Here is a 144,179-nt window from a genome sequence, read left to right as displayed (position 1 = left end):
TTCCCATCCAAATTGAATCCCCTCAAATTAAAAAAACAAAAACAAAGCTATGGACTGTTCTATGTCTCTGATGGATGTCTGGCTGGCATGGGACAGATGAACCACTACATTCAGCAACCCCTACAGGGGCATGGCTACATCCAGGATCACCTGTCACAGTTAACCTGCTAGCTGTTGCCCCTAGCAACCGAGATTGATTGAGCTGGAGACCTATGTTTTGTTCTACCACCAGTAAGGAAATAAACTCGGGAAAAGAACTTGTGTGCCCTGCCCTTCTACTCAGTGTTATAGTAACAAGTGCTGTTGCCCATAGCAACCAGTAGGAGTTGCCTTCAAAGCAGTTTATTGCTGTTTACTCACCCAGTTGCCCTTACCGCAGCTGGGGCAGACACTTGTGCTAATCCTGCAACTCAGGAACTGTTCACCACTAAAGGAGAGTTGGGATCATACCTAGCAGTATGGTCATCTTCTGAGAGCTGCTCAGAGGAGGAGTGGAAGACCGGATGTTCCCAGGTCCTGGAAGTGTCGTCTGAGGGAGGAGATGAGACCGATTTTGCTGGGGAGCCCAGAGGAGCTACAGGAACCCCTATTTGCAGAAGACTTTTTGTCCAAAGACCCTCCAACACCCAGACCAGAGCGTTCACCTACAGGCAATGGGTGAAGAGGTACCCTGATGCCTGCTTCCTGCGTGGGAAAGGAAACCCTAGAGCAGTGTTTCTCAACTCCAGTCCTCGGGGCGCACCAACAGGTCTTGTTTTCAGGCTTTCCATTATTGTGCACAGGTGATTTTATCAGTTTCACTGCCTTAGTAATTACCACAGCAGTTTGATCTGAGGGAAATCCTGAAAACATGACCTGTTGGTGCGCCCCGAGGACTGGAGTTGAGAAACACTGCCCTAGAGAGCTGCCCAGGCTTTTCTGGTTCCAGCAGGAGGTGCAAAGAAAGGTTGCTTTGAGTGGTGTCTGGACTGCCCCTATGTCCCTCCCGAAGTCATGGACATCGTTGAGGACTCTTGGGGAGAGTGGGAGGATGACCTTTTTTGGGAGTTTCTGCACGTCCCTAAGCCACTACGGGTGCCAAAGTGTGAGGAAACCTGGGCCTGTTTTATGGACATTCAAAAGGAATGGCGGCTGGGGAGGTCCATCTACAGGGACAGAGTGATGGTTGCCAGGATGGGACGGTCCACAAAGAGTCTCTCTGTCTCCATCAGGAAGGAGGCGGGTGGCAGGAAGAGATTGCCTGACCCGCACTTTTATGTCTGAGAGGGACTGTTGGTGTACAGCCGCTATAAAGTGCCCCATGGACTGCTGAGGAGTTGCAGAGTGAGTGTGTCCTTCATTTCTCCCTGACTTTGCAGGAACAGACTGGTCTGCCACCCTGGATGCCCAACGGATGAGACATATTCCGTTGTAAGGACACTAAGGGTAAGGTCTGTTCTTTGAACTAACTCTTTTAGAAACCCATTTGCCCGGGGGAGGGGCCCCTCCCACAAGGAATTCCAAGAAGATACCTGTTTGAAATAAACATATATGTTGTGTTTTCCCCTTTGATGTTGATCCCCTCCCGACAGAACTACAGGTGAAATGTACTTTGAAAAGGACCTGTGTGGTGTTGTTGCTATTATTTCTGTCAGTAGGATTTATAACACCCTTCTAACAGAAATGCTGTAAAGTGTACAGGTAGTGGTAGGATATGATATTTGTCTGTTTTGCCAGACTCTTCAGGATGGGATGGCTGTCTATCTCTGGCTGGAGAAACGGATCCTGCAGACAGAGGATTTCTCCACAGGGGGAGATGCTCGGGTCCTAATGTGTGTGTAAATTGTCTGCAGCTGTAAGGACTTGTAGCTAGTAATACAATGTACATACTGTAAATACCAAAAGAAGACTATCGATATTTTCGATACGTAATTTAATTTATTTTATGGGGTGCCCTTACTGGACCCAGGAGATGTTTTTTTTTTCTACATCAGTCAAGGGACTGACTGGATTTTGGTGGCGGGTGAGTGTAGCACCCTCTAGTTAGGTAGATGCTGGAGTGAGTATTTTTTGTTGGCAGAGTAAGTACATTTAGGCAGGCATAGCTGTTTGCTAGGCGTGTTTGTTTTCATTCTGGGCTGGGAGTAGCTCAGGGTAGCAGCTGGTGACTCACAGGCTGCATCACTTCATTGTCACCTCCCTCTTTCTCCTAGAAAGTGCTAGAAGGAGAAAAGGGGAGGAGAGGTGGGGGCTTCCTGGGATATCTTAAGGAGCTTTGACCAATCCCCAACTTGGACTGGCAGGGGGCAGGCCTCCTTAACCACTTCCCGCCCGGCCTATAGCCGATTTACGTCCGGGAAGTGGTTATGAAATCCTGACAGGACGTTCTAGAACGTCCTGCAGGATTTCATGCCGCGCGCGCCCGTGGGGGCGCGCATCGCGGCAATCGGTGATGCGGGGTGTCAGTCTGACACCCTGCATCTCCGATCTCGGTAAAGAGCCTCCGGCTGAGACTCTTTACCACGTGATCAGCCGTGTCCAATCACGGCTGATCACGATGTAAACAGGAAGAGCCGTTGATGGCTCTTCCTCACTCGCGTCTGACAGACGTGAGTAGAGGAGAGCCGATCGGCGGCTCTCCTGACAGGGGGGGTTCGCGCTGATTGTTTATCAGCGCAGCCCCCCCTCGGATCGCCACACTGGACCACCAGGGATGCCCACCCTGGAGCACCAGGGTGGGCAAAAAAAAAAAAAAGCCCGCAAAAAAATAAAAATAAAAGTCTAAAAAAAAAAAAAAGCATTAAAAAAAAGAAAAAAGATGCCAGTCAGTGCCCACAAATGGGCACTGACTGGCAACCTGGCAAAAATCAGTGCTGCCACCCCAGTGTCCATCAGCGCCACCCCAGTGTCCATCAGCGCCATCCCAGTGTCCATCAGTGCCACCCCAGTGTCCATCAGTGCCCATCCATGCCCAGTGCCCACCTATCAGTGCCCATCTGTGCCACCCTTAAGTATCCATCAGTGCCGCCCATGAGTGCCCATCTGTGCCGCCCATGAGTGCCCATCTGTGCCGCCCATGAGTGCCCATCAGTGCCGCCTATGTGTGCCCATCAGTGCCGCCTATGTGTGCCCATTAGTGCCGCCTATGTGTGCCCATCAGTGCCGCCTATGTGTGCCCATCAGTGCCGCCTATGAGTGCCCATCAGTGTCGCATACCAGCGCCGCCAATCAGTGCCACCTCATCTGTGCCCGTCAGTACTACCTCATCGATGTCCATCAGTGCCATCTCATCGGTGCCCATTAGTGCCGCCATATCAGTGCCCGTAATTGAAAGAGAAAACTTATTTACAAAAAAATTAACAGAAAAAAATAAAAACTTATTTTTTTTCCCAAATTTTCAGCCTTTTTTTAGTTGTTGCGCAAAAAAAAAAATCGCAGAGGTGATCAAATACCACCAAAAGAAAGCTCTATTTGTGGGGAAAAAAGGACGCCAATTTTGTTTGGGTACAGTGTAGCATGACCGCGCAATTGCCATTCAAAGTGCGACAGTGCTGAAAGCTGAAAATTGGCTTGGGCGGGAAGCTGCGTAAGTGCCTGGTATGGAAGTGGTTAAATACCTGGGGTCAGCCCAGCTAGGGGGAGTTTTTGGGTGGAGGAGCTGGAGTAAGAGAATGTGGATGCTGTCAGGGCCCACGGGGAGCTCCCCAATCTGGGGTTGAGGTGACCCTGTGCATCTATAGGAGTGACGAGAAGGAGAGGCACATGAGAGAGAAAGTAAAGGACAGTGGGAGATAACACCTCTAAACACCCCAACACCCCAAGCAACAATGGACCGCTTTCAACAATAAATGCCCAAGAAAAAAAAGACCCCTGGCAATGACAACAAATCTCCCCACAGCCAACATCAACGGATCCTTCTGTCCCAGAAACAATAGACTCCTCCCTAAACAGTAGATCCCTCCTAGCAACAAGTGAAACATCTCAGCAACATCATTTCCACCCCATCAACAAAAGATCCCCAACCAGCAACAATAAAACTACCCCTGCAAAAATAGGTTTTTTTTCCAACTCCAGTCCAGTTTTTTTTAATCCAGTCCAGGTTTTCTTTTCAACTCCAGTCCAGGTTTTTTTTTAGAATCCAGTCCGGGTTTTTTTCCCCCCAACTCCAGTCCAGTTTTAAATCCAGTCCGGGTTTTTTTCTACTCCAATAGTTTTTTTTTAATCCAGTCTGGGTTTTTTTCCGAACTCCAGTCCAGTTTTTTTTTAAATCCAGTCCGGGTTTTTTATAACTCCAGTCCAGTTTTTTTTTTAAATCCAGTTCAGTTTTTTTTTCCAACTCCAGTCCAGTTTTTTTTTTAAATCCAGTCCGGTTTTTTTTTCCAACTCCAGTCCAGTTTTTTTTAATCCAGTCCGGGTTTTTTTTTCCGAACTCCAGTCCAGTTTTTTTTCAAATCCAGTCCGGGTTTTTCTTTAACTCCAGTCCAGTTTTTTTTTTAAATCCAGTCCGGGTTTTTTTCCCCAACTCCAGTCCAGTTTTTTTTCAAATCCAGTCCGGGTTTTTTTCTCCAAAAAACCCGGACTGGATTTGAAAAAAAAACTGGACTGGAGTTAAAAAAAACCCGGACTGGATTTAAAAAAAAAAACTGGACTGGAGTTGAAAAAAACCCGGACTGGACTAAAAAAAAAATGGACTGGAGTTGGGAAAAAAACCCGGACTGGATTTTAAAAAAAACTGGACTGGAGTTGGAAGAAAAAACCCGGACTGGATTTGAAAAAAAAAACTGGACTGGAGTTGAAAAAAAAAACCCGGACCGGATTTGAAAAAAAACTGGACTGGAGTTAAAAAAAAACCCGGACTGGATTTAAAAAAAAAACTGGACTGGAGTTGGAAGAAAAAAACCCGGACTGGATTTGAAAAAAATAACTGGACTGGAGTTGAAAAAAAAAACCCGGAACGGATTTGAAAAAAAACTGGACTGGAGTTAAAAAAAAAACCCGGACTGGATTTAAAAAAAACTGGACTGGAGTTGGAAGAAAAAACCCGGACTGGATTTGAAAAAAAAACCTGGACTGGAGTTAAAAAAAAACCCGGATCGGATTTGAAAAAAAACTGGACTGGAGTTGGAAAAAAAACCCGGACTGGATTTTAAAAAAACTGGACTGGAGTTGAAAAAAAACCCGGACTGGACTAAAAAAAAAACTGGACTGGAGTTGGGAAAAGAAAACCCGGACTGGATTAAAAAAAAAACTGGACTGGAGTTGGAAGAAAAAACCCGGACTGGATTAAAACAAAAACTGGACTGGAGTTGAAAAAAAAAACGGACTGGATTTAAAAAAAACTGAACTGGAGCCCTGCAGGCACCATAGTGAGCCAAAAGGGTCCAGCTGGTGCACAATATATATATATTATGCACAGAATATATGTACAGTATATGCTATATACAGTATATACAGTATTTTCTCCAAAAAACCCGGACTGGATTTGAAAAAAAAACTGGACTGGAGTTAAAAAAAACCCGGACTGGATTTTAAAAAAAAATGGACTGGAGTTGAAAAAACCCCGGACTGGACTAAAAAAAAAATGGACTGGAGTTGGGAAAAAAAAAACCCGGACTGGATTTAAAAAAAAACTGGACTGGAGTTGGAAGAAAAAAACCCGGACTGGATTTGAAAAAAAAAACTGGACTGGAGTTGAAAAAAAACCCCGGACCGGATTTGGAAAAAAACTGGACTGGAGTTAAAAAAAAAACCCGGACTGGATTTAAAAAAAACTGGACTGGAGTTGGAAGAAAAAACCCGGACTGGATTTGAAAAAAAAAACTGGACTGGAGTTGAAAAAAAAACCCGGATCGGGCCTCTGACCATCTCCTGTACCATGTCTGCAGTCTCTGACCATCTCCTGTACCATGTTCACCAGCCTCTGACCATATCCTGTATCATGTCTACAGTCTCTGAGGGGGAGTCTGGAGAGAAGTCAAGAATGGGAGCGCTGCCGGGATGGGGGTCATGAGAGAAGTCAGACAGCAGACTATAGGATAAAACCAGAGCAGCCAAGCTGGAGCCATCTGACTGAGCCTTGCACGGTGCACCTGAGAGGTCAGTGACAGCGCCACCAGGCCAGTCTAAGGGGCAGGGGGTTGCTGTTGTAAGAGGAGAGTGAATACAAAAATGTAAGGGGACACTGATATAAAGGTCCCCCCTCCTATATTAGTGACCCCCCTTACATTAGTGTATTTCCTCTACGGAAGGTAGTCTCTGGTTGCCAGTAAAGGTCATGATTTTTGTCAGTAAAAAATTCTCGTGTGTGATTGTATAGACAGAGCTCCAGTGCACTGTATTGCCCGGGGGCCTATAATGCTCTTAAGATGCCACTGAGTGCACTACAAGTGTACTTGGAAGTGCATTTGCTGTAGATCTGAGTGGGACATGCAAGGAAAAACAACAGCATTTTAGCTTGCACATGATTGGATGATAAAATCAGCAGAGCTTCCCCTCATTCCAGATCTTCCCCTCAGCTTTACAGCGACTGCACTTCCAAGTGCACTTTCAGTAAACTTGTAGTGCAAAGTGGATTTGCCTTTCGTAAATAACCCTCAATGCGATGCTTGAATAACTAGGATGTCCAGAGTTTGTCATTTTTGTATACGTAGCATTTTATTTCAAAACAGGTTTGGCATGTTCCTAAAATGTTTTTATGTTGAGCATAGGAAGAACATTTATTTTCCTTTGGAATGTTTTTGTTCATTTCAGGCATTTTTGTTTTTATCTATTTTTCCATATTCTGCTACCAACTTGCAATTCCTGAACATTTTTGGACTGTGGAGTTCCAGATCCATTTCCAAATAGGATATGAAATTGAGCCAGATAGCTTTGAAAGCTGGCCCTCCGTGTATTTTGTTCCTACTGTTGCCCAGAGCAAACAATTGGAAGCACCTGTTTAGAGTGTAGCGTGGTTATGAGTGAAAGAATCTGCGCACCTTTTTTTTCCTTATTAGTGTAGCTGATCTTTTCTAGCCATTTGCATCTTCTGTCAGTTTACACTTGCTCCAGCATCATAGAAGCATACTGTACTGTATGTTCCGGATTCATATACAAATACACTATGGAACTGATCAAGAGAACTTTGAAATTGTAGACCCTTCATGTTTTATCTCTGACTTTACCATCACTATCCCACTAAGACACACCTTTCCAGAATTTAGATGTAGGAATAACCCCTCAAACTTAAATCTCATAACATGTTTTCATTTAAAATTAATTAATTTATTTTTTTGTGCTTCTGTATTGTCACTGTCACATATCCAGCCTTCTTGTAGACTTCCCTCCTCCTCCCACCCCAACCAACTTTACCTACCCACACTGGGGTAGATTCACGTACGGGCGCGCATAGTTACGGCGGTGCAGCGTTTCGTATTTACGCTACGCCGCCGTAACTTACAGGAGCAAGTGCTGTATTCACAAAGCACTTGCTCCGTAAGTAGGGGCGGCGTAGCGTAAAAGGGGCCGGCGTAAGCGCGCGTAATTCAAATGTGGAAGGGGGGGCGTGTTTTATTTAAATTTTTGATGACCCGACGTGATTGACGTTTTGTACGGACGGCGCATGTGCCGTCCGTGTACATATCCCAGTGTGCATTGCTTTCAAGTACGGCGCAACGACGTATTGGTTTCAACGTGAACGTAATTTACGTCCAGCCCTATTCGCGAACGACTTACGCAAACAACGTAAAAAATTCAAATTTCGAAACGGGAACGACGTCCATACTTAACATTGGCTGCGCCTCGTAATAGCAGGAACAACGTTACGCCGGAAAAGCCTTAACGCAAACGACGTAAAAAAGAACGCCGGGAGCGCGTACGTTTGTGAATCGGCGTAAGTAGGCAATTTGCATACTCTGCGCTGAAAACTAAGGTAGCGCCACCTAGCGGCCAGCGTCAGAATGCACCCTAAGATATGACGGCGTAAGAGACTTATGCCAGTTGTATCTTAGGCTACAGTCGGCGTATCTAGCTTTCTGAATACAGAAAGTAGATACGCAGCGTTATTGCTAAGTTGCGCCGGCGTATCTATGGATACGCCAGCGTAATTGCTCTCTGAATCTACCCCAATGTCTCCTTTTTTTTTTCTTATACTTCTGCAAATTCTTTACTTCTTTATCTGACTGTTATAACACAATGTTTTATGGGATATTCTCTTGGAGAGTAACATGAAAGTAGACTATAGACATGGAACTTCTACTTCCAGATCACCATTGTATTGTATTTGACATGCATTGCGCTTGCTGTCGTGTAGGTTTACAAATCTTTGAATAAAAGCCATTGAATTGAATCTGAAATTAAATCATTTGTTAGCCTACATAAAAAAAGGATTCTATTCCCTTAAAGCATGAATAACAGCACAGTGCTTGTGCTGTGTCATTTGGCCCCCTGTATCATATAAAAAAACCTGGCTGATCCTGCCAGTTTCTGCCCTCCCCTCTGTAAACTGACCACGGTTTATCATGGCTGCTGAGCCCTGACACTGTGGTGAGTTTACGTGCCTCTGTCATCCACAGCTCTCCTGTCTCTCCTCTGTCCTCCTCCCTCCCTGCCTGTCAGCAAGTCTGTGTGTGTGCCGCCCCTTCCCTCCCCTTGTAGCACCTTTCCAAGCTGTAAAAACAGTACTGTTCACAATCACTGCCAGCTCCACTACTAGTATAACCTGTAGTATATAGTGCATGTCGTTTTTTTAAAATTCATCTTCTAAATACCTTATTTATTCTCCCCTATCTGTGGTCACGTCACCGCCCGTCGCTCTCTTCCTCTGATGTATACACTGCAGATGGAGGTCACATGACTGCCCGGCAAACTTCAGAAGGAGATCTTGGCCCTCTGTATACATTGGAGGAAGAGAGCGACAGGTGGTCATGTGTCTGCCAATTGGGGAGAATAAATAAGGTATTTACAAGATGAATTTTAAAAAACAGCATGCAGTATATTATAAAGGTCATACTGGCTGTGGGGCTGGCAGTGATTGTGTTCACTGCCTTAACAATCCCTTTAAATAAGCCAGAGACCCAAAATATACATTAAGTATTCCATCTCCATAGCCAAGACAAAATAAAAACAAAATCTGGTACAAACTAAATCCGTTAATGGGCAACACGCTACACATCTTCAAAATGGCATGCCACAAACTGAAAATATCCTCCTCTCCGGGCCCGCTAACCCCTATTTGCCACAATCCGGAATTCTCCCCAGGTTTATGAGACACCTTGCTCTCGGACTTTTGACCCCACCCCAACATCAGAGCTGAACACTTTTTCTCAAGGGATGCCTTCCCGACCTTACCTGCATTATCTGCGCAGATGACAGGTCATTCTTTCTGGACATATATCCAATTAAGACATTTTCTGGACAAACCCCTATTATGTCTTGAATACTCTAGACAACATATGCCGTTTGAAGCATTATGCACAAGAAAAAAGCCGCAAAGACACCTGATCAGAATTCTACACTTATTTTCTGAAATCAATCCCAATTCTAACATAGTTAGCCGAAAGTGGGAAAGAGACCTTGCAATAGACCTTTCAGATGAAGAATGGGAAAACATCTTCTCTTGTATACATAAGGGGAAAATCAACATCTACACAAGAAAACGGCTTTAAGGTCTTTTCTAGATGGCATAAATCCCCCCCCCCCAGACTTCACAAAATATCCCCTGCTATCCCCCCCAAACTGCTGGAGATGTTCAGACATGGAAGGATCACTTCTACACATATGGTGGTCCTGTCCTATAACCCAACCCTTCTGGACAGAAGTACACAGCCTGATTACTCAAATCACCATCTACTTGATCAACTTCTCTCCGGTCCAAATGCTCCTACATCTTCTATTCCTCAAAAAGATGACAAGTGTTCCCTTACCTTCCTCTTATGCCCCATACACACAAGCCGAATTTCCGCCAGCAAAAGTCTGATGTGAGCTTTTCATCAGAAATTCCGACCGCGTGTATGCTCCATCAGACTTTTGCTGGTGGAAAATCCGTTTGTCTGTATGGAATTCTGACTGGGAAAAAACATGCATGCTCGGAAACAATTTGACGCATGATTGGAAGCTTTGAACTTCTTTTTCTCGCCTCGTCGTAGTGTTGTATGTCACTGCGTTCTTAACGCTAAAAAGTTCAGAGAACTTTTGTGTGACGCATGTGTATGCAAGCCAAGCTTGAGTGGAATTCCGTTGGAAAAAACATCCAACTTTTTTCCAACGGAAATTCCGCTCGTGTGTACGGGGCATTAACACAGCCAAAATGACTATACCAGCCAAGTGGAAATCACCCAAACCGGCGCCAACCATAGCAAATTGGCTCAGGCACATAAACAAGGTTGAGGAAATGGAAGACCTGGTACATCAAGCCAACGAGACATCTTCAAAGTTTTGGAAAACTTGGTCTTGTTGGCAACACTTCAAAACAACTGACGAGCACTCCCAAATACTGACCCATTGAAGATTGTTCATATGCTTTTCCAGAGGAGGAGGAAGGGCCCCCCCATCTCTCTCCTCCCTTCCTCTCTACCACTGAAGGACTCCCTACATATCCTCTCTCCCCCAGAGAACATTTACCTAACCATATAATACTCCCACTCCTTCCCCCATATCCACTGTTTCTCTTTACTACCTCCCCTACTCTATACGATACTCTTCCCATTACCCCCTCTACCCTCTAGAGTAGGTAAATACTCCACTTTATCTTGCCCCAGCAGCATGAGCGTAAACTAGACCTTCCAGATACTCCTCCCTCCGTATTGGTTGCTAGAGGTCCGGTGACCACTTCCATATGGTTAAAAGGCAATTTTTGAGACTCCAGGCCGATTGTCATTGCTAGAACCACACACACTGGACAAACCACACTGGATCATACGCTTATGACACATCCACGTACAATACACACATCTTCCATAGAGACTGGGTTTACCGACCTAAACATTACAGTACAAATTCAAGACTCAAGTTAACAACGATGCTCTTTAATCTTCGGTACACCTCGTTTTACACAAAAAGAGGCAGCATTAGGCCTGCATACTGTTTTTGTAACAAGAGGACACTGACACTTCAACGTTACTCTGGTATGTACGGTAACCACCCAGTATGTTCAAGTGTACTTGACAATCCCTCTCAGTATACCCCTCTGACAAGTTTATACATGGCTCTAATACTGTTACTGTAACTTAGCAGACCTTTGTATCGCTTCACTTTCTCTTAATAAAGCTTGTTTGAAAAAAATAAATAAAACATCTGTAACTGGAAAGGCTAGCACTAAGCCTAGGATTGAAAGTACGTTTTAGCATTTGGCCCTGGTTCACACTGGAGTGTTTTAACATGCGATTTGACATGTCAAATCTGCGGCAATTGCCATCAATCGCACCATCCTAATCGGTGCAACGCCACATGTACGGCGCTGCACTGATTTCAAAAAGTCGTTTCGGTACTACTTTTTGTGATTTGGGGCTGCGATTTACATTGACATCTGTGCAGAAACCTGCACAGATGTCTCTGAAATCACGGCCAAAATCGGAACTGACATGCGGGAGTGAAATCGTGCGAGTTTAGCTGAACTTGCACTGCTTCATTCCCGCAGCTCAGTGTGAACCTGGGCTTAGGGTTGAGGTTAGAGTGTAGGGTTAGAGTTAAGAGGTTAAGATTAAGGGGCCAGATCCTCAAAAGGGATACGACGGCGTATCTACTGATACGCCGTCGTATCCCTGTTTCTATCTATGGAACTGATCCACAGAATCAGTTTCACATAGATAGGGAGAAGATCCGACATGTGTAAGGGACTTACACTGTCGGATCTTAGGATGCAGTACCGCAGCCGCCGCTGGGGGCATTTCTCGTCGAAATGCCGCTTCGGGTATGCAAATTAGCACTTACGGAGATCCACGAAGCTTTTACGCTTCGTTTTTTCTCCGTAAGTATTAGTTTGCCGTCGCAATATTAGGGCTACTTTTACAAGGCCTAAACTGTTTAGGCCTTGTAAAAGTAGACCCTTCTATCCCGCGTCGCCGTCTTTTTTTTTTTTCACATTTTTTTTTTCCCGCCGCAACTCGTATTTTTTTTTTACGCCCGTTGCGATTCTCAAAACCCGGCGCAACGTAAAACTGCGCAAAGCACGTCGGGAAAATGATGTCGTGAGCATGCGCAGTACGGCCGGCGCGGGAGCGCGCCCCATTAAATTAGGAACGCCTTGCGCCGGCCGGATTTAAGTTACACAGCCGAAAATTTCTAGGTAAGTGCTTTGTGGATCGGGCACTTAGGTAGAAATTTTCCGGCGGTGTAACTTAAATTGAAAAAGTTACGTTGCGCTGGGTTTTTGTGGATCTGGCCCAAGGTTCTGTTTTGGAAACTGCCCTGGTTTTTACTTAGACATTCCTAAATACATGACTGCGGTACAGTGAACAGGAGAAAAAAGAGAAGTATCATTGAATTCCTTTGTTACACATGGGAAATAGCACTAGCAAAAAAAGGTGATGATTATTAGGTGGATTCAGAGAGAGTTAGGCGGGCGTATCAGTAGATACACCGACCTAACTCGGAATCTGCACCGTCCTAAGTTTAAGTGTATTCTCAAACTGAGATACACTTAAACCTAGCTAAGATACGACAGCCTGCGCCGTTGTATCTTAGGGTGCAATATTTAGGCTGGCCGCTAGATGGCGCTTCCATTGAGTTTGGTGTAGAATATGTAAATGACTAGATACGTCTATTCACGAACGTACGTGCGCCCGTCGCAGTAAAGATACGCTGTTTCCGTAAGAGATACGCCTAAAGATAAAGATGCCCCCTAGGTGGCGTAGCCAATGTTAAGTATGGCCGTCGTTCCCGCGTCAAAATTTTTAAATTTTACATTGTTTGCGCAAGTCGTCAGTGAATAGGGCTGGACGTAATTTACGTCCACGTTGAAACCAATACGTCCTTGCGGCGTACTTTGCCGCAATGCACACTGGGATATGTACACGGACGGCGCATGCGCCGTTCGTAAAAAATGTCAATCACGTCGGGTCACAGTTAATATGCATAAAACACGCCCCCCACATCCTCATTTGAATTAGGCACGCTTACGCCAGCCTATTCACGATACGCCGGTGCAACTTAGGAGGCAAGGGCCAAATCCTCAGCCAGGCGGCGTAACTTAACTTTCAGCAGTTAAGTTACACTGACTTAAAGTTTTTACCTAAGTGCCTGATCCTCAAAGCACTTACGTAAAAATTTCAAGCAGTGTAAGTTAAGTGCCGCCGTCGTAAGGCGTTCCTCCTCTCCGGGGGGCGTTTACAATTTAAATGAGGCGCGCTCCCGCGCCGGCCGTACTGCGCATGCGCGTGACGTCATTTTCCCGACGTGCATCGCGCGAACGTAATTGACGCCGGGCGGCTTTGTGGATTGCGACGGGACACTAAAGTTACGACGGGTGAAAAAAAGACGCGCCGGGAAAACAAATAATTTTAAAAAAAAATGACAGCGTCGCTCGGCATGCATTCCTGAGGGAGAACTCCATGCCAATTTTCAATGAAAAAAACGGCATGGGTTCCCCCTCAGGAGCATACCAGGCCCTTAGGTCTGTTATGGGTTGTAAGGAGACCCCCCTCCGCCGCAAAATTGACGTAGGGGGTCCCCCTACAATCCATACCAGACCCGTATCCAAAGCACGCTACCCGGCCAGCCAGGAAGGGAGTGGGGACGAGCGAGCGCCCCCCCCCCCCTCCTGAGCCGTGCCAGGCCGCATGCCCTCAACATGGGGGGGTTGGGTGCTCTGGGGCAGGGGGGCGCACTGCGGGCCCCCCCACCCCAGAGCACCCTGTCCCCATGTTGATGAGGACAGGACCTCTTCCCGACAACCCTTGCCATTGGTTGTCGGGGTCTGCGGGCGGAGGCTTATCGGAATCTGGGAGTCCCCTTTAATAAGGGGGCCCCCAGATACCGGCCCCCCACCCTAAGTGAATGGATATGGGGTACATCGTACCCCTATCCATTCACCTGTAGGCAAAAAGTAAAAGTTAATAAACACACAACACAAGGCTTTTTAAAATATTTTATTATTCTGCTCCGGACGCCCCCCCTGTCTTCGTTATTAGCTCAATTACCAGGGGGGGCTTCTTCTTCCACTCTCCGGGGGTCTTCTCCGCTCTCCGGGGGGGGCTTCTCCGGACTCCGGGGGGCTTCTTCCATCTTCTCCCCTCTTCCGCTCTTGACTCGGCGAACCCCGGTTCTTCTGCAGCTCTCCGGTGCCTTCTTCTTCAGCGCTGGCTGCCTGCTATGTTTGTGTGTTAGCTCGATTTCAAACAGGCAGCCGGCGCGGTCTTCTGTGGCGTCAGGGTCTTCTGGTCTTCTCCCCTCTTCCGATGTTGCCTCGTCGCCTCTTGTCGCTGTAATGATGGAAGCGCGCCTTGCATCACATTTATATAGGCATCACCGTCCCATCATGCTCCGGTAGGTACCCACGTGGTGGGTGCCTACCCACGTGCACCCACCACGTGGGTACCTACCGGAGCATGATGGGACGGTGATGCCTATATAAATGGGATGCAAGGCGCGCTTCCATCATTACAGCGACAACAGGCGACGAGGCAACATCGGAAGAAAGGAAGAGAAGACCCTGACGTCACAGAAGACCGCGCTGGCTGCCTGTTTGAAATCGAGCTAACACACAAACATAGCAGGCAGCCAGCGCTGAAGAAGAAGGCACCGGAGAGCTGCAGAAGAACCGGGGTTCGCCGAGTCAAGAGCGGAAGAGGGGAGAAGATGGAAGAAGCCCCCCGGAGTCCGGAGAAGCCCCCCCCGGAGAGCGGAGAAGACCCCCGGAGAGTGGAAGAAGAAGCCCCCCCTGGTAATTGAGCTAATAACGAAGACAGGGGGGGGCGTCCGGAGCAGAATAATAAAATATTTTAAAAAGCCTTGTGTTGTGTGTTTATTAACTTTTACTTTTTGCCTACAGGTGAATGGATAGGGGTACGATGTACCCCATATCCATTCACTTAGGGTGGGGGGCCGGTATCTGGGGGCCCCCTTATTAAAGGGGACTCCCAGATTCCGATAAGCCTCCGCCCGCAGACCCCGACAACCAATGGCAAGGGTTGTCGGGAAGAGGTCCTGTCCTCATCAACATGGGGACAGGGTGCTCTGGGGTGGGGGGGCCCGCAGTGCGCCCCCCTGCCCCAGAGCACCCAACCCCCCCATGTTGAGGGCATGCGGCCTGGCACGGCTCAGGAGGGGGGGGGGGGCGCTCGCTCGTCCCCACTCCCTTCCTGGCTGGCCGGGTAGCGTGCTTTGGATACGGGTCTGGTATGGATTGTAGGGGGACCCCCTACGTCAATTTTGCGGCGGAGGGGGGTCTCCTTACAACCCATAACAGACCTAAGGGCCTGGTATGCTCCTGAGGGGGAACCCATGCCGTTTTTTTCATTGAAAATTGGCATGGAGTTCTCCCTCGGGAATGCATACCAAATGCCGTCGCTTGAATGGGCCTTTACAAGGTGTGACTAACTTTACACCTTGTAAAAGCAGCCCTAGTTTTACACCAGGCAAACTAACACTTACGGCGTAAAAACTAGGTACAAAAGCTTTGAGGATCGCCCTAAGTGCTAATTTGCATACTAACAGAGGCATTTCGACTCGAAATGCCCCCAGTGGCGGATGCGGTACTGCATCCTAAGATCCGGCAGTGTAAGTCCCTTACAGATGTCGGATCTTCTGCCTAACTTAGGAAAACTGCTTCTGAGGATCAGTTCCAAAGTTAGAACCAGAGATACGACGGCTTACGCCGGAGTATCTCTTTTGTGGATATGGCCCCAAGTACTTTGTGAATACAGTACTTGCCTCTCTGACTTACGGCGGCGTAGTGTAAATATGCTACACTACGCCGCCGCAAAGATGCGCGCCCCTACCTGAATCCAGCTATATATTTGTTTTATGTAGTAAACCTCAGACTAACTAAAGTTGAATTATGACGTAAGTGAGTCTTTCTCAGGATTAAAAATAAATAAAAAATTAACAGTTTTGTACAAGAACACCTCAGATGGCACTTAAAGCGGATGTGCCATGGGAAAAACATATTAAAAGCCAGCAGCTACAAATACTGCAGCTGCTGACTTTTAATATTAGGACACTTACCTGTCCTGGAGTCCAGCGCCGATCGCAGCAGAGCACGAGCGATCGCTCGTCTCTCTGCTGCTCCCCCCGCCATCCACGCTGAGGGAACCAGGAAGTGAAGCGCTGCGGCTTCACTGCCCGGTTCCCTACGGCGCATGCGCGAGTCGCGCCGCGCCCGCCGATTGGCTCCCGCTGTGTGCTAGGAGCCGAGTGTTCCCAGCACACAATTAGGTGACGGGATGTGACGGAATGCCCGTCTTTTGCCCGTGAATGCCGGCCCGGAAGTGGGTGCAAATACCTGTCTTTAGACAGGTATCTGCACCCCCCTCCCCCCTGAAAGGTGTCAAATGTGACACCGGAGGGGGGGAGGGTTCCGATCAGCGGGACTCCACTTTAGGGTGGAGAACCGCTTTAACTTGTTTGTGGGATGACTTTCCTCTGTAATTATTCAGTTTGCTTTGCCTGCAGCAACTGTCTTGCTCTTCCAATGCAGGTAAAAGGCATGCAATAATTTGAACAATAGATGGCAGTGAAACACTTCATTCTGCCTGCTGGCGATCTCGTAGAAGTTGCAGTAGACAGAATATTTAAGCGTATTGAAGTCACCGAAGAGTTATGACCTGGGACAGACTATATATCTGCTAAGCGTGTTGTTGCCAGTTTCCCAGTATATCATGCAGAGCATCAAACTGAAAAGCCAGGGGAAGGAAGTTTGTATTTTTGCCTTGGCAGAGGCTGTTAAAGCTCAGCAACATTTTATTGCACTTGTGTTGAACAAGACTGAGATCACTTTTACATTGAGGGAACCAGTCATTTTCATTTAAATACATTTTCTGCTTTGCATTTTTGTATAAAAGGCTTCAGGCAATATGAGTAACATTCCAGGTTTTCTTTATCACTCTAAAGCCCTGTACACACGATCGGTTCGTCTGATGAAAACGGACCGATAGACCGTTTTCATCGGACGAACTGATCGTGTGTGGGACCCATCGTTTTTTTATCCATCGGTGAAAAAGAATAGAACCTGTTTTAAAATTTTCTTATGGTTAAAAAAACGATAGAAAAAAAAACGATCATCTGTGGGGAAATCCATCGGTCAAAAATCCATGCTTGCTCAGAATCAAGTCGACGCATGCTCGGAACCATTGAACTTCATTTTTCTCAGCACGTCGTATTTTTTTTTTTTTTAATTGGGCTATTTATTATAGCAACAAGTAAAAAATATTGATTTTTTTTTCTAAATTGTCGCTCTTTTTTTGTTTATAGCGCAAAAAATAAAAACCGCAGAGGTGATCAAATACCACCAAAAGAAAGTTCTACTTGTGGGAAAAAAGGTTGTCAATTTTATTTGGGAGCCACGTCGCACGACTGTGCAATTGTCAGTTAAAGCGACGCAGTGCCGGAAGCTGACATTTCACCTGGGCAGGAGGGGGGTATATGTGCCCAGTAAGCAAGTGGTTAAATGTAATTTTCTTTATATATGTCAGTTTTTCTGCAGCAGGTTCTATACATGGTGCATATGCGCCATTTTACAGCCAGGCTAAGGGAGCCTCCCAGGCACTATATTTAAAGGAACTTTTATTTTTTATTGTTTCACTTTAACCACTTCCCTACCGCCTCATTGTGAAATGACGGCGGCAGGAACCCCTCCTCGATCCGGGTGGACGTCATATGACGTCCTGCGTTCCCGGCGATCTAGGGCACGCGCGGCGATGCTAGTGACCCGGTGCGGGTGCCCGGCGGCCGCGATTGCCGCCGGGTGCCCGCGATTGTCGGTAATCACGGCAGGAGTGTGAATCTGTGTGTGTAAACACACAGATCCACCTCCTGTCAGCGGTGAGGAGACCAATGTGTGTTCCCAGTACAGAGGAACACACATCGGTCTCCTCCCCTTGAGAGTCCCCTCCCCCCTACAGTTATAACACACCTTAGGGACACATATTACCCCTTCAACGCCCCTAGTGGTTAACCCCTTCCCTGCCAGTCACATTTACACAGTAATCAATGCATATTTATAGCATTAATCGCTGTATAAATGTGAATGGTCCCAAAAACGTGTCAAAAGTGTCCGATGTGTTCGCAGCAATGTCACGGTGACAGTAAAAAAATCACAAATCGCCGCCAATGCTAGTAAAAAAATTAATAAAATAAAAATGCCATAAATCTATCACCTATTTTGTAGACGCTATAACTTTTGCGCAAACCAATCAATATATGATTATTGCGATTTTTTTTTACCAAAAATATGTAGAAGAATACGTATCGGCCTAAACTGAGGGGAAAAAAAAGTTTTTTTAAAAAAAATTGTGATATGTATTAAATAAAAAAGTAAAAAATAGTGTTTTTTTTTTAAATTGTCGCTCTTCTTTTGTTTATAGCGCAAAAAATAAATAAACGCAGAGGTGATCAAATACCACCAAAAGAAAGCTCTATTTGTGGGAACAAAATGATAAAAAAATTGTTTGGGTACAGTGTAGCACGACCGTGCAATTGTCATTCAAAGTACGACAGTGCTGAAAAATTGGCTTGGGCAGGAAGGTGCGTAAGTGCCCGGTATGGAAGCGGTCAAGCATCATTGAGATCATTGCTCCTTTAAAAACTACATTTACATATTTATTTTATTTTTTTGTAATGATACATGTTCCCCAGGCAGTACCCAGTCCCCCATACCCTTTTTTATAGACAATAACTTGCATATAAGCGTTTAAAATGGCAACTTTTGATTTTCCAAGGTCGGTTGCCTTAAACTTTAATAGGGTTTGTGGTTTGGGTTTGAATTTTTTCATGATTCATTCGTTTGGAGTCCTATAGAAAGTGAATTGAGGCTATATTGAATCATGTACAGTACATACAGTGCCTTGAAAAAGTATTCATACCCCTTGAAATTTTCCACATTTTGTCATGTTACAACCAAAATTGTAAATGTTTTTTATTAGGGATTTTAGGTGATAGTGGAAGGAAATTTATAAATAGTTTTCACATTTTTTACAAATAAATATTGGAAAAGTGTGGTATGCATTTGCATTCAGCCCCCTTTACTATGATACACCTAACTGAAATCTAGTGGAACCAATTGCCTTCAGAAGTCACCTAATTAGTAAATAGAGTCCACCTGTGTTTAATTTAATCTCAGTATAAATACAGCTGTTCTGTGAAGCCCGCAGGGGTTTGTTAGAGAACCTTAGTGAACAAACAGCATAATGAAGGTCAAGGATTACATCAGATAGGTCAGGGACAAAGTTGTGGAGAAGTTTAAAGCAGGATTAGCTTATAAAAAATATCTCACAGTGCACTGTTCAATCCATCAGATTTGACTAAGACTGTGGTAGAATCTTGCATTTATTTAAAAAAAAATGATGTCTTGAGAAAGAACTCTTTCATTATTGTTTTGATCTATTAGTCTGCCTCAGCGTTGGGTGTGAATAATTCTGTTTCGACCTCCCCCTGCCTACTTGAATGCCATGGATGAATGGTGTCTCCACTAAGTCAACACATATCTAGATAGGGGTTTGCGTAAATGCCAAGTCTACATTTAAACAAAAATAATACATTTACACATTTTTGTAGGAAAAAAAAATGTGCACTTGTTATTTTTTACACAGAAGTCTGCAAAGCATTGCATTGCTCTGATCATGGATGCACAGCCAGGTTTCTGCAGCCAGGAAACTTAGGGCCCTTTCACACTAGCGGACCGTATGTCCGCATTTTCATCCGTCCGTTTGCAGATGAAAACGGGACATACATGGGTCCCTATGTGATTACGGGTGTCAGCGGATGAACATCCTCTGACACCCGTAATTTGTCCGCCTCCGCAAAGATCCGCATTTGCAGACGGAAGAAATCCTATTTTTCTTCAGTCTGCCGGATCGGATCGGATGAACACGGACATACGGTCCGTGTTCATCCGATCCCCCCATAGGGTAGAGCAGAGGAAACACAGGGCGGTCCCTGCACACGGAGCGGATCATTACTGATCCGCTCCGTGTGAAAGGGCCCTTAGGCTGACAGCAATAATACGTCACTGGTTAAGGTGCTGGTGCCTGCTCCATAACAACCAGCATCTGTGTATTAAGCAGTCTCCTTTCTCTACAAAAAAAAAGCAGCAGCATATAAAAAAACATGTCAAAACACATAGGCCCGGATTCACAAAGGAGTTACGACGGCGTATCTTCAGATACGCCGTCGTAATTTTGAGATTGCGGCCCGTCGCAACTCGGTGCCTGATTCATAGAATCAGATACGCCTCACAGTTGCCTAGATACGAGCGGCGTAAGTCTCCTACGCCATCGTATCTTAGGGTGCATATTTACGCTGGCCGCTAGGTGGCGCTTCCGTATATTTCCGCGTTGAATATGCTAATTAGCTAGATACGCCGATTCACAAATGTACGTGCGCCCGGCGTATCAAGATACGTCGTTTACGTAAGACATACGCCGGCGTAAAGTTACCCCTCATAAAGCAGGGGTAAGTCATGTTAGGTATGGACGTCGGAAACGTACGAACAGCGTCGTATTTTACGTCGTTTGCGTAAGTCGTCCGTGAATGGGGCTGTGCGTAGGTTACGTTCACGTCGACTAAGCATTGAGCGGGCGTAATTTACTTTGAAAATTCGACGTGATACTGAGCATGCGCGCGCATGCCCCGTTCGTAAAAAGCGTCATTTACATGGGGTCACAACACATTTATATACAACACGCCCCCTAACAGACTAGTTTGAATTAGGCGGGCTTGCGCCGTGTCAGATACACTACGCTGACGTAACTTAGAGCGCAAGTTATTTCTGAATACAGGAAATGGCGCTCTAAGTTACGGCGGCGTAGTGTATCTGAGATACGCTACGCCCGCCTAAAGATAGGCGTTTGTATGTGAATCTGGGCCATAGACGTCCTACAATAAAATTGCACTAAAATCGTCAGCTGCACCTGTGTGAACCTACTCAGTCTCCTCTACTGAAGGGCTTCCCTGAGCACATAGGAGAAATGGCATGGAAGGAAAATGTACTATAGTCACAGCATCAGAGGGACCTTGATGGTGCCAAAAAAGTAAGATAGTTGGTAATGTTTGGAGAAGTGGTTAAATGGTCACAAATATGTATTTTTTTATAAATCAGAAGTGCTTTATTGAACAAAAAAAGACAATACACCACAGTTTGTTCTGTCTCTAGGACAGAGAGCTAAACCTCCTTGCTCCATAAACTCCAGATTCCATATTTTTTTGATCTGCAAATTGATAAAATATACATAAATCAGTACAATTTTCCATAATAAAGAAACAATGCTCTATAACACAGAATGGGATAACAAGAACTCACGTTTTAAGCTCACTAAGGGGTGATGGTGAGAGATTGGAGAAACCATCCCTTACTGTCTTGCTGTAGATTCTTGAAATGGAAGCTTAGTCACTTCCTCTAAAGAATTGTCCCAGAATGCACTGGTTCCTAACAACTTTATTAACACATTCTAAGAGAATACAATATGTAACTTCTACAAACAGCAACGCTATACCAGAAAGGGAACAGTAGGTGGCGCCTGCTCTCTGCAGGGGCAAACTGAAAACTCATGGGGCCATTGGGCAATAAAAGATTATGGGGCCCCCAGGCAATAGGAGATTATGGGGCCACACAGTATACACATACAGTCACACATACAGTATAAATAAACATACAATATACACACATTATACACACACAGTATACACAGACACAGTATACACATACATAGTATACACACACAGTATACACACACAGTATACACATACATAGTATACACACACAGTATACACACACATACATACACAGTATCCACACACAGTATACACATACACACAAATACACATACATACTGTAACACAGGGGTGCCCAACCTTTTGAAGAGCAAGGGCCACTTAAGCAACATGGTAACAAGTCGAGGGCCACAATGAGCAGAGCACGGATAACAGGTCACGGCTACGCTATGGCCCCCCGATTCACCCAGGTGAAAGGGTACCAGCGCTGTAGAGGAAGCATCGGCTTATGGGACTCTGCTCCGCATCCGCTTTCTTCCTCTACCACCAGCTTCATTCACAACACTGATGCTATGGTATGGCGGGTTGGCAACCTGCAATCTGGGCTTGCCAACTCACCATTACAGAGCAGGAGGTTGCGGGCCACATCAGAGGGCTCCGCGGGCCACATGTGGCCCCCGGGCCACTGGTTGGTCACCCCTGCTGTAACAGAATGACCCATGACACCCAGAGACTTTTGAAGGATGAGGGGTACTCATGTGCCAGCGTCACTAAGGACTCTTGGGTCTAGGGTCATCCTGGGCCCCTTTTGGGCATAGGGTGACTGAGAAATATTAATTATAAATTACATGAGATGGGACATTACTGATAATTCATGTATTGCAGGAGATCTGGACATATTACAGGTGATTTCATTTTGACCCCCAACCGGTCAATAAGAGTGTCTCCTTCAATGCTAATACTGTTTTGTGTGAAAAGTCTATTGATGATAGATATGTGTTGTGAGTTAGCAGTCTAAAGGTCAGATGTCTCCTTTCAGGGGTAGGGAATTAGCATGTCAATTATGTTTAGTAAAGGAATGTGTATTATGCAGGTGAATCACTTATTGTCGGAGACGGAACGTCTGGGGGATAATTAACTCAACTGAATGTCATTGTCTAAAAGAATGTGATTGAAGCCCCATTGTGTGATGTGTGGGTGGAGAGTTCTTTGTCCCTGTGATTAACTGAAACATGCTGTACTGTATATAAGAAAGCTAAGATACCATTAAAAGTATTTATTCATTTGACTCAGAACACAGAGCGTATGTCTCGTCTCTCTGAGGGAATTCTTATGGATCGTGTCTGCTGGATTGTGGCGTGTCGGAAGCTGTCTTGGGTTGATGAAATGGGAATATCGTAAACGGTGGTGACTGTTACACATACATACATACACACACACACAAATTATATACATACGCACACAGTATACACACACACACACACGGTATACACATACATATACGCACAGACACACCAGCACTTTCCATCTAGAAATCATCCTGATGGAACACACTGCTGCCCCATCTCCTGGCATGCTGGAACTTATAGTGCCCAAGCATCTCACAGACACATTAGGTAATGGTAATGCAGGAGAGGAGGGGACTGTACCTGTGTATTGGTGGGCAGGTAATGAGTAGGGAGATGTAGCAGAAATTGGGGGAGACATTCAGGAAGTGCTTCCTCCAGGAGCAGTGCACTTATTATACAGAAAAATTATCTAAAAGCCTCAGAGACAGGAGGAGCCATGCTAGAGGAAACACATCCTCCCCCCTCCCCCCTGCTCACCAGGGTAGGCCACTGACAAGAATACCTTCTATCAGGCAGCAGTCCATACCAACACTGCAGGCTGTCCCCCCCTCCCTCTTCTCTCCTCCAGCTGTCACCATCTCGTCTGCTACAGACAAATAAGCCAAGCTGGAGAAGGGGGCATGTAAAGCATGTTTCTATTGGCTGAGGAGGTACTTCAGAGGCGGAGCAGCTATAATATCTGGATTTTTAGACCAAAAGGATGTCGGTAAGGGACATTTCAGGGACAGATGTAAAAAACACCGATTTTTTTTACATACTGTCCCTTGTTTTACTGAGTCTGGCAACCCTGATGCGGCCCCCTAGTGGCCTGGGGTCCTCGCACAGTGCCCAGGTGCCTGTGTCAGTCTTCCCCTGATATACCTCTTACATGAACAGAAACAATAATACAACAAATAGAATATAAAATCCAGAACATGTACATGAGAGACAGAATATTAGCAGGCAAACTATCAGTTCTTTTGTCTAGCAACAATGAGAAAGATAGAGATAGTCAACAGCATTCAACTTGAGGTCTAAGACTAATATGTATTTTCATGTTGTGTTTATGAAGGAGTCCTTACTAAGGTTTATGCTAGGTGATTAATGGTGTAAAAATTGCCAAGCTGGTGGTAGCTAGTACGCATTTACAACGGAACATGATATTTCAGGTGAAAAATGCTATAAAAATTGCTGGTGTGTACTCACCAAGCTTGTGGAATGGAGTGATGCGGCTTCACCACAGACTGCTGCGCATGCTCTGAAACGTGGTGCATTAATTCCTCTCGGTGGTCAACTTCCGCTGTTCCACGCTGCGCTCCAACACATACAGACTTCTATTTAGTCCTCCCATCCTGGCCCTGTGGGTTCCACTGCAGTCACAGTTTCTGCTGATAGCTCCCTGAGAGTGCAAGCCCTGTACCATCTCAATAATAGGGTGACCACATTTCCAAACTACCATTCAGGGACACCCTCCCTTGCCAAAAATCATCTTGTGCTGTAATGAATCACAGCACAGTGATTGGACACAAGAGGATTTCTCCAATCACAAGTAGGGGGCAGGATTGTGTTCCTCCAGTCATTCCCGGCCAGGACAAGTACTGTCAGTGAGTAAAGCGGTGATGTGGTGACGGCCTTTTTTGGGGGCATCAGATTAGCCCGGGGGGTGGCTGTTTCATTCCGGGACACTACATTGTCCTGGAGTGAATGTGCCCGTGACAGACCTGCAAAATGCAGGACTGTCCCGGGAAATCCGGGACACGTGGTCACTTTACTCCATAACCATGTAGCAAGAGAGATGGCAGGAAGCTGAAAAAAAAAAGATTTTGGTTTGTCAGACATTTGTGAACACTGCCAAGAATTGCACAGACACCAGGATTTACATGATTGTGATCATCTTTGAACATGCATGCATTGAACATAAAAAAAACATATCTGATGATAGTCAGCTTAATTGTTGAAATGGGATATCATTCACTTATACGCTGTATTGCTTCAGCTAGTTGGCCAAGTTATAGACTTGCATCCTTCTACAGTATATATATATATATATATATATATATATATATATATATATATATATATATATATATATATATATATATATATATATATACACTGTATATATATATATTATAACTGATGCATAGGAACAACAAAAAAACAAAAAACATTTAAAAACACATTGATAAAATGTTTTACATGAGGATGATCACTTTTTCACATACGTTTAATAAAATCATTGAAATGACTGTACAGTCCCTCCAAAGTAAGCCGGCTCTGTTGCTTTCAGAATCAGGATGCAATCACATTTATTCAGTTTTACACAACATGCTTCCTGTTTAACAAAATCTTAATCACACACATTGAAAGATATGATTGCTGCATCACTCTGAAAACAACGGGGGCACGTCTGTCTCATTGTCTGGCTGGATAATGACACTATTGTCTGAGCCCTGCATTATGCCATCCAAGATTCACTGTGATTGGCAGATTCCAAAATTCCAGAAGTGGATTTTGTACAAAATCCTTATACAATATTTCAAGGAGCAATTAGTATTTTGTAAACCAGCAGAAATGTAGTTCCCTAACATAAATGTCATTTTTGTGACATCAGGTCCTTATTTCTGTGCAATTACATTAATTTTTTTTTTCCGAACAGAAGACAGGGGCATGGAAAAATAAAGCTCTCAGTGGTTACCATGATGCACAGGTTTTCCGGCATGCTGGAGAATCAGTGATCGTTCTCTATTCTGTTCAGAAAATGGATCTTTCAAATGCAGAAACTATACATTGTAATTGTTAAACACAAAAGTGCACAACAATAATGCCCTGTACACACGATCGGTCCATCCGATTAAAACAGACTGATGGATTTTTTCATCAGTTATCCAATGAAGCTGACTGATGATCAGCCGTGCCTACACACCATGAGTTAAAGAAACGATTGTGTCAGAACCCGGTCACGTAAACCACGTACGACGGCACTATAAAGGGGAAGTTCAAATCCAATGGCGCCACCCTTGGGGCTGCTTTAGCTGATTTAGTGTTAGTAAAAGACGATTTGCGCTTTTCTGTCTGTTACAGCGTGATGAATGTGCTATCTCCATAACAACCGCTAGTTTTACAGTACCAGAACGAGCGCTCCCGTCCCCTAATTTAGTCTGAGCATGCATGGATTTTTAACCGATGGATGTGCCTACAGACAATCGTTTTTTTCCTATCGGTTAGTTAACCATCAGATAATTTTAAAACAAGTTTCTAGTTTTTTAACCGATAGATAAAAAACCGATGGGGCCCACACACGATGGGGTAGTCTGATGAAAACTGTCCATCAGACCGTTTTCATCAGAAAAACCGATCATGTGTACACGGCATAAGAGAATTAAGCCTCATTCACATGGGGCATATTCACAGTGTGCGTTCGGGGAAATGCATGGGCACCCATATTGATGTCAGATTGGGAGTAGCAGTTTGTGTCTGTGTAGCTGCTGTCTGCTTCCCACGGAACACCAGTGAAATCCTGTATAGGTAAACATACCCCTTCATGGGCGTGCACTTTAGTAAGTCCCATGTGAACAAGATCTAACTAATCAATAGTGTTTAGTTTAGTTTTGATTCTTATTTACATAAATTAATTTAGTTAAATTTGTTTCATTCGTTTAATTTGTTTTCGGAATTTGTTTTGTTTATTTTTTTTCGAATAGAATTCGAAAAGTTTTAGAATAGTTTTCAAATTTGAATAGTTTTCCAATTTGAATAGTTTTCCAATTTCCAAAAGGAATAAAGTAGACTAGAAAATAAAAGAAAAGAATAGAAAAAATAATTATATTCCTTTAGTTTCTATTCCATTTAATTCTCTTTGGAAATTGGAAAACGATTTGAATTCAAAAACGATTTGAATTAGAAAAGTATTTGAAAATGATTTGGAAATGACTTGAATTTGAATTTAATCCGAATTTTCTGATTAGTTTCAATTTTTGTCCGAATTTTAATTCGGAATGAAACAAACTGCACATGTCTACTAATCAACATTTTAAAATTTTTGTTCATTAAATATGCTAATCATCTTATTGTAGAAAAAAGGTATTGGTGCAACTTTTTATTAATGCCACTGCTCTGTATTATTTTACCACTTGTCAACTGTATAATCTAGATAAAAGGCGACAAGGTGGCTTGGCTGCACCAGATTATGTGCGTGACCTGACAATTCCTAGTAGGGGGGGCGTGTGTGAGCCACTGGTGACCAGGCCGCACTGCGATTAAACACAGGCAGAGCCCTGTCATGTCAGTGGGAAAGTAATAGATTTTCAAATAAAATCGATTACTTCCCACAGTAAAAGCACTTTCTACAGTACACCAAAACACTGACTAGTCAAACCTTTAGCCCTTTGCCAACCCTAAATGTTTAACCTCTTCCCAGCCATTGTCATTAGTACAGTGACAGTGCATATTTCTAGCACTGATCAGTGATCACTGATTCCCACAAATTGTCAAAAGTGTCAGTTGGTGTCCGAATGTCCATCGCAATGTCGCAGTCCCACTATAAGTCACTGATCTCCGCCATTACTAGTAAAAAAAATGTATAAATAAAAATTCCAGTATATATCCCATAGTTTGTAGACGCTATAACGTTTGCGCAAACCAATCAATATACAGTATGCTTATTGTTTTATTTTTATTTTTTACCAAAAATATGTAGCAGAGTACATATTGGCCTAAAATTATCAAGAAATTTGATTTTTTAAAAATGTTTATTGGATATATTTTATAGCAGAAGGTAAACAATATTGGGCCAGATCCACAGTGAGAGTACGCCGGCGTATCTACTGATTACCCACGTCATATCTTTAGTTTGAATCCTCAAACCAACATACAACGGCATCTGGGTTTGATCCGACAGGCATACGGCTTCGTACGCCTTCGGATCATAGATGCAATACTTCGGCGTCCGTTGGGTGGAGTTCGCGACGTTTTCCGCGTCGGGTATGCAAATGAGCTTTTTCCGACGATCCACGAATGTACGCGCGGCCATCGCATTCTCTTACGTCGTCTCTAGTCGGCTTTTTCCGGCGTATAGTTAAAGCTGGTATTTTGCGGCGTATAGATAGACTTGCCATGTTAAGTATGGCCGTCGTTCCCGCGTCAAAATTTGAATTTTTTTTATTTTTTGCGTAAGTCGTCCGTGAATAGGGATGGACGTAAGTCACGTCTAAGTTAAAAAAATGACGTCGTTGCGACGTCATTTCGCGCAAAGCACGGCGGGAAATTTCGGAACGGAGCATGCGCAGTTCAATCGGCGCGGGGACGCGCTTCATTTAAATGAATCACGCCCCCTAATCGCTGATTTGAATTCCGCCGCCAGAAATACATTACGCCGCCGTAACTTTTGGCGCGCAATCTTTCAAGGATTCGAACCAAAGCCAGAAAAGTTACGGCAGCGTAGCGTATCTCTGATGCGCTGCGCGGATCCATTTCTATGTGGATCTGGCCCATTGTTTTTATTTTTCAAAATTGACGGTCAAAAAAAACCCCTGCAGTGGTCATCAAATACCACCAAAAGAGAGCTCTATTTGTGGGAAAATAAGGACATTTAATTTGGGTACATCGTTGCACAACCGTGCAATTGTCAGTTAAAATAACGCAGTGCCGTTTAGCAAAAAATGGCCTTATCATGAAGGGGGAGTAGGTCAAGTTGTTAATTAGAGGCGTTAAAAACCTTCCTACCTGCACATTGTGCACCACCATGCAGAGTCTATAGTGGAGCAAATCATCACTTTCCTGTGTGAGAAATTTCTGTTTATGTTCAAACATGAGGCATGGCACTGCACAGGTTAATGCATGGCCTCTGTCTGTAGTCTAATGCCGCATACACACAACCGTTTTTCGGGTTGAAAAAAACGTTGTTTTTTCTAGACCATTACAATTTAATTTTTTACAACCCGAAAAACGGTTGTGTGTGTGTGCGGCATAAGACTCATCACTTCCTGTGAAGAAACTACATATCCCAAAATTCCTGGGTTTCTCAGTCTAGTGCAGGTAAGAGATATTACCATGATTAGAGAGATCCCTCCCTCTGCCACAGCATGAACATAACATTAACCCCTTCCCACCCACGCTATAGCCAAAAGACGGCTACAGCATGGGCCTAAATTGGTGGGAGGGCGTTCATGTTCATCCCACCGTGCTCGAGTAGCCTGTGCAACCCAAAGCGCTGCGCAGTCTGTGATCAGTGAGTCAAGGAGACTCGGATGATCATAGATCGGAGTAAAGGGTCGATCCCGACCCCTTAGCACATGATCAGCTGTCAGCCAATGACAGCTGTTCACGGGGTGTAAACAGAGTCGGTAATTGGCTGCACTGATGGGAACTGACAGGTGGCACTGATGGGTGTTCACAGCATCTCCCCGCAGGGATGTAGACCCAAGGGAGGGGACAAGCATGCTGACTAACCTCCAGCCAGAACGGCTCGGATGATGGGGCAAGCTTACTGAGGAGGAACAGGAAGTGAGAAATTCAGACAAAGAAAAAAACATTTAGAAGGGAAATGGAAGGAAAAAGGTAAGTGAACCAACAATGCACTAGCTTAAAGGAACCTATTTAGAAAATAAAAAAACGAACCTTTACAACCCCTTTAAGTTGTTTTGGGTAAAGTTCTGCTTTAATTCAGCAGCTTGAAGGTTGCCGGGAGATAAGTGGGCAAGTTGGAACTCTGTGAGCCAGTTTGACAGCAAACATTTTCCAAATGTTTGATACAGCCCAGACTCTATGATGTGCACTGGGTTGTTACCTTTGCCCCTTTTAGAATGCCTAGAAAATAGATGTTGTTCCATCGGAGAGAGTTTTATAGGTCACCAGTTCTATTAGAGTGTACAGGACCTATACAAGTATTGGGTGTGAGAGATTCCTTTAAACCAGTGTCAAAATATCTTCCAGTTCAGCCACTCTACCTTCTAGGATCAGAGTTCTCTGTTAGTCTTTGGAAGTCATGGCACAGTAGAAGTGTATCCTCCCTTTATGCCATATACTGTAATTGTGTCTTCAGGAGGGAAAGTAAAATACTGCCCTTAATCACTGCAGACAGTACATCAGTTAAGATGGACTTAGCCCCCTACGTCGACTGTGTGTCCACACCCCTCCGCCAACTGTGTGTATAGCTGGGAGGTAATGGCAGCAGGCTTACTTGGGTCGGGAACTGAGGAGAATCATCCAGAGCTTCCCAATTCATGCTTTGACAGAAGTTCATGCTCAAGGCTAAGACTCGGCAGATCAGCAGGCATTACTCCCCCCACCTTAAAGCTTACTCTGACTCACAGACCTTGAGGTCAATACTGGCACTTCCTCCCTATTCTCTATTCTATACTCTAGGTTGCCTGAGAATATTCCAGTGATGGCCCGTGACTGAAATGGCATATGCTGTTCCTTGCTTTGTGTCTTGTGGCTTGGCAGCAGTGGTACAAAATTGGTCAGTGGGATAATGTGGTGAAACTCTTCTTATCTGTTGGTGCACATGAAGGTGAAGCTCACCCCTTCCACCACAAAACAAATGAAACCCAGTGCCACAACACATTCAGCATCCTCATGCATGCCAGAGGTAAAACATTTATTTTTTTTAGGTTTACCTATAAAGTGATCGGATTTTTTTTTTTAATGTCATCTACTTACCGGATTTCTCCTGTTAAGCCTAGATATATTTGGTACATATGAAATTGACAATAATTTTTCATATCAAATTTGTGTGCACTAAAAAAAGCTGTCTATAATGTATTTTTTTTTTTTGTTATTAGCTTTTAAATGTCCACAGTCACTTCCAGCATGTGCACTAAACAAAAAGGGTAGGGTTGTCCAGATACCGATACCAGTATCGGTATCGGGACCGATACCGAGTATTTGCGGGAGTACTCGTACTCGCGCAAATACCCCCGATACCTAAATAGAATACTCCCCCCCCCTTTCCCCCCCGCCGCTACCGCCGCATCGCGCCGCCACATCGAGGGACATTGCTGCATATGTGAGGGACATGGCTAGAGGGACATTGCTGCATATGTGAGGGACATGGCTGCATATGTGAGGGACATGGCTAGAGGGACATGGCTGCATATGTGAGGGACATGGCTAGAGGGACATTGCTGCATATGTGAGGGACATGGCTAGAGGGACATGGCTGCATATGTGAGGGACATGGCTAGAGGGACATGGCTGCATATGTGGGGGACATGGCTAGAGGGACATGGCTGCATATGGGGGGGACATGGCTGCATTTGGGGACACATTTAAAAAAAGTATCGGTATTCGGTATCGGCGACTACTTGAAAAAAAGTATCGGTACTTGTACTCGGTCCTAAAAAAGTGGTATCGGGACAACCCTAAAAAAGGGTAAGTTTTTTAAAACTAAAAATAGATTTCATAAATATTTGCACAAATTTTCATGATTTTAAATAATCCTTTTTTGATGACTAGGGTAGCTTTTTATCCCACCTGGCTGAAAAAAAAAGTTCTAGGAAGAACACCATTATGATTCCTCCCCTAAAGAGTAACAGAGAAAAAATCAAAGTGTCACACAAAGTGAAGATGTAGTCAGTTTTTTTTTTTTAAAAGAACCCTGAAATAAAATAATCATTAATCCTAGAGCTGCTGAATTATAATGCTAAAATCATCTACTGTCATAGTGTACCATCCAGCTGCTGGATGTCTTGTAGACCACATGGCCCTGTTGCATGCATCATTTGCTTAATTAGGTACAAGCAATAGCAGTATGGTTCATTAGTCTAGATACTGCTCTTCCTCTACAAACAGCCAGAAGGTGCTGATGAACTGAGCTTGCTGTGAACAGACTAGTGATAGTCACAATATAAAATACAGAATTATTGTAATATACACTATGGAGCTGATGCATTAAATGCATAAAATTAGCACAAAATTTGAGGTATTACCTATAGCAGCCAAATAGAATCCTTTGTATTTTTTCCCCTGATTTTGTTCTCAATTTATTATTTCTATTATAGATAAGCGAGTGCGAAAAGGCTTTCTTACTAAAGGGACGCATACATCTTCTTTGAATGTAGATGTTATAAGACTTCATAGGAGCTGAATAAAGACACACAGCATATGAAACAAGCTCAAAGTGGACTTATAATATTAAAAAACAACAGCATAACGCATGGTACCAATCTTAGTAGGATGGACACATCAGGGTCAATTTTCAAGTATAGGCTATTTACTTAGCAAAGTGAACTTTCACTTTAGAAAATAATTTTCCTTTAACTTGTGCATCCTCACCATGTTCACCAAGTTAAATGAAAAGTTCATTGCATTGTGAATGTACTCCCCGTGCACACGCCTGTGTAATGGCATCACAAGTGTTTAGGCAACGCGTGCAGATCTGTGGGTGGATGCCATCTGGTCCAGGTGCTTTGTCCACCTTTAATCTGTCTAAATATTTCTGGACCATATCACTTTTGAGCCATTGTAGATCATTTGGGGCCATGTCAGTACCGCCCCCATTATTAGAGTTGCCACCTCATCCCTTTAAAACAGAACACATATGAATTACACAGGTTCTGAGGCTAATTTAATGCAAATAAGGCACCAAGTGAGTTTAATTACCTCCTTAATCAGCCACAGAACCTGTGTAATTAATATGTGTTCAGTTTTAAAGGGATGAGTTGGCAACCCTCCCCATTATAGACATGAGCGTCCCCCATGCTCCTTTGTATAAGGTAAAATTGTGCATCAAGCATACAGTATATTCAACACTCTTTGAAGACTTCAAACTAGTAATCTTCCCCTGTTAGGCCAACACTCATAGGGTCTAGGGGTTGAGAGTGTCTAAAGCTTTGGCTTTGTGGTACACCTGAGGGGGGGAGGGAGGTATAAGATCTCCCGCCCGCCGCTCGGTGATATCAGTTTAGAAGAGGGTTTTTTTTTTTTTTTTTTTCCTCTTCTCTTTTTCTTCTTATTTCTATTTTTTTATTTTGGGAGGTTGGGAGGGGGGTGGTATTTAAATATTTTTTTTTTTTCCTCTCTTTTTTTCTTTCTTTTTTCTTCTCTTTCTGTGTCTCCCCGCGGCCCCCACGGTTGTGCTTTGATCTGACCTGGTGGGTCCTGAGGGATCCTTTGGGGGCTCGTTTCTGGTTTCAGAGATGGACCCACTGGTAGTGATTTCAATTAATGCTAAGGGCCTAAACATACCCGAAAAAAGGAGGATCTTGGTTCAGGACCTGAAGAAAAGAGGTTGTAATATCGCTTTGGTACAAGAGACCCATTTTAGGACAGGGGGGCCATCCTTCCTTGCAAGTAGACCCTTCCCGGTGGCATACCACGCGCCGAACCCAGAGGCTAGAAAGGGGGGAGTGTCTATTCTAATCTCAAACAATACCCCATGGACACTGACAGAGTCTTTGGTTGACCCGGGAGGTCAATATCTGGCCCTGAAAGGGACCATAGGTGGTACGATAATAACCCTTGCCACTTTTTACTCCCCTAATACATCTCAAGACCGCTTCCTGAGAAGATTTTTAGACAAACTGGCAGACTTTCAGGAAGGACAGTTGATAATGGGAGGAGACCTGAACATGCCATTGTATCCAGAGTTAGATACTTCTTCTGGTGGTTCATCAGTTACGGGGGGAACCCGTAAGAGAGTCCTACAGATGTTGCAACAGGCAAGGCTGATAGATATATGGCGATTGATGCACCCAGGGGAACGAGATTACTCCTTCTATTCTATCCCACATAAAAGGTATTCGCGTATAGACTATTATTTCATTCCACACAACCAACTGCACTCTGTAAAGGAGGTTGTAATTGGAGAAATCACATGGACAGACCATGCCCCAATTATTTTAAAATATGCGTTAGGGGATTCACGTCCAGTGGGTGCCGGGTCATGGAGATTGAATGAAAGTTTGTTGCAAGAGGAGGTTGTACTAGAAGAGGTGCGGAAGGAACTGAAGTGGTACTTTGAGGCAAATGTGACCCCCAACTGCGACTTGGGAGTGGTGTGGGAGGCCCATAAGGCGGTGATAAGGGGGATACTAATGAAGCATGGGGCGAGGATAAAAAGAGAGAGGGAGACAAAGATAACAACTCTTATGACAGAAATTGTAAACCTGGAGACAAAACACAAACAGAACCCTAACCCTGTGTTGGAACGGGATCTACGGGGAGCGCGCAGACAAATCACAGAACTACTTTTAAAACGGGCCAAATGGGCAATACAAAATGGCAGAAGACAGAATTACGAATTTGGTAATAAAAGTGGGAAACAACTGGCCAGGGCTCTAAAGGAACAACAGACTAAAACCTATATCCCGATGATACAGGGCACAGAGGGGGAGAAAATTGTGCTGCCTAGAGAGATAGCAGGGAGATTTGGGGATTTTTATGGCTCCCTATATAATTTGCAAACAAGCTCTCAAGACCAGGTGAAAATGGGTGACTATATAGCAACCTCAGGTACCCCCAGCTTAACATCAGAAATGAGCCAGGAAATGGAAAAACCTATCACAATAGAAGAATTACAGGAGGTAGTGAAAAAGGGGAAGGGAGGGAAAGCACCTGGGCCAGACGGCTATAACATTCATTATTACAGAGTTTTTATGCCCGAACTGGGTTTATTTATGGTGAGACTGTTCAATGGTTTAGGGGACTCTGGTTCCTTCCATAACGAATCGCTAAAAGCAGTGATAGCTGTGATCCCTAAGGAAGGAAAGGATCCTTCCCAATGTGGGAGTTATAGACCAATTTCTTTACTGAATGAAGACATGAAGCTCTTTGCCAAGATTTTGGCAGGGCGGATACAGCAGAAGATATCAGGACTTGTCCATAAAGATCAGGTGGGATTCATGCAGACGCGGGAAGCCCGAGACAACACGGTCAAGACCCTGAATTTGATCCACCTGGTGGGTACCACCCGAACCCCTTGTGTCTTTTTAGGAACAGATGCAGAGAAAGCATTTGACCGGATTAACTGGCAATTTATGTTTGCGGTACTAAGACACATGGGGTTCGGGAGGAAGATGCAGCGATGGATCGCAAGTAATTATACACAACCAACGGCCCAGGTTAGAGTGAATGGAACACTATCACCTCCCTTTAAACTCTCAAACGGGACAAGGCAGGGTTGCCCCCTATCACCGTTATTGTTCGCCCTGACTGTTGAACCGCTGCTGAGTCGGATTCGACTGAACCCTGATATTAAGGGGGTGTCTTTGAAAGGTACAGAATACAAAATTTCAGCTTATGCTGACGACATGATGTTTAGTGTGACCAGCCCGATGGAATCCCTTCCTAACCTGGAACAAGAGCTAAGTGTGTATGGAGAGCTGTCAAATTTCAAGATCAACTACGATAAATCAGAGGCGATGGGAGTGGCGATCCCGGAGAGAGAATTTAGGATATTGAAATCAAAATTTAGATTTAAATGGTCCGATACCTCTCTTACGTACTTGGGGACCTCTATTCCGGCGGACTTAACACAAGTTTTTAAACTTAATTTTTTGCCCTTGCTGTTCAAAACACGGGCCCTCCTGGATGGTTGGCGGAGGGGATTCCATTCATGGCTTGGAAGATCTAGCATCATTAAAATGAGCATACTACCTAAATTTCTGTACCTTTTTCAGACCCTCCCGATTGAAATACCCAGATCTTTTTTTAGGCAAGCACAGTCCCTTATTAGTGGGTTTATATGGGCAAACAAACGTCCAAGAATTAAGGCCCGTATAATCGCACTGGCCAAACGGGATGAAGGAATAGCTGCACCAGACATTTATCGCTATTATCAAGCGGCATTATTGTGCCGACTTATTGATTGGAGTCGGCATGCTGGAGAAAAGTCATGGCCGGGGCTGGAGCAGGATCAATGCGACAGTAACTTGCAGCGGGCGGCTTGGTGCTACCGGGGGCTTCCATCAGATACCAAGAGCCATCCGTTGATAGGCCCCACCCTGCGGGTAGCACATAGGCTGTTCGTGAGGGGGGTACTGTCCACGGAGGACTCACCACTTTATCCAATTTTGGGAAACCCGCAGTTTGAACCAGGGTTAATGAACGGACCCTTTAGTAAACTGATGGAGCAAGGGTGGTTCCAAGCATCGCACTTTTTGAGGGAAGGTGGATGGATTACCAGGCAGGAGTTGGAAGGGGAAGTCTTTCCCTACCAGTTGGATTTCTGGAGATCTCTCCAATTGCGTCATTTTCTGGACTCTCTAAAACCGGCAGCTAGATATGGTCGAAGAATGACACGGTTTGAGAGATACTGTAGTGGGGGAGGGATCTTACGACACTCCCTATCAAGAATTGGTGAATTATTAAATACCCCAACAGAGGATGATCAAATGCCCTTCTTTAATAGGTGGGAACGGGATTTGGGAAAACCCTTCACAGAAGATCAAAAGACTAAGATAGTAAGAAATATCTTTGAAACATCCATGTGTATAAAGACACAAGAGATGAACTATAAAATACTATCTCAGTGGTATCGGACCCCGGAGATACTGAATAAATGTTTCCCAGAAACAACAGACAGGTGCTGGAGATGTGGTAAGAAAGGAGGAACCCTAATGCATATCTTTTGGGCCTGTCCCAAGATTCTAAGCTATTGGAGAAAGGTCAGGGAAATAACCCAAAGATTTTGTAGGGAACAATTACCAGAGGAGTGGTCTTTTTTTATATTACAAAATGTGGAGATATCAGTGAGGCAATACAGGAAATCAGTCGTGTGCCATCTATTGAACGCGGCCCGGGCTTGCATCCCAGGATTGTGGAAGCGGGCACGGGCTCCATCCGTAAAGATGTGGCTTACTAGAGTGGAAGACCTGAATAGAATGGAGGACCTAGTATGGACTTCAAGGCAGAAGCGGAAGATATATCTAGAAACATGGGAGGAATGGAATATATTTAGATATTCGGAGGAGGGAAAGGCCCTGATGGATGCGGATTGAGAAGGGGTGGCCGCTGTGGGGTCAGGGGGGGAGACAAACTTTCTTCTTTGCTTTTTTTTTTTTTTTTTTTTTTTTTTTTTTTGGGGGGACAGATTACGGAAGGGGGGTATAAGGGAGGTAAAGTAAAGCGAAACAGAGAGAGACAGTTTAACTGCCCTGATTCTGGCGGGACATGGGGATCCCGCTAGGAAAGGGACAAATAGTATTATTGCAAAGAAGGTGTTATCAGATCAAAGAGCGGCCCTCGAATAACAGACAGAGGGGAAGGGAATTAGGATAAGATAAGAATACCTAAAATGTATGGCGATTGTTTTCTTCCTTGTGTATTCATGGGAATGATATGTTGGGGAAATGTTTCTTTGAGTTCTATTTTTCTTGTTTTGATGAATTTTATGTTGATATCCCTGACTGATGTAAATGAGAGGGTCAAACCAGAGGAATGCCTCTCGGGTCTTTGTGAATTTCTGTTTTTTGCTGTTTAAAATCAAATAAAAGGATGATTGAAAAGAAGACTTCAAACTAGCTTTCCCGGTCCCAAACCTCTTTAGATGCAATTTATGACACAGATCTCCGCAATGGCCAATAAGATAGGAGCAGAGTGGGACTGGGTTCACACCTCTGTGCGGAGCGGCTGACAGCAGGGGTCCGGTGCATTCCTGTTCTCCATTTCAGGGACAAATCAGGGCCGAATATATGGCTGAATTTGGTTCTGAAACTGAGCCAAAGACGCACAAGACTCCTGTGCAATCTGCTCCACAGCCACCCCGGAGATGTGTGAACAACCTCCATTGAGAGCCGGTCACAATCTCCTGGCATGTGAATTGGATGCGGATAAAACCCACATCCAATTCACACTAGTGTGAACCCAGCCTTAGGCAGTGTCAAACGCTCAATCAATACCACAGCCTATATTTCACACACATGTTGTACTTTCACTTTAATTGTTTAATACAGAAAAACTCATAACAGCAAATGATCTCAGCTGGGTTTGTTGGTCTACTAAAACGTATACAGGGTTGTGCGTGTGCATTGCGTACTGCATACCGCTATAAAAAGTGAATGTGGCTTATCTGAAGTGTGCAAAGCCAAAGAGGTGTGATGAAGCGTGCTGTTTAGTTATATTGAAGGATTGAGCATGATAAAATAGAGCCAAGTTTTCATTAAAATGATGATGAAAATATTTTTTGTTCAGTCTGGGATCCATGGTAGTTTATAGCTCCTCTGTCTCTTCTTGTAAAAGTGCAAAATGTACTCTGTTTTTCATCCAGTTTATAATACTAAAATTACACTTCTAGTACAAAGCATGACACATTTAAACATAACCACATCAACAGTTTGTGGGGGAGGATACTAATCCAAATGATTTCTGAGGTCTCCGGTATAATGGTTCCTCAATCACCAGCCTTAACGATTCTAAATCTAGGCATAGAGAATTTCCCAATTCAGTTTTGCACATTTGCCACCCATATCCTATTGGCATGTAGGATTATTATCAGTAGACATTGGAAACAGAACCTTGCACCTAATCCTTTAGACATTGTTGAGCTGGTAAAAAACTATTTTGTGTAGCGCCCCCTTACTTTCAGTATGGGCGCTATGCTAAAGTTAATGGGGAATGGGAGAGTTACTTTGCTCCCATTCACAATTTGTTTAAATTTTGGGACTTCTGTCATTCCAGAAATGTCCACTGGGTCAGTCTGTGGTCCAGGGATGCAATGCCATCCCTGGCCAGCAGTTGGCACCAGAGGGGTTCTGGCGGAGTAAGTTTCTCCAGCAGCTAATCGGAGGAGCTTTTTCCCTCGCGGGGTGTGCTAGAGAGGAGTATATCTGTGACAGGTGTCATGTGTTCTAAAATCTTTGCGGGTCCCCATTCCAGGTGCGGCATCCACCTTCAGGGTGCGTGCATGGCGTGGCCCACCTGGCCGAAATTGCAGACTACTTGGAACCTCATCTGGAGGTACAAGGGGACCCCAGTAACTTGCTGGGTTCCCGGTTCTAATGAAAAGTTCCCAGGCTGGGTGCCGTTCGATTGGGGAGTCGGTTTGAGGAGGACCCGGAGGCAGGTTGTCCAACAGAGCCTGAACAAACCAATTGGGGATCCGGTGACCAGAGTACTGACAGGTATGTTTGCTGTCATCTGGTGACCAATGCAGAAATCTACTGGGAGGATTCGCTCCATTTATCTACCTAGCTCAGTTATTGTAATTGGCCTGTGGCAGAGGCCCTAGAGCCAGGCCTGTGAGACAGGCCTGTTCCTCTCAGAAATCCTAAGTGACATCTCGGCTGCCAGGCTTATGAAAAGGGGTCTGTCCGAGGGCACTTTACCCACTCAGTTGGAGTGGTGACGAGTTACAAATTGGTACTATACAGAGCAGTACTGACTGCTTCATCTAATATCCAGGCCTGATACTGCAAGGTTCTCTCTCTCTCTCTCTCTCTCTCTCTTCATCAACCTCGTCCTTCCCAATTTATGTTGATGTTGGCTGTGTTGGCCTGGAAAATAAAGCATTGGAAAAACCTTTATTCGCTGTCTGGACCTTTGCTCACTGTTTGTTTCTACAACTGCACCCCTGGGCCATATCAAGGTAACTCAATATGCCGATCCCAAAGACAAACCAGCGGCTCCTGCGGGGGTAGCGCTACATTTGTATACGAGAAATTGTTGACGCTAAAGCCTCGCACACACATTGTACAATTGTACAACCGAGCGTCTGATTTAGTCAAAAGGGTGTTTGCCAGGATCTTGTCTTGCATACTAACATTACACAAATTGTCGTGCGACAAACACGAATGTAGTGACATACTACGAGGAATTTCAGCTCTTGAGCGCCACCCTTTGGGCCCCTTCTGCCAATTTCATGTTTGGTGAGCATTGATTCCATGCATGCATGTTTGTACTTGTGCCTTTTGTGTCTGATTTTCTTTACATTGACCAAAACCATGTAGTGTAAGGGCCTGCCTGATTGCATACAATTTGAAACTCTTAAAGGGTTGTTCCACCCACGATTTTTTTTTTAAAAGTCAGCAGCTACAAACACTGTAGTTGCTGACTTTTAATAAGGACACTTACCTGTCCTACTCGCCTGCGATGTCAGCCTCACCAAGGCCGATCCCTGGAATCTAGCAGCTCCCGGCGCCGCCATCCTCGGTAAGGGAAACGGGCAGTGAAGCCGTTCGGCTTCACTGCCCGTTTCCTACTGCGCATGCAGAGCCGCACGGCTCTTTGTGAATGGGCCGGTTGCTCTCTGGGATACACACAGGGCCAAATCCACAGCCCCGCAGCGCAACATAACTTAAGTGATTTAAGTTACACTGCCGCAAATTTCCTAAGTTAGGTATCGATCCACAACACACTTACCTGGAAATTTGCGGCGGTGTAACTCAAATCCGTCCGGCGCAAGGCGTGCCGAATCTAATGGGGCGAGTTCCATTTAAATTAGGCACGCTCCCGCGCCGGACGTACTGCGCATGATCCGTCGGGTAACTTACCCGACGTGCATTGCGCTAACTGACGTAGCTCCGACGTCATTTGCTTAGACGTTAATGTAAATGCCGTCCAGCGCCATTCACGAACGTCTTACGCAAACGACGTAGAGTTTAAAATTTCGACGCGGGAACGACGGCCATACTTAATAGGGCTTAGTCAAATAGGACTCAGCCCTATTTTTACGCGGCGTAACTCGACGTAAACGACGTAGATTTCGCGCGACGGGCCCGTCGGAACGTTCGTGGATCGCCGTAAGTGTTCATTTGCATATTCTAGCCCGGCCGCAATGGCCTCGCCACCTAGCGGCCGGCCTAGAATTGCATCCTTAAGATCCGACAGTGTAATTCAATTACACATGTCGGATCTTCTGCCTATCTATGGTAAACTGATTCTGTGGATCAGTTCCATAGATAGAAACAGGGATACGACGGCGTATCAGTAGATACGCCGGCGTATCCCTTTTGTGGATTACCCCCACAGCTCCCAGAAGGCAGTGCACCCCATTTACCAGAAGACACCGCGACTAGGACGGAGGAAGAAGATCCACCGCGGACAATGAAGAGGCAGATTAAGGATTTCCGCATTTCAACCACTATTTCTGGTAATTTAAAAAAAAAGTGGAACTCCACTTTAAGGTTTGACTTCATATTATATGTTTTTGGTACATCTAAAGGAATAAATCTACAGACAATTGTATATTGGGCATACAGCTTTAGATGAGATAAATACAAACATTTTGACAATTCTTGGAAACCATGGGCTCAGTAGGAGAAAAAAAAATTAGTGATTTTTGCCATGTTATGGTCCTAATGTGCTGAATTCTATTGTACTTATTCTTTTTCCTTTTGTTATGTTGATTGGTATGGTTATCCCATCTTTTGGGAGATGTTTGTATTTATGGATACATGGAAAAATGTAATAAAAAATAAATAAATATATACATAAGGACGGCAAGAGAAATAAAAAGAGACTTGTGAAACAGAGGGGAGAGTTAATGTGGAATTCTTGGCACCACCTAATTAATCTTAAAAACACTTTGCAACACTCCTAACACCTATTCCGACTGACCTGTGTAAGAAATAGCTCTATATTTACCTATTTTTTCTGCTGGCTGCAGAGGAGAGAAGAGAATTCTACGACAATGGCTGGTAATGCCTGGGATTATGATGTAACCCATAGACTTTGACGGCCCATCTGTTGTCAGTGCTCTATCCTTCTCCACTGACACAAGGGAGCTTGATAATGTGACCAGACCTGAGTGGCCTGAAAATAGGTAAGTGTACTACTTTTTCTGACACTGGTTAATTTGAATTAGGGATGAGCCCAATGTTCGAGTCGAACGTAAGTTCAACTCGGACATTGGGTATTCGCCTGTTCACCGAATAGCGAACAATTTGGGGGGTTTGCGGCAAATTCGAAAGCCGCGGAACACCCTTTAAAAGTCTATGGGAGAAATCAAAAGTGCTAATTTGAAAGGTTAATATGCAAGTTATTGTAATAAAAAGTGTTCGGGGACCTGGGTCCTGCCCAGGTCCCACATGTATCAATGCAAAAATTTTTTTTTTTTAAAACGTCTGTTTTTCCCGGGAGCAGTGATTTTAATAATGCTTAAAGTGAAACAATAAAAATGAAATATTCCTTTCAATTTCGTACCTGGGGGGTGTCTAAAGTATGCTTGTAAAGTGGCGCATTTTTCCGTGTTTAGAACAATCTCTGCACAAAATGACATTTCTAAAGGAAAAAAAGTCATTTAAAACTACTAGTGGCTATAATGAATTGTCGTGCCCCGACAATACACATAAAAGTAATTGAAAAATATGTCATGGGTCCCCCCCACAATCCATTACCAAATAAAAAAAAAAAATTGCATGGGGGTCCTCCCAAATTCCAAACCAGGCCCTTCAGGTCTGGTATGGATATTAAGGGAAACCCTGCGCCAATTTTTTTTTAATTACATAGGGGTCCCCTTAAAATCCATACCAGACCTGAAGGGTCTGGTATGGATTTTAAGGGGAACCCCGTGCCAAAATAGAAAAAATCCATACCAGACCCTTATCCGAGCACGCAAACCTGGCAGACCGCAGGAAAAGAGGGGGGACCCCTCCTGAACCATACCAGGCCACATTCCCTTAACATGGGGAGGATGCTTTGAGGGTCTAAGACCCCCAAAGCACCTTGTCCCCATGTTGATGGGGACAAGGGCCTCATCCCCACAGCCCTTGCTTGGTGGTTGTGGGGGTCTGCGGGCAGGGGGCTTATCAGAAGCTGGAAGCCCCCTTTAACAAAGGGGACTCCCAGATCCCGCCCCCCCATGTGCATTGGTAACGGGGTACATTGTACCCCTATCATTTTACAAAAAAAGTGTACATTTTTAAAAAAAATACACATCTTGAGACAAGTCCTTTATTAAAAAAGAAAAAAAATTGCAGCAATGTAATCCATTCTCGACCCGCCGAATGACGCTACACCCACCGTGACGGCTCTTAAATAGCTGAGGGCAGGGCCACCCATCACATGCACGGGCGTCCCGGGTGATAAAGGGGCCGTAAATGGCCAGTTTTATCCCAACCTTTGGTGTCAGACTATTTTAGTAGCATTAAGAAGGGACTACAATATGGGTAAAAAGTTATGGGTATTAGTGGTAAAATATTAGTGGTAAAATATAAGACAGTATGCATAGGGGTTAGCTTTTCAAGGAAGCAAACTACACAAAGTGCCCTAAACCAGGTGAAGTACATAGCATTTAAGCACACAGCAGATGGGTGGCAAACTGACCATTAGGATTATGGTTTATATTACAACTGCAGAGCTTCTAAAAACACAGGATCTCTGTAATAAATATTTTTTTTGGGAATACATATAACAACATTTTAGCATCACAAGTTTTACTACTCTGTCCTTTGTTTACTTAGAATAACACTGCTGCTCCTCACAATTAAAGATGATATCTATCTCAGCTCACTAAAATTAAATTATAGACTCTCAGGGACAGGTTGTTTATTCTTCTAGGGGAACTTATTTATGTCTCTATATTTTAGAAACCATGATAAAGTAAACCTGTAAGTCATTAAAGTTTTAAAATGAAACCAAAGAGGTTTTTTTCTTTTTTAAGCTAAGAAAAGTCACAGAAAGTAATCCGTGGTGCCTGCTCTTGGGTAAGAAATGTATGTCTAAAATATTTTAAAAGACTAGGCAGGTTCTCTTTAAAAAAGAAACCATCACCCAAAAGGCTTGCAATAAATTGTATCTCTATGAGGCCCTTCCATATGGTCCTATGGAAAAACTGCCACGTGCAATACTGTATCCTGGTCTAGGCCAACAAGGCCCATGCCTAGGGCAGCAGTTTGCAGGAGGGCAGCACGAAAATAGTCCCCGCCTGCTTGCGGTACACTGTTAGGCAAATTAGTCTAGCACCCCCATAAAGCGGCCACAGTGCTTCCGGTATGCGGGCGGCCGGCATTCCGCACCTGTGGGAGGGGGCGCCGCTTCTAATTTTGACTGTCCTATAAACCTGGACCACAAACCTTCCTCACTGTGCTATATGTTTCTGGTGCACCATTGGCAACGTTATATCTTCTTAGTCCTCTCCATAAAATTATCAGAAATTTGTGCTTAAAGTAGAACTATGAATGAATGAATGAATGAAAAACTTATAAAGCGCGGCGCATGCGAACTGAATCGCTTCTGGGCGCTAGTTGTTCGTGTCTCATGACATCAAAAGAGCAGAGTTTTGATTCGTCTTCTGAAAGTCAGGTGGTTTTCCTCCAACCGAATGCTGGTTGGTAAAGCGTTCCATAGTCTAGGACCCTGAAAAGCAAACCTTCTTTCTCCTTTGGACTTGTATTTGGTTTTTGGTACCCTGACCAGATTTTGGTCGGTGGATCGCAGAACGCGATTCGAATTGTGAGGTTCTATCTTGTCGCAAAGATATTGCGGAGCCTTCCCATGGATGCACTTATGTGTCAGGCAGAGTGCTTTAAACGCAATTCTGTTATTTACTGGCAGCCAGTGAAGGGTTCTCAACGAAGGTGAGATTGATTCCCATTTTTTTTTCCCAGTCACCAGTCTGGCGGCCGTATTCTGAACGACTTGCAGACGGGAGATTTGGTACTTTGGGAGTCCGAGGTACAGGGCGTTAGCATAGTCCAGTCTGGAATTCACGATTGTTCCCACCACGACTGCTACGTCTTCTTTGGGGATAAATGGAATAAGTCTGCATAGTAGGCGCAACAGATGGTGCGCTCCGCTGACTACTGACCCTATTTGTGCGTCCATTGTCATGAAGGTGTCGAAGATGACCCCGAGACTTTTGACTTTGGAGCTAGGGGTGATGATTTGGCCCAGAATGGGCGGGGGTGTCCAGGTTGTTGCCAGTTGACTCTTTCGGCTGGCGTGAAACATAAGAAGTTCTGTTTTGGAACTGTTGAGTTTAAGATAACTCTTAGTCATCCAGTTTTCTATCAAAGAGAGACATTTCTCTAAACTGAGATGATGATCCTTTTTGTTGCAGATGCGAAAATACAGTTGCGTATCGTCTGCATAAGAGTGATAGAGTAGTTCTTGGCTACTGATAATATCAAAGAGAGGGCGAAGATAGATGTTGAAAAGCACCGGTGACAGGGGGGATCCTTGGGGGACTCCACATGACACCGTGCGCTTTTCCGACGTGAAAGAACCCAATTTAACTGTTTGTGATCGGTTTTCAAGAAAGGAAGAAAACCATGGTAAATCACCTTCTGCGACTTCTGCTACCTTGGCTAGTCGCATCAGTAACAGTTTGTGGTCTACCGTGTCAAAGGCTGCGCTTAGGTCCAGCAGAACCAGGAGACAAGATTCTCCTTCGTCTGCGGCCTCGAGGGCATCGTCCCATATTTTGAGTAAGGCCGTTTCTGTCCCGTGTCCGGGACGGAAGCCTGATTGTAATGGATCCAGTAGATTGTGGGTATCTAGATGATGTTGCAGCTGTTGTACCACTACTTTCTCCATTATCTTGGAGAGAACATTTAGGCCTGTTATGGGACGGCGGTGAGTTGGGTCCTTGGGATCCAGGTTAGGTTTTTTCAAGATGGGCTGGATTGTGCCCTCTTTCAACAGGGATGGCACTGTGCCTTCCTTAAATGACTGGTTTATAAGCTGTGTGATGGGTGGTGCCAGGATGTCGGCACATTCCTTCAGCAGTTTGGTGGGGATGATATCATTGGGCGATGTGCTGTTCCGCAAAGCACCAATGATATTTTTTGTGGTATTGATGGAGATCGGTTCCAGAGTGAACTTTGTTGATTGTAGAGCGTTTCTGTGGGTGTTTTGTGGTTGATTGACGGTGGGGTTGAGGGGGGTATTGTTTTGCATGATGCTTTCCCGGATTCTTTCAATTTTGTTGATGAAGAAATCCGATAGTTCATTGCAGAACTCTTGGGTGTCTGAGTTGGGGACTTCAAGACATCCTGGGTTCATGGTCTGGGTGACCATCTTGAAGAGTTTGCGGGGGCAACACTTTTTTTTTTTCATTTTGGATAGAGTAAGGGAGGGTTATAGCTTGACCAAATGTGAGTAAGGGAGGGCTCCCCTACAGCCTCGGCACCCACGGATAGCTGCCTCCCCTCCGGCGGAGAAGGAAAAACCACGAAAAAGATTGTAATTAATTTTCATTACTCCCTAGGAATCCTTTAAAGAGCGTTGCAGCACTGGAGCTGGTGTCCAGGTATTAGAGATAACCTGTACTTGCAGCCAGTGCATCTCTCCCTTCAGTGGTTCCTCTTTTGCTCTCTTTTTGTTCCTGTCTTTTGTCCTACAGGTGGTATGAGCCTTTTACAAGGAGAGACAGGGTACAGAGTGCAGACAATCACAATGTGACCAGCACTCCAGCCACCTAGAAAGACCCAAGTGAAGCCCCATTACCAGTAGGGAAAAAGGGATACACACACAGCCAGACTCCCCAGACCAGCCATGCCTCTTTCTTACCTTAGGGCCAGAGTCTGCAGGTGTCCTAGACCTGTTTTCACTGTTTAAAGTCTCCTCCCTGGTGACATACCAGAACAGAGAATGGATAAAATGGCTTCCACCATCTTTTCGAGCAGTGAGGATCCTGGGCTGGCGCTGCGGATCGCGCGACTCCCCTGGAACAGTGCATAGAGCTTGCCAGCACCAATCAGGCTGGTATTTCCTACCAAAAACATGGCCGCCGAGGCACTTCCTTAACTCCAAACCTCACTTTCTGCCAACCATGCTGGAAGTGACATCATCAACCCCCGTCCGCAGTGCCTGAGATGCCAGGCCACATGGAAATGGCCGCTCTACAAGCATCAGGACACCACAAGTCTGCACTGTCCGCCGGAAAACTCACGCGAGTCAAAATCTGTCCTGAGGAAACACATATACTGAGGGTCTAGTTGCTATGCTTGTCTTTTTATAATGTGAATCATGTGTTTCCTGTGCTAGGGGGGAGGAGCCTCTCTCTCTGTAAGCCATCCTGGAGGATGACTTGGGGGGAAAAAACGGATGAAAATGAAAAAATAATGAAGTAGAAACAGCACAGGCATTAAACTAAACACCATTTAAACTATGACCCCCCCCCCCCCCTCAAATTGTCTCAGGGGAATAGCACTTGTGCCTTGTATAAAGTAGTATTTCAATTGCCAGCAAAAGTGTTAGGGTAGACTGGTGCACTAAAGCAACACATGAAAAACTGAAGCAGATATTGAATAGACTAAACTCCTTGTATTAATGTCTAGGTTTAAGGACTCACATTGATCTACATTGCCCAATGTATTGACAAGAAAACGTGCCTAATGCCTCTTATTTTAGCTCACTCTAATTGTGCTGCATTGGTGTGCACTGAAAAACAGCAGGACATGTATAACGCATCACAATACCCTGCCTTACATAGAGTTAAATGGGCTGTAAAGTTTAATAAAGTTAAAAGAATAAAAAATGCTACAATACATCATAGAGCACCACATACACCAGTAAGTGCTCATAATGCGCACCTTAGTGTGGACCCAATGGTGTGAATGGGCCCTAAGTTTCAGTTTTGTCTGAAGAGAATATCCAAAGGTGACCTCCTTATGTGCTTTTAAATTTTGCTGTAGAGAAAGAAATTGCTTATTCAGCTCAATGCAGAGCAGGTCTCCAAAGGCCAAATCAGTCAGCAAGTTCATTCTAAGGGAACCCAGGGCTTTGAAAAGTCAGATGAGGTTCCATAACCTTTTTCAAAAGGCAGTAACCAAACGCAACTAACCTTTAATGGTTTTCATAGGAGTATACTGGAAAACCCCACCACTCTGTCTGATTTAATAAATAACCATGTGTATAAAAATGTTGCTAGGTATTAGGAATTATTGCTATGAGACTCAAGGGACCCATCCTAAACACCCTATTATGTATTTGTCATGGCAGCATGGCTAAATAATATTTCTACAAGTCATCCAATTTAGGTTCTGTAAAATAGCTGCTCCTTTAATCACAATGTCCCTGGAGAAGCCAGATTAAGTGATTTTCTGGACTCATTTCTAAAATTGCTTTGAAATTGAATTGGATGGAGAGGAGCGAGTGCTCAGGGACAGAAGGACTCACAAAACAGATTATTTCCCAAAGTACCACACACACACATTGAAGAATACATGCTGGATGTGCAATCCCTTTCTCACATTGGTAATGGGAAGAACTGTTATACATAGCAACAAATCTAGTTTTCTGTTCCATTTTCTTAACTGCCCTGACAACATTAAGCTAAACTCCAGAAAAATTATAAAATACATTTACAGTAATGCCAATTTTTGCCTAAGGCATCAATAAAAAGCACACTTACCTTATCCCTTGCGCCCTCATTTCATGTGACCAGTCCCCCACCAGCTCTTCTCTTTAACAATTCAGCTGGCAGTCTCAGCTGTTATGTCAACACATACAGGTGAAACTTGAAAAATTTGAATATCGTGCAAAAGTTCATTTATTTCACTGATGCAACTTAAAAGGTGAAACTAATATATGAGATAGACTCATTACATGCAAAGCAAGATAGTTCAAGCCGTAATTTGTCATAACTGTGATGATTATGACTTGCAGCTCATGAAAACCCCAAATCCACAATCTCAGAAAATTAGAATATTGTGAAAAGGTGCAATATTCTAGGCTCAAAGTGCCCCACTCTATCAGCTAAGTAAGCCATAACACCTGCAAAGGGTTCCAGAGCCTTTAAATGGGCTCTCAGTCTGGTTCAGTAGGAATCACAATCATGGGAAAGACAGCTGACCTGACAGTTGTGCAGAAAACCATCATTGACACTCTCCATAAGGAGGGAAAGCCTCCAAGGGTAATTGCAAAAGAAGTTGGATGTTCCCAAAGTGCTGTATCAAAGCACATTAATAGAAAGTTATGTGGAAGGGAAAAGTGTGGAAGAAAAAGGTGCACAAGCAGCAGTGATGAATGAAGCCTGGAGAGGATTGTCAGGAAAAGGCCATTCAAAAGTGTTGGGGACTTTTACAAGGAGTGGACTGAGGCTGGAGTCTGTGCATTAAGAGCCACCACACACAGACGGATCTTGGACATGGGCTTCAAATGTCGTATTCCTCTTGTCAAGCCACTCCTGAACAACAAACAATGTCAGAAGCATATTACCTGGGCTCAGTGGTCCAAAGTCCTCTTTTCTGATGATCTCATTTGGAAACCAAGGAGCCAAAGTACAGAGGAAGAATGGAGAGGCACACACTGCAAGATGCTTGAAGTCCAGTGTGAAGTTTCCACAGTCTGTGCTGATTTGGGGAGCCATGTCATCTGCTGGTGTTGGTCCACTGTGCTTCATTAAGTCCAGGGTCAACGCAGCCGTCTACCAGGAGATTTTGGAGAACTTCATGCTTCCTTCTGCAAACAAACTCTATCGGGATGCTGACTTCATTTTCCAGCAGGACTTGGCACCTGCCCACACTGCCAAAAGCACCAAAACCTGGTTTAATGACCGTGGGATTACTGTGCTTGATTGGCCAGCAAACTCGCCTGACCTGAACCCCATAGAAAATATATGGGGCATTGCAAAGAGAAAGATGAGAGACATGAGACCAAACAATGCAGAAGAGCTGAAGGCCGCTATTGAAGCATCTTGGTCTTCCATAACACCTCAGAAGTGCCACAGGCTGATGACTTCCATGCCACGCCGCAATGAGGGGCCCAAACCAAGTACTGAGGGGCCCAAACCAAGTACTGAGTACATATGCATGCTTCTACTTTTCAGAGGTCTGATATTATTCTATGTACGAAGGAGATCACTAGGTAATCTGTTCTGTACCTCAAATCCAAGAACAAACTCACACCTTGAGTAAAAATTTCTGCAAGCATTTATAGGAACACAAATGTAGATACCTGTAACGGAAGGAACCGTGGGACACAGAAGCTTTTAGAAAATATGAGATACTCCTGTTTCAGCTTTCCCGATGCCTCTTATGTGTAGATCACCCTGTGTCTCTAATAGGGGCACAGGATGAATGAGAACCCCACTATGATCTGTGCTAGTCAGATTCAATGTGGTATACATTGTATATATTGTGTGTTGGCTGTTGTGCACTATAAGCTTGCTGTGATGGGGTGGGGTGTGATTGCATTCTATTATCTATTGTGGTAATTAAGTCTTCTACTGTGGTGATGTGGATTGGAGCTTGGTAGACAGCCTGGCTGCCTCTTATGGGATGTTTAAGTGTTTTTCTGTGAAAAAAGGGACGGGGATCACTCCAGCAACCCCCCCCCCCCTGCTAAGACTGTTTACTGAAGGATAAGTTTGAACACACCTGACCTGTATCACCATTGTCTTTGAACAATTTAACCCACCCTGTTTCCCATGGGTGGGAGGGATGTATTTTGAAGAGAAATGTGTTACCATGTGCTTGCAATAAAGATTAATTTTCCCTGTTTTGAACCTCAAACAGAGCTGTGTGTCTCGTTAATAGGGGGGGGGGGGGAATTAGTTATGGGTCGTGTTCGCCGGATTGTGGAGTGTCGATAGCTGTCTTGGGTTCGGGAATGGAATATCCTAAACGGCTTTAACCCCTGTCCCATTTGGGGTGCCGTTACAATTGTTGGCAAGCAGTGGGATGATTCCACAGCCTTAAAGCACAGCTACAAGGACACAGGACAATGGAGGCTTAGTATGAATGGCTAAAGCTCTCTTCCCTCAAGAACTTACTGACGAACCGGGGCAGACCGGACAACAACCGTAAGAAAAGGGACATTATCGCAGAACTCGTCAAAATGGATAGAGCTGAAAGGCCCAGCATAACAGACATGACACCAGAGGAGGCAAGTTTTGATCGGGCTGTTAAACTAAGACTGGCACAGTATGGTCCTAACCCTCCAGCAGAAATCATAGACCTAGTTATAGCTGCTGTGGATGCAACTTGGCTACATCAAAGAGGTGCTGCAGCAGCAGAAGTCACAGCAGCACCAACTGAAAGGAGAGGTACAGATACCAGTCGCCATGGAAGAGGAATTCGAAAGGAGGTTACAAGAGATGCAGATACAGCATAGAGGACCAGTATCAGAGGAGGTCCTGTTGGCATGGTCTGATTCGATTTGCTGCGAAAACTCTGGAAGAAAGCGCTAGCTCTTGAGCAGCAACACCAGGGAAAGGTCCTCCCCTCCATCCATGTAAGGTACTGGTCGCAGTATGATGTATGAATGCCGTTATTGGGGGAACAACCGAAGCAGGAGTGGACAGCCGAGTTAAGCAGGCTGATTCGGGCAGAGATGTGGTTGGACGAGAGCTACAGAGCCCTCCGGTGGTATGTAGCCCAAGAGTGCCTGAGGTCAGCGGATGACAACCACACGGAAGGCTTTGACTATGATGGCCTGGGATTGTTGTATTGGAAGCTGTCCAGTGACCCTGACTTTGGGAGTGATTGGGAGTGGCGCTTGGAGGAAATAATAGAGCACAGAGAGCAAAAATTTAATGTCTCGGAAGGGCACTGGGCACAGGAAGATTTGGAGTTTCTGGCCATTCAGGAATGGGAGCTGGAGATCGCCTACAGGCAGCTGCTAGACTCTGCTCAGCAGCAGGGTGGAGCTCCGTTTGCCTAAGACTATCAGGAAATATCAGCTGACAACTCTGAAATCCTGGCTGATGAATAGGCAGTGGAAAATCTGAAGATTGCCATCCCTAAAGCCGAAGCGGATGATGTGGAGTTCCAGGGGGCTAGGGCAGTTGGCTCATCTCCCCAGCCACAGATTACAGAATGTATGGATTTAATGGACTGTTCAGAGGATGTTACGGATTATGCATCGCCTGCTCAAGTACTGACAGCAGGACAGAGTACGGCAGACCCCTGCTCTACATGGCAGTTTTGGAGGCCCGAGGTGAGAAGGTGATGGTTCCTTTTTACCAGTGGATTTCAGAGATGCAGGGAGGAGAAGCAGCCATTTTCCCTCCCCAACAGTTAGCCAGAGCAGATGGTGTGGAATCCCCAGCAGAAGTGCTGGCAACAGGGCAGAGTGCTACCAATCTCTGCCCAGCACCGGAAACAACTGTGGAGTTCCAGGGAGCCGGGGCAGTTGGCTCCTCTCTCCAGCAGCAAGCTGAGGTTGTAAAGCTTTTACTCCCAGCTGAATCACTGGCAGCAGGGCAGGATGCTACTGGTCGCTGCACACAGCTGCAGCTTAACCTGATATCGGTGGATGGGACTTCAGTCTCCACTTGTATACCCCAGGGATAGGGGGCAGTTGGCACAGATCCCCAACAGCATGACGAACTGAGCCCAGTCACCCTGTCTTCTCTCCAGCGGCTGAAAGGACTCCAGGGAGAAGGGCCAGTCCAGGCCTCTCCCCAGCAGCGGGCATGTTCTCTGAGAGAGGCAGAGGTTGGCTGGGTGAGTAATGCTCTGTTTGGAGTAATTTATTTGGGGTACTGTGTGGATACCAGCATTAGAGGAATGGAACTATGGACTAACTTCGGAGTCAACCCGTCTGGGGTCTCCTCCTGTGTTAGTCTCCTGCTGAAAGGGAAGAGATGTAACAGAAGGGACCGTGGGACCCAGAAGCTTTTAGAAAATATGAAATACTCCTGTTTCAGCTTTTCCAATGCCTCTTATGTGTAGATCACCCTGTGTCTCTAATAGGGGCACAGGATGAATGAGAACCCCACTATGATCTGTGCTAGTCAGATTCAATGTGGTATACATTGTATATATTGTGTGTTGGCTGTTGGGCACTATAAGCTTGCTGTGATGGGGTGGGGTGTGATTGCATTCTATTGTCTATTGTGGTAATTAAGTATGCTACTGTGGTGATGTGGACTAGAGCTTGGTAGACAGTCTGGCTGCCTATTATGGGATGTTTAAGTGTCTTTCTGTGAGGAAAGGGGGGGATCACTACAGCAACCCCCCCCCCTGCTAAGACTGTTTACTGAAGGAGAAGTTTGAACACACCTGACCTGTATCACCATTGTCATTGGACAATTTAACCCACCCTGTTTCCCAAGGGTGGGAGGGATGTATTTTGAAGAGAAATGTGTTACCATGTGCTTGCAATAAAGATTAATTTTCCCTGTTTTGAACCTCAAACAGAGCTGTGTGTCTCGTTAATGGGGGGGGGGGATTCGTATGGGTCGTGTTCGCCGAATTGTGGAGTGTCGATAGCTGTCTTGGGTTCAGGAATGGACAATCCTAAATGGCTTTAACCCCTGTCCCATTTGGGGTTCCGTTACAATACCTTTAAGTTGGTTGAGAATTAGCACCATTGCTTGTATTTACTTGTTGATCCAATCAATAAAATATTTTGACAATGAGAATTAGCACCATGAAACTAAGACTGTTTATTGGAAAATTAACTTAATGTGGTATGGATTAGAATAAATGGTGGTTTGAGCATAAATCAACACACAGAAGGTACTGTATATACTCGAGTATAAGCTGTCCCGAATATAAGCCGAGGCATCTACCTTTACCACCAAAAAACTGGGAAAACTTATTGATTCAAGTATAAGCCTAGGATGAGAATGCAGCAGCTACTGTAAGTGGAAAAGAGGGTCAACAATGCCCATTTGCACGCCTCACTGTGCCCATTGCAGCCAGACCTCACTGTGCCAATTGCAGCCAGACCTCACTGTGCCCATTGCAGCCAGACTTCACTGTGCCCATTGCAGCCAGTCCTCACCGTGCCCATTGCAGCCTGACCTCACTGTGCCCATTGCAGAAACACTTTGCCGCGTACCTGAGTCCATGACATACAGATTCAGACGGCGGCCGGGCAGTGTTAAAAAGTCCCGTTCCTCCTTGTCCTGTTCGGTGATAGTCCGTGACATGCAGATTTAGAAGGCGGCCGGGCAGTGATAAAAAAAGTCGCGCTCCTCCTTGTCCTGTTCAGTTTCCCAGCAGACATTGTGTTCAGTGTTCCGCCTATCACGGACGCCGTGATAGATTAGAGGACGAGAGGGCAACTGAGGGAAACTGAGTGTTACGCCTATCACGGAACAGGACAAGGAGGAGTGCAACTTTTAAACACTGCCCAGCCACCGTCTGCATGTCACGGTACACTGACTCGAGTATAAACCGAGTGGGTCACTTTCAGCCCAAAAAAAGGGCTAAAAAACTTGGCTTATACTCCAGTATATACGGTAGGTTCAGACACAGTCCACTAGACAATATAATCCAGGGGTGTCAAACTCAATTTCATCACGGACTGCATTGGCTGTGTGAGTGGAGTGCGGGCGGCACTGGAGGGCATTGTGCTAAGGTAAGTGTAGCGCCCTGCTCCCAAAGATGGGGGCGCTATTTAAAATTTAGGGGATGTCTGGGCCAATAGTTGGGCCCAGACCTGTTGAATTGTGTACAAATTTGCCTCTGTTCTGGCTGTGGTACTGCCTGGTAGTATTTTTCCCTTGTTGCCTGTGGGTGGCGTTGCCACTTCAGGCCCATGTTGAAACGCAGGTGTACCATGGTGTATTGGGTGTCCCGCCTGGGCAGCAGTGCAGTGGGAGTGGTGACCCCGCTGGGAGGGGATACTTAAGGGGCCTTCGCCTCGTGGCCCTCCTATCGTGAGGTGGGTGTGCGTGATCTCAGTCTCGGGACCACGTTGGTCTGAGGCTGTGTTCCTGTAAAGTAGGCCCAGTTATCCTGGCTGGGGCCTATGCATTGGAGGTGATCCTGTGCTGTCTGTCCTGCGGGAGGAAGCCACTCAATGAAGGAAGCCAGGGGAAAACCTGTCCCGGAAAGGACCAAGCGGAAGGCTGGTACTTTGGGAGAGGCCTGGTAACTTCTTGAAGGATGCACCGTTAACCTACAATACCTTACAGTCCACCGGATTGGCTTAAAGGCTCTTTGGCTGTAAGGCAAGTTTGGGTCTTCAAATCCTGTGCCAGAGGATTCCTGAATATTCATTCGGTATTCTTAAACGGTCTGTGGCAGAGACTGTTTCTATACTGTCCGTGCATCGTTCCGGCTGCTAGGTCATGTGAGTGGGGTCTATCTGAGTGAGCAATGCCCACTCAGGATTGGGTGACGAATTTTGGAACTTTGAATACTATTGTGCATTCTGTACCGCGTACCTGAACCTCCCCCTCCCTCTCTACACTCTCTACTTCCTTCACAAGTTTATGCAGCGAAAATAAAACCTACAGTTGAAGGTTTTACATCTTGTGTGGACATTCCAATTTCTACAGACTTCTTTCCCTAGACAACGAAATTAGATGTAACGTGCAAACCCAAAATCTAAACCAGCAGCTCCTTCGGGGGTAGTGCTACATAAGTATTTCATAATGAGCTAGTATGCGGTGCATACTAGCTCATTATACCTTTGGCTTGCAGGTTTTTGAAAAAAAATCTGAGGCTTAGAACTTCTTTAAGGCCCCTTTCACACTGGGCGGGAGGCGTGGTGGCGGTATAGCGCCGATAAAAATACCATCGGATTTGCCGCGGGATTCGGCCGCTAGCTGTGCGGTGTGGTGTTAACCCCCGTTAACCCCCGTTAGCGGCCGATAAAGGGTTAATACCGCCCGCAATGCGCCTCTGCTTGGGCTTTCACATTGAGTATGCAGTGCAGGAGTTTTTCAGGCGGTATAGCAGCGCTATTTTTAGCGCTGTACCGCCTGAAAAACTCCTCAGTGTGAAAGGGGTCTCAGGGATCTCTCCAGCAGAGTCTTTATTAGCAGTAAAACCTGCCAAAAGTTCTAATCCTTCCCTACTCTAATCAAAACTTAAAAAAACGCTTTGGAAATAGATGTATTTAACTAATTAAAAAGAAAAGATTAATAAAAAATCACCTAGGTCACAGTAAAGAAGGATAATAGAAGCAAAGCACAGTACATAAACAAAATCACTAAACTTTTTTTAAAGCGGGGGTCCACCCTAAAAAAAAAAAAATTACATAAACACGCTCTTTATTTTTTTTTTAAAAACATTTGAAAAAAAAAAAATTGATTTACCCGAAATGCCTGTTGCTAGGCAGTTTTCCTAATCTGCCACCCCCTATATCGCAGCACTCTTTTTCCTCGTCCCCCTCAGGTTGTCTGGGGCGTGCTGTCTTCTAGGTCATGTGTGTGTCCCAGAAGACAGCCACCCATTCACAAAGCCCCGATCGACTCGCGCATGCGCAGTAGGAAACGGGCAGTAAAGCCACAAGGCTTCACTGCCTGTTTTCTTTGGTGAGGATGATGGTGCCGGCACACGATCCGAAGGACGGAACGGCCTCGGGGAGCTGACATCGCGGGCTCCCTGGACAGGTAAGTGTCCTTATAAAATGTCAGCACCTACAGTGTTTGTAGCTGCTGACTTAAAAAAAAAAATACATTGCGGCTGGAACACCACTTTAAGCTTTAACATGCCTAGATGAATGTAGACCGTTGTATAAAAAAATGTCTATTAACTGTCCATTAGTATGTTGGACTGATGTTTAATGGCACAATCTTGTAATGTGCCTTTAGACTGCAAAGCAAGATTGTGATAACTATGAAATTAGAGGGTTCAGAAGAAAGCCGCACCATCTGTTGGCAAACTGCTTCATGGCACAGCCAGATACAGCCACGTGGTGGCATTTAGCTGGGAACAAGCTGCTAAAGGGCTGCTCTGGCTATATAATAATGCTTCCACTTCAGTCTTAGACTGCCAGAAGGCTATGTACTGGGAAAGGGTTAATGTGCTGGTACTTTGCTCACTCAGGTTCAGCTGGTAATTAGTGCCTAAGGTTGGAAGATCTTGATTTAAATTGAAAAGCTATATTATGAAAGTGCACAATCCAAGATCAATTACAAGCCATTCCATTCAATAAGATATACAGTGGGTATACAAAAGAATCACCCCCCCCCCCCTTAAAATAATCAAATGTTGTTGCTTTGCAGCCTGAAATGAAGACAGACACAGTTTTTGTTTTATCCAGCAGAAATAAAAAATAAATAAAAGCAAAATCACAGAGTCAGAAAAAGGATCACCCCCCCCCTCCTAAAAATGACCGTCCCTGCAAACTTTTCAAACTAGTTGCTCGTACTATGCCCGCCACCTGCCTAGAGCCTCCAGCAAACGAAACACAAGAATTCTGCAATGATCTACCTGTTTTTTTATTGACAAAATGACAAACATACGGGAAATAATTTAGCAGAAAAAAACAATCAACCTCACTCGGCCAGAGCAAGAAGAAAAAAGCCACATAAATACTCTCCTTCAATGTTATTTACTCTGGTCCCAATCACCATTGACACCACCAAAACAGAACTTCTCTTTCTCCACGCAAACCGAAAGAAAAACTCTAGGACAACATGCACACCACCCACCGTCCTTGGTCAAATCATCACCCCAAGCACCAAAGTCAAAAGCCTCTGAGTTATCTTTGACTCAGACATGACAATGGACGCACAAATAGGATCAGTAGTCAGTGGATCTCACTACCTTCTCCGCCAGCTGCGTAGACTCATCCCCTTCATCCCGGAAGAGGACACGGCAGTAGTAGTTGGAACAATCATCAATTCCCGACTCGACTATGCAAACTCCCTCTACCTCGGACTCCCCAAATTTCGCATCTACAAGTCATCCAGAACACAGCAGCCAGACTGGTAACGGGAAAAAAAAACTGGGATCAATCACCCCGTCCCTGAGGACCCTCCATTGGCTAGCTGATAAGGATCGGGTTACATTCAAGACCCTCTGCCTCACTCACAAATGCACACAAGGAAATGCTTCTCAATACCTATGTGAGAAAATAAAACACTACACCCTGAGTCACGCCCTTCAGTCAACTAACCAAAACCTCCTCTACATCCCCAAGAACCGCTACAAATCTAAAGGAGAACGAAGATTTGCAGTCCAAGGACCGCATGGAAGAAAATCATCGGGCCTTCAGAAAAAAACTTAAGACCCACCTCTTCTGAAGACACAGGACGACACTGGATGCAAAAGCTCCTTGAGGCGATTTAGTTCGCAATTGTAGCGCTATACAAGTTACTCACTCACTTTAATACCGAGTATTTTCACCCCCTTCCTGCCCAGGCCACAATTTTCAGCTTTCAGCTCTGTCACGCTTTTAATGACAATTGCGTGGTCGTGTGACATTGCTCCCAAACAAAATTGACGTCCTTTTTTTCCCACTAGGAGAGCTTTCTTTTGGTGGTATTTGATCATCTCTGCAGGTTTCCCCCTCCAGTCTATTCCAGGCTCATCAGGTCTGGTATGGATATTAAGGGGAACCCATGCCAAAATTTAGAAACATTTTTTTATCTGGGCATACAGCCCAGAAGATCAGGAAAGAGGGGGAGCGAGTGCCCCCCCTCCTGAACCATACCAGGCCATATGACCTCAACATGGGGGGTGGGTGCCATATTGATGGGGACAAGGGCCTCATCCCCACAACCCTGGCCAAAACACAGAGCCTGTTTTTGACAATTCCTTTATTAAAAAAATAAAAATCAGGGTCCCCCCGATGTAAATCCATCATCGATCACTCCAGCTGCCGCACCCTAAGAAAAAAAAAAACACTTCCTGTGCCGCCCCAATGTGGCATAGAATTTATATATATATCGTTACTCTGAACCATTTTTCTATGGACGTTGGGCCAGATTCAGATAGATCAGCGGATCTTTAGATCCGCGTAATCTATCTGATTTAAGATCCGCCGCCGCAAGTTTTAGTGGCAAGTGGGTAATTCACTAAACACTTACCTCCAAACTTGCGGCGGCGTATCTTAAATCCCCCCGGCGGAATTCAAATTCCGCGGCTAGGGGGAGTGTAGCATTTAAATCAGGCGCGTCCCCGCGCCGATTTAACTGCGCATGCGCCGTCCGCGAATTTTCCCGGCGTGCATTGCTCCCAATGACGTCGCTAGGACGTCATTGGTTTCAGCGTGAGCGTAACCTGCGATGAGCGGTTTTGTGAATCGACGTACGCAAACGACGTAAAAAAAAAATTCGACACGGGAACGACGGCCATACTTAACATTGGCTGCGCCTCATAGAAGCAGGGGTAAGTATACGCCGGGAAAAAGCTTACGTAAACGACGTAAAGTGACTGCGTCGGGCCCGCGTACGTTCGTGAATTGTATCTCGCTGATTTACATATCGTCGCCGTAAATTAGCGAGAACGCTCCCAGCGGCCATTTTAAAATTGCAGTTAAGATCCGACGGTGTAACACAGTTACACCTGTCGGATCTTAGGCATATCTATGCGTAACTGATTCTGTGGGCCAGATTCACAAAGAGATACGACGGTGTATCTACAGATACACCATCGTATCTCTGACTTACACTGGTCCTATCTATGCGCCTGATTCATAGAATCAGATACGCATAGATAGGGCTAAGATCTGACAGTGTTACACTGTGTTACACTGTCGGATCTTTTTTTCCATTTAAAAATGGCGCCGGAGGCGTTCCCGCTGATTTACGATAAATAATATGTAAATCAGCGAGATACGCAAATTCACGAACGTACGCGGACCCGACGCAGTCTTCTTACGACGTTTCCGTAGCGGCTTTCCCGGCGTATACTTACCCCTTCTTTTATCAGGCGCAGCCAATGTTAAGTATAGCCGGCGTTCCCGCTTCGAATTTGAATTTTTTAACGTAGTTTGGGTAAGTCGTTCTCGAATACGGACGGACGTCGTTTACGTAAGCGTCGAAACCACTGACGTCCTAGCGACGTCAGTGGGAGCAATGCACGCCGGGAAATTTCGCGGACGGCGCATGCGCATTTAAATCGGCGCGGAAACGTGCCTGATTTAAATAGTACACTCCCCCTAGCCGCGGAATTTGAATTCCGCCGGGGGATTTAGGATCCGCCGCCGCAAGTTTGGAGGTAAGTGGTTTGTGAATTAGCCACTTTCCTCTCAAACTTGCGGGAGCGGATCTTAAATCACGTAGATCGAGCGGATCTATAGATCCGCTGATCTACGTGAATCTGGCCCTATGAATCAGTCGCATAGATACGACCGGCCTAACTCTGAGATACGACGGTGTATCAGGAGATACACCGTCGTATCTCTCTCTGAATCTGGCCCGTTTAGTTCACATGCTGCCATCTAGTGACCTTTTGTGGTAATGCACCTATTTTCTATGTTTCTTCCTCTGATATATGGCACGTTACCTTTGTGTGTAATGCTCCACCCTTCTTCCTGAGTTTGGTACTTCCGGTGTAATGGAGACAGCTAGCAGGCCACGTAACATGGGCACATGTATTCTGCATAGTAAGCTACAGACAATATCATCTTTTGACCGCATAATTCCACAATCTATTCATCTGTTGTATCCTGTCATCTGCTGTAATGATGTTTCGGATTAAACACCTCTGTGGATGGAAATGTTATTGGTGAGTTCAAGCTATCTAATGAGGATTGTCCTCAGTGATTATATCTGCTTATACAGGCCAGGCATAGAGGTCTCACAAGGGATAGATCACTTCACAACAATCGGAGTCAGAATACTCCCACTGTCCATGAAAGCTGACTGCCTACTGCAGGATCCATCATTTGACAGTTCTCATATACAGTAGGTAAGGGGTGGGGCCACCTATCAACATCACCTGGTGGCACCACCCCCTTCTGACGTAATCTGTTGTTAAGGTTTCGGCGGCCTTAGCTCCTTAGCAGCCAGCTCAATGTGGTAAATAACTGCATTAAATAATGCAGTAATAACTGCTAAATCAAACAAATACCATATTCGGTATTTAACGCAAAACTCTGATTTACTGCAAGCGTTAATTTACCGCATGTTTTTGGCCATTATTTAACTCTTAGTGAATTGACCCCAATCTCTTTCTTAAAGTTGAAACCCAAGTCCAGCCAAAAAAAAATTAAAAGTGAGGGGAAAAACTCACATGGGTTCTTGGCTCTTGCTGCTGTTAGTCAAATGCTGTGAGCAGAGATAGTTGGGTGGGGCCAGCTATGTGTGTCTATAGACACACATAGAGCAGCTAGGGATCGATCCAGCAGGTGCGCCACATTAGGAAGTTGCTTCCTTTGGTGGCATGTCAAAAAAAGGAAGAGCCAGGAGTTCCGGTGACAATAAAAAATGAGAATAAAGGCTGCTCTGTGTAATAAAAAAACACAACCAAAGAAAATTCCCAGCTTAATTTACCAGCCAGCCTGCAACCAATCAAATTATCCTGTCAGTTTGCAATAAAAACAGGGGTTTATTTTGCACACATTTCCAAATACAGTACATTGGTAAGCTGCAGAACAACTTCATGGCACCCCAGTATTATCTGCAGTCATAACTCTCTACATTTTTGAGAGACTCCATAGTAAAAGCATATGCATAATAATGGATAGGCAGAGGGAAGGTGAGCCTGAAGGGAGCCCACCCCTCCGTAAAGACACAGGGATGCACTGAAAATGTGTTTGTTCTGCTCTGTGCAATAGCATTGCACAGAGCAGGTAAGTATAACATGTTTATTATTTTAAGAGAACAAAAAAGGATTTACAATCAACTTTAAAATACAACTTTCATTAAAATATACAGTTTACATAAATTAACAGGCTGGTGCATCAGCACCACCAAAGTACTTCAGTACTTTGAGTAACAATAAGTACCGTAACTAAACTTCCTTGCCATAGCTAGGAAATTGATCATCTCCAGCTGTTAGCTTCAGCAGCCAACATCAGATTATCTTATCTGGTAACCAGTTATTACCACAGATGGTCTATTGTTTTCATTTAGCAGTGGGATAAGAGAATCCAAAGGCAGCCCCTATGTACAAAGATTATCACAAACCATACAAGGACACAAAGTTTTGAACGCATTAACCAAAGAAATGAATAGGATTTTCAATAAGTGATCTTTAGTAAACAAAAATGTGAACAACAATCTCTACTGTGTGTGACAAATTAAATAAATAAGAGTACATAAATATATAAAATGTAATCAATTCATTAAGTATGTGCAAATTAAATAAATTATTAAATATAATAAAATTCCATCAATTCATCAAATATGTGAAGATTATATAAATAACGAAAGTTCATGAATATAACTGTGCAAACAATTCTGGCTTTCACCAGTTCATTTGTATTTTCCCCTAAGAGTACAGTATATGCAATCCAAATTGTGGATATCACCAAACCACAACAATCACTCTGCACTGATAAAGGGTGAAAACTCTGTGCCAAGTGAATAAATATATAGTAGTAAATAAAATAAGCTGCTCCCCTCCCCTTTTGAAGATCCCAAGCTGGGTGCTGTTCAGTGGGTAGTCGGTCTGAGGAGCGCCATTGAGAGGCTGGCGGTCCAATAGGGCTTGGTCGACACCTGGTCACGCTACGTACGTAATTTCCGGCCCTGCTGTTTATTGGTTCCTGTGAGGTGGAACACACGCCACGGACAGAGTGCGGTGGGAGGCGGTGGGAGCACAGCAGATCCCCAGACTACCGATTAGAGCCAGCAGCCCCAGTCTTTTAAATGTGAGTAGCCATTTGGCTAAGTTTTATCTTTGCTCATTTTTTAATAAACAAAATTACGCTATGGATGTTTCCACTGTTATTTCATATCCGGCCGAGACCTTTAAGGAGGAAGTCGCCTAATATCTCCATTTCAGCCTATGTGAGCAGGCATTATCCTGCATAAGCTCTCATTGACTCTCTTTTTGAGTAAAGGAATCAATGTGCTCTGGTAAGCAGATTACTTATCCAGTCACTTTGGGTGTTTATTCAAGTTTGGTGAAGGATCACTTCTCTATCAGTAACAGCAAGCACGGAATGGACGTTTGGTGTTTTATGGACTTTGATTTATTATCATAATATTTTTTTGTGCTTAAGATTGGGACTGAATATTATTTGCACTAATTGATATTTCACAATATTTTTTAATCATACGTTGTTTGATAATGCTTTGTGCACATTTGTTTATTTGATAAGGATTAGTGACTTCAGGAGTGCAGTCCTATGATTTTCATTGTTATTTTTATTAATTATTAGCGCCCCCTATGTTTTACCCAAATCACTCTGCACTCACCGGAGGAAATGGCTGGACAAATGACCCTGATCCCTGAGGACATGCCATCACAAAAAACATGTTGGGCGGAGCTTTGTATACTGATGTCACACCACCACATTGATCTTGAGCAGCAGCCACGTATGTAAGTTTGAGGAGCATCTTTCATCAGCTTACTTAATTTTATGTTGTCACACATATGCTTTAGAACGAATAAAACACCATCCCTTTCTTTTTTGCTTGGTGGTGAGCTTTTTTTCCCTTATAGCTAATATGCCCATTACTACCCTAGTGGAGAAGTCTATTTAAGCTGGCTGCATTTAAAGGAGTTGTAAAGGAAAACATTTGTTTTGCTGAAATGACTGTTTACAGGGTATAGAGACATAATAGTTAACTGATTCCTTTTAAAAATGATTAAAAATAGATAAAAATCAATCATATAATGTACCTACAGTTTCAGTTTAGTTTTTGCATGCTGTTTTCTGCTCTGTGATGTACAGAGACACAAAGCCAATACAGGGCAGTGATGGTTTGTAAAACGAAACTGATTGGTGTTGAGGGGTTTTAGACACACCGTAATCACACCTCCTTGATTAGTGACCACAGAGAGAAAGCTCACATGACTTTTTTCATCAGGAAACAGACAACCAGGAAGTGTTCAGAACAGAGAAGGATTAGAGCAAAAACGAACAATGAGGACATGAAACCAGGACTGCAGTAAGGTAAAGGAGGCTATTTAGCTAAAAAATCCTTTAGTGACCCTGATTGGATCCTCTGTGAGAAGGGAAGTCTGTCTATATTGGCTTATAGAGCACTGCCTATAATTTGTGCAGCCACTTCTTCTGGTGGGTACAGAGTAATGATGGTGGTTTGATGATATCCACAATTTGAATCACATATACTCACGTTAAAAAATACAGAGGAACATGTGGAAGCCATAATTCTTTGCCCAATTATATTCAGGTACGTTAGTTAGTTAGTTATATAATCCACACATGTTTGAGGAATTGACTGAATTTTTTATATTTTTTCACTTATTAATTTGGAGCAAGCTTTTATTTTTAACATTTTTCACACACAGTACAGATTGATTAAGTGTTCACATTTTGTTTTAATTTGTGGTGCTGTATTTATTATCCATATATACAAGAGGGTTTTATATATATTGATCTTTTATATGCAAGCTGCCTGCTCTCTTCGAGCTGACCTTTTCCCCCTTTTTTTTTTACTATAGCAAAAACATTCAAGGCCCAGTTACATTTAGTCAGACTTTTGTGCATTTAAACATTTACAATAATGTGCAGTGAGTTAAGGCAACCAAGTCTAGGGCTGTCATCACAACACAAAGGACCAAAAAACAAATGCACCATTTTGTAATATAGCGCAAAAAAAGAGGACATTTTAGAACTAGCCTAAGCCTTTTTGTATGATATCACTACATATATATATATATATATATATATATATATATATATATTGTAGCACTACCCCCGAAGGAGCTGCTGGTTTGTTTTGGGTGGCATGTTACCTCGTGTTTCTCTGATGTGAGTGAGTGAGAAACTTGTAGAGCGCAACACATGCGAACTGAATCGCCTCTGGGCGCTGTATCCATTTCCTGGGTAAGGAAGCCCTTGACCTCAAAAGAGATGGGTTTTAAGCCCCCTCCTGAAGGCCAAGTGGTCTGACTCCAGTCGGATAGTGGTTGGTAGAGCATTCCACAGCCGAGGTCCCTGGACTGCAAATCTTCGATCTCCTTTGGACTTGTATATGGCTTTGGGTATCTGGACAAGGTTTTGATTGGTGAATCGCAGAATGCGATTGGGGTAATGGTCTTTTATTTTTTCGCATAGATATTGGGGGGCGTTGCCTTGAATACACTTATGCATTAGGCAGAGTGCCTTGAAAGTGAGTCTGTCTTTTCCTGGCAACCAATGAAGCGATCTCAATGAAGGTGAGATTGATTCCCATGTTTTTTTTCCGGTCACTAATCGAGCGGCCGTATTTTGAACGACTTGCAGACGAGTGATTTGGTATTTGGGGAGTCTTAGATAGAGGGCATTTGCGTAGTCAAGTCTGGAATTGATGATTGTTCCCACCACGACTGCAATGTCTTCTTTCGGGATAAAGGGCGTGAGTCTGCGTAGTAGGCGCAGCAGATGGTGCGATCCGCTGACTACTGACCCTATTTGTGCATCCATTGTCATGTAGGTGTCAAAAATGACCCCGAGACTTTTGACTTTGGTGCTAGGGGTGATAGTTTTACCCAGAATGGGCGGGGGAGTGCAGGTTGATGCGGGGTGACTTTTCCGGTTAGCGTGAAACAGGAGAAGTTCTGTTTTCGAACCGTTGAGTTTAAGATTATCATCCAGTTATCTATTAGAGTAAGGGATTTCTCTAGTCCAAGAGAATGATCCTTTTTGTTGCAGATACGGAAATACAATTGTGTATCGTCTGCATAGGAGTGGTAAAGTAGCTTTTGGTTACTGATGATTTCAAAAAGAGGGCGGAGATAGATATTGAACAATACGGGCGACAAGGGAGATCCCTGAGGGAGAAACAGGGTAAAACACCTTCCGCGACTCCGGCTACTTCAGCTAGCCTAGCCAGTAGTAGTCCGTGGTCTACAGTGTCAAAAGCCGTGCTTAGGTCCAGCAGTATCAGGAGAGAAGATTCTCCTTTGTCTGCGGCCTCTAGAACGTCATCCCATATTTTGAGCAGCACCGTTTCTGTTCCGTGACCCGGACAGACGCCTGATTGAAACGGGTCGAGTAATTTATGGGTGTCTAAATGCAGTTGTAGCTGTTGTCTAGGGGTGTTTGGTGAAATGTCCACGACAGGTGTCTTTTTCTGTGCTCTTTATTACCCAACCAGGTAAAAACAATAAAACTTGGTGAAGAGTAGAGGGTTAGAAGAAATGAAGATAGCAGATCCAGATGTCAGCAATAGGGAAACAGTCCCACGTGTAATGTCTCTTTCACCACTCTAGCCAGAGTGGGTGTAGCGCACCTGGACAGGCCTCTCTCACTGGCCTGGCAGCCAGAATGTCACTCGAACTTTAGGAAAAAGTCTCTGCCACAGACCCTCCTGATAATTGAACATCAGAGATAATCCTCCTTAGCAGACTTGGCACCTGGATCTCCTTTAGGTAGTTTTGAATTAGGGTACCGACTGACAGGCGCCCAACATCCAGCCTCTCAGTGTCCAGTTCCCCTGGGGTCCCCGATGGATAGTCAGGCCCCTATCGGAACACCAGCCTCTCTTGGTACTCCTCAGGCAGACTCTCCACCGTACGGCCTCCTCCAACTGGAAGGACGGCACAGGACCTCCTTAGGTGGGACCCAGTCGATTACTAAGTCCCCAAACAGCAGATCAATTGCTCCAGGCCAACGTGATCCCGAAGCCAGGATCCTTGCGTTGCATGCGCACCCCGGCCCAGAAGGCCATTTGCCGGGGCGGCGTAAAGTGGCTACCCTAAAGGTGGGCGCCACACGAGGAGAGGACCCAGGAAGATGGCATCTGCCTCATAAATACTCTCTCCAAGCATGCACAGTGAGGCCAAACCCTCCTGATAGGCTGCTGGGCAAGAGCTCCCAATCCTTGACTCCACTGCTCCCACCTGCCGACCTGGGGTGAGATAAGCACCCCAGAAACGACAGAATGGACCCACAGCACAGCCAAAGCTGAGACAGAGACCCAAATTTGGACAAATCAACATGTCAGAGTTAACTAACTCTCTGACGCCCTCTAAATTTAACATAGCACCGGTACTGGAAGTAACCAGGTGCTATAATATATATATATATATATATATATATTGTTACAGGAAGTCAGGTAAATCTCTGGGTGTTGTCACTGATGGGACATACATTTCTGCCTTGTTTAGACGATACACAGATTGTTATCGGGCGTCGGCTACAAACGTAGCCAGAGGAAAGCTAGAGGCCGTTCGAAAACTTCAGCTGTTCAGAATGAAGCAATCAAGGCCTTTATAAGTAGCCAGAGGGTTACCACTTGGTTGCTGCATCACTCCTAAGGCTGTGTGAGTAGGAGAGCAGTGCCAGAAAGTCTCCTGATGAGGTGAGGAGACCATTGACTTTTTCCTGTGTTATCAATGTCAAAAGACTACTGTTTGTGCTGTATGACCAGCATTGTCTGCCCAGCGCTAGGCTGAGCCAGACACCTTAGATAGGTTCCTGTGTGGAAGGTAGACGCCCAGAGTGGCTAGGATTTATTTTATATTTGATTTTGTTTATGCCTTTTGGATGCTTGCAATTATTTTCCAGCAAGATGGAAAAATAAACAAAAAAACGTTATTTTTCAACTGTCTTCGACTGCCAGTCTGTATAAAATCAGTGTGTGGTGAACCCAAGCAATGGGTCACCCACCCCGCTACCGAGCTAACCCCTCACAAAATATATTGTGACAGTAGGAGATGCTGTCACTGTAAAATAGTCTGGTGGACACAGGGTATGCACATTTTCTTTGTGCACGACTACAGAGCATAGGTGTGGACTGGAGAAGACTGCTTTTGCAGCTTTTTACAGGTTTTGGTATTTCGTCATGGGGCTCTGTAGTGTGGAGATTCCATAGTGTCTGGGGTGGGACGGGATCTCCAACCCTGTATCCAGATTTTGTGGATGACCAGCAGGATGTGTGCTCAGGTGAGCCCTTATAATGAGAGTGTAGGAAGACCTCATGGCTCCCAGTTGGAGACGGCTCCACACCCAGAAAGACAGGAGGTCATCAGGAGTCGGAGAGGCTGTATGAGGCAGCCAGAACGTTTGTGACTGCAAGAGGCAGAGCTGTGGACACTAAAGGGAAGCCGTTTGCTTTGAGGAGTCCAGTGGTCTGGGTGACCAGGATAAAGTACAGAAGTACTGCTACAGAGAGCCAGGTGGGCTAGCTTTTTCTGTTCTGTGTATTTGATGGAGAAGAACCCCTGTGCGGGAAACCTTTGTTGGAACTTTTATTTTGCCTTTTTAATAAAAATGGGCTACTATGCCCTAAAATATAGTTCCTGACTGGCTTGAGTCACTGGAAAAAATGCATCTACCATGAGAGCTAACAACCCGCTATGCCACAATATATATATACACTGTATATCAATGACTGCTGCTCCTCTCTGCTGATTCACTGGCTTCCACTACATCACTGTAGAAAATCCAAAATACTAACCACAACATACAAAGCCATCCACAACATCGCTCCCAGCTACATCACCAACCTCATCTGCAGATATTGCCCAAATTGTTCCCTCCACTCCTCCCAAGACCTCCTGCTCTCTAGCTCCCTTGTTACCTCCTCCCATGCTCGCCTCCAGGACTTCTTGGAGCCTCTCCCATCCTCTGGAACTCCCTGCCCCTGTATGTTTAGTCAACCCCTACCCTGTCCACCTTTAGGCAATCCCTGTAAACTCATTAATTCAGGGAAGCCTAACCCACCTCCACCTAAGAACTGTACCCGAGCCACCACCATCAGTTCATCCCCTGTAGCTATTAACTTTTGTACCACCTCTCCCTTCCTTTAGATTGTAAGCTCCATGAGCAGGGCCCTCCTGTCCCTTCTATATTGAACTGTATTGTAATTGTACTGTCCCCCCTCTTCATTGTAAAGCGCTGCGCAAACTGTTGGCGCTATATAAATCCTGTTCAATAATAACAATACAGTTGAACCTCAGATTAAGAGCATAATCCGTTCCAGGAGTATGCTCGTAATCCAAAGTACTCGCATATCAAAGCAAGTCTTTCCCATTAAAGTCCCGAGGACACTTCGGCTTGTTGAGGTACTGCAGGCCAATGTTCAGCTTTCTCGGCTCCTGCGCCCCCATACCTCAGGCCAAATTATGTACTGCAGGCCTATTTTCGACTCTGCTCGGCTTCTTCGCCCCCCATACCTCATGCCAAATGAGGTACTGCAGGCCTATTTAGCTTGAATTCTGCTCGTCTTGCGAGTCAAAACTCGAAAACCGAGTCAGAATTAAAAAAAAAGTTGCTTGCAAATCAAAACGCTCTCAAACCAAGTTGCTCTTAAACCAAGGTTCCACTGTAGTAATAAATAAATATATATATATATATATATATATATATATATATATATATATATATATATATTTTTTTTTTTTTTCACATGAACTCCAAAAGTTCACTAAACTGCTAAAGAAAACGATTTTGCAGTGAATGGCACTCCAGGTCTTTCCAATCTTTTAGACTAAGCAAACATTGTGTGCCATTTTGTTTCCCACTCTTGTCGGTGAGCGGCTTCTGCAGTTGCTGTAGGCTGGAAACTTGCATGGATTATTGATCCTCCCCTCAAATGATGTATCCATATTCAGGAAACAGTTGTTAACAAAGAATATTTATTACTGAACATTGTGTTTTATCTTCTGACACACATCCATAATCACTTCTTTTTGAAGGTTAGGAGGAGGACTTTATTGTATATCATTATGACTGCAAAGTCAGTCTCATGTAGAAATTGCACCTTCACTATTTTGGTCTGCTTGGATATCCACTATTTTCATTAGATCCCAGGGGGCTTCTGTGTACCCGCTGAGGATTGTGTCTATGCAGTGTCTCTTCTCTCCATTTCCATGCTGTCCGCCTGGCTACTCGGCTGTCTCTCTAAATAAAGCATCCTCTCCCCTCTCTCCATCTGTGATGCTAATCTGAAAGGACATGCCCAGGGCTGCTATTCAGAGAAAAAAAATCCTTTTATTCCAAGATGTAGTTGTGGGGAGGCACATGCTTTTTGCTGTATGTTTGTTAACCCCTTCAGTGGAAGAATAATTTACTATACTGTACAGAGTCTAAGGACGCTGCAGCTTGGCTAGGCTCCTTGCTGCATTGCATACCCCATTTGAAAGGACACCTATATGTGCCTTTAAACATTGTGTGCCCTAATTATTATTATTACTACTTGTTGAGGATATTATTGAAGAAAAACAATAATCTATAGTGTAACATGCCTTTGCATTTTTATCAATGTCTGCTATACGTCATTCCGTACCCAAGTTCACTAAGTAGCTGGGTTGTTATGTTTTGTTAAAAATAAAAAATAAATACGCTGATAGGTAGATACCTTGAAATCCTTGCACATACCTGAAGTGGCAACTAGGCAGAGCTTCTGCATTTTCTGGTAATGTCACACCTTTTCCATCCCCTCCCATACATTAGCCATTGACTATTGAGGAAACCTTTCTTTAACCACTTCCCGACGGACGTACGACTATTGACGGCCGCAGGGTGGTTCTTCATCTCTGAGGCGCCGCCAATTGACGTCCGTCCCTTTCCGCGTTCCCCACGCGCGCTCCCGAGCGCGCAGCGGGGAACTCCTGTGCTGGCCGTGTCCCTTGGACACGGCCAATCACAGATCGCCGTGAACGGCCAATCGGAGTGGCCGTTTGCTAGGCGATCTGTGCGGCCAATAAGAGATGATCTCATATGTTTACATATGAGATCATTTATCATTGCCGGCTCTCACAGACAGCGTCCTGTCAGGGAGAGAGGAGACGGATCTGTGTCCCTTGTACATAGAGACACAGATCGGTCACCCCCCCAGTCACCCCCCTTCCCCCACAGTTAGAACACTATATAGGACACACATTTAACCCCTTCCTCACCCCCTAGTGTTAACCCCTTCCCTGCCAGTCACATTTATACTGTAATTAGTGCATATTTATAGCACTGATTGCAGTATAAATGTGAATGGTGCCAAAAATGTGTTAAAAATGTGTCAAAAGTGTCCGATGTGTCCGCCATAATGTCGCAGTCGCAATAAAAATCGCAGATCGCCGCCATTACTAGTAAAAAAAAAATAATAAAAAATAATAATTGTGTCCCTTATTTTGTAGGCGCTATAACTTTTGCGCAAACCAGTCGCTTATTGCGATTTTTTTTGTATTTTTTACTAAAAATATGTAGAATACGTATCGGCCTAGACTGAGGATAAAAAAAAAATGTAAAAAAAAAATTGAGCTATTATAGCAACAAGCAAATTTTTATTATTTTTTTCAAAATTGTCGCTCTATTTTTGTTTATAGCGCAAAAAATAAAAACCGCAGAGGTGATCAAATACCACCAAAAGAAAGCTCTATTTGTGGGAAAAAAAGGACATCAATTTTGTTTGGGAGCCACGTCGCACGACCGCGCAATTGTCAGTTAAAGCGACGCAGTGCCGAATCGCAAAAAGTCCTCTGGGCAGGAAGGGGGTTTAAGTGCCCAGTAAGGAAGTGGTTAAAATGGTTTAAAACCCCAAAGCCAAAATGTAATACATTGCAGCTTACCAATCCTTTAAAGTGGTTGTAAAACCTTCTGCATGCATCTCAACCCCACCACAGCCTCCTTTACTTACCCGAGCCCAATCTCAATCCAGCGATGTGCACAAGAGCAGAGGCTCCCACTGCTGTCAATCACAGCCAGGGACAAGGGAATGGGGTGCGAGGTTGAGCCATGCTTTGTGCATCTATGAACACCCAGAGCCGGCTCTATTGAGCCCGCACACGTGCCCCATAGCAAGCGGCTTGCTGTGGTGGGCATCGGTGGGGGGAGGAGCTAGGAGCGCCAGCAGAGGAAACGAGAAAAGCAGGATCAGGGCTGTTCTGTGCAAAACCATTGCATAGAGCAGGTAAGTATGACGTTTGTTATTTAAAAAAATTAAAAATACATTTTGATCCTTTACTATCACTTGTGGTGACTGGATACATTTATGCTGTACACTTCCTTGTACGTTATTATTACTATTTTTATATACTACCGAGTAATTCTTGCTGTATTTAGTTCATGCGCATTTTACTTGTGTAGTTTTAGGCTTCTTCCCTTGTCTGAAATGGCCACCTCTGTTATTCATATGTTATCTTCTTACCTATGTTGATGGATGTTCATGGCCTTTAAAACTGTGCTGTCAACACCATAGATGTACTGTATCTTATCTGTATTTCCTAAATAAAAGTAACATTTTAAAGAAAACAAGCCTGAAAAAGCAGGGACAGTTGGCAACTATGGAATGTAATAACAAGTCATAACTGAATATATGGTTTCCTGCTATCTGTCTATACATACATTTCTGGAAAATTATTTATACTACTGCACGTAAATGACATAAATACAGTTAGAGGGATAGTGGATTGCTTTACCTCCTGAATAATGAATATGCTGCAGTGTCCACTAATCATTACTAATCATTAATCAAGTTTCAAATCACTACTCTTCTCACGAGTCATGTTTTAAAAATGATTTTTTCACTTTAATCCAAAACCTACAAGGTTCTTCTGGGAGTGCATTCCCCCCCTTCACACATACACACACCAGGTCCCACAAAGACCCACAATCTTTGCTGTTAGCTAGAGCCCCCATACAGGTAAAACCTGCACCGGCAACTTATTCCTGAAGATGTTTTATGCTCCTTTAGGTATGTGAAGGTACATACTGCTGGGTAGATTCACGTACAATTGCCTAACTTTAGGGCGGCCTAGCCTAGTCTTTTTAGGCTACACCGCCGTAAATTAGTTAGGCTATTACTGATTCTCAAACCACTTACCTTCAAATTTTCAGCGGCGTAGCCTAAAACGAGCGGGCGTAACGCGCCTAATTCATATGACTTGGAGGGGGGCGTGTTGTATGGAAATGAGGCTTGACCTCACATTTTCTGACGATTTTTGACACTGCGCATTTCTCCCGAGCGACTACATTTCCCAGTGCGCATTGCGGCTAAGTACGGCGTACGGGCCTATTGATTTCGACGTGGATGTAAACGACGTAACTCCCGATTCGCGGACGACTTACGCAAACAACGTAAAAAATTCGAACCTCGCGGCGGGAACGGCGGCCATACTTTAACATTGTTATTCCACCTAAGGCCTTACGGAAACGACGTAATTCGACTGCGGCGGCCTGGCGTACGTTCGTGAATCGGCGTACAGGCTCATTTACATAATCTACGCCGGCCGCAATGGAAGCGCCACCTAGCAGCCATCCGAAAAATTGCAATCTAAGATAGGACGGCGCAAGCTGTCCTATCTTAGATATGTTTAAGTGTATCTCTGTTAGAGAATACACTTAAACATAGGTCGGCGTAGATTCTGAGTTAGGTCGGCTTATCTACTGATAAGCCGGCCTAACTCTTTGTGAATCTACCTAATCCTGCATATTTAAAGGTTGAAGCAAAAGCCTGGATTACAAAAATCAATCTCTGCCACCTTAGATGGCAGAATAATAATTTACTGTGTAACAACAATAACCTCCACTTCCATCATGCTTCAGTTTCTCACTAATGTCCTGGGTGAATGAACATCTCAAGATATTTTTCTTCAACCAAGAACTCCTATTAGCTGTAGAGGCAAGAGAGCTCACTTTCATTGCTACTTTCAAGGCTGTACACAGAGCCACTATGACTGTACACAGAGCCACTATGACTGTACACAGAGCCACTATGACTGTACACAGAGCCACTATGGCGTAGTCTCAGAACCTACCTGTACTGTAGGCACTGGGTTCTGCTTGTGGTGCTCTTCAGACGCCGGCGTATTGTTGCTGTTGGACTATTAGCCACAGAGTGCTTTACAGGTCCAGGGCCCTGATACACCTAACATACCTGATACACCTACTGTAACACAGTAATGCTGTCCCTAAAGACTGCTTTGTGAGTATGCAATCTCCACTTGTTGCTGTGTTTGCTTGCTGTAGGGCACTCTCTAGGTCACATTCCCCCAGGTGGTTAAAATTTAGGAGTCTGTGCTGCAACACATTTCAACAACTCTTTTCAAATGTGTCACATGCACCCAGTGTATTTTTTCTATGAAAAACTAGCCTGTGTGCACATGTGCCCATGGGTCTTTGTGCCGTGTCGTTTACAGCACTTTCACTGTTTCCCCTGCCTTCAGTGTGTGGTCATTCTGCACCAGCTCCTCTCAAGGATTCACGATCAGTCCTCCTATCTGCTACCCCACAGTGACTTGATCACAGATGGCCATGTAACCTCTTCTGTTTTAGAAGCTAATTTGTGAGTACCCCTTTCTGGGATTTTCACACTATTACATACTAGCAGTATGTCCTTTTGCATGTCCCCATCTTTCCAGCTCATCAACACTACCTATGTTTTGCTGTGGATATACAATATTACCAGTTCTTTGCCCTTCCCTCTGATCTGTCCACAGCACCTTGAGTATTTGCTAAGGTGCTAGCTCTTGTGTTTGCTCTGCTATGTTCATATCACTTTCCCATTGTGGAATATCTAGACAATCTCCTGCTTGGCTAACGATCATTGAACATTCAAACAACTGTTCAGATACTGCAAAGGTTCTGTTGAATCCTAAACTTTCAAAATTCAGCATTGGAACCAACTCCTCTTCTAGATGCTGCTTAATCCAAGATCTGCAAGACAAGCTGCTGACACCACCTGCTTCTGCAATCTAGGAGCCACCCAACTCTAAGGCCTTGTACAGACGAGCAAACATGTCCGATGAAAACGGTCCGCGGACCGTTTTCATCGGACATGTCCGCTCGGAGATTTCGGTCTGATGGTTGTACACACCATCAAACCGAAATCCCCGCTGACAGACAGCAGGATGACGTTGATGCCGCCACGTCCGCAAACCCGGAAGTTCAATGCTTCCACGCATGCGTCGAATCACTTCGACACCATGCGCGGCTTCTCGGGCCAGCGGACATGTCCGATGAGTGGTACTGACCATCGGACATGTCCAACGGACAGGCTTCCAGCAGACAAGTTTCTTAGCATGCTAAGAAACTTTTGTCAGCTGGAAACCTGTCCGCTAGGCCGGGAAACTGTCCGGTCGGCCCTACACACGACTGAACATGTCCGCGGAAACTGGTCCGACGGACCAGTTTCAGCGGACATGTTCGTCGTGTGTACGAGGCCTAAAAGTTCTCAACTTGATGAGAGACTCATTTGAGGCAGCCCCATATGCCAAATTTCCCTCCAGATAGTTGAACCTCAATGTTCTAGCTGTTTGGAGAAAACAAATACAGTCTACAGTGTCTAGAAAATCAAATTTTCCTGACACCCAGGAACAGGTTGTCTCTGGCCTGGTTGCTTATGAATCCAGCCCTGGAGTTGGGAAATTCCTACCTTCCATTGATTTAGAACAGGGATATGCAATTAGCGGACCTCCAGCTGTTGCAGAACTACAAGTCCCATGAGGCATAGCAAGACTTTGACAGCCACACGCATGACACTCAGAGGCAGAGGCATGATGGGACTTTTTTTTTTGCAACAGCTGGATGTCCGCTAATTGCATAACTCTGGTCTAGAAGATTATCATGATGGATGCTAGCTTGGCAGGCAGGGAAGGAGTCCTAGATGCCCTGTTGGTTCAGGGGGTTTGCTCACCAGAGGAAGCTCGTCTCTTAATCAACATATTGACAACATGCTACAGGCAATTTGGTTCTCCATATAATGCTTGACCTGTTGAGTGCAAAGTCCGATTTGAACTTTGCAGTCATAGCAGTGACATACATCAACCATTGGGTTGATTTGCAAGGCTGTCACATGAACTTCTGTTCACACTCCAAGTTTTACTAATCCCCAGTTTATCCTGTCATTTGTTGACCTGTTATTGTTTTGTTTACTATTTTACCCAGCCATCAGTTGGACTGCTTTGGGATATGCTAGTTGTCTTAGAATTTATGTGTGACCCTTTGTCCAAAAGGGGTTGTAAAGGTTTGTTTTTTATTTTAAAAATAGGTTCCTTTAAGCTAGTGCATTGTTGGTTCACTTACCTTTTCCTTTGATTTCCCTTCTAAATGTTTGTTTTCTTTGTCTGAATTTCTCACTTCCTGTTTCTCCTCAGTAAGCTTGCCCCCATCATCCGAGGCATTCTGGCTGGGGGTTAATTAGCTAGAACAACTTACTGAGAAATTCAGACCAAGAAAACAAAGAAAAAAAACATTTAGAAGGGAAATCGAAGGAAAAGGTAAGTGAACAAACAATGCACTAGCTTAAAGGAACCTATTTAGAAAATTAAAAACAAACCTTTACAACCCCTTTAATGAACTATAAAGAAAACCTTATTTCTTTGAGTTTATTAAGAAACACAGGTCCCACCTCATTGTCTTTTGATCACTCATACTACTGCATTTGCGTGAAACTTAAGCATGAGGCAACTGGGAGGGGGTTACACTTGACTTAAAACCAGGGCTTTTTTTCAGGGGGAACTTGGGGGAACTCAGTTCCACCACCTTTGGCTCAGACCCTTTGGTGCCTGCTCACCACAATCACTTGTAAACAAAGAAGTCTGGTTTCTGTGTTTACAAGTGACAGCTCTACACTCTGTGTGTAACCCCCTGAACTCTGCACTCTGTATGTAATGCAATCCTGGTATTTAATGCCCCTTTAAGACCCTCCTACTGTTTGTGAAATTTGAATGGGGTCGTGGTTGAGTTCCTGCACCTATTTTTTGAGGAAAAAAGCTCTGCTTAAAACCTTTTAGTTTGCCATTGTCCAATTCTCCTGTGGGCAGCCATACAACCCACTTTTCTCTGAACACTTTCTGATCCTGTGCTTTTTAATGAATTCCAAGAAAAAGATTTTTATGGTAACTTCAATATCCTGTTTTAAGTAGTATGCCTTTATCAGTTACATTTTTTTAACTATTAAACTATTAGCTTTACAGTGGCAATTGTGGCATCTGCACTCTTATGATATCAAACTTACAATGTATTATTTATTTGATCTATGAGGTCAGCCATTCATGCAACATTTACATGACATGGTCACCATAAATTATTTATGTAATGTGTCGACCGGGTTGCCTAAAGAGTCTTGATACTTTGAGGTGCAGCTTACATTGTGATGGTCTATCTGGGTAGTTTTGCTTAAAGGAGTTGTAAAGGAAAACATTATTTTGCCTAAAATTAATGTCTGCAAGGTAGACAGACAGAATAGTGTAATGATTCTGTTAAAAAACGAGTAAATACCTATTAAATTCCTTCATCTATATCACCTCTGGCGTTCTAGTTTCTGTTCTCTCATTAACTTCCTGGTTTGCGGCGCTTGTTCATGTAAGAACTACATTTCCCAGTATGCATTGCGGCACGCCCAGTAATTCACACCTCCTTGAAGTCTCTAACACGTAGAGAGCTTCCTGCCACACAGATGTAGTTCCTAGGAGGGATTGAGCACGTCACTGACCACCGCAGTAAAGCCTCCCTTCACGGTGGTGAGTAACAATCAGACAAGCAGGAAGTGAACAGAACAGAGAAGAAATAGAGCAACTTCTGAGCAAAAACGAACAATGAGGAAGTGAAAAGAGGAATGTCTGCAGGTAAAGGATGCTTATTATGAAAAAAATGTTTTTCCTTTACAGCCCCTTTAAGCAATGGAACAACTTAGCGAACAACTCTTAGCTGTAATCTTTTTGTACAGTAGGTGACCGTGATATTGTGTCAATCTCGCTTCCTTTCTCGGCGAGATTGACCACCTACGAGCCCCATCGTGGGAGCCAGCGCCGAGCTGGCTTGCCACGATGGAGACAAAGCCATCATAGAAGCGACGGGGATCCGACTTGAATTCCCACCAATTCTAGCTGCGGCATTTGGTATGCATTCCTGAGAGGGAGAACTCCACGACAATTTTTAAATAAAAAACCGACATGGGTTCCCCCCCCCAGGAGCATACCAGGCCCTTAGGTCTGGTATGGGTTGTAAGGAGACCCCCCCTATGCCAAAAAAACGACGTAGGGGGTCCCCCTACAATCCATACCAGACCCGCATCCAAAGCACGCTACCCGGCCGGCCAGGAAAGGAGTGGGGACGAGTGAGCGCCCGCCGCCTCCTGAGCCGTACCAGGCCGCATGGGGGGGGGCACTGCGGGGCCCCCCCACCCCAGAGCACCCTGTCCCCATGTTGATAAGGACAGGGCCTCTTCCCGACAACCCTGGCCGTTGGTTGTCGGGGTCTGCGGGCGGGGGGCTTATCGGAATCTGGGAGCCCCCTCAAATAAGGGGGCCCCCTGATACAGGCCCCCCACCCTAAGTGAATGGATATGGGGTACATCGTACCCCTACCCATTCACCTGGAGGCAAAGTGTTAAAGTTAATAAACACACGACACAGGGTTTTTAAAATAATTTATTAGTCTGCTCCGGGGGCCCCTTGTCTTCTTTAGCTCTTTTAGCAGGGGGGCTTCTTCTTCCGCTCTCCGGGGGGTCTTCTGCTCTCCGGGGGGTCTCCTCCGCTCTCCGGGGGTCTTCTCCGCTCTCGGGGGGTCTTCTTATATCTATCTAGATTGCAGCGAGAAGAGGCGTCGGGTCAACATCGGAAGAAGGGAGAAGAAGAGAAGAAGAAGATGTCACAGAACAGCGGGCTGGCTGCCTGCTAGTAATTGAGCTAACACACAAAGATAGCGGCGGCCAGCCCTGAAGGAGAAGGCACCGGACAGCGGGAAAAGAACCGGGGTGCGCCGAGTCAACAGCGGAGATCGGCGAAGATAGAAGAAGACCCCCCGAGAGCGGAGAAGACCCCCGGAGAGCGGAGGAGACCCCCCAGAGAGCAGAAGACCCCCCGGAGAGCGGAAGAAGAAGCCCCCCTGCTAAAAGAGCTAAAGAAGACAAGGGGGCCCCCGGAGCAGACTAATAAATACGAGACACTCTTATGCCGCGTACACACGATCGGAATTCCCGATGAAAAAAGTCCGATCGTGTGTGGGCCCCATCTGACTTTTTTTCCGTCTGTGTTTAGAAATAGAACATGTTTTATTTTTTTTCGGATGTAAAAAAAATAAATAGAAAATTCCTATCATCTGTGTGCAACTCTGATGGAGAAAAAAACCCACGCATGCTCAGAATCAAGTCGATGCATGCCCGGTAGCATTGAACTTAATTTTTCTCGGCTCGTCATAGTGTTTTATGTCACCGCGTTTTGGACAGCTTGAACGGAATTCCGACGAAAAATTCCATCGGATTTTAGGCCATCGTAAATTCCGATCGTGTGTACGGGGCATTACTGGTGTTGTCTTTTTTAATGTAGACTGCATATTAACTTTCCTGATTATTTTTGTACATTAGCAAAAATATGCTATGAATTACTGTAGCAAGCTCTTTTAAATTATACCTAACTCATTTTATTATAAGCAATGAATATTTATGAGGCACGTTTTCTATTGCTAGAATTTTAATATGGTTGTAAAGTTTATTTATCAAAAATCTACCGTAGCAAGTCAGTCTTATTATATGTAAAATGTCCTTGAGATCTTCTCACAGAATAACTCAAGGCAAATATAAATCATAACTGCTGACTGTGTATCCTGCCATTTCCAGAGCTGGTTCAGTTCCAGGTCAACAGTGAGTGTATGCTGCTAGGAAGCCGATACGAAACAAAGTTAAAAGTAGACTTTATTAGAAAGCCTTGCTTCTCAGCCAAGCACAAGAGAAGCCAAGTACTTGTATCTCCCAGTGGCGCTGCTGTAACATTCTCCATTTCTGTGATCCCAGCCCAGACTATCCTAATAAAAACCTTTTGAATTAATATAGCAGTTTCCACCTGCTTCTCTGGGACCTCTTTGCCCTCTTCATGCTCGGCGGGGTGCTAATGTGATTAAGGAGTGATTTAAAGGAGTAATCTGTAAGTGTTCACAATTCATTTTATCAGCTAATACAGCGATGGCACCTATTTGCTAATGTGTGCAGTGAAAACTAGGCAGAAAGTTGGCTGCACTAGCAGAAATATTGCAAAGCTCAGTTTACAGTATTTTTCAATTTAGGGATTAATGTACCATGAATAATATGAACTCAAGCAAGCACGTTTAATACTTGGTACTAACTAAAGGCAGGAATATCTATTTTTTTATTTCGTTAGCATTATGAACCTTGTCCACCGGGTTAAAACAAACTATAAAGAAGCACAGCGGAAAAGTTAATTGGAATTTTATTTTCTAGCTAAAAAGCTTTCTAACTTAAAGCGGGGGTTCACCCTTAGAGGGCACTTTTCCCCCTTAGATTCCTGCTCGTTATTACTAGGGGAATCGGCTATTTAATTTAAAATATGTGCAGTACTTACCCGTTTACGAGACGCATCCTCTCCGTCGCTTCCGGGTATGGGCTTCGGGAATGGGCGTTCCTTCTTGATTGACAGGATTCCGAGAGGCTTCCGACGGTCGCATCCATCGCGTCACGATTTTCCGAAAGAGGCCGAACGTCGGTGCGCAGGCGCAGTATAGAGCCGCACCGACGTTCGGCTTCTTTCGGCTACGAGTGACGCGATGGATGCGACCGTCGGAAGCCTCTCGGAAGAATGTCAATCAAGAAGGAACGCCCGCTCCCGAAGACCCATACCCGGAAGCGACGGAAGAAGATGCAGCTCGAAAACGGGTAAGTACTGCTCATATTTTAATATAAATAGCCGATTCCCCTAGACCGAACGAGCAGGAAGCTAAGGGGAGATTTTTATTTATTTTTTAAATGGGTGAACTCCCACTTTAAAGTGGATGTAAACCCAATTTATTTTTTTATGTCACAATGTAGAGTATAAGATTTCCTATCATCTGTGTCCAGTCTTGCCACACAGAGTTAATCCAGCTCTGAGCAATCCTCTTTTATTGTTCAATGAAAAAAAACGGACTTACAGAGAAAAACCTTAGTCCGTTACGCCCCCTTGCTGTGAGTGACAGGTTATTTATTTTTTTATTTTTTAAGTGTATTTTATGCGTGTACTCGAGAGAGGAGCCGGACTGCAGGAGTTGGGAGTAGGCACCTTTCTCCATGCCCCGGTTGGCAATGGCGGGTGTGTGCGGGGGTCCTCCCACACAGCCCCCCCTACCTGCTCCGCTTTGAAGCCCAACGGGGCAGAGGGACTCCCTATAAGGGAGTAAGAGGATTTTGCCCGCTCAACCAGCCCCGTTAGTCCTTCGCCTCTCTTTTTTAGAGACCGCGTGGTCAAAGTGCGTGCATGTTATCCCAATTTCGAGTGCGTGTAAGTGTGGTGGTTTTTGTGGGAGGGGGGTGGGTGTACTAAGCGCAGGCTTACCTCGCATAGCACACCCACCGGGAGCCGGGCTGAGACCACCAAACTCAATTCGCATGTAGCCGAGACCGGGATCCGAACCCCTAGCTGCAGAGGTGAATGGCTTGTCAGCGCAGTGCCAATCGCGTTGAGCCACCGCAGCTCCCAGGGTACAGAGGTGGTGGAGGAGGAGGGGTACTGAGGTGGGCGAGGGGGTACAAAAGGTGGACATGGGGGGGTACAGAGGTGGATGGAAGGATACAGAAGTGAACGTGGATGGGGGGGTACAGAGGTAGACGGGATAAAAAACCTTCTGCCTTTACAACCAATGCCTTTACAACCAATTACCGGTAAATGCATTCCTTGCATTAAGGTAAAAATGTTTTGGTCTCATAATCCCACCTCACCCCCTTTTACTTACCTGATGCCTCATTCAATCTAGCACCGTGAACATATGCAGCTCTTCTCTCCCCACACTTCCGGGTCTCACTGGGTTTAATGGGGCACCGGGAGCCATTGGCTCCCAGGGCTGTCAATCAAAGCCAGTGACGAGTAATCTGGGGGTGGGACTGAGTCCTGCTGTCTGTAGATGCCAGATCTGCATGTGCAGGGTTGCTGTCTCCTATGACCACAGTCTTAAATTGTTCCAAACACAAGACGTAACAGTTCTTTTACTTTCACTGCAATTCTCCTCTGTAGTTCTCCAATGCACTCCCAGTCTCTCACTAGACCCACTGCTTCACTATAACAGAATCCATTGGGCTCCTTCAATCTTCACCGGTGGTATCTTCCTCAAGCGTCACCCCCGCTTCTTTGCTGAGTCCCTAGATTGGCACTCTAGATACCTCTCAAGCTTCACCCTGGCTTGACACACAAGGCTGCTCTGCAAGCGTCACCTCCACTGGCTGGGTCCCTGGCTTGATTCCCACTGAAGTTTTCTGATTATTCACCGTCCCCCATCCACAGCCACCGCTGACCCCCTGGAGGTCTTCTCCTCCCGACTGATGTCTGCGGCCCCTCCCTCTGCAGTGCTCGGACCGGGCTGACGTCAGCGGGTATCTTGGAGCGGAGAAGAGCTCAGGTAGGTTACAAGATCGCAGAGGGCTGCTGTAAAAAGGTACTTCTCATAAAACAGCCACAAAGGGGGAGACACTGCGCCCTAAACCAGCACAATCCTCCCACAAAACGGACTACATAATCTTAAAAGTACTTTAACCAAGATGTTTTTTGGGTGATTAAAATTATGTCAAAATACTGATACTAATAAGACATCCCCCGTAAAAAAGCCTTAGGGTCTTTTTTGTAGCCAAAATTAATATAAGACCCGGTCTTATTTTCGGGAAAACTCGGTAGTACCACCAAGTACCCAGCCATCTAGTGGTAGAAGAGAAAAAGTGCAACAAGGCCTAACTTAGGGAGAAATCAATGGATCTCTAGCAATCAACCAGGATAACTACTCCTGGCAAGTAAATTTGTGAGGAGCGACCCTGCCTAAACTCCAGGGTGCTAAACTAGTTTTCCCCCCATGTGTTCATTTTGACACTTTCATGAAGCATTTAAGGAAGGGGTATGGTTCCCTTTAGGCTGGGTTCACACTATTGTGAATTTCATGTAGATTTCCCTGCATCCAATTCGCATTGTCAGTAGATTGTGACCATCTCTCTATGGAGCCGGTTCACACATCTCCGGAGTGGCTCCAGTGCGAATTGCACAGGAGTCCTGTGCATCTTCTGGTCCCTTTCAGGTCCGAATTCAGCCCAAAATTCGGGCTGAAATCAGAGCTGAAATGGTGAACGGAGACACATCGTAACCCTGCTGTGAGCTGCACCGTGCTGCAGTGTGAACCCAGTCTTAAAGTGTATTATCTAAAGTCAATATTTAATTTTTTTTTAGTTTTAGATTAGAGTAGTAAAGGATTTGTGCCCCCCGGGTTTTTGTATAGGTTCTCCCAGCAGGCCAAGGGATTCAAGAAACCCCTGTCCATTGAGATACCCCATTTACCCATACCATGACCTTGGGTTGTCCTTTTCATATCTACTGTGTTTCCCCGAAAATAAGCCCTACCCGAAAACAAGACCTAGCGCGATTATCGGGGAGGGCTGCAACATAAGCCCTACCCCGAAAATAAGCCCTAGTAAAGTAATTTTTTTAAAAAAATGCATCCGCTTTGTGATTTTTTTTTTGGATAGAGTAGTAAAGGGTTTTGCCCCCTCAGGTCTTTATTGCTTTCTATGTCCCCATCAGAGATATTCACTTCACTTTATTCTAGTGATCATTTTCATCGGGAATAAAAGTGAAGAAAAAATACTAAATTTAAAATTGTCACCGGGCCAGGAATAGAGGGAAAGTCTTCCTATGGAAGCACTATTGTGTCTATAGAACAGGAAATTAAAGGATATCTCCCAAATATGTTAGTGTGAAAAAAGGTATTTTAACCATTCCCTACACAATCCAATATTCAGATATACACGATATTGTCAAAAGTATTGGGACACAAACTTTATTGCCAACCCAGTCTTCGTCTGTAGGGTTCAACATTGAGTTGGGCCACCCTTTGCAGCTATAACAGCTTAAACTCTTTTGGGAAGGTTTAGGAGTGTGTCTATGGGAATGTTAGACCATTCTAACAGACGCACATTTGTGAGGTCAGGCGCTGATGTTAGATCAGAAGGCCTGGCTTGCAGTCTCCTCTCTAATTCACCCCAAAGGTGTTCTATCGGGTTGAGGTCAGAACTCTGTGCAGGCCAGTCAAGTTCCTCTACCCCAAACTTGTTCATCCATGTCTTTATGGACCTTGTTTTGTTAACTGGTGCGCAGTCATGTTGGAACAGGAAGGGGCCATCCCCAAACTGTTCCTAGAAATGTCTTGGTATGTTGATGCCTTAACCACTTAACGCCCGCCGCACGACTATTTACGTCCGCAAAATGGCACGGACAGGCAGAAGGGCGTATATATACGTCCTTGCCTTCTAGCGGGTGGGGGGTCCTAGAAGGCAAGGACGTATATATATCCCCCCCCCCGCTGCGTGCGGCGGGCGGATTCCCGTGGGGAGCAACCTGGGACGACGGCGCGGCTATTCGTTTATAGCCGCTCCGTCGCGATCGCTCACCGGAGCTGAAGAACGGGGAGAGCCGTGTGTAAACACGGCTTCCCCTTGCGTCACTGTGGCAGCGTATCGATCGAGTCATCCCTTTTATAGGGAGACTCGATCGATGACATCAGTCCTACAGCCACACCCCCCTACAGTTGTAAACACACACTAGGTGAACCCTAACTCATACAGCGCCCCCTGTGGTTAACTCCCAAACTGCAACTGTCATTTTCACAATAAACAATGCAAAAAATCGCTGATCGCCGCCAATAGTAGTAAAAAAAAAATAATTAATAAAAATGCAAAAAAACTATTCCCTATTTTGTAAACGCTATAAATTTTGCGCAAACCAATAGATAAACACTTATTGCGATTTTTTTTTACCAAAAATAGGTAGAAGAATACGTATCGGCATAAACTGAGGACAAAAAATGTTTTTATATATGTTTTTGGGGGATATTTATTATAGCAAAAAGTAAAAAATATTGCATTTTTTTCAAAATTGTCGCTCTATTTTTGTTTATAGCGCAAAAAATAAAAACCGCAGAGGTGAGCAAATACCACAAAAAGAAAGCTCTATTTGTGGGGAAAAAAGGACGGCAATTTTGTTTGGGAGCCATGTCGCACGACCGCGCAATTGTCTGTTAAAGCGACGCAGTGCCGAATTGTAAAAACGCCTTTGGGCATTTAGCAGCATATTGGTCCCGGGCTTAAGTGGTTAAGGGTTACCTGCACTGGAACTAAGCGACCAAGCCCAACCCCTGAAAAACAACCCCACACTATAATCCCCCCTCCACCAAATGATTTGGCTGCCATAGGATATTGTATTTGGCATATTAATCTTTGCCTTCTTAATAAAATCCAATAGAGGTACCTTTAGTAGAAGCTGGGATTCAGTCTGGGATGAGTTATAAAGTAAAGGCAGCTACACAATTTATTGACGTTTATATTGTCATTTCTTTGTAAGAACGAAATAGATTTGTGAGGATAAGTCAGCAGAAACCAAGTTGTAAATAAGATAAGCTATATATGTGCGTAGATTTACACTCCATTGGGTACAACATGTTAATTCTTCGTGACAGGTGCAGATACCTTTCAACTGGAGTATGGCAACTTATTTCCTATGTGTAATCAAATGCTAATTGTAGAAACACGCAACTCGTCAGAATGACAAATTTGCAGGAATTTAACTTCCGTTCCTGGAACAGTGAGACGTGACCAGGGAAACATTAGACCATTGTCAATGACAAATGTACTCTTCAATGTTTAGATTATTTCTATTTCTGGTGATTCTTGTAAGAGAGAGTACATCATATTACATTTTATACAAATAGTATCATTTCCTATTTCATTTGTGTCAATTTTTTATGGAAATTTTAGTAACAGAAACAAATCAGTTTTATGAATGGAGAAGAAATTAAACGTACATAAGCTTAAACTTCTGCAGCATCCTTTATATTTGTTGTACTGGAAACTGCAAATGTTTTCCAAACATAATTGTTAAAAGAAAAGTATATCCAAGAGTTTCTTTTTTTTTTTGTAAAATGAAAAACGTCTGTAAACGAAACGCTGCTAAACATGATTTGCTGCACTTAGCCGCGTTTAGCCACGTTTAGCCGCGTTTAGCCGCGTTTGGCGCTTTAACTGTTTTTTTGGGGTTCAAGAAATAGTCTCTAAACACAACTGCCTAGAAACTACTATAAATGACCCTGTGTACATGTACTGATAAGATAACATAGAGGAAAGTTCAGAAGCAATTGAAAAAAATGCCCAACTGCTCCTTAATGTAACATTTACCAGCAGCAGTGTACATGAGGCCTTCAACAGAGGCATCAGAAACTCTCAAACAATCATAAAAAAAACCTAAGGCACCATGCACACGAGACGCTGGTAAACTCGAGTTCAGAGGCATTTGGGCATTTTTTTCAACTGCCCCTGAACACATTTAATGTTATCCTATGTGTCCATGCACACATTCACGTTTTTTGGCGTTTTAAAGCAGTTGGGTTTAGGCTCGTTTGTTCAGACGCAAATGTTTTTGCGTTTCAAAGCTTTGGGAGGGTCTACAATGTCTTTGTTATGAACGCTGATAGCCGCAAACGCGGTAAAACGCGGCAAAACGCTGCAAAATTCGCAGCAGAAACGGGCGTTTTAAACGCCGGTTTTTGCCTTTGAAAACTTGAGTTTACATGTGTTTGCATTTGCTTCTCGTGTGCATGGGGCCTACGCAACTACCGATAACCATTACTAAAGCTCTCAAACAGTGAATGCAGAAAATATTTACATGGTCAGAGAAAGTAAACATAATAAAATTAATGTTCAGCCTTGCATTTTGAACTAACATTTCACTTGACACTTTTAGAGACCTTCCTGTTACATACTGCAGCGCTACCCTCAAAAAAGAGTCTCTGGTTAAGATGGCTCTTCTGTTCTTTGCCTCCACCTCCTCATTGGCCTCAGCTCTTTTGGCACACCAGGTTGGGAAAGAAAAACAAGCAAACACAGTGAATTAGTGACAGTAAATGTATCCGCACAATAAGACTGACTTGGTCAGGGGTGGGTAGTGGGGTCCCCCAGGGTTCTGTGCTGGGACCAATCCTGTTTAATTTGTTCATAAATGACCTGGAGAATGGGGTAAACAGTTCAATCTCAGTATTTGCGGACAATATTAAGCTAAGCAGGGCAATAACTTCTCTGCAGGGTGTGGAAACCTTGCAAAAAGATCTGAACAAATTAATGGGGTGGGCAACTACAAGGCAAATAAGGTTCAATGTAGAAAAATGTAAATAAATGCATTTGGGTGGCAAAAATATGAATGTATTCTATACACTGGGGGGCGAACCTCTGCGGGAATTTAGGATGGAAAAGGACCTGGGGGTCCGAGTAGATAGGCTCAGCAATGGCATGCAATGCCAAGCTGCTGCTAACAAAGCAAGCAGAATATTTTCATGCATTAAAAAGGGGATTAACTCTAGAGATAAAACGATAATTCTTTCCGCTCTACAAGACTATGGTCCAGCCGCACCTGGAGTATGCCGTCCAGTTCTGGGCACCAGTCCTCAGAAAGGATGTACTGGAAATGGAGCAAGTACAAAGAAGGGCAACAAAGCTAATAACGGGTCTGGAGGATATTAGTTATAAGGAAAGGTTGCTAGCACTGAACTTATTCTCTCTGGAGAAGAGACGCTTGAGAGGGGATAGGATTAAAATTTACAAATACTATACTGGTGACCCCACAATAGGGATAAAAAACCTTAACCTTAAACTACGTAGAGGGTTCTTTACTGTAAGAGTGGCAAGGATGTGGAATTCCCTTTCACAGGCAGTGGTCTCAGTGGGGAGCATTGATAGTTTAAAGAAACTATTAGATAAGCACCTAAACGACCACAACATACAGAGATATACAAGGTAATACTGACATATAATCACACACATGGTTCGGACTTGATGGACTTGTGTCTTTTTTCAACCTCACCTACTATGTAACTATGTATGAAAGCAAGAACCAATCAGTTATCCAGGATGTATAAAGATTATTATTAATATGTAAAACAAATATCCAAGTAGATGCAGATAAATTGGCAATTGTAATAACACAGTCCAGCTTAAAAGATACCAGTGAGAATTAGGCATAGGTGGCATGATTTGCCCAGACCAGCATAAACAGTGACAATGCCATCCAAATACAACAGGTAGCAGAAAATAGGCTTGATCTAACAATGGAGCTATACTGCCTGTGTGCACTAATGATGGTGATGCTAGGCCTAAACAGACAGTAGGGTAGGCATGGTTAAATCTGAACAATATAAAAAAAAAAAAAAAGGATATAAGGGAAACCTACTTTATAAGTTGGATACTAGGGGCAGTCCTAAGAGTTCATCTTCTGCCAGCTTATATTGGGCCACTTTAATTGTTTGTTGGTGCATTTAGGATAGTTCCTTTAATCCTAGATATGTGTGACAACAAGTGTAGCACAGTTCAACACACAGTGAAATAAATGGATCAACAGTAGGATGATAGTGCTGAATGACCATAGCTCTGATCTGGGAGTAGTGCAGTATGCAATCAAGAGTAATGAGGGTCCAGACCGTTATGGGTGCAAAAATGTCCTGCTTTCATTTATACGTCTACCGCTAACAGTATATGGTGATACAGCCAGGTGGCCTAAGTTGGAAGTTAAAAGTTGATCCATCAGGGTGTTCTTAACAAGGAGTCATGGATGGGAATTCATTGCAGGCCTCCTGAGGTGAGGGACAAGAATAGAGAAAGACCCCCTGGAGAGGTGCGAATTCAAATGTCCTGTTACATAACATCAAAAGGCCAGCTGTCATGAAGATGACTGAGGTCAAATAGCGGTGATTCATGGACGAATGCTGCCCCTAGTGGACGCTACAGCATGCTTCCTGGAGGATGGACAGATATTAAGAAGGACTGTCTCTTAAAGATTCTTATTGGATACAGATGGCTAGATAGGCTGGCAGTGGGTGTTGTCTGAATGTTGTTTAAAAGTGCTCACCAGCTAGAGGAAATCTCTGTTCCATTGAGCTTGGCCGACAGCATCTCAAGGATGATCTTAAGTAAAGGATCTTTATATGTTCTTTTGTTTTATATGCTCTGTAATATTTTCTTTTAGTGTTTTAATTGAGCATTCCTATTTTCTTGGGAAATAAATAAGACCCTTGTTTAATTAAGGAGTGTGTTTTTTATTTTGACTATCTAACCTGATTATTGTACCATCACCATTACCTATAACAGAGCTTTGATATTCTAGCTAATTATAGGAATAGACAAATTAATAAATATTTATAAATATAGGGGGGAAATCCATACCCACACAATATTTATTTCAGTACCTATATAAGAACAAGGTTGTTTTGTGACTTAAACTCATAATTTTTTTCAAGATGGTCTTTGATTTTCTTCTCAACAATTTCATCATATTTACATAGTTACATATAGGTACGAACAGCCAGATTCAGGTAGAGCGGCGTAAGTTTAAGTGGGCGTAGCGCAGCTCATATGCGCTACGTCGAAGTAACATAGAGAGGCAAGTACATTATTCACAAAGCACTTGCTCCCTAAGTTACGTCGGCGTAGCGTAAATGGGCCGGCGTAAGCCAGACTAATTCAAAGTAGGCAGGTAGTGGGCGTGTTGTATTATAATGAATCTTGACCCCATGTAAATGCATGGCCGTACGAATGGCGCATGCGCGTGCATGCTCAGAATCACGTCGAATTTACGCCGTAAGATACGACGTCTCAATGGCAACGACATGAACGTAACCTACGCCCAGCCCCATTCAAGTACGACTTACGTAAACGACGTAAAATCCGGCGGCTGTTCCGTCATCCATACCTTTGCATTGGCTGCGCCTCTTATTTGGTGGTTTATCTTTACGACGGACGTACGCCTTACGTAAACGGCGTATACTCATGCGCCAGCGTAAATATGCACCCAAGATACGACGGCACATACATGGACTTACGCGGCGTATCATTAGATGTCTCTCTGAATCCAGCTAATAGTGGGTAAGGTTGAATTAAGACAATAGTCCATCCAGTTCAACCTGTGTCGATAACAATTTCCCATGTCCAAGTATATTGTGTTCTTTAAGATGCATGTCCAAAAGTATTTTAGAAATATCAATACTAATCGCTGACACCACCAGTTGTGGAAAAGAGTTCCACATCCTTACTGCCTTGACAGTGAAAACCCCCCTACGCAGCTTACGGTAAACCGCTTCTCCTCCAATCTAATTGTGTGGCCATGTGTCCTCTTACACTCCTTGAGACTGAATAGATTTTTTCCTATGTTGGTATTTATAAATCGTTATCATGTCTCCATCTTAAAGGGTTTGTAAAGGTTCCTGTTTTATTTTCTAAATAGGTTCCTTTAAGCTAGTGCATTGTTGGTTCACTTACCTTTTCCTTCGATTTCCCTTCTTAATGTTTTTATTCTTTGTCTGAATTTCTCACTTCCTGTTTCTCCTCAGTAAGCTGTTCTGGCGGACTAACCCCCAACTAGAAGGGCTCGGATGATGGTGGAAAGCTTACTGCGGAGAAACAGGAAGTGAGAAATTCAGACAAAGAAAAAACACATTTAGAAGGGAAATCGAAAGAAAAGGTAAGTGAACCAACAATGCACTAGCTTGAAATAAAAAACTAACCTTTACAACCCCTTTAAGCGTCTCTTCTCCAACGAGAATACATTTTGTCAAACGTTTTTGCAAATGAAACCTGGGCGAATTACTAATTGTCTTTTCACAATTTCTTTATGGTGCCATTGTGTCAGCCATGGTGGATGCCATGGTGTCAGAGATAGTATTGTAATGATACCATTATAATGCCATAGTACTTACCAAGTGTTTTGTTCATAAAATGTATAGTTTTAGCATTACTCAAGGTCATTATTCTACTAAATTTAAGAAAAAATATATGCATTGTAAAGTACAGGTAAACCCCCAAATCTACTAAACTAATACAATATGCTGTACTGTGAGGAGAAAATAATGAAATAGTAACTATGTAAATGCAAATACTGGTTGAGTGTTAGAAGGAATGTAAAAAAATAAATTCACAACCAGAATTAAGCAACAATTGACCAATGTATCTCATACTTTAAATGCTATCCACTTTATTACTGCAAAAGACAGTCAGAGTTCTAAGCAGAATAAAATTCCCTTATGCCGCGTACACACGATCCGACCGCGTGTAGGCCTCATCGGACATTTTCTGTCGGAATTTCCGACAGCAAAAATTTGACATCTGGTTCTCAAATTTTCTGACGGCAAAAGTTCTTGTCGGAAATTCTGATTGTCTGTCTGTATGCAATTCCGACGCACAAAAATCCTACGCATGTTTGGAATCATTGAACTTAATTTTTCTCGGCTCGTCGTAGTATTGTATGTCACCACGTTCTTGACGGTCGGATTTCCGGACAACATTTGTGTGACCATGTGTATGCAACACAAGTTTGAGCCAACATTTCGTCGGAAAAAAATCCATGGTTTTCTTGTCGGAAATTCCGATCGTGTGTACGCGGCATTAGGCATGTTCCCTGGGTGCCAGGGTCTAGAACATTGGTCTCAAAGTACCGGCCCGCGGGCCATTTGCGGCCCGCGGACCAGTTATAAATGGCCCGCAGGCAGGGCGGAAGTGGGGGGAGCAAAGAGCTGGCGCCATCTGGTGGTGAGCCGTTGGTATTACAAGTTATTACCACCAGATGTGAGCTGGCGACATCTGGTGGTGGCCGTTGGTATTACAAGTTAAGCATTACAAGTTAAACAGCAATTCTAAAGTCATTTTACACTATTTTCACTGCCATCTTCTTCCCTCTAATTAGAACCCCCAAACATTATATATATTTTTTATCCTAACACCCTAGAGAATAAAATGGCGATCGTTGCAATACTTTCTGTTACGCCGTATTTGCGCAGCGGTCTTACAAGCGCACTTTTTTGGGAAAAAATTACACTTTTTTTTAATTAAAAAATAAGACAACAGTAAAGTTATCCCCATTTTTTTTTTTAATATTATGAAAGATAATGTTACGCCGAGTAAATTGATATCCAACATGTCACGCTTCAAAATTGCGTCCGCTCGTGGAATGGCGACAAACTTTTTTACCCTTTAAAATCTTCATAGGCGACGTTTAAAAAAATCTACAGGTTGCATGTTTTGAGTTACAGAGGGGGTCTAGGGCTAGAATTATTGCTCTCGCTCTACCAATCGCGGCGATACCTCACATGTGTGGTTTGAACTCCGTTTACATATGCGGGCGCTGCTCGCGTATGTGTTCGCTTCTGCGCGCAAGCTCGTCGGGACGGGGCGCGTTTTCTGGCTCCTAACTTTTTTAGCTGGCTCCTAGATTCCAAGCAAATTTGTCAAACCCTGACTTACACCAGTGCTGGTGGTAATAATGCGCTCGCTGACACCAGTGCTGGTGGTAATAATGCGCTCGCTGACACCAGTGCTGGGGGTTAATAATGTGTTCGCTGACACCAGTACTGTTGTTTTTGAAGTTTGAAAGTTTGCATGTGGCCCCCCATGGCATATGAAAACTTGTCTTGTGGCCCTCAGGTCATTTGAGTTTGAGACCCCTGGTCTAGAAACACCCCTGTAAATAACAGTAAATTACAATAAAAAAAAAAAAAAAGTTTCAAATGGAGTTGGCCAAAGTGAAACTAAACCACTATGTGCTAGGTGGGCTTTTGTTATGATAGGAAATGTATTTTAAAAGTGTTTCTTTACCCAGCACTGTCCAGTGTAGGCTCTTATTCACCATTCTGTCCTCTGTCACTACTTCCAGTTTCCCAATCATTCTCTTTGACCAATAGTGATGTAATTCTTACCAGAGCTTTTTTTCTCAGAAAATAGGTGCAGGAACTCAACCATGACCCCGTTCAGATTTCACAAACAGTAGAAGGGTCTTAAAGGGGCATTAAATACCAGGATTGTATTACATACAGAATGCAGAGTTCAGGGGGGTTACACACAGAGTGCAGAGTTCAGGGGGTTACACACAGAGTGCAGAGCTGTCACTTGTAAACACAGAAACCAGACTTCTGTGTTTACAAGTGATTGTGGAGAGCAGGCACCAAAGGGTCTGAGCCAAAGGTGGTGGAACTGAGTTCCCCCAAGTTCCCCCTGAAAAAAAGCCCTGATTCTTACACATGCGCACACGTGTTACATTTTCCCTGGCACTCGGTTTCATTCTTGGCATCTTACCATACTAAAATTAAAGGGTCACTAAAGGTTTTTTTTTTTAGCTAAATAGCTTCCTTTACCTTACCGCAGTCCTGGTTTCATGTCCTCATTGTTTGTTTTTGCTCTGATGTTGCTGTAAGGCCCTGTACACACGTCCGAGAAACTCGACGGGCAAAACACATAGTTTTGCTCGTCGAGTTCCTTGTGAAGCAGCCGAGGATCTCGGCGAGCCAACTTTTCCCATTGACTAACGAGGAAATAGAGAACATGTTCTCTTTTTGGCCCGACGAGATCCTCGGCGAAAAGTGTACACACGACCGGTTTTCTCGGCAGAATACGTCTCCCATCGAGTTTCTGGCTGAATTCTGCTGAGAAAAACGGTCGTGTGTACGGGGCCTAATTCTTCTGTGTTCTGGACACTTCCTGGTTGTTTGTTTCCTGATGACCACAGTACTGGGAGATTCTAGTTTCATGTTCCAAACCATCACTGCTCTATGGCTCTGTACATGCACAGAGGCAGGATAACATGCAAAAACGAAACTAAAAAACTGTAGGTACATTATATGATTGATTTTTATCTTTTTTTAATCGTTTTTAAAAGGAATCAGTTAACTATTATGTCTCTAAACCCTGTAAACAGTCATTTCAGCAAAAAAAAATTTGCCTTTACAACTCCTTTAAATATTTCTACAAGGAAGAGGAATATGGGCCAGATTCACAAAAGAGATACGACGGCGTATCTCCTGATACGCCGTCGTATCTCTGAGATACGATTGTTGTATCTATGCGCCTGATTCATAGAATCAGGTTACGCATAGATTGCCCTAAGATCCGCCAGGTGTAAGTGACTTACACCGTCGGATCTTAGGCTGCAATTCTTGGCCGGCCACTAGGTGGCGATTCCATTGCGGTCGGCATAGAATATGCAAATGACTAGTTACGCCTATTCACGAACGTCCGCTTTGCCCGTCGCTGTAAATTTACGTAGTTTCCGTAGAGATACGTCGCGTAAAACTAAAGCTGCCCTCTAGGTGGTCTAGCCAATGTTAAGTATGGCCGTCGTTCCCGCATCGAAATTTGAAATTTCACGTCGTTTGCGTAAGTCGTCCGTGAATGGCGCTGGACGCCATTTACGTTAATGTCGAAACCAATGACGTCATTTAGCGCAATGCACGTCGGGAAATTTTAGGGACGGAGCATGCGCAGTACGTTCGGCGCGGGAACGCGCCTAATTTAAATGGTCCCCGCCCCATTTGAATTAGGCGGGCTTGCACCGGGCGGATTTACGCTACGCCGCCGCAAGTTTACAGGCAAGTGCTTTGTGAATCAAGCACTTACGCTGAAAACTTGCGACGGTGTAACGTAAATGTAATACGTTACGCCGCCGCAGCATAGGGCGATTCTACGTGAATCTGGCCCTATGTTTTTTGGCAGAAGAGACTCTGAATGTCTCTGCTGTTTTCTACTTTTATTAAAATGTATCTACAAGCTCATTTTCATTTTCATGCTCTCCTGATGCTATTTGCCATGATTCTGGCTGGATATAAATACAATTATCTCATGTCTATGGCTACCTTGTCATGCTGACATCTCTACGCCTCATTTTATTATGTTGCTTCATTTTCTACTATGATACATTGTACCTTGTTCATAGCAAGGGTTAAATAGATTACTAAGATCTCTGGACAAGTTTCCATCCCATTAATGTGTTGGTGATTAAGTAACTGTATTAAGACAGGACTGAGTGTTTGTATGTGGGATTAGCATCCCGCTGGGGAAAGCTTTGGCCACAGAATAGGGACATTGCTTGTTTCATTAAATCTGTTGCACATATCCCCAGGGGCATGTAGTTAAGAAGAGGTGAGTGCACGTGTTAGTGCCAGACATCATTCTAGAGGTAATTAGAAGTGAAGTCAGTCTTGTGTGCAGCACTGACCTCCATCCTCCTCACAGCCAGCAGTGCTGTCTAATCTTTTATGCAGTGCAGACACTGAGCCGCTCAGCTTACTCCTCATAGCCATAGCCCATAGCATAGACTCGAGCAAAGTCACAGAGGAATGTAACGTACATGTTGGACTATCCGTATAACTTAGTCATAGAGAGTCTAAGGTTTAGATATTCCCTATGTTATTTCTAATATGCATTAACATTAATATCTACAAGTTTCTATACCTCTCACCAATTGAAAAATATTCTTATGAGAACAGGTTAGCTGATTTGAACTTCTGCTAGCAGAAAAATAATCAAGTGTATATATAATATTGCTTTATTTTAGTTATTTTATTGTGAATGGCAACTAAACTTCCTGCACTGAAAGTTAGCAGAAATGTGAAACTACAGGTGTAGATGCAGGTAGTTTTATCCCTGGACCAAACTGCTCACTGTAAGGCCCCGTACACACAGCCCTTATTGTTGGTGGTATGATATGATGATACTTTTTTTGCAGTGCCGACTTTCAGCACACTCACATTACAAAAGAACGAAATACTGGAAAATCTGGTCAATCTTTAACGTGGTAACAATATGTGAGGGGTGCCCAAATAAACATTACTGATTTACATGCTCCTATACATAAATCTGTTACTTAAAGAGCTTTGGAAGCCTTGAGGGGTCTGGCTGTGGTCCTCATTTTGTCAACTGATACGTGAAGGACTTCATGTACCATAGTTCTCTTGTGTGTCACTCTGACTCAGCATTCATTGAGATATCATGCCAAAGTGGGTAAAGCATTGCTGTCTTCCAAGTGTAAAGGTCACTTGTCTTTGCTGATTCTCTCCTTGGTCTAGTTGATGTTTACACCTCTGAGCTATAGCCAACTTCCATGACACTTCAGTCATCACTCCTTATTTCCTGCTTTGGTAAATGTTCCTCACTGGACACCATTTTTAGTGATGACTTATGAAGTTGTTATCTTCCTACTGTTGAGGCTCTTCAGCTGTTTTAAAAAAGTAAAGCACAGTTGCATTGAGAGCTGGTTCACACAGGGGTGACCTGGGATCCGACTTGAAGTTGCCCCAAGTCGTCCCAAGTCGCGCGGTTGAGAAAATCAATGAAAGTGAATGGAGCCGTCTTAATGTACACTACTGAAGTCGCTCCGACTTCAGAAAATGTTCCTGTACTACTTCAATCCGACTTTTAGGCAACTTGTAGGCAACTTTTACTCATTGATTTCAATGGAAGTTTCCTCAGAAGTCTGATCACTGTCTTAACTGAAGCAACAATACAGGAAGATAACATGCATTTCTCAGGCAAACCCCGTCCTCCCCCCTCCCTCCCACAGAGCTGATTGTTGTTTGATTGGCCACTGGAAAGCCTCCTGTCCTGGAGGCGACTTGAAGTTGCCTTGTACTGTCCTGGAAGGAACTTGAAGTTGCCTTGTAAGTTGCCCGATGATTCATACTTAAGTCATGTCCAAGTTGCCTCCCAAAGTCGTGCTGGAAGTCGTGTTGCCCCTGTGTGAACCGACTCTTACATAAAACTACTTTCTGGCTTGTCTGTTATCTGTCTCGATCTGATTCATGGTTTCTGACAGTAGGCGAAGGCCGTGAATTCAGAAGATGCTGTTAATCCACTTGTAATTTTCTGGTTGTGATGTCATTCATCCCACTTCCCAGCGGTAAATATAACATTGTTATGTTTGTAAATATCAATGCATAATGTCCAATGACTTCAGTAAAACTGAGATGTTTAAAATACTTATTCAGGAGCCATTCATCCCCCATAAAAAACCCTAAGGGCAAAACGCGTTGGGGTCTACATACAATTCGACTATATAATGCAATGCTGTATAAATCGCATGGCTGCCTTGCTGTATTATGGAATATGTACTGTATCTCTACTACCAGAATTTTATATTTTAGTGATAACTTGTATCCCAATATATTTAAATAAAAGATTTTTACACAACTGTTTCATTTGGATTTATATAATTTTCTGCATTAAAACCCCATTAGTACCATATACATTTCGGGGTGCGCAGCCCGAACTCTCTGATGTGTGTTTTGTCTATTTTATATAATTTTTGGTGGTTAAACACTTGTCTTCCCCTCCTCCTTTACACACGAGAGTTCAAACATGACCTGTGTATGTGTTTTCCATGTCCCCATAGAGAATTTCCCATCAATGTGTCATATACAATTGCGAACATGATGTATCACCTAACATGATAGAACATAATCTATTAAGATTCAATTAATTTATTTTTACATGCTCCCTGTATATAAAGGGCTCTTTGCATCAGGAATAACTTAAACAAGTTTCCTTTATTGCAGCACTCAATGTAATATAGATGGTTAAACAATTACCTTTACAACTATCTCATATATGGGTGACAACATGGAATCCACACACAGATCTTATGAGTATCATACAATCAATCCTTACAAATTGCATTAAGAATATATACCATACATTTATTGAATGATGCATGTTTTAAAATATTGCCATCTACAAATTGTTTTGCAGTAAAACTGTGGTCGTTCCGTCAGCCCCTCTCGGGTGGTTGGCGGTCCTTTTGGCTTCCCGGCAAGATAGGGGTCTTGCGAAAGCATTCCCCCTTGTATGTTCTCATGGCGACCATATTTCTTCGGCCGCCAGAACGCACAATACCTTGCCGGCGGAATCACTTCCGGACGTCTGATGGTGGACTGCGTGCAATTTTTCATGCGCACGTACCCTGCCATGGCGTCACGCGTTGTGCGGCGGAGATGGCGACAACAGTCGGGGTGTAATGAGCCTTCAGGGATGCCGAGGAAACCACGTGGAGGTCGCTTTTTTTTGGCCAGTATCCCATCGTCTTGGGGAGGGGTGGCGGCACCTGCATTCAATTTCCATTAATTCAAAGAGGCACTATAAAAAACACCAGGCTGCACAGTGATCAATGCATGATCCCTGGCACAACCTGGATGAATGTTCTCCTACCAAGACATTTTTAAATGTAAGTACAGCATTTCCTATGTAGGATCCACCGGCTTTTTTTTGTCTTAACTGTCATAAGTCGGCTTGGGCTGTCATTAATAGGGATGAGCTTTGAGTTGAACACATGTTCGACTCGAACATTGCCTGTTCGTCTGTTCGACGAACAGCGAACAATTTGGGGTGTTGCGGCAAATTCGAAAAGCCGCGGAACAACCTGTAAAAGTCTATGGGAGAAATCTAAAGTGCTAATTTTAAAGGCTAATATGCAAGTTATTGTCATAAAAAGTGTTTGGGGACCTGGGTCCTACCCCAGGGGACATGTATCAATGCAAAAAAAAAAACGTTTTAAAAACTGACGTTTTTTCGGGAGCAGTGATTTTAATAATGCTTAAAGTGAAACAATAAAAGTGAAATATTCCTTTAACTTTCCTGGCGGTATGATTCTTTCTGGTTTTAGGTGCTGAAAGCGGTACAATTATTTTGCATGAAAATATGGCATTTTATATTGTAGGCCTGTAATTCTTAGGAATAACTCACTTGAATCTGACCAAACAGGAGTCTAGTAGACATCCCGGGTATGAAAGTTTGAAACCCAAATCATAAATTATAATTTAATAAATAACTATAAATAATTATAACAAATGATAATGTAATTATAATAAAAATTATTCAATAATGTAATCAAATCAAAAACACTGAAATTTGCTCAGTTGCAGAATTGTCGCTGTCATTACTTTTATTGTTTGAATTTCCCCACAAATCGCTATCGCTCAATTTTGCAAGTGATTCTAATTTATTATCACTGTTTTTTAGCTGGTCTAAAACCACTTTTGACATAAAGAGACACTTTTTGGTTGCTATGGACAATCTACAGTTTCCAGGCAGAAAGAACAGCTTTTATTATATAAAAGTGCATGTAGGACACTGGGCAGACCACTAGGGACAAAGGGTGTATGTATTTTTTACATACAGTACTGTATTCTATAAGAGTACAGTATACTGTATGTATTGTGTTTATTTACTTTTTTAAATTTGGCACCGATCTCCGCCCACCTGAATTGTAACATCACAGGGAACGGAGCTCGGCAGCACTCGGCACTGTGAATCGAGCGAGGAGGACACCACTTGATCACACAGCGGGGTGGCATCGCAGGATCCAGGGACAAGGTAATTAACCTGTGCCTGTGGACTCTGCGAGGCAGTCCCGAGTCTGGCTCGGAGTTACCGCTTTTGGTCCTGAAATTCCCCCCCGAGCCAGACTCGGGAATACTGCCAGGGGAGTTACATTTTCCCTTATCCCCTCGGTGGGTGCCTATGACGTGGTTTCTTGTAAGCCCACCGGGCCGCTTTTTCTTTCCGTGTACGGCGGGGACGATTATGAGACTCACTGGATCATCTAACTGTTTTTAATAAATTTTCTTGTTGTGATGTCATTCATCCCACTTTCCAGTGGTAAATATAACATTGTTATGTTTGTAAATATCAATGCATAATGTCCAATGACTTCAGTAAAACTGAGACGTTTAATATATTTATTCAGGAGCCATTCACCCCCCTAAGGTCGAAACGCATTGAGGTCTACATACAGTTCGATTATATAATGTAATGCAGTATAAATCACATGGCTGCCTTGCTGTATTATGGAATATGTACTGTATCTCTATTACCAGAATTTATATTTTAGTGATAACATGTAAAAAAAAGCCAACTTGTTTTAAATTTAACCAATGGATTCTTAACCGATAGAAAAAAAAACGATCGTTAGTAGGCACGACCATCGGTTAAAAATCCACACATGCTCAGAATCAAGTCGACACATGCATGGAAGCATTGAACTTTGTTTTTTTTTTCAGCACTTCATTGTGTTTTACGTCACCGCGTTCTGACACGATCAATTTTTTAACCGATGGTGTGTAGGCGCGACGGACCATCAGTCAGCTTCATCAGCTTATGCGGCATAAAAGAACTAACAGACAAAGGAAGATCCAGGCCAGACTGGAGAAAACTGAGGATGTCTTGGACTCCAGGGTCTCTACATGATTTTCCTGCAGAAGTAGAGAAGTTAACAAACTTGGCCCATATTCTACTGTAGACTCTGTTGGTATTAGGCTTTCTGGAACTCATGAGGGTAGAAATAACTCTCGAAGCACACCCGAGAGACTATGGCAGAGAGGAATTCCACTCCCTGGAATTCCTCGCTCTTCAGCACGGGCACCACTGCTTCTTGATCTTTCAGAGCATTTACATATGACAGCAGGACTTGTCGTTTTCCTTCTGATCGTGGTAGTGACGTGGACATTGGTCTGTGGGGAGGAATCTTGGTGAAGGATCATGTGTGGCCTGTGGAGACCGTTTTGATGGTCCAATAATCTGAGATCGAGGCCACCCAGATGTGCCGGAAAAGACGTAAGCGAGCCCCTACCCGACCCGCCTGGGCGGGCCCAATTTTTAAAAGGATTTAGTTGACTCGCATCCTCCGGGGGTCTGTTTCTTGGCAGACTTTTGAAAGGAAGACTGTCCTCTATTCCATTACCAACTTCTTCTGAAATCCTGTCCGGGTTTATAGGAGCGCGCTTCCCTCAAGCGTTCTGTACTGCGTCTATGCTGAGGTCTTCTTTGGTTAAACGGGCGCCTGTCCTGGGGAAGGAACCCCGACTTCCTGCCTGTGGCTTTTGAAATAGCGTTATTCAGTTTGTTACCCAACAAGGATGATCCCTCAAAGGGAATTTTACAACATGCCTGCTTAGAGGCTGGGTCAGCAAGCCAGGGGCACAGCCATAATGCCCGTTTGGCTGTGACTGAAGACAACTTCGATCTAGCCAGCAGGCGAATGAGATCAATCGATGCCTCCCCCAAAAAGGAAACTGCCAATTTAAGCTCTAGCACTGCCAAACCTTGTGCTAGATCTTCTGAAACTCCTTTCAGAACGGAATCTACATTCTTAACCCAGGCCTCCATAGCTTTGAAAGTAACTGCAAGGGCCAGGGCTGGTTTGCAGGCCATTCCAGCTGTAAGGGTATACCTTGGTTGGAGTCCATAATGCAGAGTTGTATGCTCACCCTTGCAAATACACACAGCCCACTGTAACAAGGTAAGAAGCTACCTGGGCTGTGAGTCTGTGCACGGGGGCTTGATAGGGATTTGCCAAAGGATAGTCGAAGTAAGACCGTGGTCAGGGATTCCCGAATTCAGAACAAACGATCAACATAGCCAGGGTCAGAAGCCGGAGTCAGTCTTGTAGCTGTAGCTGTAGCTGAAACAGAATACAGAAACACAGGAACCTTTGGCAAGGACAGGACAGAACAATGAACTGACCAATCCCTCAGAGTGAGGCAGTGTTTTATACCCTAGTTGATTGGGTAACCTGCCTCAGCTGAACTAGGAGAGACAGGTGCAGATTGCAAGGAGATCTAGAGAAGTGCGATCAGCACATCATTCAGAACCAGGCTTAGATGGAAAGCAGGCAGAATACCAAACTAAGGAGTGGCTCAAGCAAAGAACTGAAGTAGCAACAGATAGGTCCCGGGTTCAATACCACCCAGAGCCACTTGGGGCGTGACCATACCTGGCCGCCGGCACGGTAGGAACCGTGACACCAGCCAGGCTATAGATCCTTTTGAGATCTTGGTCAATTTTGCGTTCCAGGCCATCTTTAAAAGATACCGTATCCACTAGCGGAAGGATGACATGCTTCGCTAGGTGCATTACTGATGCATCCACAAGGGGAGCATTTTCTAGATGTTTTACATCCTCAGCTTTAAAGGGATAGAGTTTTGAAGTTTTGTTCAGCATTGAAACTTTCTTATCCCCTTTGCTCCATTCTTCCTCAAAAACATCTTTAAGTTCAGAGGGAAGTGGAAAGTTGAAACGTTCTTTCCCTAGTTGTTTGAAAAGCTTCCTCTGTTTCTCTGGGGGAGCAGCAATATCCTCCAATTTTAGGGTCTCCTTGACTTTTGATTAGTGGGGAGACTAAGGCGTAGTCGAAACCCACAGTAAGCTCATCTCCCTCCATCTCGCTATGCAAGGAATCATGGAAGGGAAATAAAAAAAAGGTCTGGATTTGGCCGGGATCCTCCTGGGCCTCGTCAGCCAGGGAGCCAGACAAGGTGGTGGACTGGCTCCTCATGTGGGGGGTGTCTAATTCCTTCATAGACTGTTGCACCACATGTTTAACAAGAGACTCAAGGTTTTGTTTTTCCGTCTCTTTCTCACCAACCGCTCGGACATAACATGGGTCGCATATCGATTTGCCCTCCAGGACTCTGATCTTACATCCCCATCATGCTTTATGGTCAGAGCGACTATCACAGTGGTGGTGACGGTGACTAGAGGAGGAATGGGAACATGAGCGTCCCCTGTGATGGTGGGACCCAGACGGAGTGTCATGTCTGGACCTGGAAGATGAATGATGATGGTGCTGCGGCCTGGCAAGGTCCCTGTCTTGTGACTGATGAACAGATCTAGCCGGGCTGTAATGAAAACAGTACAGACAGAGGGAGGGGAAGGAAGGTGACCAATACAAAGATTAGCAACCACCAATTAAAAACACATTGACACACCATCCCCCTACCCCCTCTGCACATACCTTGTGTGGGAGAGATGGCCACACGGCGGTGAAGATGAGTCCATGGTGACAACAGAATGCAAAACACACACTGAGAACTAGGTACACCAGGGCTGGACAGGCAATAATAAAAAGAAAATCATACCAATCAGTTTACTATAATCTAAAATCTGAAAAATGCTCAAAAAAAGAAAGGAGAGAGAGAGAGAAAGAGGAAACATTTTGTTTTTGTTTTTAATATTTTAACTCCTCCCCCTCAGGGTCAGGAAACCAGTATGCCATCCTACAGTGGTACAGCACTCTGGGATGCTGCCGCACGAACGCCCACAGGTATCCCACCTGTAATGGACTCCCCAGTGGTTTAAATTACCCACCGGGATGATGTCACGGCCGGTCCTATTCGCGCGCCTGCGCAGAAGAGACCAACCCACCGCACCTGCGCGGCCTCTGAGCCTTCCGCCGTACTGTGAATGCGCGAGAACCAAGCCTCGGGTCAACCACGGCTTCTGCACATGCGCAGGCGAGCGACGGCTGGAGACCCGGAAGGAGTAAGCTCTCTGGAACGTAGAAGCGTTCCACATGCCGGGGGGACATGGAAGCAAAGTACACAGGGGGTGACATGGACAAAAATACACACAAAAACTTGTCTGCCATGAAGGAAAATAAGGATCTTCAGACCTTGCCAGCCGGAGACTTCTGTGCCCGACATCTATTCCAGTACTTTGAGACCACATCCCTTCCACCATAGGGGTATTCTCAGCCCTGCAGAACACTCGCCCGCTCCAACATCCTGGACATCTCACAGAATCGCATGATGTAGGGTCCACGTGAGGAGGACAAAAAAGGAACACAGGCCATGGAGGTGAGCTAAAATTTATGGGTAGGGGGTCCTATAGCAGTGGAGAGGAGGCGGGGTTAACCCACACTTAGTCTGCCATGGAGTCTGTCAGGAAATTGAGTTTATTGGAAATTTCTTATAACAAAAAGTAGGAAATCTAATTTTTTTTTCAAAATTTTTAGTCTTTTTCCATTTATATCGCAAAAAAAAAATCAAAATCGCAGAGGCAATCAAATACCATCAAAAGAAATCTCTGTTTGCGGGAAAAAAAAGTATGCAAATTTTGTTTGGGTACAACATTGCATGATCAGTTAAAGCAGCGCAATTCCAAATTGTAAAAGGTCCTCTGGTCTTTAGGCAGCCTAATGGTCCGGGGGTTAAGTGGTTTACTTTCTTTGGGATTTTATGAAATAAGTCTATTAAATTGCTGGTGCAAATAAAGGACCTCGTGACACCCTCTGTGACATTCTGTTCTGGTCTTTATCTTATTACAGTTTTTTTGTCTCCACAGGATCTGGATGATGCCTCACAGATCCAAGAAGACCTGTCTACCTTCATTTGAATATTTTTGTTATACAGTACAAAAAGTTACTGATGAAAACAGTACCACCTTGGGGATATAAGAAAGAGGGGGTGTAGTGGCGCTTGCAGTAAATAAATGAATAAAATAGACAAGAAACACACAGCAACGTGTGATAATGTCCAAAAAAATGTGTTCCACTCCAAATTCCTCTTTATAATCCTCTCACATCAATGACTTATGATGTGAAGGAGGGGATGTGTGAAGATAATGAGATCCAAACAATATTTATGACTCAATGTCTAGAGTTCATACACAATCATATATGATGAAGCAAAATGTGGATAATTGCATTTGTAAGAGTGAATCCATGTAACCACAAATAAACGTAGTAAAAGGGTGAACCCAAATGACAGTACGTGCACTATAATACTATAATAATAGGCAAAAAACGCACAGCAACGTGTGATAATGTCCAAAAAAATGTGTTCCACTCCAAATTCCTCTATAAACTCCTCTCACATCAATGACTATGATGTGAAGGAGGGATTGTGTGAAGATAATAAGATCCAAACAATATTTATGACTCAAAGTCTTGAGTTCATACACAATCATATATGATGAAGCAAAATGTGGATAATTGCATTTGTAAGAGTGAATCCATGCAACCACAAATAAACGTAGTAAAATGGTGAACCCAAATGACAGTACGTGCACTATAAAGTCTGTGCCTAAAAAATATAAATATATAATAAATAAATAATGTTCCAGTTAGGTGCACTAATTAAATGTGCCAAATAAATAAATAATGTTCCAGTAATCAAAGTGTCCCAAAAAAATTCCCATGCAAAAGACAGGATAATTGTATCACAGTGAACATGGAATAAATAATAAAGTGCTTGATGCAAAAATTCCCAAAAAGTGCAATAGTGCTAGGTTAGAGGATGATGCTGCAATCCAATGCACGATCCATTCCGTGTAGTAGTGCAGAATCAGAAGGTAAATACTAGCCTCTCACCTCATGAAAGGCTAATTAGAGCCTTTAGGTAATATGAAGGTCAGCAGGGGATAGCTCTGGATCCAGGGCAGCCCAGGTAATTTTCATTGCATAAGGTCCCAGGTAATTTTCATCACATAAGGTCCCAGCCGCTCTCAATAAAGCATAAAGCAAAACTCCATAGTGTAGTAGGTAGGAATAACATTTAATAACACAGTGTATCACTTACAGTTAAAATCTTTGAACACCAGCAGCAACAGCAAACGGTTCACAGACAAACAAAATGACAGACAGCTAATCTCTGCTCTCGGCCGCGAGCGGAAAAGACATCTTCTCCAAACACCTGACGCGTTGCGTGGCTGAACTACGCCACTTAATCGTAGGTAAGGAGTGCCGTAAGGTGAATGGTGACTTATAAAGGGGCTATGATTGGTGCTAATTTTGTGCAGCTGCAGACATTTTCACAAACGCCAACCAACATTCCAAGCTTCAAAACAGATTTTTTCACATCATTCCTTGGGGATAGTTATTGAGGGAGTAGAGGTTCTCACTGGAATTTCCTATATACCCCAAGCATGTGTTTTTCTTATGGGACACATTTATGCTTTTAACCTGATCTACCCTAAAAACCGAAAATATACCTTTGAAGTTTTTTTAGAGCTAGATGTGGGGAATCTATCTTCACACTTTACGTGTGTGTGTGTGTGTGTGTGATTGAGTGAGTGAGTAACTTGTATAGCGCTACAAATCGCCTTAAAGGGGAGTTTCAGGCTTTTTTACTGTTTATTAAAAGTCATTAGCTATAAAAAGTGTATCTGCTGGCTTTTAATAAACACTCACCTCATAAACACTCACCTCACTTTAATAAGACACTCACCTGCTCCATGTTCCAGTGACGTGCCGGCCGGAGCTCCGCTCCTCTCCCCCCCCCTCTCCGGCCGGCGTCTTCATTCTAAGTGTGGGCACCCGGCCGTGACAGGTTTCGGCTTCACTGTGATTGGTCAGGCAATTGCCTACAGGGAGAGGCCGCTGTAGGCGACAAACAGGAGGCCCCCGTGACGCATCAAGTATCGGGTCAAGTATCAGGTTTAAGACACCCCTACCAAGACAATACTCTCTCTATGTCGGTCTAGTAACATAAGACAGGGTATCAAAGCCGATATCTGACTCTCATTCGGTAGGTACAGGCATGCTAGTGTAAGTCTTTGCTCTATTCTCCTGTTTTTGACTCCTCTCTGTGCACTCTATTGTACTGGCAATGAGATTTCACAGTTGATATTTTCTTAAATGGGGTTTCCCTTAATCTCCCCTGTAGAGGGAGGAGCCCCCTAAGGGGCCATACACAGTCCATCAGGTTACCCCCTCCCTTTTTTACAGGGAAGAAATTCCCCTTTGATATCATGTACATTATCCTTTTATCCACCTCAGTGGAATTGGATGACTTATTACTGTTTTCTCTATAGTTGCATATGGGTTTCCATGTGTTGTAGGATGGCTGTGTATACATCATAACCTATAGCTCAATATGTATCACTGTGAAATCATATTGTTGTTTATTATCTGTGCACCTAGTATGCCTAATACAAATTTATGGAAAATAAAAAAATAATAATACCAGAATTCCCAATCGTGTAAGTAAAAGGAGCCAGTGATATCACTGTTTTTTTAAGGTGGTGCCTGCGTGACCTGTATTCAGTCTGTCTTATATACACCATTTTCCTCTTATGCCCTTTGTAGCCTGTTCATGGGTTTGTTCACTGTGTTGATGGGGGAATCAAGCGACTCTTTCTGTTCTTCAATGCATGGATGAAGGAAAGAAAATTGTGTAATCAATGGCCTGCTTTAGTCCTAACTGATTCCTTAAAAAAAATCCTGGTGTGATTGTTTAGCGTGGATGGAGGGAATCTATTAGAATTCTCCCATTTAACCCCTGGGCCAAGCAATCTCTGTATGTATGGTTAAAAACTGACTTTTTTTCTCTTGACATATATTTTGCATGTTTATCTCTGAGTAAGTCTTCTTCTGGTATTGATTACCCTAATCCCACTGCTAAGGAATCCCCAACCTCCCTACCCACAAACAAAGGCAACCCTCTCTTGATGTTTATAGCTACACATAACTACACATAACCAATAAAGCCTCGTAGACACACGATAGGTTAACCAGAGGACAACAGTCTGAAGGACCGTTGTCATAGGTTAACCGATGAAGCTGACTGATGGTCCGTCACACCTACACACCATAGGTTAAATAACCGATCGTGTCAGAACGCGGTGACGTAAAACACAACGACGTGCTGAAAAAAACAAAGTTCAATGCTTCCAAGCATGCGTCGACTTGATCCTGAGCATGCATGGATTTTTAACCGATGGTTCGTGCCTACTAATGATCGGTTTTGACCTATCGGTTAGGAATCCATCGGTTAAATTTAAAGTAACCCATGGTTAAATAACCTATGGGGCCCACACACCTCCTTCAGACCGTTGTCCCCTGGTTAACCTATCGTGTGTACGAGGCCTAACATCTTGAACCCAATTGATTGTTATGAAAATCCCATCTCGTTTTCACATTCTGCACTTTAACAGATTTTCCTTAAACATCTAGGAACATTCCTATTATTTATGATTTTTCTTAACACTACAAAGCCATTTAAAAAAAAAATCAGACACTGAAAAATTGCACAGTATATTACTGGCATCTGATGTGCAATTCTTGTCTCGCAAGAATATGTGTCCTCAACAGATCCAGAGTGATTCTTAACTCGGCTTCAAATGTCTGCACTACGCACGTGCCAGGAATGGCTGAGTGCTATTCCAATAAATACTTGCCAACACATCTCTGCACTGCATAATGTATAAATACAGTCAAATAGCGCAGCATGTTCCAGAGCATCGAGGGTTATATTTACCTCTAGATTTATTGTAATACAACTATATGGCAATTAGTTACTTAAAGTGGATCAGGCAACAGATTGTTTGTAAGTTCTGTGCATGTGTTCAAAGTAACATATACTGTAAGTGTAATAATTGTAGATATGTATTACCAGGGCTTTTTTTCAGGGGGAACTTGGGGGAACTCAGTTCCACCACCTTTGGCTCAGATCCTATGGTGCCTGCTCACCACAATCACTTGTAAACACAGAAGTCTGGTTTCTGTGTTTACAAGTGACAGCTTTGTAACCCCCTGAACTCTGCACTCTGTATGTAATGCAATTTTGGTATTTAATGCCTCTTTAAGACCCTTCTACTGTTTCTGAAATCTGAACAGGTCGTGGTTGAGTTCCTGCACCTATTTTCTGAGAAAAAAAGCTCTGTGTATTACCATCTGTCTGCAGCACCCTGATGATTTGTAAAATGACTTACAGGTTTGCTTTAGGTAAAACCCATAGGACCTTTGTTGTACAGAATCTGAACATAGACCCACTCATATGTCAGATAAGGAATTTAAGGACCTGGTCCATTTCTTGAAGGACTACTCCATTATAAAAATAAGCAATATTTTCAAATAATGTAGTGGTCATGGGATTCCAGTGTAGCCAGTTTTTGGTTATATAGATTGTAGTAATTTAAAGGCATACTCTAGGCAGGGATAAGAACACCTTTTATTCTAGTTATTTGTAGCTGCCCTTTAGACATTTACTATACTGCCTGTTATATCGCTGTGCAGCAGATTTGTTTGACTTTGAAAAACTGATATTTTTATCTGTTGTATGGCAGTAACTGAACAATTTCACACAGACTGTTTTTTGCCACTAGAGGACACTGTGCTCCAAACAGCTTGCCAGCAATGAATTTTAAACTATCCCAAAATGTCTGCCACAATTTACCTCTATAGATAGCCACTAAAAAGAGAGACACATGCCAGCTTGTGATGTAACAGCATCAGAGGGAGAAATTTTCTGCAACACAGTCTGGGAAGAAGGAGATGAGGGAGAATGTTCTGGAAGAGGGTAGCTGAGAGGGAGACATCCTGCTGGAACCTTCAGTCAGATTTATGTTTGTTCAGTGCCTATAGGACAGTTCAGCGAATGTGGAGTGGATTCCACCTGTTTCTTCTGTCTGCGTTAAAAGGAGTCCTCACTCACTCATGTAGTTGCAGGCATTGTGGAGTAATCCATTCTCAAAGTACAATTGCAGAAACAATTAAGTTGTTTCATTTATTCCCTCAAGTAGCTCAGCACCCACTGTAAATACTTGAATGCCTGTATCTTTAGTATATCCATGTCTTTATCTTGGCCACAGGTTCATGTTAAATACTTTTAAATAAAAAGGGTTTACCCCAATATACAAGATTTACAAAGATTTACAGGGGGTTACAGAGGTAAGGTATGGAAAAAGATTCATCCAAGAGGAACTGGGACTTTAAGGCTTATTATACAGAGTACTAAAAGGAAAAATACTGTCATTTGATGAGCTACCTGGTTAGGTAGGTCATATGCAACCAGGGCCACCCTCCAATAAGTATCCGGGAACATTACATATCAGCTTCAATGGTTCACAAAACAAGCCCCCCCCCTTTATCAGGGCTACAAGACACATGTCTGGCTGCTCACAGGTGCTTGTTACAAAGGAAAGCAGATACGTCCAGTGGGAGGGGATGTGCAAACGTGAAGGCAATTGGGATGCAAAGGTCAGAGCTCAGGAGGGGTGCAAAAGTAAGATGTGGATGGGGGGTTCAGATGTAGGGAGTTATGGAAGAGAGCTGCAGGGAAGGATGTTACAGAGATGAGCTATGTAAGAAGGATGCAGAGGTGAGCTGTGAACAGGAGATAGTTATAACCAGGGGTGGAGTGGTGAGTTGTGGAAGGGGGAAGTGTGTGGAGGTGAGCTGCAGACAGGGTGCATTTGTGAGCTGAAAATTGGAGGTGCAGAGGTGAGTTGCAGATGGTGGGTGCAGAGCTGACAGGGGACAGGGGTGCAGAGATGATCTGAGGACAGTTGTGGATGAGGGTGCAGATGTGCGTTGTGGACGGGAGGTGTAGAGGCAAACTGTGGATGCAGGGGTGAGCTTTGAACAGGAGTTCAGAGGTGAGCTTTGTACAAGGATGCAGAAGTGAGCTTTGAATGGGGGTGCAGAAATTAGTTGTAGACAGTGGGGTGCAGAAGTAAACTAGTAACAGGAGGTGAAGAGGTGAGCTTTAGACAATAGGGTGCAGAGGTGAGCTTTGGACAGGGGTGAAGAGGTGAGCATTAGATGGAGGAGAGAGGTGAGTTGTGGACAGGGGGTACAGAGGTAAGCTGGGGACAGGATGTACAGAGGTGAGCTGTGGGCCAGAGGTGCACAAATAAACAAAATACAAAAAAAGAAACAGTAGATGAGAGGTGCAGTGGTGATCTTTGAGCGAGGGTTGCAAAGGTGAGCTGTGGACAGGGGGTGAAGACATAAATGATTGGTGTTGCTTTTTTAAGGGGGGGAAAAAGTTTTCACTGGAGAAGATTTTTACTTAGGAAGTTGGACCCCAACTGGTTTTGTTTGAATATAAAAGTTAAAGCACAACTAAAGGCCCCTTTGTGATAGTCTAAGGCTAGGTTCACACTTTAGAGTGTGGTGTGTTTGTTCGGGCACTGTAGCCCATACATTTGAATAGGCTGCCGTACCTGCATTTCCCACAGGGAATAAGTCCCTGACCCCTTTTTGAAAATGCAGCTGCATGGAACCAAATGGTGCTTTAGTACCATGTTGTTTCATGTACCTGAAAATGTGCCGTGTTTTCTGATGTGTGGGAATAAGTAATCTGGTTACTATGTGATGCTTGACCTATAAAGTAAACAAGAAACTTTTTTATTTTTTTCAATAACTGTTTATTGTATTTTAACCAGTTGCCGACCGACCGTCGCTGTTTTAAAACAGCGGCAGCAGGTCGGCTTGGCTGCGCAAAATCACCTAATATTACGTGATTTCGCATTTCAGCCACTAGTGTTAACCCCTTCCCTGCCAGTGACATTTTTACAGTAATCAATGCATTTTTATAGCACTGATCGCTATAAAAATGCCAATGGTCCCAAAAATGTGTCAAAAGTGTCTGAAGTGTCCGCCATAAGGTCACAGTACCGATAAAAATCGCAGATCGCCGCCATTACTAGTAAAAAAATAATATATTAAAAAAAATGCCATAAAACTATTCCCTATTTTGTAGACGCTATAACTTTTGCGCAAACCAATCAATAAACACTTATTGCGTTTTTATTTTTTTTACAAAAAATATGTAGAAGAATACGTATTGACCTAAACTGAGGAAAAAAATAGTTTTTTTATATATTGATCAAATACCACAAAAAGAAAGCTCTATTTGTAGGAAAAAAAGGATGCCAATTTTGTTTGGGAGCCACGTTGCACGACCGTGCAATTATCATTTAAAGCAACGCAGTGCCGAATCGCAAAAAGTGGCCCGGTCATTGACCAGCAAAATGGTCCGGGGGCTGAAGTGGTTAACCAATAAAATAACAGGAGATACATCACGGAGCACAATAAATAATGTTGACATTCAGATCAACTGACATAGCATGTCCCTTAAGAATTGCAAGTGAAGATCTTGAGTAGGGATGAGCTGAACACCCCCTGGTTCCGTTCGCAGCAGAATATGCGAACAGGCAAAAAATAGGATTTTTTTAAATACAGCTTACCTGTAAAATCCTTTTCTTGGAAATACATCACGGGACACAGAGCCTTAATTACTTAATGGGTTATGTAGTCACCACAGGTGATTGGACACTGGCAAACCCAATTAAAATTGAGTTCCTCCCCTATATAACCCCTCCCAAATGGAGAGTACCTCAGTTTTGTAGCAAAGCAATACGTGTTCCACGTTAAACGTCGAAGAGGGGTGGGAGCTCTGTGTACCGTGATGTATTTTAAAGAAAAGGATTTTACAGGTAAGCTGTATTAAAAAATTATATTTTCTTGATCATACATCACGGGACACAGAGCCTTAATTATTTAATGGGATGTCCCATAGCAATGCTAAAGTTTGAGGGGACGGAGACACAGATCAAAATAAGACTGCCATCGAGCCAAAGGATCTATACTGCTGCCTGCAGCACACTACGCCCGAAGCCAGCATCCTTGTAACCTCTCACATCTACCTGGTACAATTTAGTAAATGTATGGAACGAAGACCAAGTAGCAGCCTTACAGATCTGAGCCATGGAGGCCTGGTGATGCACTGCCCATGAAGCACCAACTGCTCTAGTCGAGTGCGCTTTCACCTGAAAAGGAGGGATATTCTTTTCTAAACCATAGGCCTGAATAATGACTTGTCAAATCCATCTTGCAATAGTGGATCTTGAAGCTGCCTGGACCTTCCTTGGGCCTTGTGGCAGAATAAACAGACAATCAGTCTTCCTTATCTGAGCCGTAGCTTGCAGATAAACCTTTACTGCTCTTAAAACATCTAGAGAGTGCAGACTGCGGATCTGGGAAAAAAGATGGTAGGACTATGTCTTGATTCAGATGAAAACCTGAAACCACCTTAGGTAAGAAAGTTGGGCGAGGACGCAGCACCACCCTGTCTTCATGAATAATCATATACGGTTCTTTACACGAAAGAGCCGCCAATTGCAAAAACCTCCTTGCTGAGGATATGGCTGCAAGAAAAAACAGTTTCTGTGTCAACAGACTTATAGAAATCTGGTATTAAGGTTCAAAAGGTAGTTTCTGTAAAAAAAGATAATACCAAATTCAAACCCAATGGGCACACGGGAGACTTAACTTGCGGATTCAAACGCAGTGCACCCTGAACAAAGGCCCTGACTAGGGAATGAGAGGCAAGCGGTTTTTGAAAAAATACAGACAAGGTCGAGATATGGCCCTTGATAGTGCTCAAAGCCAACTTCATATTTAAGCCCAACTAAAGAAAGGCAAGAATTCTATTAATGGCAAACTTCCTAGGATGCCATCGTCTGGGTTCACAACAGGAAACATATGCCTTCCAGATTCTGTAGTAGACGAGCCTGGAGACCGGCTTCCTAGCATGAGTGGATAGGACTGGCCCTGAGAGCCCACGTTTCCTCAGAATGTGGGTCTCAACAACCAAATAGTCAAATTTAGACTTTGTTAGGCAGGATGGAATATTGGACCCTAGGATAGTAGGTCTGAGCGCAGTGGGAGAACCCAGGGTCTTTCCACTGCCATCCTTACGATTTTTCACCCTCAGAAGGCTCATCTGAAAAGAGAGCCAGAGCAGATGAAGGGGATCTACCCCGTTTTCTGCTATCTCTCAAGGAGGTTGCGACAATATTAGCAATCCTTCCTTCTAAGCCATCCAAAGCAACTTTTAAAGCGTCCTCAGTAAAGTATACAGGAGCTGCAATAGGAGAAGCTGCAAAACCAGACAGGGGCTCATTCTTTAAGGCTGCTATCAGGCTGACAGAGGGGGATGGTAAACTGCAGGCAAGCTCAGAATCCTTAGCCGTACGCATGGATTTTCTGGTGCCTCTTTTATTAGCCATTGATAGGATCGTTGCCCTAATTGATAGCCTCCAATATTATCCCTATCCCCTGGTCAGACCACAACGCAGTGTTTACCTCAATAGCATCTATTTTACCTAGAGCACACGACCGCACCTGGTACCTGCCAGATGTACTACTTAAACATCCTTCATATCACCTGCCAATTGAGAAGGCTTTAACGGAATACCTAGAATATATTACAAATACTGAAATCCCTTTTCTCACACTTTGTGAAGCTCACAAACCGGTTCTAAGAGGAGTACTCCAACAACAACTAGAGGCACTCAAAAGAGAACGCATTGCACTTGCACGAAATTTTGAAACCGAGTTTAATACATTGTACATAGATTTTCAAAATAACCCCACTCCCAAAGTAAAAGTGGGAGAAAGCTCATCTTGAATATGATCTATTCCTTTCAGATTTCGCCAATAAATCAATACACAATACCAAACATACATTTTATATGAAATCCAATAAAACAGGTACTTTCTTAGCACAAGCGCTGAAATCTATCAATAAATCTTTCAAACCTATAATGCCGCGTACACACCATCGCTTTCTGCGATGGAAAAAAACGTCATTTTCAAAAACGTCAATTTAATTGACTGTGTGTGGGCAAAAACGTCGTTTTATGTCTTCTAAAAAACGACAGAAAAAAATTGAAGCATGCTTCAATTTTATGTGTCGTTTTTGGCCGACGTCGTTTTCTGTGTTCTAAACATTGACCGTGTGTACGTAAAAACGTCGATTTAAGCCCGCGCATGCTCAGAAGCAAGTTAGGAGACGGCAGCGCTCATTCATGTAAAACGACTGTTCAGAATGGAATCAGCACATTCGTTAAGGTGTTTTTCAGCTTATAGACAAGAAAAGAAAGCGCTTCTTTAACCCCTGCTTTTAACTGCTACCCAGAAATGGACGTTTGTTGCGGCTGATCTTGTTACATAGTTATGACAAGCTTTTAATTCGTTTCTTTCTTGTTTGATAATGTTTATGTTTGTGTTCTGTTATTTAGTTGTATCTTCCATCTTAAACATTTTAAATATATATATTGGTCCACCTTTTTTTTTTTTTTTTTATTTTTGTCACCAATTTGATTAGTAATCTCTATTTTGTGTTTATTTAGGAGTGTGTGAAGTGTCTGCAACAACCTAATTTTTTAGTTAACTCACCCACAAGCATGTTTTTTTACCTTGTTAATGTTTGCATTATTTATTTTGTAATGGGTCTGCCCACTCAATAATGATCTCTCAAATCTACAATAAAGAAACATGGTGAAATTTGGCTGAAAAATTAACATTTATTTTAGTCTTCCTAAAAATTTCCAAAAAAAAAGGTGGCAACCCAAAAACACAACATAATAAAAACAAAGATGCCAAGGTAGGCAGCACTTTAGAGCATGCTTGATTTTTTCTGAAAACAAGGGTCCCCGAAGCCACAAATACAGCCTGTGAGTCCACATTAAAATTCCATCAGGGGCACCGTATTATTTCTTGGCCTTTTTCTTCCCAGCAGCCTTCCCTGCAGTCTTCCCTGCAGCCTTCCCTGTAGCCCGAGTCCTTGGGGGCTGGGTTCCTGGAGGAGATGAGGTGGCAGGAGCCAGAGCAGCCTCATGAAGTGGAGGAGCAGGAGCAGGTGCAGGAGCAGGAGCAGGAGCAGGAGGAGCAGCAAGGACAGGAGGAGCAATCCGCACAATGTGGGTGTCGTCATCGAGCTGCCCCAGGGATGCCATGGTTATGGCTTGGAAGATGAGGAGTTCGCAGCGCACACGCTGGCTCTGCTCCAGATTGTACAGCTTGGCTGCAATGAGCGCTGCGAACCCCTCAACTTCACTGGGTGGCTCTCGGATGGCTGCAGTAGCTTGGCGAAGCAGGCCCTGGGTCTCCTCCTCCATTTGTCGCATACTCCTGAGCCGTTTATTGGGATTGCGGAATGGAGGGATCCGGGAGATGGTATCCCGCCGGCGTGCCTCCTGGGTCCCACTGGGGCCTGCCACCTCCTGGCTCCCAGTGGGCTCTGCCACCTCCTGCCTTGCAGTTGGCCCTGGCTCCTCCTGGCTCCCTGTGGGCCCTGTCTCTTCCTGGCTCCCTGTGGGCCCTGGCTCTTCCTGGCTCCCTGTGGGCCCTGGCTCTTCCTGGCTTGGGTCTGCCTGTGTATCAAAAAAAGGAACATATTTTATTTGTGTTTGTCATTAATCACACACATTTTTACAATCATGAGTGATGCAAATTGAATGTCAATATATATTACACACAGGGTCGCCATCCCTAATTATGTGGCCCCTTAAACACCTTCAGACATGGTCCCCCTGGAATTATGTGGGTTGTTGCATGCCTAATTTAGCAAATAAGTGGCCTTTTCCCCAAAAATTATTTTATTCAATTTAGTGTCAACTAGATAGTACTCAAAAAGGGTGTCTTCCATCTGGGACCCCTTGCAGGTGTATTGCGTTACTCCCCCCTACTGGCCTATCTGAAAATGCCACCCACTCCTTCATAAACATTATTAATTTGCCCATTTTGACCCCATCATGTTTTCCCACTACTGACTATTGATCCTATCCCTAAACTTACGAGATTCACATAGAATTTAGAACAATAGTAACATACATTTACCATTATTACTATACTTGTCATATACTAACTAAATTCATACAAAAAACACATACCATTCTCCATGGCTCACAATTGGGGTCCTCCAGGAACTCTTCCTCTTCCTCCGAGCTTGCCTGCTCTTGTCTGCAGGGAACACTGGAGGATTGGCTGCTGGGAAGCTGGGAGCTACCTCTTGGGGGAAGGGTAGACATGGATGCCCTGGTCTCAATGTGGTCGTCCAGGAACTGCAGCTGACTATAGTACCACAGGGTTGGTTTGTATATGGAGTCAGCTGCAGCCCCAGACCTCATTGAGGCCAGGACTTGGACCCGTTGGGCCCTGTAGGTGCCCCTGATGGAATTTAGTTTGCTTTTCACAGTGTCTGTTGTGGCGTTGGGGACCCTTGTTTTCAGAAAAACAAGCATGCTCTGTCTAGCTTTCTCCCTGGCATCTTTGTTTTTATTTATTGTGCTTTTGGTTTGCCACAGAACAGGATGTTCCTTCCATTTTTGTATGAATTCTGTCAGGAAATCAGCATCCTTGAAGGGATCCATTCTTTCTGCACATGAAACAGAAGCCAAAACATAATGTAATTAAAGCCACTAGCTTACTTCCCCTAACTAGCCCACAAACTCATTCCCTATTCACTATAATAAAGTCGGAATAAAAAACTTACGTCTCGTCGTTAGGAAAGATCGTGATTTACGCCTTCTTCCACAGACTATGCACGCCGTTTACAAACACGTCCCATCCCTTTTACACTACGCACGCGTGACGCTCCGCACGACACCCCGCCCCTGACGTTCGGTATCGTCCTTTCCACGCCCCTTCTCTGTCGTTTGGTGAGTGAGAAAAGATGGGCAACATGGAGGTGTATTCTAGCTCAAGCCAGGAGGCAGGCCAGGCCCAACCACGCCGCAGATTCCGCTGCAGAGCCTCCAATATGAGTTTTCATGAAATGGTGGAGATGGTCACCATATTGAGGAGGGAGGACTATGATGCCAAGCATGGCCCCTACATGCATCCCAATAAAGTCAAAGCCCAAATTATGGAGAAGGTCATCCGTAGGCTCCAGCGGAAGTTTGGGAAAACCAGGAGCAGAGAGCACCTGCGCAAAAGGTGGTCGGATTTAAAAAAAAGGGAACCCCACCAACTTTACAAAATTAATAGGGTGATTCGAAGAAGAAGTAAGTTTTTTCCATGTGTATTAATTATTTTGGTGTGTTCTTTGTGCCATTTTTTTTTTTTTTTGCAGGTTGACCATAAAATGAATATTATGAATGTGGACGCATGATGCAGTCGTCGTAGTCGTCGTTCATTCGCTGACTTTCAATAATCCAATACCATATTAATGAGAAATGGCATCATGCCTAGTTTGCATGTGCAAAGGGGAGTTGAAGCACTGTATCTGAACTAAATTCGTAAATTTATGAATTGTGGGCGAATGAACGACGACTCCTATGACCAATTAGTCGACACAAATATGAAAGTTGTGACATTTTTGGGGCTTAAAAAAAAGGTGTAGTCAATTCTGGAATTGATGGAAATGTGTTTCAGCTTATTTTAGAAGAAACGTAAATACCTTGAGATTCCCAAAAAGGAGCGTTTGCTACTCCTTTTTTTATTGAACATGTGTACTCAGTAGCACAATTGTTTGTCACAATCACAACCTATGTTGGGTCACACACAGGGGTGAGCAGATCCAGGGGAGACTTGGTTAGCTTACATATCTAAAAATAAAAATTTGGTCAACAGATTTGACATTACTTTGTGAATGGATTAAATACTGGTCTATTTTCTTGATAATTGTTTAAAAATCAACAATATTGCCCTTTTGTTTATAATTTAGTAATTTTTTGGTGTCATTTCAGGCCGCTCGTAATGTTTGAACCTCATGTTTTCCCTTTCTTCAATCTTGTAGGGCACAATGAAGCAGAAAGGCAGGAGGCACAAGCCAATCAAGCCACACCCCCGAGGGATGTAGAGGAAGAGGAACCTGCCTCAACATCCGGTAAAGTAACATCTACCACATTTTCTGTGAATATAGATATAGGCATACAATCTTTTAACACATGTTTTGGTTCCACATTTCAGGAGGAAATCGGGCTGGTCAGGGACTGGACACGTACAGGGAGTGCAGAATTATTAGGCAAATTAGTATTTTGACCACATAATCCTCTTTATGCATGTTGTCTTACTCCAAGCTGTATAGGCTCGAAAGCCTACTACCAATTAAGCATATTAGGTGATGTGCATCTCTGTAATGAGAAGGTGTGTGGTCTAATGACATCAACACCCTATATCAGGTGTGCATAATTATTAGTCAACTTCCTTTTCTTTGGCAAAATGGGTCAAAAGAAGGACTTGACAGGCTCAGAAAAGTCAAAAATAGTGAGATATCTTGCAGAGGGATGCAGCACTCTTAAAATTGCAAAGCTTCTGAAGCGTGATCATCGAACAATCAAGCGTTTCATTCAAAATAGTCAACAGGGTCGCAAGAAGCGTGTGGAAAAACCAAGGCACAAAATAACTGCCCATGAACTGAGAAAAGTCAAGCGTGCAGCTGCCAAGATGCCACTTGCCACCAGTTTGGCCATATTTCAGAGCTGCAACATCACTGGAGTGCCCAAAAGCACAAGGTGTGCAATACTCGGAGACATGGCCAAGGTAAGAAAGGCTGAAAGACGACGACCACTGAACAAGACACACAAGCTGAAACGTCAAGACTGGGCCAAGAAATATCTCAAGACTGATTTTTCTAAAGTTTTAGGGACTGATGAAATGAGAGTGAGTCTTGATGGGCCAGATGGATGGGCCCGTGGCTGGATTGGTAAAGGGCAGAGAGCTCCAGTCCGACTCAGATGCCAGCAAGGTGGAGGTGGAGTACTGGTTTGGGCTGGTATCATCAAAGATGAGCTTGTGGGGCCTTTTCGGGTTGAGGATGGAGTCAAGCTCAACTCCCAGTCCTACTGCCAGTTTCTGGAAGACACCTTCTTCAAGCAGTGGTACAGGAAGAAGTCTGCATCCTTCAAGAAAAACATGATTTTCATGCAGGACAATGCTCCATCACACGCGTCCAAGTACTCCACAGCGTGGCTGGCAAGAAAGGGTATAAAATAAGAAAAACTAATGACATGGCCTCCTTGTTCACCTGATCTGAACCCCATTGAGAACCTGTGGTCCATCATCAAATGTGAGATTTACAAGGAGGGAAAACAGTACACCTCTCTGAACAGTGTCTGGGAGGCTGCGGTTGCTGCTGCACGCAATGTTGATGGTGAACAGATCAAAACACTGACAGAATCCATGGATGGCAGGCTTTTGAGTGTCCTTGCAAAGAAAGGTGGCTATATTGGTCACTGATTTGTTTTTGTTTTGTTTTTGAATGTCAGAAATGTATATTTGTGAATGTTGAGATGTTATATTGGTTTCACTGGTAAAAATAAATAATTGAAATTGGTATATATATTTTTTTTGTTAAGTTGCCTAATAATTATGCACAGTAATAGTCACCTGCACACACAGATATCCCCCTAAAATAGCTAAAACTAAAAACAAACTAAAAACTACTTCCAAAAATATTCAGCTTTGATATTAATGAGTTTTTTGGGTTCATTGAGAACATGTTTGTTGTTCAATAATAAAATTAATCCTCAAAAATACAACTTGCCTAATAATTCTGCACTCCCTGTATAGTGCCCAGCTCCTCATCGGCGAGGTTCTCACCTGCAGGGCCCAAGTCGAGGACATACGTCTGGCCTGCCGTGAAATACGCCACAAAGCAAAGACGCTGGAACGGCAGCTTAAAAATTTTATTAATGTTTTGGGGAGGGTTTAATTGTTTGTGTATTTTATTTTTTCCTTGAATTTGAAAAACAACAAAAAAAAAATAAAAATTTTTTGGTACTAATCAAAAAAAAGACAAAAAAAATATAAAAAAATTATATTTTGTACTAATCAAAAAAGACAAAAAAAAAAAAAAAACAAGATTTTGTACTAATCAAAAAAAAGACAAAAAAAATATAAAAAAATTATATTTTGTACTAATCAAAAAAGACAAAAAAATAAAAAAACAAGATTTTGTACTAATCAAAAAAAAGACAAAAAAAATATAAAAAAATTATATTTTGTACTAATCAAAAAAGACAAAAAAAAAAAAAAACAAGATTTTGTACTAATCAAAAAAAAAAAAAATATTTTAAAAAATGATTATATTTTGTACTAATCAAAAAGAAAAAAGTAAAAAATAAATAACATTTTGGACTCCAAACAATTTGTGTGTAGTTATTGGTATCAATGCAGACTCATTCAATTACTCAGGCATATTTGTAGAGTTATTAAGATTTAACACTCATGGGAATTTATGACATCCCAAACACATGGCTGGATGAGAACCTAGGAAAAAGAAACATTACCCCCCAAAACTTACAAATAAATAAAATCTAAAAAATAAACACTGTTTCATCAAACAAAAAGTAAATTTTATTCTTTAGTCAAGATCAGGCATTTCAATGGCCCCCCTCCCCATAAAATAGTCCACATATGATTGACGCACTGCACGTGCAGTTTGGGGGGCCAAGCCTCTATGGCTAGCCTGATGTCCCGGCTCCGGAGCCACAACATCAGCCTCATCAGGCAATACCGTCAGGTAAGTTTGTGAATTTCGTTTTAAAAAATTGTGTAAAATGCAACAACATAGGATGATGTAATTCCATTTGTATTCCGCAAGGTTTATTGCTGTTAAAAACAATCGGAATCGGCTGGCCATGATTCCAAAGGCATTCTCTACCACACGTCTTGCTCTGGCCAGCCGATAATTAAAAACCCTCCTCTCATGGGTGAGGGTGCGTACGGGAAATGGCCTCATGAGGTGGGGACCCAAACCAAAAGCCTCATCTGCAACAAACACGAAGGGCAGACCCTCTTCGTTCTCCTCCGCAGGTGGCAATCCTAGGTCCTCCAACCGAAGCCGTTGGGCGAACTCCGTCTCCGCAAAGACACCGCCGTCCGACATCCGGCCATTTTTCCCAACATCCACGTACAAGAACTCGTAATTGGCAGAGACCACCGCCATCAAAACAACGCTGTGGAACCCCTTGTAATTGAAGAAATGGGATCCACTATGGGGTGGGGGCACAATGCGGATGTGCTTGCCATCAATGGCTCCTCCGCAGTTCGGAAAGTTCCAACGCTGGGAGAAGTCCGCTGCCACAGTCTGCCATTCCTGTGGCGTGGTGGGGAACTGGATAGAAAGAAAATAAAAAATACATTAAAACAAAGATTTTGAACAGAATATAGCTAAAATTACAAGGGATCCCACCAACAATTCCACAAAAAAGGTTAGTATTAAAAAATAACATGTGAACACTAAGCATATTAATCACCCCCTCTGATGTTCAAAAAATATATTTAGGGGGAGTGGGGCTCAAGATGAGTTTCTCACATGAGAAACAACCCCACAAAAAAAAATATAAATAAGAAAAATAATTATTAGTATGTAGTTCAAAAATCTAGGGGGGGGGGGTTTGGACAATGGAGGCCACAAATAAACGGGGATATAGGGACACACACAATGCAGCACTACAATGGAGGCCACAAATAAACGGGGATATAGGGACACACAAAATGCAGCACTACAATGGAGGCCACAAATAAACGGGGATATAGGGACACACAAAATGCAGCACTACAATGGAGGCCACAAATAAACGGGGATATAGGGACTATGCTAGGTGGGTTTGGCCACAACATAGAATGATGGACAGGTTGGCTAAATTAAATAAACATGTAGGGCTTTACAAATTGTGTAGAACAGCATACATAGAGACAAAGTGAGCATTCTGAGCATATTAGAAAAGGTTTTTTTTTACTTTTTTTGGGACATAGTTTGACCATTGAAAGAACAACACTTACCTTAACATAGTCCTCCTGAAGAACCTGAATGATGGCCGAACAGGTCTCCGGGATTATGAGGCCCAGAGCCTGGGGGGAGATGCCCGTCGAGAACTTCAAGTCCTGCAGACTTCTCCCTGTTGCAAGGTAGCGCAACGTAGCAACTAGCCTCTGCTCAGCAGTGATGGCTTCCCGAATAACGGTGTCCTGCCTGGTGATATATGGCGACACCAAAGCCAAAAGCTGCTGAAATACGGGGTCAGACATCCTAAGAAAATTCCTGAAATCATCAGGGTTATTTTCTCGGATCTCCCGCAGCAGAGGCATATGAGAGAACTGGTCCCTGCGTAGCAACCAGTTCTTGGTCCACAACCTCCTCCTCACCCTGTTCATGGACCGTCGCTGGGATGCAGCACACATCCTAACAACAAGCACAGCACGATCTCGGCGACGAGTTCGTACCCGCAACATGGCTAGAAAACGGTCGTCAAATCAGATCAGACTAAAAATTACGCCCTGAAGTAAAGAATGGCCTTTGAAGAACGACCTGCTAAACAGCACCGTGCACACAAAACGTAATGCCAAAACAAATACGTCCTTAGTACAAGCACTGTATCACAGATCCGACAACAAATAGACAAACTGTACGACAGAAAACGAAATTTAAAGCACAGTCACTGAAAATCACGAATCGTATCTCACCAAACTTTTACTAACACGCAGCAACACGATATCAGCAAAAGAGGCCGTCTTCCGCATGGAAACGACCCTTTATAGTGACGTCGTGCGTGATTGACGGAACTGCGCTGTGCTAGAGCGTTGTGAAAAAGCGATGGTGTGTATGCTACGTCGTTGTTCAAATTGAAGCTTGAAAAATTACGTTTTTTTAAAGCACATAAAGCGTCGCATTTTTCCATCGCAGAAAGCGATGGTGTGTACGCGGCATAAGACTCAAATTGGCCAACAATGCATACACCAGTAACCCCCTCAAAATTGTAAAAACATTCAGTACTCACCTTAAAACATTATGTACAGAGACAAATAAACTTAATGTGAATGTTGCTGACTCCTTTTTTTCAAATATTAATCTTCCCCAGATGTCTGAATCTCAAAAAAAGTCACTAGAAGAACCCATTACTGGTGAAGACGTGATAACAGCAATTAAAACATTAAAAATAAATAAAATGCCTGGTCCAGATGGGTTCTCAGCTCTGTACTATCGAACCTTCACTGACACTATGTCCCCCCTATTAGCAAAAGCTTTTAATGTCTTACTACAAAATAAATATTTTAGACAAGAATCACTATTTGCTACAATTTGTATGATTCCAAAACCGTTATCTGATGACACAAATTATTGCCCCCATCTCCATGCTAAATATAGATATTAAGACATTAGCCAAAATATTAGCAGCCCGTCTTAACAAGAATATCAGCACTCTCATACACCGGGACCAGGTCGGCATCATGCCCTCATGCCAAGCGGGGGACAACGTACGCAGAGCAGTCCTCTTGGCTCATATTGCTAAGACGCGCAGAATCCCAACCTGCTTCCTCTCATTGGATATTAAAAAAAGCCTTTGACTCTGTCTCATGGCCCTTCCTGAATTATACCCTGCAGAAATGGGGCTTCGGCCCGAACTTCACCAACTGGGTTATGGCTTTATACAACAAACCTAAAGCACACGTTAAGTATGCAGGATATAAATCAGACCCCTTTATCATAGAGAGAGGCACGCGTCAAGGATGTCCTTTATCCCCCTTATTATTTGCCCTACTCATTGAACAATTGGCACAAAAGATTAGATCTGACCCCACTATAACTGGTATTGAACTTGGTGGATATCAGCACAAACCTTGTCTATTTGCGGACGATATCCTCTTATTTCTTTCATCACCCCAAGTATCCGGCCCAAATCTCGTCCCCATACTCAATAAATTTGCAGAATTTACTGGTCTATCTATAAACCCTAAAAAATGTTTAGCGCTAAATATATCCCTTTCAGAATTGGAACTGATATCTGCAAAAATTGGCCTCCCTTTTACATGGAATAGCAAATCAATTCCATATTTAGGGATACACCTCACATCATCCTTATCGGACTTATTCTCACTTAATTATCCCCCAATTCTGAAACAGTTATCAAATCTGATGAAATCATGGTCCCATCTCCCACTATCGTGGTTTGGAACATTAAACGCTGTCAAAATGACATTATTACCGAAACTTTTATATTTATTTAGAGTCTTACCAATTTCCATTCCAGCTTATTATCTACGAATAATACAAAGAAAATCACTGTCATTTATATGGGGATCTTCCAAGCCACAAATACAAGCGCATACACTCTATCTTCCCAAAATTAGCGGTTTAGGATGCCATAATTTCGCCTATTACTCTAGAGCAGCACACATAGCTAGTCTTACTAAATACCAGGCATACCCAGAAACCCCATTATGGGTGTCGATAGAAGCCATTGAGTGTGATCCTTTCCCAATATCTAACTTATTATGGATGTCTCCAAAAGGCCGTAAAAAAATAAGAAACCCTATAACTAAACATTTCATTTCCCTTTGGGATAGATTCAAGACAAATAATTCACTTCAATCCCTACACAACCCTTTACTGTCATTTTATAAAAACCCAGCTTCATATCCTGCATGAATATCCCCTAAATCCTTTATAGAATGGGCATCCAAGGGTATCTTATATATGTACAAATTTTTGCATGCCTCGTTATTTATCACCTTCCCATCCCTATGTGAAAAATATGGTCTTCTGCAATCAGAGTTATTTAGATATTTACAAATTAAAAAATTTTTTACACCTCTATTGAACACTACAACTTCACTGACACAACTGTCCAGTTTTGAAAACATATGTCAAAAAGACCCCCATGTCAGAGGTGCAATATCCACTGTATATTTGCATATGCTGATCCATTCCTGTAGAGATAAACCATCTTATGTTGGGAAGTGGGAGGAGGACTTGGAATGTACACTAGAGATTTCAGAATGGAACAAAATATGGTCAACAACTAAAACAGCTTCCCCCAACATAATAGCTAGTAAAGCCTACTACAAGGTACTGACTAGGTGGCACCTGGTACCAGCCAGGGTAGCCAAATATGTGCAGAACTATCCGCCACAATGTTTTCGAGGGTGTACAGATTTGGGCACATATCTTCATATTTGCTGGTCCTAAAGCACAAACATTTTGTAAAGGTATATTTAAAATTGTAACCAAGCTACTAGGGAAAACAATCCTTCCTGATCCTGCAATGGCAACTCAACTTAAAACCAGACTCTATTTCACATACTCAATTTAAATTGCTGGTGTAACTCTTCACAGCAGCCAAACAGACACTAGCAAAATCTTGTAAATCACCTAAATTGGTCTTACATGAAGCTATAGCTAAGTTGAATTACACCATGACCCAAGCCAAGATGGCTGCTATTGATTTGGACATGATCCCCAAGTTTGAAAGGATGTGACGGCCCTGGATTGCATATATTATGCCAACCTTGGACAATATAGTACTACTGACATGGTAGCTGAAGCAGTGTGTTATATATGCCTTTGTTCAATATCTCTTGGATTGGAGCGGTGGCTCTTGGCTCGACCACGCGGACCCCCCTTATGGTTCCAGTACTCTCTTTTTTCTCCATTTTAACTGCTTATAGTTATCTTTATTTCTTTCTTTTTTCTTTCTTCTCTGTTATTTGCTATTTTTGTTATTATGAATTTGAAGCTCCCTTTGTATTGTTAATAACTCTTTGCTTCACAGAGGACAATATATATGTCAGTAGTTTCTAATAACTACATAAAACCTCTAAACGTAATAATCCTAATGTCATTAGTGACTAAATAGTATACCATACTTTGTCCACAAATATTTACTTTGTATATGTACATATTGGAATAAGAATATTTGAGCTTCTCTATTTTCGATGTATTTAATGTATTTCCTATAATTTGTATTACACCTTTGTACTCAATAAAATATTTTTGACCAGAAATTAGATGAGTTCAGTATGTGGTGAAAATCGCCAGTCCTGAAGTCCCATAAATGTCCTATTTTGGGTCCTGTTTTCCCTTTGCAGCCTGTGGCCTGGTGTGATCTTACAGGGATCCAGAGAAGGCTGGGAACCAGGAAGCAGGAAACGAAAAACAGCTGGTCATGACTTCACAGGAACAGGAAATGTGATTATTCACAGTGGCAAGGAATGGTAATACATTTTGAAAGCTACAGCTTCTTCATCAGACCATGATTGGCTGGCAAACCTATAAGTGGAGCGGACACGGATCAGCCATTTGCCTTCTCAGAGGGGATCAGCAGACATATTCCCCACTGGGCAGGTGGACTGCTAGCAGAGTCCACCCTGTGTGAAAGGGCCTGCAATAAATTCTACATGTGTAATTTGTGTTTGGAAGCTGACTCTCAATATGATGTAAAAACAGCATTCATTGCACGCAAAGCAGGCCATTATTATGCTGAGGAAAAAAAGCAGCAGAGAGAGACAATTTGGTGCATTCTTAAAAAAAAAAAAAAAAAAGGACCACACTGGATACTTGTGAGCTAAGATGCACCAAAAGACTTGGAATACCACAAAAGAAAACTGTGTTGGTTTATCACTGGATAGTTTTTTTTTCATGGTGAAAGGAAAATCTCTTCCCAACAATCAAGCCAAGAACACTCCTCAGGTGATAGGTGCATTACTGTCAAAGTCTACAGTCAGAAATCGTCATGAAAGTAAATACAGAGAGGCTTGCAAACCATTACATGAAGCATAAAAAGGCCAGGTTAGATTTAGTAAAACAAAATCTAAAAAGCCTGCCAAGTTCTGGACCAATATTCTTTTGACAGATAAGACTAAGGCCCCTTCCACACGGGGACGGATCTGAATGATGCCAAGAATATGAAGAAAGGAAGGAATGGTTTATAATTCAAAGAATGGTATTTTTGGAGGGCAGATTTATATTGGCTGTAATCTTGCTGTGACTAATGCCGCGTACACACGATCGGTCCATCCGATGAGAACGGACCGATGGACCGTTTTCACCGGTTAACCGATGAAGCTGACTGATGGTCCGTCGCGCCTACACACCATTGGTTAAAAAATGATCGTGTCAGAACTCGGTGACGTAAAACACAACGGCGTGCTGAAAAATGAAGTTGAATGCTTCCAAGCATACGTCGACTTGATTCTGAGCATGCATGGGTTTTTAAACGATGGTTGTGCCTACTAACGATCGTTTTTTCCCATCGGTTAGGAATCCATCGGTTAAATTTAAAATAGGATTGCTTTTTTTAACCTATGAATAAATAACCGTTGGGGCCCACACACGATCAGTTTTGACTGATGAAAACGGTCCATCAGACCATTCTCATCGGTTTAACAGATCGTATGTACGCGGCATTAGTCTTAAGGTTACAGATGCTCAAGAGTGTGGCTACGTTTTTGGAGGCTTCTGGTATTGTCTGTCTGCCAGGGTTGTAGCAGTCGGGGCCTGATTCTGTGTGTAGTGATGGGGGCGAAGGTATCCAGGGTGGATGACAGTGAACTGTTGTAGACAGAAGTGGCCAAGTTGGGGCAGGACAAGGATGAGATTTTGTCGTAGAGACAATCTGTAGGAGAAAAAAGAAGAGAAGGGTTAAGATGGCAAAGGTTTCTATGGGTAATAGTTTGGTAGTTGGAAGGCAAGGAGGAGGCAGAAAGGGAGAGAGTGAAACTAATAAGGTGGTGATCAGAGAGAGGAAAAGGAATATTGGAGAGGTTGTGCGGAGTGCATAGGTAGGAGAATATGAGGTCAAGTCAGTTGCCAACAGAGTAAGTAGAAGCGTGTGTCTATTGTTTTAGGTCAAAAGAGGAGGTTAGTCTTAGCAGTTTTGAAGTAGAGGGAGTGTTAAGATTAATGGGGAAGTTGACGTCACCAAGAATGATTGTTGGAATTTCAGAAGAGAGAAAGTAGGGTAACCAGGCAGAGAAGTCATCAAGGAAGGTTGATACTGGTCCAGGGGGCCGATAGATCACAACAATTCTCAATGAAACTGGAGAAAATAGATGAATACATTGAGCTTCAAATGAGGAGAGGGACAGAGAGGGTGTGAGTGAAGAACATGAAAAGTGCTTTGAGGGGATAGGAGGATACCAACACCACCTCCTTTCCGTCCACTAAGCCTGGGAGAGTAATGTCCTGTACACACGATCGGTTCGTCTGATGAAAACGGACCGATTGAAAGGAAGCCTGGATGAGAGATGAAAGTTTGATGGAGAATCAGGTCACCTGTAGTCTGTTTAGTGCTCTACAAGATGGTGGAGACTACAAGATACAGCAAGAGAGCAGGAGATCACCATGGCTATAAAGATAAAACCAGCTCATAATTTAGGTATGGACAATAAGAAAACAAAAACAAACATCACAGTGATATGGACATAGGTAAAGAATTTGAAGGCAGCAGAGATTACTCTGTAAGCATGTTTAAAACAATGGTGCAGTTAAAGAATTTAAATTTAATAAATAAAAGGGGTGGGCCAGGCACAATAAGGTTGCCAAAGAATAGATGTCCTTCAGCCAGGAAATAAGGTGAGCTCTATCTGACTTCATGCAGCTTCCAATGCACACTGTAAAAAGCTCAGTGTGCAGTGAAATAAGTCACTGAAATTTCTATACAGAAGAGAATCCTAATGGTGTAAGACTGAAGGTAGGGCTGGAGTTCAACTTTAATATATTAAACTTTCATGGTTTAATAGACAACTGAATCATAATTATCACTTCTAAAAAAAAAATATATATATATATACACTGTATAGTATATGTACACTGTATTTTTTTTATAGCTTTACATTTTATTGTATGATTGTATGATCCAGAAATTGCTGAGCGGATTATCCTGGTGTAGATCGAGCCACCACCTGCTGGCTCTGAATAAACATTTCAAATATCCTGTTCTGTGTGATTAAATTCCAGCATATTAAAATCGGCCATCTTTTATTATCCAGGATGTAGGGTTTTTATTTTATGCTTTAGAATTGGCAATTCTGATCTTAGACTAACCCTCTGCAACCCATCAAGTCTATAAATACGTTTTAGACTTTAAAACACATAAAATTGTGATGTTCTTTTTTTAATGACTCACCCATTCTGAGTTGTAAAATGATTAAATTAAAGCTAATATTTGCCCTGAGACACTCAGTCTTTCCAGGAAGTAACTTGGTGAATTTATGGTTTATTAAACATCTAGACCCTGTGCCTTCTTTGTTATAGAGTCTGTGCTTCAGGGAAATCTGTAAAACATAATCTGTATAAATAAAAGCAAGCCATATACTATATGTTTAGCTATGTATGCATGAATGTATGCTTATTTATTTCATCAGCATGTATTTTTTTTAAATTGGCCAAGGGATATGGCTCCTCACTTGTTAAAGCAATGTTAAGCAGCAATCATACTTTCTGGCATATGTCCTACAGTATACTGCCTTTCTGCTCCGAGTCTCATCTTAACCAAAGGGACTGTGCAAATTACTGTACACTGCATTATCATTAACTTTAGTTTATTTATGTACTACATCCTAACTTGTTTTCATCATTTCTAAAAAGCCTAATTTCTACCAGCACACACACAAAAACAAAAAAACAGCGTTGAGTGAAATCTGGTATTAATAGTTAAAACAATCAAAAGCTAATCAGTATAGGCGATTAGTAGGGATGAGCCGAACACCCCCCCTGGTTCGGTTCGCAGCAGAACACGCGAACAGGCAAAAAAATTGTTCGAACACGAGAACACCGTAAAAGTCTATGGGACACGAACATGAAAAATCAAAAGTGCTCATTTTAAAGGTTAATATGCAAGTTATTGTCATAAAAAGTGTTTGGGGACCTGGGTCCTGCCCCAGGGGACATGTATCAATGCAAAAGTTTTAAAATGCCTGTTTTTTCAGGAGCAGTGATTTTAATAATTCTTAAAGTGAAACAATAAAAGTCCCAGAACAAAATTACATTTCTAAAGGAAAAAAAGTCATTTAAAACTACTTGCGGCTATAATGAATTGTCGGGTCCCGGCAATACAGATAAAAGTCATTGAAAAAACAACATGGGTTCCCGCCCAGTCCATTACCAGGCCCTTTGGGTCTGGTATGAATATTAAGAAAAAAAAGGGGAACCCTGTGCCAAATAAAAAAAAATGGCGTAGGGGTCCCCCTCAAAATCCATACCAGACCTGTCAGGTCTGGTATAGATTTTAAGGGGAACCCTGCTCAAAAAAAAAAATGGAGTGGGGTTCCCCCCAAAAATTCATACCAGACCCTTATCAGAGCACGCAACCTGGCAGGCCGCAGGAAAAGAGGATGGGACAAGAGAGCGCCCCCTTCCCCCCCCCTGAACCGTACCAGGCCACACATTAGAAAACAAAAAACAAAACCCTCCATTATTCTATCCAAAATGAAAACAAATGTTTTGCCTTTAGTTACACTTTCAAGCAGCCTTTCTCAACCTTTTCAACATGATGCATTTAATTTATTTCCTTCTGTAAATTGACTTTAACTCCTTTTCATGTGGTATTTACAGAGCGTTTTCAGTGTTTTGCAGTAAAGACCACAAAGCGTCATGGTGAATTGACAATTTCAGGATCGCATACGATATTTTGGGAAAATGTGTCCGGACACCGAAATACCGCATGCAATCTGCTTTAGTGAATGGAGTCCATTGTCACAGGTTAAGGCTGAAAAACTGTGCAAATATGAATCAACCAGTGGTAAAGCTATTACTGTAAGTTGATTAACAGTTAGAGAGCATCAGGCTATAGTAAGAAACCAGTTCCTTTGGCTTTGGCGGACCTAAAAGAACAGGGTCTGCCAGGTCTTCTGGCTAGGCAGACCACTAGCACCCTAAGTCCCTGTCAGGAGCCTTGCGCCCTGAGGGGTCAGGGAGAGGTCCTACCCCTAGGGGGGTGGACTAAATTACACCCTTAAGTGCACTTTGTAGTGTGTTTCACACACACGTTTTTTGTTCACTTAATGTTTTTACCGTTTCAGGTTTTTGCACCACGCAGATTAAGAAAATTAAATAAAAGCGACAATAAACTGTATCAAATGATGATAGACAATGGTTGAACAATTGACATGTCTGGCAGCAACCAGTAAATGTTCCAAAGGTGCACTTTTGTATTTAACCTGAAAAGAGTGTCCTTCGGCCCAAGGATGATGGCCCTCTGCTTTTACTACAAAAAGTTACACACAGTTAAGGTGTGTACTGCCTTAGTCCTCCCTCAGAAAGAGACCATCCTGCCTTATTCTACCTGGGAAAACTACATCTGGTCCTCCCCTTATTATTTCCACTCTTGGAAATTGAAGTCCTTCACCCATCTGCTATAATAACATAGTCCCTCCAGCAAACTCAATTTCCCACAATCCATCATGGTTTTGCCTCAGAGTCTCTCTGGTAAATCGTTTCCCAGAGGTTCCCTCTTGCAGATGGAAGCAGAACAGCACTTACTGTATCAATAAAGAAGTCTGGCATGGACACACAGAGCTGCAGCAGCACAATGTCTCTGTACTTGCTTCTTCCTTGCCAGCTAAGCACCGGACAACATAAGTCTCCATGACATGAGCAAACAGGAATTCAATAGTTTGGAAAGATGGATGGGGAAACTAAGAATAAGAAAGTGGCTTTGCATGGGTGCATTACACCGGGATCACGCTTTTCACCTGGCGTCCATGGTGCCATGCGGCCATTGCGGGAGGCGGTGCCGTGAGCTTCTGACTCAGGGGGGCACTATCACCGCCCCCCTCCCTTATGCCCACACTGCCAGTGACTTTCTCTCCACCCACCTCAGCCCATTTAATACAGGCAGATCCATACAGCTGAATATAAAACCGCCCTCCAGAGCATCCAGACCGATTGTGGATAAGGTAATTTTAGGGGTTGCGTTTCGTGCAGCCCTTGAGCTTTAAAGATCTCACCTGTAACAGGATGACCCGTGACACACAGAGACTTTTGAGGGATGGGGGATACTCCTGTGCCAGCGGCCCTAAGAACTCTTGGGTCTAAGTTAACCCTGTGCCCCTTTTGGGCATAGGGTGGCTAATCATAATTCATGTATTACATGAGATGGGACATTAATAATAATTCATGTATTACATGAGATGGGACATTAATATTAATTCATGTTTGCAGGATGTCTTGAGATATCACAAGTTGTTGGCTATTCAAAGTGGGGACACATTCTTTTGAAAGGTGTTAATTGCATCTACTCCTAGACATTTCATTAACCATTGTGTAAGGCTGTAGAGGTGTTAATTCAGGTCTGCTCCTAATGCCGCGTACACACCATAACTTTATGTGATGAAAAAAAACGATGTTTTAAATCATGAAATAAAACAACGTTTTTGAAACTTGATTTTCAAAAACGACGTTGCCTACACACCATGGTTTTTTTAAAATGCTCTAGCAAAGCGCGGTTACGTTCAGCACTCTTTTCCATTGAAGCTAGCTTCATAACTTGCTTCTGAGCATGCGCTGGTTTAAAAACGTTGTTTTAAACGTCGTTTTGCCCACACACTATCATTTTAATTGACACAAAAAACAACGCTTTGAAAAACGACACAAAAAATTGAAGCATGCTTCAATTTTTTTTTGTCGTTTTTCACAAGACATAAAACAAAGTTTTCCCCCACACACGGTCATTTTTTTTCATCACATAAAGTGATGGTGTGTACGCGGCATAAGACCTTTCCATTGTGTGATAACACTGTTAATAGCCCATTGATGATCAGGTGCGACTACCTGTTTGTCAGAGACAGAAAGTCTGTGTAAGATGTGCATTGTGTTCTGTTAATGAAGGAATGTGCAGTGATTAGATCATGATAATTATAGGCAGGCGCTGACATGTCTAGAATGTTTAGTAATTAGCTCAAAGAATGTGATTGAAGCCCCCCCCCCAAGGTGTGATGTGTTCCTGTGATTTCTGTAACCTGTGTACTGCATATAAGCAAGCTAAGTGTACTATTAAAGTAGTCATTACATTTGAAACCAGAAGCACAGAGCTGTGTGTCTCGTGTCTGGGGGAAATTCTTATGGGTCGTGTTCGTTTGCCTGATTGTGGAGTGTCGATAAGCTGTCTTGGATGGGATGGAAGGTCTTAAACGGTGGTGACTGTTACACCACCTATATCCTTATACGATTTTAATCCCAAGATCTGGTGCAGCTCTGCAAAGAAACCAATCAGGTTCCACGTTTTATTGTCAAAGCTTAACCACTTGCCACAAAATCATGTACCTGATACGTCATGTGAATTTCCAGTGGTTGTACCGGGGTGATGCCTGCTGTTGCAGGCATCAACCTGGTAAAGTTTTTTTATATCCGATGGTCGGCTCTCTTGTAATAGCAACCAGAGGGGCTAATTGGTCCCTTCCATGGCTCTCTCTGGCTCTCCCGTCTCACCAGGAGACCCAAGCTACCAGCCATCCAGTCCTTGTGGGCTTGCCAAAGACCCATACAAAGCCAGAATCAGTTTTGATCGGGTCTCTGCTATAGTAACCCAGAAGCGATGACTTCCAGTTTACCTGGCTGTCATCTGCACATTGATTATCAGTTCAGCCCCCATCAAAGGTGCCCACCACATCTGCCAATCACTGCCAGTCAATGCCTATCAGTAACACCTGTCAGTGCCCTTCACAGATGCCAATCAGTGCCCATCAGTAATAACTGTCAGTACCTCATAAGTGCTGTATACCAGTGCCGCCTATTGGTGCCCATCAGTGCTGCATATCAGTGCCCATCAATTCTACATATTAGCGCCTCCTCATCAGTGCCACCTTATCAGTGCCGCCGCATCAGTGCCCATCAAAACAGCCTCATCAGTGCCCGTCAGCGAAGGAGAAAACAACATTTTATAAAAAATTAATAAAAACTTTTAAATAAAAATGTCTGTCTTTTTAGTTTAGCAACAAATAAAAACCCCAGTGGTGATCAAATACCACCAAAATAAAGCTCTATTTTTGGGAAGAAAATGATAAAAATGTAGTTTGAGTACAGTATTGCATGACCGCGCGATTATCATTCAAAGTGTGACAGCGCTGAAAGCTGATGATTGTCCTGGGCAAGAAGGGGGGAGAGTGCCCGGTATTTAAGTGGTTAAAAATGACAACATTTGTGCAACTGTGTGTATACAAAACAAGTTTGAGCCAACATCTGTCGGAAAAAAATCCACGATCCGATCGTCTGTATGCGGCATTACTAGGGATGAGCTCGATGTTCGGGTCGAACCTAGGTTCGACTCGAACATCGGGTGTTCGCCGTTCATCAAAGAACGAACATTATGGGGCGTTTGCGTCAAATTTGAGCTCCACGGAATGCCCCAAAATGTACTGCGAGATCGCAGTGCATTGCTGTATGATGGTTGGCCAAAGAATGCACCTGACCGGCATGCTTTGGCCAATCCCAGCTCCCTCTGCTAAGAGAGACATAATTGGCCAAAGGCAGGGTGCTTTTGGCCAATCATGGCTCAGGGGGACTAAGTCCATGCCCCACACTATATAAGGCTGCCTAAACGGCGGCCCTGTGTAGTGTTGTTGGTGTGGACAGAGATATATATATATATATATATACCGTATTTATCGGCGTATACCGCATACTATTTTGCCCTGAAAATCAGGGCAAAATAATCGTGGGTGCGCGATATACGCCGATACCCGCTTTCCCGCGCCGAGTTTGAATACTGCGCTGACATAAACCGAGCGCAGTACACTCGTGTATAGTCGGGCAGTCTTGGCTACACTCGCGCTCACGTCCTGTACGTCCAGGACGTCAGCGCGAGCATTGCCAACTATACGCGAGTGTACTGCGCTCGGTATATGCCGGCGCAGTATTCAAACTCGGCGCGGGAAAGCGGGAAACGAGCGAGGAGGACGCCGCAGAAGGACGCCGGACCCGACGAAGAGGACACCCGAAGCCGCAGACGGACGCCGGACCCGACGAGGCCGCCGATGGACGTCGTGCAAGACACCAAACTGTAAGTACAAAAATCTTTTTTTCACAGGAATTTCTGGGCAACTTTAGGGGTGCGCGCTATACGCGTGAGCGCGCTATACCCCAATAAATACGGTACTGTATACACTGCTCAAATAATTTAAAGGAACACTTTGAAAACATATCAGATCTCAACGGGCAAAAATCTCAAGCTGGATATCAATACTGATAAGGACTGGGTAATGTGTTAGGAATGAAAGGATGGCACATAATTTGATGGAAATTAAAATTATCCACCTACAGAGGATGAATTCAAAGACACCCTGAAAATCAAAGTAAAAAATTATGCAGCAAGCCAGTCCATTTTGCTGAAATTTCATTGCAACAACTCAAAATGGTCCTCAGTAGTTTGTATGGCCCAGGGCCGTCTTAATAGCATCATGGGCCCCTGGGTAAAGTAATGCTCTGAGGCCCCTACAATGGAGATGCAGTATCCCTGCGGGCATTCCAAGCATTTCAGTGCAAACAGTGCTGGACAGCTGGGCTCACCATGACACCAACCTACTTCTGCAGGTGGGCTCTTAGTGCTGCTGGCTCAGCAGCTACCACTCCAGCTCCTACCCCGCAGCCTTCGAGTCCCAAGCATTCAAGCTGCATGCGGTGGGGTCAGAGCATCACTGGTGCTTCAGCCCTGCCCCTCCCTGCTGACTGTGAAATAATAGGTATTGTTCTGCACAGCATGGGGCACCGCTGCCCGCCTGCCTCCCCTGTGTATCCATCACTCTCAGTGCCATCATGGGGCTCAAGGACCAGTTACTTTGGAGAAAGTGCAGGGGCCCCCCATGCAGCTGGGGCCCCTGGGCAGTGCCCAGATGGGCCCTCTCATTAAGACAGCCCTGATATGGCCCCCAAGTGCTTGTATGCATGCCTGACAACATCAGGCCATGCTCCCAATGAGAAGACAGATGGTGTCCTGGGGTATTTCCTCCAAGATCTGGACCAGAGCATCACTGAGCCCCTGAACAGACTGAGGTGCAACCTGGCGGCACTGGATGGACCGAAACATAATGTCCCAGAGGTGTTCTTTTGGATTTAGGTCAGGTGAGTGTGGGGGCCATTCAATGGTATAAATTTTTTCATCCTCTAGGAACTGGCTGCATGCTCTCGCCACATGAGGCCGGGTATTGTCGTGCACCAGGAGGAACCCAGGACCCACTGCACCAGCGTAGGGTCTGACGATGGGTCCAAGGATTTCATCCCGATACCTATTTTTGTTTATAGCGCAAAAAAATAAAAACCGCAGTGATCAAATACCACCAAAAAAGTCTCTATTTATGAGAAAAAAGGACATCAATTTAGTTCACCTGGGGATTCTTACTGTTAGGGGGCATGGCTATGAGTGACACGTCACTGATCGCTGTTCCCGATGACAGGGAACAGACAATCAGTGACAGTGTCACTAGGCAGAACAGGGAGATGCATGTTTACACTTGCCTCCCCCCATTCTGCAGCTCTGTGACCCGATCGCAGGACCTGGGGACTCGATGGGCACGGTCACGGAGCTCACGGCAGGGGCACGCACCCACACGGTGGGAATTTCAAAGTGACGTATATATACGTCACTTTACCCAGCCGTGCCATTCTGCCAACGTAAATGTACAGGAGCCGATCGGGAAACATTTAAAATCACTGCTCCCAAAAAAACTTCAGTTTTTAAAACTTTTTTTTTGCATTGATACATGTCCCCTGGGGCAGGACCCGGGTTCCCAAACACTTTTTATGACAATAACTTGCATATTAGCCTTTAAAATTAGCACTTTTGATTTTTCATGTTCGTGTCTCATACACTTTAAGGATGCATACTAGCCCATTATGCTTTTACTTTTACGATGGAAAGCAGGGGAAAAAGGAGGAAGTAAAACCCATCAGGGTTTACTTCCTATTTAAAATGAGGCCATGTTCTCTTTTACTCAGTATTTTTTTTTTAGCTGATTCTGTTTGGGTACATTCATGTGTAGCGCTACCCCCTCAGGAGCCGCTGGTTGTTGTTGGGATCGGCATATTAAGTTACCTCAGTGTTATCTAGAGGTGCATTTGATGAGTAGAGTAGTGAGCGAATGTCCAGTCAATGAATAAAGAGTTTTCAAATGCTTTATTTCCAGGCCCAACATGGGCAACATCAACATCAAATGAGGAGAAAAGGTTGATGAAGCAAGAGAGAACTTTGCAGTATCAGGCCTGGATATGAACCGAGCAATCCTGCTCTCAGTAGTATCATTTTCAGTTCGTCGCCACTCTAGCCAGAGTGGGTGAAGTGCCCCCGGACAGACTCCTACCACGAGCCTGGCAGCCGAAGTGTCACTTTAGATTGCTGGGAGGAACAGGCCTCTGCCACAGGCCTGGCTCTAGGGCCTCTGCCACAGGCCTATTACTTTGAATGAGCTAAATGGACGAATTGAGCGAATCCTCCCAGTAGATTAAGCATAGGTCACCGGATGACAGCAAAGTGTACCTGTCAGCATTCCGGTCACCAGATCCCCGATGGTTCGTTCAAGCCCTGTTGGACAACCTGCCTCCGGGTTCTCCTCAAGCCGACCCCCCAATCGAACGGCATCCTGCCTGGGATCTCTTTAAAAGAATTGGGAACCCAGTAAGTCATTGGGGTCCCTATCAGGAACGTGGAGCTCCACGTAGCGTGTGACCCCGGCCTGGTAGGCCGTCACCAGGGTCCGTTGGATGCGCACACCCTGAAGGTGGGTGCCGCACCTAGAACCTGGAACCCGCGAAGGACCAAGAAAAATGGAGTCTGCCACAGATATACTCCTCCCCAGCATGCTCCGCGAGGGGAAAACTCCTCCAATTGGCTGCTGGGGAAAAGTGGCTCTGCCAGAACCCCTCTAGCGCCACCTGTCACCCAGGGGTGGAAATGACACCCCTGGAGTGCAGACTGACCTACAGGACAGTTCAGGAATGACAGCAGCCCAAATTTAACAAATTGCGAATGGGAGCAAAATAATTCTCCCAACTTTAGCGTAGTGCCCATACTGAAAGTAAGGGGGCGCTACACATGTGTGTTGTGAATAAAAGTTAAAAAAAAATCATGTGTGTATGGCAAAGCACCTTTTAAAAAAAATGATGATAATTAAATTGTGTTTAAAGTTTAAGTGTTTTCTTTAAGTTCATGCTTATCCATTTGAGACCCGCGCTGTAGACGAAAGACGTCCACAGCGCTGCTCTCAAGTGCCGGGTGGACGTCCCTGGACGTCCTGCTACTTACATTCCCTGTGCACGCCACCGAGGCGCTTGCCTGGTGGGCGCGATGTCCGCCAGGTACCCGCGATCGTCAGTGACAGAGCAAGGACGTGGAGCTCTGTGTGTAAACACAGAGCTCCATGTCCTGTCAGGGAGAGAGGAGACCGATGCTGTCCCCTGTACATAGGAACATAGATCGGTCACCTCCCCCACAGTCAGTCCCCTCCCCCCACAGTAAGAATCACTCACAGGGAATACATTTAACCCATTCCTCGCCCCTAGTGTTAACCCCTTCCCTGCCAGTCACATTTATACAGTAATCAGTGCATATTTATAGCACTGTTCTCTGTATAAATGTGAATGGTCCCAAAATAATGTCAAAAGTGTCCGATATGTCCGCCACAATATCGCAGGCCTGACAAAAATCGCAGATCGCCGACATTACTATAAAAAAATAAATAATCTATCCCCTATTTTGTAGGCGCTATAACTTTTGCGCAAACCAATCAATATACGCTTATTGCGATATTTTTTTTTTACCAAAAATATGTCGAAGAAGACGTATTGGCCTAAACTGAGAAAATGTTTTATTTATTTTTTCAAAAAATTGGGATATTATTATAACAACAAGTAAAAAAATAATGTGTTTTTTTCAAAATGTTCTGTCTTTTTTTGTTTAAAGCGCAAAAAATGTAAAACGCAGAGCTGATCAAATACCACCAGAAGAAAGCTCTATTTGTGGGGAAAAAATTATAAAAATATAATTTGGGTACAGTGTTGTATGACCGCGCATTTGTCATTCAAAATACGTCAGCCCTGAAAGCTGAAAATTGGTCTGGGCAGGAAGGTGGTTTAAGTGCCCAGTAAGGAAGTGGTTAAATGTTAATATAATATTATTATTATTATTATTATTATTATTATTATTATTATTATTATTATAATAATATTAATTATAAAGAAAATTCTAAACCTTAATTTTTTTTCAGCATTTGCAGATTTTTATAAATTGAAATTTCCCAACTTCACTTAGAGCCCATTTACACTGGGGCGGTGAAGGTATCTGCGCTTTACCGTTGTTTTGTGGCGCTATTCGGCCGATAGCAGGGTGCTTTTAACCCCCGCTAGCGGCCGAGAAAGGGTTAAAAACCCTTGGGCTTTCACATTGGAGTGAAAGGAGCTACTCTTTTAGGGCACTTTGCAGGAGCTATTTTTTAGCGCCTGCAAAGTGCCTCAGTGTTAAAGGGGTCTTAGTTTTCATTATTTACCTTCTTTTCTACATTCAAATTGTTCCCCTTTTAACCCATTCAACCCTCCGTATTCTATTACCTTCTCATCTCACTTTCTGCTACCCACTGATCCCCAGACATGTCTGCATTTCAGCAGCATAGTTACAATAACAATAAGACTAAACACTACTTTCATAATATATGACCAAGGAAAAATGTATTTATACTGGCTGTGATACAGTCTTTTCCTTAGGAACAACTGTATTTTGTTTAACCCAAGTCAAAACAATAAAAACTAAATGGAATCTTGTTTATCCAGGTAATACAAAAACAAAATTCAGAGAAAAACCAGCGGACTCCCTGACAGCGTGCTGAAAGACATGTACAAACAAGGAAAACGCTCAAGGCCCCTTGAGACCTATACCTTGCTGTACAATGCCTGCTTTATCACACATTACTTCACATGGTAAAACATGACACTTTGTGCTGCACGTTGTGGTGGTATTCATTTAGAATGGCACCCTAACATACAACTACAGTTAATAAAAATGGTACAGGCCTAGTTTTTGGTCCCTTGCTATGCACTGACAGCCCAGCAAATTAATACACAAAATACGGATCAATAATGCATACATCATAAGAACCACCAAACTGGTGTGTCAGAGGGTGTTATACCTGAAGGGTTCCACATGTACTGGCACTTTAAGGCTGGCTCCACCCAGCAGTGATGACAAGGGTCAAGGGGCATAGTAGCCATCTTAGAGAGACCACCACATGTAGAAAGCAGAGATATGTATTGTCCTGAGATGCATGTTCCAGTGTACAGCCTGTACTGAATAAACATCCATTGTTCCAGACCAGAGTCTTGTGTCCCTCACAACACAGAGGATATAACAGAGGGGTTCAGGTTCTTGAAAGGGTTGAGGAAAAGAACAGAGGATGCATTCTATCCAGTGGCTCTTGGGGGTAGTACTACATGTTGGAGCTCATCTGAGGATCCCTCTGTTCTGAGAGTCAGTAGTCTAAATAACAAGCCGGAAGAAGTTGTTGTGGATGCTTCTGCAGCTGCCGAGGGTGCCAAGGGCAAAATGGTCGACTGGATTTGTGTAAGGTGATCGATGTGCCAGGGAACGAATGGACTGAGGAGCAGATCCACAAAGCAGTAAAGACACTAACCCCAAAGTAGAATGTTCATGCTAGACATGAAGATGGATTACCTTCTGCTTATACCTATGTGCTCTCAGAGTAGAGAAAAGACATCCGCGTCTATTTCCTGAGAGACCATATCCATCTGATAAAGAAAGTTGAAGCCTGTTTAATCCAGCTACAAGTGTCATATAACAATCCTGAGAGCCCAAGTCAGACTGTGGCGAAAACCAAAACGATCACCCTCACTCCTGCATCTGCCTTGGGACTGCCTCCTGCTTCCTTCTTCACTGATGTAGGGAAGTTATTGGAGAACTTTTTCAAGAGTTGGTTTGTCCCCTTCAATCATTGACATCAGAAGCTACAGTTCTTCTCAGGAAAGACTCCAATTCCATCTGGAAAATAACATTTTGAAACATGGATGAACCAGGCTTCACAAGCACTAGACGAGTGGGACATTCCTGAAGCTTTAAAAAAAACTGAGAATTAGTGAGATTCTTAGGGGCCCTGCCACTGAAGTGATTCATATGTAGCCTCCGACTGTAACATGACAAAATGTGGAAAATTATGAGGGGTATGAATACTTTTTCAAGACACTGATGAGGGGCAGTGATGGGGGGCACTGATGGGCACTGATAGGTGGCACTGATTGACAGCACTGATTGGCACTGATGGGTACAGTTGGGGCTGCACTAATAATCAGTGACCTGATTATTAGTGCAGATATCCCCTTTCACACAAGCCAGTTACGTCTCTCTCCTCTTCTCACACTGTGACAGCGTGGGGAAAGTAATGCCAGTGTTTACATTGTGATAAGCTGTGTTCAAAGGACACGTCAATCACAAAGCATGTCAGAGTGAGCATGCAGGCGGCGCGATCATTGTCCTTCCAGAACTTGCGGACTGCTCTGGGCTTGTCACTTTGCTATAGCACAGTCGGCATGTGGTTAAAGACTGCCTGATTACAAGATCGAAGATATACATAGTTACATAGTTACACAGTAGGTTAGGTTGAAAAAAGACACAAGTCCATCAAGTCCAACCTATGTGTGTGATTATTTGTCAGTATTACATTGTATATCCCTGAATGTTGTGGTCGTTCAGGTGCTTATATAATATTTTTTTTAAACTATTGATACTTCCTGCTGAAACCACCACCTGTGGAAGGGAATTCCACATTTTTGGCACTCTTACAGTAAAGAACCCTCTACGTAGTTTAAGGTTTAAGCTCTTTTCTTCTAATTTTAATGAGTGGTCACGTGTCTTATTAAACTCCCTTTTGTGGAAAAAGTTTTATACCTATTGTGGGATCACCAGTATGCTATTTGTTAATTGAAATTAATATCCCCTCTCAAGTGTCTCTTCTCCACAGAGAACAAGTTCAGTGCTTGTAACCTTACTTCATGTCCTCCAGTCCCTTTATTAGTTTGGTTGCCCTTCTCTATACTCGCTCCATTTCCAGCACATCCTTCCTGAGGACTTCTGCCCAGAACTGGACAGCATACTCCAGGTCCAGCCAGACCAGAGTCTTGTGGAGTGAGAGAATTACTGCTTTATCTCTTGAGTTAATCCCCTTTTAAATGCATGCCAATATTCTGTTTGTTTTGTTTGCAGCAGCTTGGCATTTGCATGCCATTGCTGAGCCTATCATCTACTAGGACCCACAGGTCCTTTTCCATCCTAGATCCAGAGGATCCCCTCCCCCCAGAGGTTCTCTCCCAGTGAGTAGATTGCATTCATATTTTTGCCATCCAAATGCATTACTTTACATTTTTCAACTTTAAACCTCATTTGCCTTGTTGTTGCCCACCCCATAAATTTGTTCAGATCTACTTGCAAGGTTTCCACATTCCGTGGAGAAGTTATTGCCCTGCTTAGCTTAGTATTGTCCGTAAATGCAGAGATTGAACTGTTTTCCCCATCCTCTATGTCATTTATGAACAAATGAAATAGGATTTGTCCCAGGACAGAACCCTGGGGGACCCCACTACCCAACCCTGACCATTCCGAGTACTCCCCATTTATCACTACCCTCTATCCAGTTTTCAATTCATGTACTCACCCTATGGTCCATGCCAACTGACCTTACTTTGACCTTACTTTGTACAGTAAACGTTTATGGGGAACTGTATCAAATGCTTTTGCAAAATTCAGATACACCACATCTACGGGCCTCCATTTATCTAGATGGAAGCTTACCTCCTAATAGAAGGTAAGTTGATTGGTTTGGCAAGAACGATTCTTCATCAATCTATGCTGATTACTGCTAATGATAGAGTTTTCATTAGTAAAATCTTGTGTATATAGTCCCTTATCATCCTCTCCAAGAGCTTGCATACTATTGATGGTAGGCTAACTGTTCTGTAGTTCCCAGGGATGTATTTTGGCCCTTTTTTAAATATTGGTGCTACATTGGCTTTTCTCCAATCAGCTGGTACCATTCCAGTCAGTAGGAACAATGGTCTGGCAATTACTTGACTGAGTTCCATAAGGACCCTCGAATGCAAGCCATTTGGTTCCAGTGACTTATTAATGTTACGTTTTTTTTTTATTTCTAATTCTGTCTTCTGTTGTCATGAGGATAAATACTGCAGTTTTGGTTACTGAAGCCCCCCAATTCCCTCGTAAAGACTGAGGAGAAGAATAAGCTCAATATGTTCTCCATCTCACCATGCTTTGTAACAAGATTCCCTTCCTCATTCTTTATGGGGCCAATATGGTCTGTCCTCCCTCTTTTACTGTTTATATACAGTACTTAAAGAATTTCATGGGATTTTTTTTCTATCCTCTGCTATGTGTCTTTTGTGTTCTATCTTAGCCACTGCACCCTTACATATCTTGTTGCATTCTTTGTAAAGTTTGAATGCTGATGATGATCCCTGAGCCTTGTATTTTTTTAAGGCCTTCTCCTTGGGTTTTATATACATTTTTTACATTGGAGTTAAACCACTCAGGACTTTTTTATTTGATCTTTTCATTTATTTTCCGATGGGATGGGATATGTTATATTAATGACAGAAAACTGTTTGAAATATCACTGTATATAATCCTTTCTAGGGGGTACCAACACGTTTTATAATACATTTGTAAAATAAGTAACTTTTTTTTTCTTTTTTTTTTTTTTGCTTTATTCTCTGACATACCAAGGATGTGCAGTTATGCATTAAATGATTGTTTTTAATCTCATACATTTTTCAGGAGGAACAAAATATTGTTTTAGTGAACTGTAAGGGTACCAACAAATTTGTCCACATTTGTAAATGATCATCACATGCTGATATACATGTAGTCACAGAATCACAGCATCAGATGGGGTCAGAATGAAGATTACCTAGCAGCTTAAGAAAATTCCACATTCACACTGAGGTGAAAGAAGATTGATTGCATAATATGTTAAGGCGATGTTAAGGGCACGTGCAGTCTTTTACTCACTATGTATGTTTATTAGCTGAGTAGAAAAGAAAATAAGCTTACTTTGCAAAATGTAATGAATTACTCTTCATCTCTACACGTAATGACAATAGTCTGTATGCAGTGAATAGATGGAAATTACAACTATGGGATTGTAACCATGGCCGTATTAGTATTAGACCTGTTATCATGAGTGCAAAGGACTTTAAAGTTTTCTCTAATATTAAGCATTATTCCTTAAGCAATAAAATTGCGTTTTTAAAATGTTCCCTATTTCAGTTATTTTAATAGGAAGGTATAGTGTAATTTTCACTGCTCTCAGATTTTTACATTATTATATTTACCTTGAAGTAATTTTAATTAGACTCACATTTTTATTAGTGTCTCTTGCATATTTATTGTGATTGTGAAGGTAGAAGGTTTTTATACCTTAATACACCTTAATGCGTTCTAATTGTGCCTAATTGGCTTAATTGTAAAGCAAAGCAGATTACTTGTTATGGGTATTGTCAATGTTTACATATTGTTCAAATGTTGGTTGCCTTAGTTTTTAATAGTTTGTCGTGTTTCAGGTTGTTTCAGAGTGTGCCTTGTCAGTAAATTTTCTAGGTTTTGTCAGTTAAAAAAAGTCACGTCAGGCTTGAAACGCTGACTGTCATACACTGTGAAGACAACATTTACAAAAATGGCAACCACACCAGCATCTTAAAGTCAAGCTTACTAAACTAAAAGTCTTTGGGCCAGATCCACATACATTTGGATCAGCGCAGCGTATCAGAGATACACTACGTTGCCGTACCTTACCTGGCGTATATTCGAATCCTCAGCGAGTTCGAGCCGTAAGTTACGGCGGCGTAGTGTATTTCTGGCGGCGGATTTGAAATTGGGCGGGTTGGGGGCGGGTTTTATTTAAATGAAGCGTGTCCCCG

The sequence above is a fragment of the Rana temporaria genome, chromosome 13 (genome assembly GCF_905171775.1).
Source record: "Rana temporaria chromosome 13, aRanTem1.1, whole genome shotgun sequence".
Classification (NCBI taxonomy): Eukaryota; Metazoa; Chordata; class Amphibia; order Anura; family Ranidae; genus Rana; species Rana temporaria.
The sequence above is the reverse complement of the archived record's forward strand: the minus strand, read 5'-3'. Positions refer to the sequence as shown.